This window comes from Camarhynchus parvulus, chromosome 8 (assembly GCF_901933205.1).
Source record: "Camarhynchus parvulus chromosome 8, STF_HiC, whole genome shotgun sequence".
NCBI classification, from domain to species: Eukaryota; Metazoa; Chordata; class Aves; order Passeriformes; family Thraupidae; genus Camarhynchus; species Camarhynchus parvulus.
Window position 1 is genome coordinate 4,739,833 of NC_044578.1, and position 121,280 is coordinate 4,861,112.

Consider the following 121,280-nt stretch of genomic DNA (forward strand, 5'->3'; position numbering starts at 1 on the left):
TGATGTCTTCCTAAGCCTACATAGATCATTGGATGATGTTTTGCCCAAATAACTAGGATAACTAGAATTGAAAACCAGCAGCATTTCTAGTACCTATCTCCCCTTCCCTCATCTCCTTCGCCTTCCTGTGTTTTCTATGTTTGGCATCAGTACCTACACGAGCAATTTGACCATAATCTGAATGTGGTTCACTCCTCTGCTTTAAAGGAGTTCCACATCCCAATCTTCGAGCTCACCTACCCCCTTCTTGTTGCCTAGAGCCTTACAAAAACAAGAGCAAAACATGAAAAACATTATAAGCACTTGTAATGGTTCTTCATAAAAACAATTTCAAAATAGTATTTACACTGAAGGCATAAATATCCCCTTATGAATAAATGATGCTGTTATTCAATAAGCCCAGAGCTTGATCTCATTCAGATCAGGAATAATTATTTAGGTCCTTCAGAGAAGTTAAAATAACCTCTCTTAGAGCATAGGAACCTTCTTTCGCATGAATAACTTCCGTCAGCAGATGAACTGATAAATAAAAGCAGATAACATCAATCAGCTCAGATGTAAGAAGAGCTAGTGGGCAGACTAGGCACAAGTGCAACAAATATAATTTGGCTATAAATAAATTTAGTCTGGAAATTAGGAGACCCTTTCCAAATATGAGAGCTGTGAAGTCTCAGTCTAGTCCTTCAATAAAAGCCGTGGGACAAACCCCAAAGAAGCAGTGTGCTAAAATTTCCATCCCTGGAATTGTTCCAGTCCACATTGCATGGGGGACCTGAGCAAACTGTTCTAAGGGAAGGTGGCTCTGCCCATGGCCAAAGGGTTGGGGCTAGGTGATCTCTAAGGTACATCCAACCCAAAACATTCTGTGAATGGTTCCATGAAATCCTGAACTGGGCTTCACAACAAAGCCTTCCATGTGTCTGAAGAGGGCTGAAAGGTGTGTCTGGGCTGAGTTCTGAACCTTGATCCCTCCCTGCCTGAAGTTTCCATCTCCCAGCTGTCAATCATCTAAAGGACAAGGTCAGCATTTCTCCAGCTGACACTTGTGTCACATCACCATGGCTGTGTCCACACGGAACACCTGGATTCCATGTTCCTCTCTGAACCCAGCCTTTGCCATTCCAGGGTGTCTGACAATGCCGGCTGTGCCAGAACCTCCTGGAGCTATCATTGGACTTCTGTCCCTGTCCTCTCAAGCAGCACATCTCTGGAGGGATTTTAACTTCAAAAAACAAAGCCTCATCTTTCTCACAGACTTTATTTATCTTGTGTCACGCGGTTCCACCATGGATAGGCCTTTTCTGCCAGGGTTTTAGAGAGCAAGCTGTGTTTTGGAGGGAGGTGCCCCTTTCTTTATTCTAGAAATGGAACTGCAGGGCACTTTGGAGACACTGGCACGGCCAGGTTCTCTGGTGCCTACACCACCAGAGGGGTGCACAGGGGAGGGAGGCACAGCGGAGAGATGCGCAGATGTTTTGCTCCAGACCCCAACCCAAAGGCACCATGGTGCATCCCCTGCTCAGGGGACACGGTCACCACAGCACCACCACGGGCCTGTCCCTGCCCTGACCAGGGAGTCCCCTCTGCTTCAGCCCTTGTCCTCTGCCCTGTGTCCCACCCAGCCCCTGCCAGGACCAGCGCCCAGCCCTTCCCGGGGGTCTGACCCTGTCCGGTCCCCATCCCTAGCACTGCCCGAGGGTTTGATCCTGTCCCGGTCCTCGAGGGTCTGACCCTGTCCCGGTCCCCATTCCCAGCCCTTCCCGGGGTCTCACCCTGTTCAGGTCACCATGCCCACCCCTGCCCGGGAGTCTGACCCTGTCCCGGTCCCCATTCCCAGCCCTGCCAGGGGGTTGACCCGGCTCCCCCAGCCCTGCCCGGGGTCTGACCCTGCCCGGTCCCCATCCCCAGCCCTTCCCGGGTCTGAGCCGGGCCCCCCTCAGTCCCCCTCAGTCCCCAGGCGGTGCCACCCCCGCTGCGGGGGGGGGAGCCCGGTGGCCGCGGCGATGAGGGGGAGCGCGGGGCCGGCCGCGCGCAGCCAATCGGCGCCCTCAGCGCCTGGTCCGATCTCCGCGGAGCTCTCCGATTGGCCACCTCCCTCCCCTCGCCTCACGCCTCGACCAATGGGGGCGAAGGGGCGTGGCGCGGGCGGCGAGCGCGCGAGCGGCGGGCGCGGCATGGCGGGGTCCCATAAGGGCGCGCGGCCGTGATGGAGCGCGAGCGGGCCGTGGGAGTCATGTCGGCGCTGTGGTCGGTGGGCGCGGGGCTGCTGCTCCTGCTGCTCTGGGTGCGGCACCGCGGGCTGGAGGCCGTGCTGGTGCACCACCGCTGGGTCTTCGTCTGCTTCTTCCTCCTGCCGCTCTCCATCCTCTTCGACATCTACTACCAGCTGCGCGCATGGGCCGTGTGGCGCCTCCACAGCGCCCCGCGGCAGCACGCCCAGCGCGTCCGGCACATCCAGGAGCAGGTGAGGCTTGCCCGGACCTCGGGACCCCGGGGGTACCGCGGCTTTGCGAGGGGACAGCGTGTCCTTGTCCCGCTCTCTGTCCCGCTCTCTGTGCTCCCTCCCCACCCCGCCATTCCGCACCCGGGGCAAAGTCCAGCCGGAGCGGGGAAATGCAAAGGAATAAACACCAGCGGGGCTTTCAGCCTCCTGCAGGGCTCTTGTCCTGCTGGAACTCCTGTGGAAGTCCCTCCCTGCGGCTGCGGGTGTGCTGTGAGCCGGGCTTGGCCGCAGCAGGCTCAGGGACACACGTGTGTGCAACATGGGAACGCATCGGTGTCTGAACCGCAGGCTCAGGAGCGTGTTCTGCTTCCCCCCACACCCTGCTGCTCGGCACCGCCAGCTCCAGGAGCTGCTTCGGGGCCAGATTAAACTTTTCCTCCACCCAGAAATGCAGATGTGCGTAGTGATTCTGTGCTCTCTGGTGTTTGTGGTAATTCTGTCACGTCCGCTTCTGTTTCCTGCCTTGTCTGTCACATCACGGATGCAGATGGATATTCATGTGCATGGAATTATTCTCGGAGGGGTTGGGGTTGTTGGCTGGGGTTTTTTTACCAGCTGTAGTAGCAGCTCAGCTTTGAAGAAAATGCAGTTGTTTGTTCTCTGGGTGTTAACCACTGTGGCTTTGCAGAATTCATATGGCTTACACATTTTCCTTCCCAACTTTTTGTAGAATCCTAGGAGGCTTTGGGTTGGGAAGGGACCTTAAAAATCATCTTGTTCCAACCCCACCTGCCTTGGGCAGGGGCATCTTCCACTAGACCAGGTTGCTTAAGGTTGATTCCAGTAGACCTGGTCATTTGGAGGCTCAGACCACTTTTTCTGTGTTTTGGATTAGAACTGAGATTATAACAGCAATAATACCTCCCTTAGAGAGGATTTTTTAACTCTGTTAGTGTCTTGTTATCCTTCTGAATCCTTCTCCCAAAAGAAAACCCCAGAGCTACAGGATATTAGGAGCGTATCCTCTACATAACTCTACCACTCTGGTCATACTTTATTTAGGAGTTCAGAGGGCTGCAAAGAGGCTTCCAAAGCATCCCTGCAGTGACAGCTGTTGCTCTTGCAGGTGCGGGAATGGAAGAAGGAAGGCAGCAGGAGGTACATGTGCACAGGCCGGCCCGGCTGGCTGACGGTGTCACTCCGTGTGGGCAAGTACAAGAAGACCCACAAGAACATCATGATCAATTTAATGGATGTTCTGGAAGTAGACAGTGAAAGACAGGTAACAAATCCCACCACAAAGCATTCACTGTAATGGATTTTATACTTTCCTTCACAGTACTCGGGGCTGAAGGGATTCGATTCCACAAAGAACAAAATTTTGTGGCAGAGCTGTCACATTTCAAGGGTTTGCAGTGTGGGCTTGGATCGTTCCATCTGAGAAACCCAGCATATGGAATTGCTTGGCTTTTATGTGCTGAAGTCTAAAAGACCAGATTGATTTATGGGTTTGGGCACTGAGCAACAAGATGTTGAGGCAGAGGAGGAATCACTAAACAGTTCCCACTATTTTTAGCAGCTCTCTTAGGAAAGTGAGTCTCTGAGTTCTGATAACAGATGGAGGTGTATCCAGTTAGCCATATTTTGGCATCATTAATGCTGAACTCTTAATTTATGTTTGTTGAGAACTTGGGGGCGGGTTTTGTTTTGTTTTTTGGTTTTTGGCTTTTTAGGTTGTTCGTGTGGAGCCTTTGGTGACCATGGGCCAGCTGACTGCATACCTGAATCCCATGGGCTGGACTATTCCTGTGGTGCCAGAGCTTGATGATCTCACAGTAGGTAAGGACTGCTGATGACAAGACTCACAGATTTTGCTGCATTTCCATTATGGTTTTTTAATAGCATTGTTTTAAAGGTTCTAGAAATACTTTGTTGAGCCTTATGTTCTTTGTGGTATTTATGTTATAAGCACTTTTTTATTTAATAGTCTTAAAAGAGCTTATATAGTGGAGGTTTCCCACATTTTGGAATGTGTTTCATTTGATTTGTTGTGTGCTCTCTTGACAAGGTGGCCTGATCATGGGAACTGGCATTGAGTCTTCATCCCATATCTATGGACTTTTTCAGCACACCTGTGTGGCCTATGAACTTGTTCTTGCTGATGGAAGCCTTGTGAGATGTTCACCAGTAAGACAAAATGTTACTTTGCTATCATTTACAATGTCATTGACAGTTATTGGTGTGGATATATGATTTAGTATGACATACATACTTTTTGCAGACTGAAAACTCAGACCTATTTTATGCAGTGCCTTGGTCTTGTGGTACTCTGGGTTTCCTGGTTGCAGCAGAAATAAAAATGGTTCCTGCCAAGAAATATGTCAAAATACATTATAAGCCAGTGAGAGGACTGCAGAAGATTTGTGAGAAGTTCACTGAAGAGTCTAAGAAAAAGGAGAATAGTTTTGTGGAAGGACTTATGTATTCCTTGGATGAAGCAGTCATCATGACCGGAGTCCTGACTGATGAAGCTGAGCAAAGCAAGGTAACTAAAGGGAAGTTACTCACAATAAAAAAAATACTCCTAAAGTCTAACTGAAGCTGTACTAGGATAGAACCATTATAGAATTGGAACAGTCTCTTAACATAGGATTAAAATTTGGATCAGTCCATCAGAATGTTTTAATTCCTACTATGACAGAATCTGTTCTCTAAATCTCTTTTATTGGTGAGAAATGACCCACTGATTTCATTGTTCTGAGGAGGAGGAAGAGGAGAAGGATCTTTTCTCATAGACTGAACAATGCTGCTTTGAACTGCAGTTATTTAGAGTAACTCTCTTCCTAGCAAGCTTTTAATGCTGTTAATATCAATAAAAACACATCAGGGGCATGCACAGGAGGGTCATACTAAGTGTTCATGCAACCCTCCACCTGGATGTTTCCTCTCTGCCATATGAGGTTTTGGATTAATGATGGGGTTTAGAGATTGGCATTTTAGGAATTCAGTCCTGTCACATTTGTGGGTTCTTAAATAACTTGTCAGTGGAAGCCTTACTTAAACCTTAATGGCAAGGAAGCTAAGAAGGAGCCTTGCAAGTGGGGTGAAGGCTCCCTAGGTGCCTTGTTGACAGTCTTATCCAGAGGATCTAACACAGATTCCTCCCAGGAAAGGATTTGGGGACATACTCTGTTGCCTAGCAAGGTGTAACTGTTATCTAATGAATTCTTGTTTTCTTGTAGATAAACAGAATTGGTAACTACTACAAGCCATGGTTCTTTAAGCATGTGGAGAATTATTTGAAAGCTGACAGGACTGGAGTGGAGTACATTCCTTCCAGACATTATTACCACAGACATACTCGCAGTATCTTCTGGGAGCTCCAAGTAAGATCAGTTCCAAAATTCACATGTATCTGCAGGATCTCTGCCCCTTCACAGTGTATCTTCTTCCCCTTGGCAGCAACTTCTGTCTTTAATGACAGAAAAAAATGGCAAAGTTTATGGCAAATTTACACGTCCTGCATTTGGGTGCAACAAATCAAAAGACACTTCTTGACATATAAGGTGTTGTATCAGAAACTCCTAATATTTGTTTTAGTGCTTTTCTGAATTTGGACCTTACGTATGTATTTCAGCATTAGATTTTTATACCTACTGAATGATTTCCAAATGTGAAATTCTGGCTGAAAAACTGCCCCACCTAAAGTAATTATGTGTAATCAGGTCATTACTTAGAATTTCATAAATGTGTTTATTGTCGTGTGTAGTTACACTAAACTTGATTTGGCATTCTGAAATATTCCTGTTACTACATTTTGAATCTCTGGAGTGAGGTACCCGATCCTTTCAGCTCCTGCAGAAGGTAAACAGCAGTTGGCTGTACGGGTGGTAATTAAAATTTTATAGCTTTAAAATGCTATTGAGAAATTGGCTATTCTTGCAAAACTTCTGTAAAGCTAGCTCCTTTTGCACTCCTCCCTTGGCTGTTGCAAGATAATAGCCTGTTGCTCTCTTTATTTTCTGAAATTATTTGGGGCTGGGTATGTTGTGATTCATACAACTGAAAATCAGTGGGAACCAGAGGAAGCTTCGGGCAAGTGCAGCCCAGGCCCCTCTAATTTGCTAATTTGTGTTTTAGTGCTTCAGCAAAGTATCACAAATTAAATTTATTGAAAATCTGGCTTAATATTGCCCTGAGGGCTCTGAAGCATTCTTTTGGTCCACTTACACATTCTTCAGTCAGACTCTTTTTTCTTTCCTTTTTGAAGGATATCATTCCCTTTGGCAATAACCCTGTGTTCCGTTACCTGTTTGGCTGGATGGTCCCCCCAAAAATCTCTCTACTGAAGCTTACCCAAGGAGAAGCCATTAGGAAGCTGTATGAGCAGCACCACGTTGTGCAGGACATGCTGGTGCCAATAAAGAGCCTTGAAAAATCAATCCAGACCTTCCACGTTGACCTTAATGTAAGAACACTTCTCCTTAGAACTCAGCAAATCTTGGGTTGTTTGTGATAAGGACTGTGACTGCTGATGTTAAGACATAATATCCTGCTTGTGCAAAAGGTCATTATTGTGTCCTGGGGAGTGCTGTGCTTTGTGAGTCCATGATGCAAGGCTGCAGCAGAAATAAACACAGCTTTCTGAAAAAGAAAAGCATTAAATAAAAGATTCAAGCTTTGCTAGAAGCCGATACTTCTAAAAGATTTTATCACTTACTAAAATTTGAACTGATCTTCACCTAAAATGATTGGTGGTCTCACCAAGCACCAACTGTGGAGCTTCATTTCCCTTTCTTGCTTTTATTTCTGAATTTATTTTAGTTAGTGTAGAATTTCGATTTTGATAATTTCAGTTTTGGACTGACCTGGAAAAGAAAACACTTCCTTCTCTTCTTGCTCAGAATGTTTATTCAGTTGTTGCTTTGAGATCAGGGGTGGTCTATTTGTGGGTGTTTTTGGATTTTTTTTCCCTTTTAATTTCAAATGTTTAAAGGGAGGAGATGTAATTCTAGGAAGACATTTTCCATCTATTTGTGTTATGGTCGTTAGAAAGTGCAGCTAAAAACAACACCAGGACAGCTGAGAAGGAAGAACTGAATGCAAAAGTTTCAGTCCAAGACTGGGAGAAAGTTCTCTTAACTCTTTATTTTGCCACATTTATTAAATAGCTTAAAGGATGATTGTGTCAAAAAATAAATTATAAAGTGTTTTGCTGCCCCTGCAGGTGTACCCTATTTGGTTGTGTCCTTTCATATTGCCCAACAATCCTGGTATGGTCCATCCCAAAGGAAATGAAGCTGAACTCTACGTGGATATAGGAGCTTACGGAGAGCCCAAGAGCAAACAGTTTGAAGCCAGGGCTTCAATGAGGCAGATGGAAAAGTTTGTAAGAAGTGTGCACGGGTAAGGACCCCACTCCTCAGAGTAGTGATAATGTCATATAATTCACACCCATGGAGTTTAATCACAGTTATTTATCCCACAGAACTTTAATATTAAATACTGCATTAATTTAACAACCACAATAATTGACAACTAATTTAAATTTCTAATTTTGGTGAGTTTTAAATATGATTTCACTTTATTATTTGATTGCAAAACCAACCAAACAAAAGGACACTGGCTGAAGTTCTCGCAGCGTAGTTGGAAGCTGGGTGACTTCAGATCGCCTTTCAGCTCCAGGCTGCTCTGGGAGCAGAGTCTGCTGCTACAAAATACATCCTTGGAATATTCATTCCAAGGAATGAATCATTCAGGAATCTCAAAAGTTTGGACAGCTTCTCTGGCTGCCCTTGGGACTGTTTTCCCTGCAGTCCTTGCAGCATCATGGAGCCGCTCTGCCCCGTCCTTGCAGCGGGACGTCCTTGCCCAGGGGGCCAGCCTTGGCTGTCCCTGCAGTCAGTCCCTGTGTGCTGGCGGCTCTTTCCTCCCTCAAAACTTGTGCTCCAGAGCTTCCTTTTCCCTGCCTGGGTTCTGGTTGCACAGGACCACAGTGGGCGTGAGGCATGTGCCCACCATCTGTCACGGACTTGAGCCAGCCTAATTTGCTGGAGCGGTGTCAGTGGAGGAGCAGCCACAGGCTGGTTTCTCAGGAACAAAAAGCAACTACATGGTATTTTTACACCATCAGTCTAATTTATCCCCATTTCTATTTTGACCTACTTCTCAGTCTAACAGTGATCATGTCCCATGTGGCTGAGCAATAATGGCAAGGCTGCTTCAAGATGATTTGGGGACTGCAAATGACTTCAAGCTGCAAGAAGTGATTTGCCAGAGAACAAAGCAATCCAAAGTTAATTTTAAGCTTTTTTCATTAAACTTGAAATTAAGATTTTAATTTAAAGCTCTTTACTGACAAAGTTTGGTCTGTTTTCTACCTGTCACTGGGAAATGAACAATGGATAAATGCTTAATCTTCTCGTTTTGTAATCACACAAAACAATAGAGCTTCTATGTTAGGTGTGTTTTGCTGCTGTACTCTGGTGGTAGCTGCAGCTTAGAGAGCACACTATGGGAGTGAGGAAGAGTCCACAGCTGAAGAAGGATTTAATTTGTAAATGGACCTTTGTTACACCATGCTTTGTTTACACTATGGATTTATCTTCTTGGCCTGGTCTCATTTTGCCTTCTTAGTTCCGTTCTTAATGTCCAGAGAAATGAAAAAGTCAAAGAATATATTGTTATATCTGCTTTGAATGGATATTGTAATGCAGGCAAATATGAGATTCTATGACTGTACCTACATGGATCCTAAGAAAATAGGCAGAAAAAAATAGTAAATCCACAAAACATAATTGGCTGAGTGTCCCAACATAATCCATATGAGCTGTTGTATTTGCTTGCTTTTAAAAAGCATTGTTGATGTTTTTGTTTTGTTAAGTATTTGCTATTCATAACTTGCACTGAATTTTTAAAAAATATTCTATATCAAATCTTGTGGCTCAATTAACACTGAATCTCTGTCTCTTCTCTTTCCCCTCTCTCCAGTTTCCAGATGCTGTATGCAGATTGTTACATGACCCGTGAGGAGTTCTGGGATATGTTTGATGGCTCGTTGTACCACAAGCTGAGGGAGGAGATGAATTGCAAGGATGCCTTTCCAGAAGTGTATGACAAAATCTGCAAAGCTGCAAGGCACTGAGCCTGGCTGAGCTCACCAAGCAATCAGGGAAAGAGAAATTTACCTATAGCTAGTCAGTATATCCTTAAAAAAAAAAGCTTTATTGCTCTCCAAATAAGCTCATTCTTATTGATGTTTAAAGGTATGAATTCCTGCTTTACACATTTATGTTTAGTATTTCTTGATATGTTTTAAAACCAGTTTTCCAAACTCAGAGTGATTGTTTTTAAGAAATCTGAAGTGCTAGCCTTTGTATCTAATGTAGTGACATAGGTGAGTTCACCTCTTTCCAGGCAGAAGAAAAATAATGGGACTGGATGAAGACACTGGAGTTACACCAGCTATATTTAACAGGACTTCTGAAAACAGGAGGGAGGGCTCAGAAATAGGTGCCAAAGCTGAACACATTGTCTAATTAATCATGTTGTTAAAAACATTTGCCTCCAGTCAGTGTCCTGGAGCAGCTCTGCAGTGGCTCATCCCCACTCCATCCTCCTCCAGCTGCATGATGGTCGTGATGCTGGGCTGCTCACCTTGTCCTGCAGGGCAGCTGAGCTCCCCAGGCCTGGCTTCTGCTGGAAAACTGAGCACTGAGGTGTGAAGAAGATGCTTTTTACTTGTGCCTATCAGATTTGTACTGATTTTGATTACGAAGTGCGAATGGATGTAGGTTTTTTAGGTGTTTTGTAGTTGGCCAACAGTGCATTGGTTTTTTTTGCCCCAAAGTATCAATGTTCTGGCTTTGTAGACCACTGAAAAAAAATTGCTGCTATTTCATATAGCCAAATTTTAATTTCTTTGTGGGTCAGTTTGTTTGGGTTTCTCTTGGGTTTGTGTTTTTTGGGGTTGTTTGGTTGTGGCTTAATTTTAGTGCCTTATAAGTACTCAGTTGGAGGAAGATATGGCTTATCTCAGATTGTTCTGTCCTGGCCTGTGGGAGAAGGAAGTCAAGGATGCATTTTTAGGAGGTTTGTTAGAGCAGGTGGCTGTGGATAAGAACTGTTGATGTGAACCTTGATACACACAGGCTTTGGTTCTGACTTGAGTGACATTTTTGCTTTTCATTTTAGCTGGGTTAGGTTGATAGGCTTTGTAAAAGGACTGTTTCAGTCACCTGGCGAGGGAATAACAGCAAGTACTGTCGGTTCCCTCTTCTGCTGCTCGCAGGTGAAAATGGCACAGTCATGGACTTGATACACTTGAGTGTAGAAGTGTGGAGATGTTTTGACCCTGTAGCCAGAATCAGGGTTCCAAACCAAGCCTGTGTCTTGTCCAAGCAGTACTGAAAATTGTTACTTGAAACCTTACTGAGCCTGATGGAAAATAAAGTCATTTTCTTGAGGCTTGTGTAGGGGGTGACACGGAGACTTCTCAAACAGTTACCAGTGGGAGGTGTAATTTTATTATGCGTGCTAAACCAATGATTTTATTTATTGATAGATGGATGTTTAAGGTCCAGATGAAACCAATGATAAAGCAGTAGCAGGAATAAGCTTGGGCTGTAACTCAGTGATATAAGTAAGGTACCCCCTCAAATCCTGCACAGGGGCAGCATTCCATGGGGAGACACAGCCAGTGCAGAGTGTCCTCAGTGCTGCCCGGGCCCAGGAGCTGTGTCAGTGATCCAGGAGTGCCTGCCACGCCTCCTGGCTGCACCAGGGGTACACAGGAAGGCAAGTGTTGATTCTCAGGGTGTGACCTGCCTTCCTGCCCCCAGAAGGGAATTATCCCTGGGGCGAAGCTACGATTAGCCCAGTGCTTGTATAGCCTGCACAGAGCAAGAATGGTTTGGTTAGCTTTGAAAGGGCAATGTTACAACAGCTAGAGGATATGCAAATACTTCTACTTAGGCTGTGTTCCACTTATGTACTGATGATCTTTAGGTATGCACTGTGTTTGTTTTTTCACTTCTTAATTTATTGGCAAACTTTGTCTGCTGTGATGGGGTACTGCACTGTATCAGTCACACACATGCACACACACCATTGCTGTTGCTCTTGGTTTTTGGTTGTATGGGCTGTTGAAAATAAAGCTCTGGCCGGCGTACTGTTCCAAGGAGTGTCTTTTAATGAGTGCTTGCATATTTTCAGCAGCTGTTTATCATTTCTCTCTGCTTCTTGTGTTGTTCCACGTGGCCAGTGATTACTGAGAAAGTCTGGGTGAGACCCAGGGCATTGTGAGGGAGGTGGTGGGAGGTGATGTTTGTAGGAATGTCTTTGAAGTCTGTGAACCTTCACTTATCTTTTCCCCAAGACACACCTGCAATAAAAGAAATACCTCACAGCTGAGCCTTTAACCCTTCACTTATGCCCCACTAGCTCCACACAGCTTCATGATGCCAATTGTCCCGATTTTTTACACACACCACTTCCTTCTTTCCCCCTGACGTTTTGTCTGAGGAGGACAAACTCCCATTTTGCATTTAGGTGCTACCCATTGACAATGGGTAATTACTTCATTCTTCTCATTTCATGCTAATAAATCTAATCCCTGCCTTGAATGAGCAGCCAAAAGCAAGAGTCAAGACTCAGTGCACTCTTCAGCCTGAGGAGTGCCACACCCACCTCTTCTGTCTCCTTGATAAACGTCTTCATGCAGCCCTGTAGGCTCAGTGGGAGGTGCTCCTGCCCCTCCCTGCTCTCAGTTGTACACCTTCTCCCAGGGTGCACACTGCTCTTTTCCCAGGGAGAGAGCCAGCCTGCCAAGTGCCTCAGCCCTGCTGAAGCTGCAGTTCAGGTGCCAAAGCCCTTCCGTGCTGGTCTGGGCTCTCAGGCTGCATTGCACAACCCTCCTTTGTTGCCCCAGCAGCGTTTCTGTATCCTCCCTCACCCACATCACTGCTCAGGCATTTCCCTTCTGAGCCTTCCTCCTTGGGAACAATAGCCAGGATTTCCTGAAATCGCTGCAGTTTTACCTGTGTTCTGTTATCTCCCCCCACCAAATGATAATTGCAGATTAATTAGCATACTTAATCAGCCATACTAACGTGTAATTACACCTAGATTTAATTATTCCTGTCTGGTCTAAACACTTGTACAAGACCTGATAAACTTAATTCTAGGAGAACAACATGTTCCCAGTACATATTTATGGCCAGCTTTTGTTGCTACTGACATTTTCTGCTCGTCTCACTTTCTCCACTGCCTCCAGGTTTTCATTCCCTGCTCATCTTTGCTATGGCAGCACTTTTTCAGACCCACTTCTCTGTGGAGTTGTGGTGGACCTGGGGCTACTCAGGTGTGGTAACGCCACCCAGAACAGGTATGTGCAACTCCTCTAGGTGGTAGCAGAGTTTGGAAGGATGCGTTTAACCCCGAGTGAGCTGTGTGTGCCATCACACCTTCCTTGGGAGCGTGTGCAGGACCTGGCACCCTCCTCTCATGTATGTAATTTCTCTAAAGTCCCAGCTGAAAACAGTTAATTACTGTTCAATTGCAGTGCCATTGCCCCCCTCCTTTAAGTCTCTCTGTTCAACCAGGCAGAGAGAGGACAGGGAATCCACTCTCATGCTTCCTGTCATCCCTATCTATCCTAGGGAAATTCCAGCAGTTTGTCTCTCTTGCCCTTTGCTCCTGGGCCTCCCCAGCTCCCATCCTGTGAACTGCAGGCTCCTGGCTGCTCCTGAGATTCCCCCAGTTTGAGAAAGCCCCTGAGGAGCAGGCTGAGTGTGCCAGCAGCAGAGCACTCACCTCAGCAAGTGATCCAAGAACAGGGGCACATCTTAACCAAAGGGACCCCACACTGCAGGGGAGGGAGGAGAACACAGTAGCCAGGGAGAGCCCCCCAGTCTCCTCCAGGAGCAGCTCTGGCCACAGCAGGCTGTAGAGAGCTGATTATCCCTGCAGGCTTGAGCTCGCTCACCAGTCCCCTCCTGCCAGCTGCAGGGAAGGGCAGCAGTGTCACAACCTCCCCACTCAAGTGTAATCTGAACGTTCCCCACCAATTACCAAGATGTCTTGACCTCTTTCAAGCTGCCTGTTCCTCACTCAGCTGGATAAAGGAGAGAAGCCATGTGGATTCCTGCTGATCATCCCTAGCCAAGGTGGACTATTTCAGACTAAAGCTCTCCCTGTCTGCTTTGAGCCCTTTAGGCTTTGTTCTGGTTCTCTATGGGGAAGCTGCCAAGATGAATACAGCTCCAGGAATGGGTACTGAGGGAAGGGCTCCTACCTGCTTTGGCTCTGTAACGTGCTGCTGATGCTGCTAGAGGAAAAACTGGCTTTTAAGCAGCAGAGTATGGCTTTTTTTGAGGGTAGAAGGACTCAAACCCAGCTGCCCTCATCCATGAAGTGTATCCGCTTGCTTGCAGGTGAAACAGAGCAAAACTAATGGGAAGGGTTGTCCGAGCATCCCTTGAAAAGGGCAAAGGCCTGAGGATGCAGGCAGAGGCAGTGTGGGCACTGCTGAGCTCCTGCCAGGCTCACCTGCCTGTGGGCAGCGTGTGCTCCCTGCTGTATCACCAGGATATTTTGTGAAAAATCCTTTCACCAGGATTTCTTCTCCTAGCAAGATGACAACCTTCAGCTTCTCCATGTTTTGCTCCTCTGGAATGTGATTTGGAGAATTGTTTACCCAGCATGTGACTTGTTTTTAATTAATGGCCAATCACAGCCAGCTGTGTCAGACTCTCTGTCGTGGGTTTTTATCATTCATTCTTGTCTAACCTTCTGATGTCTCTTTTTCTTTAATATAGTTTTAGTATATAATTTTCTTTTAATATAATATCATAATATAATAAATCAGCCTTCTGAGAACTTTGAGTCAATTCTCATCTCTCACCTCGTCCTGGGACCCACAACACCACAACACTGCTGGGTGCTCAGCACATCCCGTGCTTCCACCCCCAGCTGTTCCCAGCTGGAGCTGGGTGTCCTGGACCATCCTGTGCAGAGTCCCTGTGCAAGGAGCTGCTTCCCAGCGGGCACAGACAGTCTGGGAGGTGAGAAGAGCTACCCCAGTAAGTCCAGCTGCCCCCACACATCCAGCTCTTCCCTGGCTGCCCATGTCCCCAGGACTGCCTGCAGCCACACGCTGACAGCTCTGGTCCCCAAGGGGATGGTGGCAGCCCTTGCCATGGCAACCATCACCGTGGCACCCAGCATCTCCATTCCCCAGGCAATGTCTCCTCCCCTGGGCAGGCAGGGCTGGAAAACAGCAGGGAAAAAACAAAGTGTTGTCTGCTCAGGGGGAGCTGTGGAAAGCACCTGAGGGTTACCCCAGAGGGAGCCCCTGCACCTTGGGTAGCTGCCAGGGACCAGGGGCTGTGCTGTAATTTTATATTCCCCAAGGGGCAAGTCAAAGGCAGGACCTGTAACCACCACTCCACTGGGCATAAAAACATTGTGCAGCAGTTACACTAACATCATTGGAGGGGATCAAATCGGTGAGCCAAGGGTGTGAGCCAGCACTGTGGGGTCACAGGCCCTACAAGCTGCGTAGGAGCCTGTCCATGGGCAGATGGGATGTGCCACAACTCTGTGCCCACCCGAGCCCAAACTGCAAATCCTCTGCAGGATGGAGAGAGGTTTGACCACTGAATGACTTGGCCTCTCACCTGCCCTGACTTCTCTTCCCTAGCCCTGCCCTGGTGCTACTGGGGATGCTGCTGGAAAGGGAAGAACCATTTTCCACCAGCCCAGTGGCTACTCTCACACTGACCCCTTGATCCCTTTGGTGCAGTGCCAGGCACTGATTCAAGACAGCTGCTGCCACCTGCTTGGTCTCTCATTTATCTTCTCCCCATCCTCAGCATTTTCCCTCCCGGAAATCCCTCGGGGCAAGGAGGGAGGCCCCAGACAGGAGCTGAGCCCCTCCTGTGCAGGGCACGCCCCTGCCAGGCCACTCTTTTGGCCCCAGTGCCATAAATCAGCCCCAGCAAAGCAGCAGGGGAGCAGTTTGGTGAAAGGCTGCAGGGACAGCAGTACCTTTATTAGGTTCCCCCAGCACAGCTGGAAAACATAAGGAGCCCAGACAGGCTTTCGGGCACACAACCCCTGAGCTGAGCCCCGCACTCAGTCCTGTCTGCTGATTTAATAAGAGATCAGCTTTCCCCACAGACCACATCTCCTGTGCAGCCTTAAACCCTCCTGGTTAAAACACTGCCCCGGAGAATCAATCCAAGATGGTTTTGTCCCTTTGATCAGCACAGCAGGCAATAAGTCACCGATGGAAAAGTGTTTCACTTCTCTGGCTCCAGCACTAGAAATGGAGACAACCCCTCTGTCCTGGTGAAAAGCTCACAGTTCCTGGGGAGATAGACAAAGGGGTTTGCAGTGTGGCTCTGAGGTCCCCATGGACACACAGCAGCAGCACCTGGGTGTCCAAGGTGTGAGCACATTCCCTTCCCACAGGATCCATCCTGATCTGCAGCCTCACAGACAGCCACGGCGTTTGCAGTGCCTAATCGTGGTGACAAACACAGAGGGAGGAGGGATTGCCTGACAGAACCAGGGCAGGCTGGTCTGGGAGCTGCCAGCAAACCTGGGCCAGACCCCAGCACGGAGCTGCTGAGGGGCTGCCACAGGTCCCTCGGGGCACACAGGGTGTTGAGCCACCGGGCAGAACCGGCTCAACTCTTTAATGACTTTAATGCTTCTAGATAACCTGGAGCATAAAGATGTGCTCTTTAATTCCTTGCTTTTGCTCATTTCCAGCCCTCTGTAAACATGAGGATTTCACATTATAAAAGAATTGTGAAGATTTCTTCAAATCCCATTTTTAAAATAAGGATTCATTCTTATTTCCCTATATTTAAAACAGATTATTTAACTCTTCTTTGAAGTGCTGTCTCCTACTCCAGTGGAGTACTTTACTTCCAGAGACCCTTTTTGTCCTGTCCTGGCTCTATTCACTATTTTTTACTGTTACACAAGGGCAGGCACTGTGCAAGAACTGTTCCTGCTGGACAGAACTCCTGGGCCGAGCCATGGAGTTTGACCTGGGTGATGCCATTCCCAAAGCGCAGCTCCTCAGGGACAAACAGGAAACATTTGAGTGTTTTGAGCAGGTCATTGCCCTGGTGTGAAAAATGCATATTTTATTATTGGCTTTTCGCAAATATTCAAATGACTATTATATGTGTTGTGTTAGAAAGTTACGCTGTACTGATTTTAAGTTGTGTGTTAAATACAGTTTAGGTTATAACAATGTTAAATATGCTATGTAAGAGACTTTTTTTTTAAAGAAAGGACTCGCAGCGAGATAGCAGCCACAGGACGCCTGAATCTTTCAGAGAAAGAGAATTTATTGCCCCATTACCAGAAGAAATGAACTTCTTCCCACCTCGCCCAGGCTTGAAGACACCACCACGATTAAGAGGAAGAAGCTGACACTGACCAGACAGAATCCTGTATTTGAATGGAATTTATTCATCATGTATGACAGGTATGAATACACAACGGGCTGTTGTTTTTAAGGGTTAATCGTTTCTTAACGGGTGTCCTCTTTCAGGCTTATTTTGCCCAGAAAAGGTACCCGGACTGTCTGTAACTCTTTGTTTCTATTGTCTCATATTGTCCTAATCCGAATTATCCAAGTTATTATTACTCTAATTATATTGCTATTTTTATAACCATTTTAATACCATTAAACTTTTAAAAGCAAGTGATTGGCGTTTTTCACACCCCACGACCAGCGGGGGCGGATGGAGCTGGCAAAGCGCTGTCTGAGGTGATGAACGCCAATTCTTCCAAGTGCAGGACGGACAAATGGCCACTGTCCCTCAGAGCCGGGGGGACGGCAGCGAGCTCCACAGCAGCAGCCTGTCCCAAGAACCAGCACCTCCTCGGCCTTCCAAGCCTTAGAAAGGCGTCCTGATTAGGAAGGGACGCCCAAATCCTGACGGTGCCCGTCCTGTGTGAGCCCAAATCGTGACGGGCCCGGTCCCGTCCCGGCGCCGCCCACCGTCTCCTCACGCTGCAGCCGCTCCTCCTGCCCGGCAGGGGGCGCCCGCCGCGCCCGCCGGAACCACAGAGAGCGGCGCGCACCGCCCAGCTCTCCCCGCGCGTGTGTCCGCCCACGTGACAGGGAGGGGCTCCCCGTTGGCCGCGCCGGGCGCGCGCCCCCCACGGGTGTAAGTGCGCGCGCGGGCGTGCGTGTGCACGTGTGCGAGTGTGTGCGAGTGTGTGCGAGTGTGCACCTGTGTGAGTGCTCAGGTGTGGGTGTACAGGTGTGTGCGTGTGCACGTGTGCGAGTGTGCGAGTGTGCACCTGTGTGAGTGCTCAGGTGTGGGTGTACAGGTGTGTGAGTGTGCACGTGTGCAAGTGTGTGAGTTCTCAGGTGTGCGTGTGCGCTCAGGTGTGTGCGTGTGTGCGAGTGCTCAGGTGTGCGTGTGCACGTGTGTGAGTGCTCAGGTATGCGTGTGCGCTCAGGTGTGCGTGTGCGCTCAGGTGTTCCCTCGTGGCATCCCCACGTGTCCGTGCCCATACCTGTACACCCCGGAGGGTGTTCCTGCGTGTGCAGCCAGGTGTGTGTGTGCGGGTGTGCCCGTGCCGCGTCCGTGTAGCTGTGTGTCCCGGAAAGCGCGCAGGGCTGTGTGAGCCCCGTGCAGCATTCCCGTGTCCGTGTAGTGGCCTGTGCAGCCCGCAGAGCGCTCACCTGTGCGGCCCCAGGTGTGTGTGGGTCCGTGTGAACTCTGGTGTCCCTGTGCCGGTGGCTGCAGCCCCTGACCCGCTGTGTCCCGTCTCCCTCCGCAGCCCTCTCCGTGCCGCCATGGAGGCTTTGCTGAGGAGCTGCCGAGTCCCGGCGCTGGGCGCCCGGCACGGCGGGGCCAGGGCCCGGCACGGCGGCACCGCGGGCAGGGCCCGGCGCCTGCTGCTCTCGCAGCTCTTCCAGCCGCTGGCACTGCCCACGGGCGGCCAGGCGGGCTCCGAGGGCCGGGCTGGGGAGCCCAGCTGCCGCAGCCAGCGGCTGATGCTACAGGCAGGGCTCATCCACCCCACCAGCCCCGGCTGCTACTGCTACCTGCCGCCCACCGTGCGCGCCATGGAGAAGCTGATCAAGCTGATGGACGAGGAGATGCAGGCCGTGGGCGGGCAGAAGCTGAATCTGCCCAGCCTGTGCTCGGTGGAGCTGTGGCGCGCCAGCGGCCGCTGGGACCAGATGGGGCCGGAGCTGTTCCGACTGCTGGATCGGCACAAGCACGGCTACTGCCTGGGCCCCACGCACGAGGAGCTGGTGACGGCGCTGGTGGCCTCGCAGAGCGGCCTGTCCTACAAGCAGCTCCCGCTGCGCCTCTACCAGGTCACCAGGAAGTTCCGTGACGAGCCCAAGCCCCGCTTCGGCCTGCTGCGCAGCCGGGAGTTCTACATGAAGGACATGTACACCTTCGACAGCTCCGAGCAGGCGGCCCGGCGCACCTACGAGCAGGTGTGCGCCGCCTACTGCCGCCTCTTGGCCCGCCTGGGGCTGCCCTTCGTCAAGGTGCGGGCGGCCACGGGCAGCATCGGCGGCAGCACGTCGCACGAGTTCCAGCTGCCGGCGGACATCGGCGAGGACAGGCTGCTGCTGTGCCCTCAGGGACACTTCGCGGCCAACGTGGAGACGCTACACGGGGAGCAAACTTCGTGCCCCGAGTGTGGGGAGAAGCTCAGCGAGACCAAAGGCATTGAGGTGGGGCACACGTTTTACCTGGGCACCAAGTACTCCTCGGTCGCCAACGCCGTGTTCTCCTCGGCCGAGAACAAGCCGCAGCTGGCGGAAATGGGCTGCTACGGCCTGGGCGTCACCCGCATCCTGGCGGCCTCCATCGAGGTGCTCTCCACCGAGGACAGCATCCGCTGGCCCAGCCTCATCGCGCCCTACCAGCTCTGCTTCATCCCGCCCAAGAGGGGCAGCAGGGAGGAGGAGGAGGGAGCGGCGCTGCTGGAGCGGGTGTACGATGAGCTGGCCCAGGCGCTGCCCCAGCTCGCCGGCGACGCGGTGCTGGACGACCGGAGCCAGCTGACCATCGGCAAGAGGCTGAAGGATGCCCAGAGGCTGGGCTACCCCTACGTGGTGGTGGCTGGGAAGAGGGTCTGCGAGGACCCCCCGGTCTTTGAGGTTTGGGATCAGAATGCTGGCGAGGTTTTGTTCCTCACCAAAGAAGGGGTCATAGAGCTGCTGAGTAAAGTGCAAGTCCCGTGAATGGTTCCTCTCTGAATCTGTCATGTCTGCTGCAGTGAGTTCATCTGAGCAGCCCTGGCGATGGCTCTGGGTGAGCAGAGGCAAATCCAGCCACAGTGCACCAGAATCTGAGGTTGAGCTGGAATCAGCACACATTCCACCACAGGGCTGGGGACGTTCCTCCCTCTGGGTACGGGTCCCTGGAAGCTGCTTTTTCCAGCCCTTGTAGCCTCGAGTGGCTGTGGGAGCACTGGCAGGGCCATCCCCTCACGGCCTGGCAGGGCCAGACTGGCCATGGCCTCTGTCAGGAGCGCAGGACAGCCAAAACTGCCCAGGGCACAGGAGGGCTGCCCCGTTCTCAGCATGAAGGATTCTAGGAGAGACAAAGGAAGGCGACTTTCCTCTGTTTGCATCTCTTTGGCAACACCCAGGGCCCATGAAGGTGGAAGCTTGCCGTGGCAGGGCTCCTGTGAGGAACTGCTTGGTGCCATCCCAGCAGCACTGACGGGACAGGGAGCTGCTTGGAGGGGTCACCCCACCCTGTGCCACAGCTCCTCAGTCTGAGATCTAGAGATCATGAGCAATACTGCAATAAAATCACTGAATCATTTAGCTTGGAAAAGGCCTTTAAGATCATTGAGTCCATTAACCTGAGCTGTCAAGGCCACCACTAACCCGTGTCCCCAGGTGCCATACCCACTGCCCCTTAAACCTCTCCAGGGATGGTGACTCCATCACTTCCCTGAGCTGTTCCAATGCCTCACAACCCTTCTGATGAAGAACTTTTTCCTAATATCCCTGCTGGGCGGGGGGGGCGCGGTGGGTCGAAAGGAGAGGGGCCGGGGCTGATACCAGCGCCGATACCGGTGCCGGTGGGATGCCGGGGCCGCTCGGAAGGAGCGGGACTGCGATTGAGGCGGGGGAAGGTGGGATGCCGGGGCGGGTCGGATGTCGGGACTGGTCGTATGCCGGTGCCGGTGCGATGCCGGGGCCGGTCAAAAGGAGCGGGGCCGGGATTGAGGCGGGGGAGGGTGGGATGCTGGGGCAGTGGGATACCGGGGCTGGTGGAACGCCGGTGCCGGTACTAGTGGGATGCCGGGGCGGGTCTAACGCCGGTACCGGTGGGATGCCGGGGCGGGTCTGATGCCGGTGCCGGTGTGATGTCGGGGCGAGTCTAACGCCGGTGCCGGTGGATGCCGGTGCCGGTGGGACACCTCGGCGGTTCTAACGCCGGTGCCGGTGGGACGCCGGTGCTGACGGGAAGGAGCGGGGCCGGGCCTGACGCGGCGTGGGCGGTGGCAGGCGGGGCCGGGCGGCAGCGGGAGGAGCGGCAGCGGGAGCATGGCGGAGCCGGAGCAGGACGGCGTGTCCGGAGCCCCGGCGGCGGCGCCGCGGTACCGGGGAGCGCTGCACCCCGACACGTGGGAGCAGGTGAGGCGGCGGGGCCGGGCGCGGGGCCGGGCTCGGGGCGCTGTACGCCTGTCCGTCTGTCCGTCCGCAGGAGCTGGAGGCCATCCCCATGTTCATGAAGCGCTGCCCGGCCGAGATCGACGCGGCGCGGCAGCCCGAGCTCGCCTGCCTGCAGTCGCTGCTGTTCGACGAGGAGCGGAGCCCCGCAGGTGCGGCCTGCCCTGCCGTGCTCGGGTGAGGTGCCAGCCCTAACCCTGCCCCAGCCTGACCCCCCGCATCCCCGCAGAGCTGGCCAGGATGTACAAGAACGAAGGGAACGAGTACTTCAAGGAGAAGGACTACGGGAGAGCTCTGGCCGCGTACTCGGAGGGGCTGCGGAGGCGCTGCGGGGACGCGGAGCTGGACGCGGTGCTGCTCACCAACCGGGCGGCCGCACATTTCCACCTGGGTAAGGCCTCCCACCGCCTGGGCTCCGCGCTCCAGAGCTGCTTCTCCTCCCCGTTTGGGGTTTTCTTTTTGTTTGTTTTGGTTGTGTGATAGGTTATCGGTGAGAAGGAGGCGCCTTGAAGCCTGAAGAGCTGGCTCGCTTCAGCACATGGCTGCGTGCGGGGTTTGTTCTCTGCTCCTTGCAGCTGTCACCTGGTGCTCGAGCCTTGGCTCCAGGACAGGGCAAAACCACTGGTTTTTTAGTCTGTTCGGAAATAGACTAGTTTGGGTTGGAATTGATGGATGACCTTTAAAGGCCAGAGGTCCAGCCCCTCTGCAAGGAGCTGTGACATCTTCAGCTAAAGTTTGTTCAGAGTCCTGCCCAGCCGGGCCTTGAATGTTTGCAGGGATGGGGCTCCTGCCACCTCTCTGGACAACTTCTGCCAGTGCCTCACCACTTTCATTGCAAAAAAATTCTTCCTTATATTTAGTGTAAGTCTACCTTCATTTACTTTAAAACTGTTACTTGATGATGTTGGAAGTGTTTACCAACCTTAATAATTCTGTGATTCTCTTACAGCTACCACCATCCTACCAACAGGGAAGGTGTTCTGGCCCTTTTAGTGCTGCTGTGTGTTGCTGCAGGGAGATGACCTGCTCACACCGTGTTATTTACCTCTCACCTCTGTGATTGATCCCTGTCCTTTCACTTGTTCTTAATTTGCTCTTTTTTTACCCTCACCTCGCTGTGATTGTAGGAACAGTGAATTACAGAGTCTCTGCATAAACCTTTTTGTCACCTTGGTGTTTGGTTAGATTTTAAATACAAGTGAAGGTTTTAAATAGATTTTAAATACAAGTGAGCACTTTTATTTGCTTTACAGGGAACTACCGTTCTGCTCTAAATGATGCCACCCAAGCCAAAAAGCTGAAGCCCACCCATCTCAAAGCCATCATAAGAGGTGAGAGTTAAAGCTGCTGCTGCTGCATGGAGCACCAAGAGTCCTTTCCAAATGCTTGCCTGATGTTATTTTTACTGATTGTGCTGCTATTGTTACCAGCCCTGAAGCAGGCTGTTGTTACTTGTTGCCTTGTTTCCTTGCGTGTTTAATAATTGTGTTTATAAAGCTGAAATTACTGTGAGTGGGCATCATACTTTGTTTCTGGACAGAGTTCATCTCAGAAAGGGAAAGCAGTTACTGGAAGAGATATCTTCAATTGTTGTTGCTGTTTCTCCCCAAAACAGAGCTCTGCCTTTTGCTTTGCATTTTCAATCAAAATATCCTTTTGTTCTTCATCTCCTATATCTATCAGAGGCACTGTGGAGTACAGGATAACTTTTCCTGTTTCCCACAATACTGTTCTTTTTTCCCACTCCATAAAAATCCCCCTTTTAATTTTCCTAACAAGACAAATACTGAAATGTTAATTGCCATGATAAAATTTTGTCTGTAACACACACTTGTACCATAATTCTGCTGATTTCTGTGTCTAAGTGATATAAGAACTGATGAAATACTTTAAATTTTCTTCTCAATGACTTGCTGGACCTTTCTGGTTGAACATGACCACACAAGACAGAAATGTTTAGTACAGGAGTGCCAGACCTAATGCTGTCTTTTTAATCATCATTTTTATAGTAGTTGTACACTGACTCCAACACTGGAAACTTATAAAATATTCATCCTTCCAGGAGCTCTCTGTCACATGGAGCTGAAGAATTTCGTGGAAGCAATAGCATGGTGTGAGGAGGGCTTGCAAATAGACTCAAAAGAGAAAAAGCTTGTGGAAATGAGAGCTAAAGCTGACAAATTGAAGGTGAGGATGAAGGCAGCCTGGCCTGTGCAGTGCTTGTCTCTTTGGGGTCCCTGGAGGGGTTTCTGTCCAGTGTGGTGTCCCCAGGCAGGATGGAGTGATGCTTCCATGGGCTGTGTGTTGGGATGTGCAGGGGAAGGAGCTGGAGGGGACCTTCCTGGGGACCCAAACTGATTTCTCCAGCAGGGGAAAATGTCAGGGAAGAGCAGTGGTGGGCACTGACCTGCTCTGTGTGGGCACTGATGGGCTCTGACCTGCTCTGTGTGACCTCGGTGCATCCTTCTCTTACCTGTAGCGAACTCAGGACAGGGATGCCAGGAAAGCAAAGGTGATGGAGAGCAAGGAGCAGTGTCAGAAGGAAATTTTGCTTGCAGCAATAAAGGTGAGTCACTGAGAAGGGCTGGTTATCTGTTGTTTGGGGTTTTTTTTAAGAGCTCTCTCGTTTTTCTCTAAAAGTTGGATCTCCATACATTGGCTTTTGAGGGCTAGAGCAAAGCAAAAAATTGAGTTAAAATCATGATTCTGCATGGCTCCAGCCCCACCTCCCAGCTGTCTGTATTTCAGGTAACAACTAATGCAAAATACAGCCCCAGTGTTAGGAGATGGGCTGAGTTTTGTGAGTGCTCTGGCTGCAGCATCACATCAGCCCAGTGAACCTGGCTTTCTCTGCTGCCCACAGGCATTAATCCTGTGGAAGAGTAGAAGATAACCATTCCATAAGGTAGAGGAAGAAATCAGTCTTGGATCCTCTCCTTCCTCAGTGAATGTTTAAACTGCATTGAACTGATTCAGGCTCTTACATACAGTCAGACCTCTTTTGCTGTTGTTTTTCCAAGGAAAATAGTGAACTTTCTTCAGTTCTCTGAAAGAGTAGATGTTCTTAGGAGCTGGTGTGTGTAGTTGCACCCTGTAGTGATGCCTGGCATGCCACAGAGAAAAGGATTTTAGATGCATCCCCTTCCACATGTGTTCTCAGGCTCTTCTCTCCACATCTGGGTTCCTCTGGATTCCCAGCTCTCCTCCTTTGTTCATGGATATCTGGCTGAGGTTCTGGGTTCTACTGGGAAGCCCAGTCACCTGAGTGTGATACTGAGGGAAAGCTTTGGAGCTGACTCATTAACAAGAACAACATAATTTGACCTTTCACTGACTGCTAATTTTTCGTTCTTATTCTCCCCACCACAACTGTTGGATTTTTAGTTGGTTTTTGGTCTTTCCCCTCCCTCCCCTCCAGGAAAGAAATATCAAGCTGGTTCTTGAGCCTTCAGATGAAGAAGAGGAAGTGTCAGATGGCCTGGCTGAGATATCCTTGGATGGGTTCCACTGTGGCAGTGCCACGGGGGCCAAGGTGCACCTGGATGCTGATGGCAGCCTGAGCTGGCCTGTCCTCTTCCTGTACCCTGAGCACGAGCAGACAGATTTCACTGTGGCTTTCCATGAGAGCTCCAGGTAAGTGCTGTGCCAGCAGCATTCTTGCATTGAGGAGGTGTTTGAGCAGGTGAGAGCAGGCAGCAGGTGAAACACTGCCATGCTGGAGCAGCCCCAGATTTCTGATCACACGGCTGACCCTGCTTTGCAGCAGGAGGCTGCACTCCATGGCCTCCTGACAGCCTCTCCAACCTGAATTATTCTGTGATTTACCTAAATTTATGCTGCAGACAACAAACACATTTAGCCAGGGTGACTAAAGGGGCTTGCAGTGCAATTACTCAGGCCAGTAATTAATTAGTGGCCAGGGATACTTGTGACCACACGTGTGGATTTTAGAGATTCATTAAGGTGCTGTTTCAAAGCCCTCCAAATAGATCTCAGGAAAAAAAAATTAAACTTAAAAATTATGAAAAGCTTCCAAAGGGGACCTCTCATAACCAGCAGTAATCCCAAAGTTCTCCTCAGGGCCTCCAGCAGGTCTGACTGAAGTGCTGCAGACCTTTCAGACTGGCAAGCTCAGAATTCCACTCTCCTTGATGTTAACTTCAATTTCTGATCTCGTGGTGTTAAACAGACTTGGAATTTGTAACTTTTTCTTTGTTGGAAGACATATTCCTCATCTATTAATAAGTTTAGAACTTGAAATTACAGTGCAAGCAGGTTGGTGATGTTGTAGTACTTTGTTGGTAGTGTTCACTGTGCTTTTTTGTGACTAAAACTAAAAGAAGTGGAAATGGATTTTTGGGACAAACTGGCCTCCCAACACTCCACAAGTACCAAAATAAAGAAGCCTTTGACACACAGACTTATTCTCATCACTCTGATCTGGTGAAGCATGGGACTGTGTCAAAAGAAAATCCATTTTAGACAAAATGCAGGGTGTTTATTTGACATCTTTTTCAGTGTGAAAATGTCAAGTTGAAAATAGTTTGTTGTTGCACTGCTCAAATTTGAAGCCAATAACCTGAGTTACAGGGCCTTGGATTTATTGGGAAAGTGAGTTTGAAGGGAAGGAACTATTGGTGATCTAAACTTAATTTCAAATCTGTTGTTTAATTTGCTAATGCATTTTTGCCATCATTCAAATGCAAGTGTACAAGTTACTGAAGCTGAGCACTTTGTCTAAGCTGACCAAGTGTGTTTTGGCTTTTAGGTTTATTGATCATTTAATGGTGATGTTTGCTGAGTTACCTCCTTGGGATTTAGAAAAAAAATACCTTCCCAACAACCTTGAGGTGAGAATTTTGATTTTCCTTCAATTTCAGGGTTGTTGTGTTGTGGTTTTTTTTATTTCTGGAGTGAGAAAGTGCGCAGCTCTGAAATATGAAAGTGTTGGCATCTGTTTACCTAGCACAGGTGTGAAACAAGAGAGCTTAAACCCCTCACTTATAAACTCAAACATTGTCCACATATGCTGACAGAATTCACTGATGAAAATGGAAATTGTCTTCCAGTTACAATGTATTTGACAGAAGGTATTTATAGGTATTGCTTAGATTCCATCTTTGTAACAATAATTAAGATTTAAATCATCAGGCTGATAGGTGGCCTGGTTTTTTAATTGCATCGTGGAGTTGCTCAATACAAATAAGAAAGTATTATTTTAAAAATAATTTCTTTTCAGAACTAAGTGGAGTTACTTGAGCACATAATCAGATCTAGATAATATATCTCTATTAACACTTTAGCAAAGGAGGGTTGTGAGTTGGTGCAGCAGGTTTTGAGAATTTTTCTGAAGCTGTACATAAAAGGATAGGAATGTTTATTTTTTATTTTCCACTCCAGTGTCATCTGTGCCAGGCAGCAGCAGCACACCACTGTGTACAGTGAGTAGACAGGTCCAGAAGGACAGTGGCTGTGTACTTTTCCAGGTTAAATCCTGTGTGTATTTACAATCTAAGGCTCCACTGTTGGATTTTAATCTCTTAAATCAACTCTGTTTTGTTCAAATACCTCTGAACCCACTCAGTTTACCTCGTAGCATTGCTGCATTTCACCTGTTGAAATGCAGCCCTTACATTTGGATTGGTTGCCTGTAAAGCATGAGAACCGCCTGTGTGTTTTGCCTTCCTGCTGCCACTGCCAGGAGAGCCTGAGCTGGTTTATACAGGGAAAACTTGGAATTCACACAGACCAATTTCTGCCTTGCTGAATTTTGCATCCAACAGTCGGGTCAAGCTACAGAGGTTTGATAAATCCCAGCTAATCCTGGTGTGCTGTTACTGGGCTTTCAGCAGCTTAGTGCTTTCCTTCATGTACCTTAGGCATTTAATAACCCCCCCCCAATTCTTTTTTCCAGCTCTATTTTGAAGATGAAGAAAGAGAAGAAATGTACGAGGTGAACCCAGAGCACACATTGCTACAAGTGCTGCAGCACGAAAGGTGAGGCTGTACCTGTCCATGTCCAGGGGAAAAAAAGGCAAAAAGTATGAGCTTTAAGTCCAGTTTGTTCTTAAATAGTCCTAACTCTTCTCTGACTTAATAGTCCTGCCTCTTGAAGGTATAAAGCTGCATGGATTTTGTGCCTGGCTTTAGTGACTTACATGTGTTTTCCCCAAAAAAAATGAACAACTCTTTCCAGGCATGGATGGAGATGGGAAGGGGAGCTGGGGACAGCTGAACAGCACAGAAGATCTATTCCAGATCCCATCTACACAATACTACTTAAAAAAAAAAAAAAAGAAGGAGAAAAACAGGCAGCAGCCTGTAAAGAGCATGTTGAAGGTTAACAATGCTCTCGCTGTTCACGCTGCTGCGTGAGCAGCCCCCAGCACAGCACGCAGCGCTCTCCTGCTCTGAAACTGCCTTTCAGGAGTTGGGCTGTTATTGAGAGAGAAGAATTTGCTGTTTGTGAAGCCAGAAAGTTCCTGTGCAGCCTGTGCAGTTGAGCTGCAGCATCTCGCAGCTCAGCGCGGGGGGCTCGGTCTGTCGCAGTGGGAGCGGGATCTCTGTCACTCCATAAAACTCAGCCGTGCCCAAAGGCCCCCAGATTCCAGGCTGTAAGGGCAGCTGCTAAAGAGCCCTCCTTCCAGAGGGAGAATAACAGCTGCCTTAATTAAAAGAAGCTGTTGGGAGAGGAGTTGATTCATAAAACACTTCTCCTCAGATGTGCTTAGCCCTGGCTCCGAGAGGCTCTGCTAATCAGCACAAAATCTCATCTCCAGCCTTTGGGAGGTCAGTCTGTATGGAGCTGGGCAGGAGTCCCTTGCTTTGCAGGACGCTGGGCCAGCTACAAGGAAGCCAAGGACTCCTTTTGATCTTTGCAGGTACTTTGTAAAGGCCGGGACCCCGACAGTTTTGGTGTTTGCCAAGCGTTCTCCTTTCTCTAAGAAATACTTCTCTGGCAAGAAAGTGCATCGACTGTAATGAGCAAGAAAGAAACAAGGACTCCTCTGCAAGAGGCTGCTGTTTGTTAGCCCAGCTCCAGGCTGCAGACTTCTGCTTGAACAAAAATACCTTGCACTCTTCAGGGGAGGAAAATAATCTTGGCACACAGGGAGACTTCCAGGGGAGCAGCACAGGAGAAGGAAGGGCTGACATGAGGGGATTATTTGTTTAAAAGGGAACCCAGCTGGCTTGCAGAAGGTCTCCTCTATGATAGGCTGCATGTGGTTTTGAAATAAACCTGAAGCAGTGCCAAGCACTGGCTGTGGCTGCAGTAACAGCAGCTGGGAATGTACTTCCTTACCTGAGAACATCACAGATCTGCTCGGAGGTGGCTGGGGCTGCTGGGGCTCAGCAGCAGTGGCCTGGGGAGGTGCCTGCCTGTTGCAGCAGGGTGGATGCAGTCTCAGGCTCCTGCCTGGGACTCAGCAGCTGCTGTTTTGTCCCTGCTTGGCTGTGCTGCTGGCCAGGCTGCAGCGGAGCTCTTTGTTTGGAGCAGTGTTTGACCCTTTTGATACCTTACTGAAAGTCCTACAGAACCTGGAATAAACGTGGCTATTTTAAGTAGACTGACTTCTGCCTAATGAATGAGACAACAGTTTGTCTCACCTTGTGAAATGCCAGAGAATGACAGACACTGATTGTAAACCCCAACATAACACCTTTATCCATTACATTAACTGGTACAGCCAACAGGCAGGGTCTTCTGTACTTCTGTATTAGTGTTTGGCTTTTAATCAGAAGTAATTCTCAGTCTCTCATTTCTTTCTCTTCTGCAGGAATGTAAAATGTCTAAAGCACACTGTAGCTTTAGACACGGGGCATTAGAAAGCTGTTCAGCCATAAAACACTCCTGCTTCCATCACAGAGGCTGGCTGCAGGCAGCTCTAGAGAAAACATTTCCTAATTTTCAACACAGCAAGAGTCTCTCCACCGGAGGATGCTGCAGTTTAATGCCCAGAGCTGGGGTTGCTTTACAGCGAGGCAGCAGGGGCTGGGCACTGTGCAGCCACCGGCTGGCAGTGCCCTCAGAGGGCAGAGAGCTGGCCAGCCAGGTGCTGCAGGCTCAGCCCGTTGCACAGGATGCACAGGAGGTTGCAGAGCGAGGACAGAGCGTGGTGGAGGGCGAAGCTCCGCGCCAGCCGCCTGTACCCGGGGTCGGAGGCACGGAGCTGCCTGCGGGGCTCGCTGGCCGCCAGCCCCAGCTCCTGCCCCAGCCCGTGGCTCTGCTCCACCCTCTGCAGCTCAGCCACCAAGTCAGAGGCCGCCCGCCCGAAGCACTGCGTGTTCAGCACAGAGGCGGCGATGCACACGAGGAAGATGATGATCTGCAGGGAGCAAAGCCACCCCGCATGTGGGGGGTTGAATTTCTCCCCCAGGCCCCCTGGCTCGCTGCAGTTTGGGTGCTTGGGGGCTTCTTTGAGCTGTGCGTGGATCTCCATGGTTTGCAAGCGAGCCAGAGGAGCAGAGGAAGGGGATGGGGCTGTGTGTGAGGAAGGGGGAGGTTACCTGGGTCTTGTGCTCCTGGCCGAGCTGCTCGCTGGGGTGGGACATGGCAAACAGGGTCAGGTTGAGGAAGGCACAGGTGGAGCTGATGTGGAAGTAGTAGGGGAAGAGCTCGCGCTGCATGGAGCCGAAGGTGTGGCGAGGGAGGTGCCTGCTCATCACAAAGCCTGCCAGGGGAAGGGCAGGTGAGTCCTGGGGCAAAGCCCCCTCCCCGTGCCACCCCCCTGGGCAGAGAGCACAGCACAGCCCAACCTACCGGCCACGAAGGTCACCCAGACCTGCATTCCCCAGGAGGTGGAGAGGACAAGCAGGTGCAGCAGTTTGATGGTGTGGGAGGGCTCCGTGTCACTCGCCATGGCGTGCTGGATGGGCACAGGTCCCTTCATGTCAGCCGGGTCACCCCAAATTCGGCGCCGAGCTGTGGTTGCTGCTGTCACCTTGCTGCTCACAGGGCAAATGCAGTTCAGGTTCCCAAACCTGCTTACTCAGGGAAAGCTTTGGAGCTGGCACAGCCCTGTTCCACCACCACAGACCCGACCGGGCTGCAAAGCTGCTCTTCAGTCCCTCACATCTCAGGGCAGGGCACTGCGTCAGCACCTGGGAGCCACATGGCTGGGGTGGACTTTTGGCAAAGTCCAGCCAACGCCCCGCTGACCCCTGGCAGCAGGAACCAGCAAAAAGTCAATAAAAAGGGGAAGAGAAAAGCTGGGACAAATTCACCTGCCCACGCTGTGGCCATCAGAGGCCTCTTGGCCAGGGGGAAGCTTCCCTGTTTAAAAACAGCAACAGCATCTGCACTGTTTAACCAAAAACCTGGGGGCTCCCAGGCTCACCCCCCTGCCCCAGACCCTGCACAGGAGCACAGGGTGGAAGGAGGCTTTGAAGGAGCTGCCTGATCCACTGCAAGGAGCTCTCTGTAAATTAATTAAAACAAAGCTTCTGGGAGTAGCCCATCAATACTGCTGCCTGCAGAATTCCTCCTCCTCCTCCCCTCGGCTGCTGCCTCGGGGCATGAATTACAGCGGGGCTGGCCTTGAGAGAGACACTGCCGTCTGATTCTATCCCACTCCTGCAAAGCAGATAAATGTGCCCTGTATTGTGATATATTAGCTCCATGTATTTATTTAGGCACCCATAAAATCAGGTCCTTAAACCTTCTCATGATGGCAGCACACCGGAGAAGGCACCCACAATCAACCTGGAGTGCTGGCCTGTAAATCCCCAGCTGTATTCATGGCCTTTTCCAAAAGCTTCTTGGCGTTTTGGGGGATTTTTTCTGTCCTCCATCAGCCCTGGATGGCAGCTGTGGTCCTTAGGTGGGGCTTTGTTCCCTGCATCAGTCCTGGGCAGGAAGGCAGTGGTGGGCTCTGCCAGCAGCCAGCACAGAGCCCTGCTGCTCCCAAGGGCCCGGATCTGCCTCTCCAAATGCTTTGCCTCCATGCAGGAATTAGCAGGGAGAGCTCCAAGGTGTTTTCATGCAGGATGGAAGGTTGCTCAGAGCAGGGGGTAACTCCATTTTTTTAAAAGGCATAAATAAAAATGGTGATCGATTGCTGAATCGGCCCTAGAGCTGTGCATTGATGGGGAGGGCAAAGAAAGGGTTCTGGGAAAGGCTAGGGCAGTGACCAGCAGGTCCCTCCTTCTCTCTGGGATGAGGCAGTGGAGCTCCAGGGATGCTCCAAGCTGCCCAGCCCTGCTGCCCATGCCCCAGGGCCAGCAGATGCTGTAGGGCTGCAGTTTTCCTGCAGAAGCACAAAGCACACGAGGCTCTGCCGTGCCCCCAGGTCACTCCTGCACCCCCAGGGACCCAGCCAGGCTGGAGCCAGGGCTGACCGGGGCCTCCCAGCAGGAAAAAGCACAATACTTGAGGAGAGGGAGAGGTCAGGTAAAGTTTAATGTTCAGGCAAATACATCATCCCCTCCACTTTAATCAAGCAGCAGCAATTCCTAACGGTGAGTAGCAAGGATGGCTCTTGTCCCGGTGATAAAAAGGCAGGATTGCTCTGAGTTTTGGGAGGTAAGAGGGCTCTATAAAAATTGAATGCTTTGTACCATGTTCAGCCTAAGATGGCTTTATCTTTTGGAGGTTGCCATGCCAGGCCTAGAGCTGAGATGTTTGTGATGGGAGATAGAGCGGAGATTAGGGGTTTATGGCCACGGCCAGCCCAGGGCTGGGAGCCACTGGAGGAGAGGGGCAGGAGCTCCTTGTGCTTACAAACTGGGTGTGGAGTTTGGGTGGCAGAGGGACTGGGTGTTGCAGAGGGACACCTGGAGCCCTGCAAAAGACCCTGTGGTCATTTCTGGCACCCCATGGCCTCACCTCAGCCCGAGTACGGCATCACCATCACCTGCTCGTGGTTAAGCTCTACAGAACCCATCCTTGGGGTTAAGCACAGGGCTCTGCAGGCAGAGACAAGGGCACAGCTGTAGAACCTGCTGTGCCCAAAGCTCTGAGTGCCTAAGGGCTTCCAGGGCTCGTTCATTTTCTTCCAGAAACCTCAATGCCATCAGAAAACCTGTGGCTGAGTGAGCCAGGAAAGCTGAGGAGGGGGCTCTCCACAGGCCTGTGGCTGAGGGCAGATGTCCCCTGTGCTGTGACTGATGAGCAGCACTTCCACTGTCACCCCTGCTTCATTCTGGTGCCCTTCCCAGAGCATCCCAGACTTAGGGGAACAAGGTTTGGCTCTGCCTTTTCCTTTTTCAGCGCCTCTGAAGCAGTTTGGGGTTTACATCTCAAGGTGCTGGTGCACCCAGCAGCTGGGGACAAGGAGGGCAGTCCCAGACATGAGAGCCACCCCTCCAGGCAGTGCCCAAAATCCACTTGCAGGGAGCACCACCCCTTTCCTGCAGCAGTCCTGCCTCAAAGGACCCCATCTCCACCTGAGCCCAGGTGAGCTGCGGGGGCAGGACCCCTGCTCCAAGCTGACCACACAGCAAGCCCCTGGAGCAGACACTCACCCAGAGCAGACAGGGATGTCTGTCCTTTCAAAACACTTCTGTTGCTGCTGATGGGGTGGGATTTCAGCCCAGGAGGAGCAGGGGCTCTTTGCCAGCCCTGCCCAGGAGAAGGAGCAGCACTGGGGAGAGTGGGATGTTCCACCAGCCACCCCTACACCAAGGAGGGGCACAGCAGCCACCCCACATCACTGCCCCCTCTCTCCCTTTGCTGCCTCAAAAGGAACCAGTTATGCCCCACTGAGAACTAGTGAAAAAATAACCTGGTTTGGGAAGATTTTGGATCATATAAAGATTCAAGTAGCGTTAAGTGAACTAGAAAACCAAGTCCTGTACATCAGCTTATAAAATTTCTAAATAAAATAATAAAAAAGAAAGGAGAAGAGGTGTGACACATCAGTGCAAGGGATGAGGTGGTACAGTCATGCCCCTCCACCCCAGCCCCTGGGACCAAAGCCCCCAGGGAGGCAGGGTCTGGGTGCCACCGTCCCACGTTCCCTTCCACCACAGAAGTGTCCCCTCATCTGTCTGTCTGTCTGTCCGACTGTCAGCAGGGGCCGTGGCTCTAGAAGTCCTGCAGCCGTGAGATGAGGTCCTCCTTATTCTTCAGCAGGAACTTCTCACAGGCCTCGAAGGTGGAGCAGATGTCGGAGGACAGCCCCGCCACGTTGGTGGTGACGTAGGTGAGGTACCCCGGCATGGCCTGGTTGTAATAAGCCACCTGCGAGGCACAGGACCAGGTCAGCAGGGCCACAGGGGAGGGAGGAGCCTCCCCCAGGGGCTGTGGGAGCACAGCCACAGCGTCTCCCACCTTGCTCATCTCCTGTGACTCTGGCCAGATGCAGAAGCCGGAGCAGAGCGTCTCCCCGCGCGTGAACTCAGCCCTGGCGGGGTGGGTGGGCAGCGTCACCGAGCGAAAGGCCACCACGTAGGGGTCCCTGGGGACGAGAGAGCCCGGTCAGCTGGCACAGCCTGCGTGGCAGGGAGCAGGGCTCGGGCTGGGCACTCACCCCTTGCTGCAGGGCTTCCGCCGGGACGCCAGGATAACAAAGTCCTGCGGCTTGCTCTCGTTCCTGAGCTTCTGGCTCACCACGTGGTAGATCATGTCGTCGTCATCGACCTTCTGGACAAGCTCAGCACTCCTGGAAGGGAAGGGAACCGGTCACAGAAACCCTGCTGTGCCCCTGAATCTGAGCTTTACACATTTACAGCCCGCTACCAGACCCAAAATATTTGGGAGGACCCAAAATAGATGTTTGCTCCAGCAAAGCGCAGCCATCAGCCCAGTGGAGCCAGGACAGGCACACACCGTGTGAGGGGTCTCCAGGAGCAAGCAAGGGGTTCCAGATTGCAAGGCAAGGTGTATTCTATTACCATCTGTATGGCAGTTGTCTTTTGTCAAGTGGGCAGTTTTTCCTTATCTCTTCCACAATCACTCCTCCATGGGGAGGGGACATCTGCTGATAACAGCTATTGAATGTCACTGCACGGCTGATAAGAACAACAGCATCCCATTGGGAGATGCTCCGCCCAGAGGGAGGAGCCAAGCATTGCCACGTGGATATAATCTGGGGATTCTGGAACACCAGCACAGCTCTCCACTGGATTTCCCAGAGGAACAGGTGCTGCCTCTTCCACTAGATCTTCAGAGGAAGACTGCACTCTTTTCTACAGGATCCCTGCTCCAGCAGAACCATACCTGACACTGCAGGAGGACTGTAGCCACAATTCCAATGGGACTGCTGCCAGCACCCTGACCCACAGGGTGTCAGCTTGGGTTCTGACTCTGGCAGTGTTGTTCTAGTGTACTGCATTTGTTTATTTTATCCTTTTATTTTCTTCCCTATTAAAGAACTGTTATTTCCTGCTCCCATATTTTTTGCCTGAGAACTCCTTAATTTAAAATTTACAGCAATTCAGAGGGCTGGGGAGGGTTTACATTCTCCATTTCAGGGGAGGCTCCTGCCTTGCTTAGCAGACACCTGCCCTTCCAAAATGAGACACAAGGCAACACACTGACCGCCAGGAAAGCCCAAAGGGATGCTCAACCACAAGGCTTAAGCCTGGGGGTGTGTTGGAACTGAGTACATCCCTCTGGGTGTCCAGAGTTGCTGAGGACCCTGCTGGGAGGCTCAGAGACCCTGGCATGCAGCCCAGAACACCTGTGGATTTGATTTTGACCCCTGGAGCAAGTTACCAGCTTTGTATGAGGACCTGAAAGTCACAGAAGTTTAAATAGTATAATAATAAAATTATCACAGGGTGAAAATGTAGATTTTAGGATTTTTGGTATGGGCTTATGGGGACAAGATGGAGGAACTTGGGCGTGTCCAGCCTTTCTTCTTCTTCATGTTGGTCTCCATTTTCTGCTGTGATGCTGGCACTTTGGGATTGGTTTAGAGTAGAAGTGCACTGTCTAACAGAGGTGATAGGTATTAGGAATTAAGGTAAATATGTTATAGGTGGTTTGTAGTATAAAAAGACAACACCGCCTTGGGGACGGTCAGAGTGCCTGGGGCTGCCTGGCTGAGCAGAACTCAGCTGGGCAGAAAGAAAATTTTATAGATAAGAATTAATAAACAACTTCAAGACCAAAAACTGAAGAGCTCTGACTCGTTCTATGGATGCATGGGCCGAAACTGAGACATCCTGCACATCTCGGGGCAGCAATTACCAACTAAACCCCGAGAGGGGTGTGATTTTGGGGAGGCTGCAGCACTCACACGTAGTGGCTGTCCCACTCGTGCCGGCGCCGCAGGTTGGAGAGCAGGGAGAAGGCTCGGCTGGCCGGGATGCAGACGGACATCTCGATGCGGAAGGACAGGAACTTGTCCTCCTCCAGCGTGTACATCCGCACCTGGGGGAGCACAGGGCACAGCTGGGACTTGTTCCCACTGGGATTGGCCGTGCTCTGGGGCCCAGGGAGAGGGGACAGGGTTTAGCACCTTTTCCTTCTCTCTGGCGAGCGCCCAGTTCGCTTTGGCCACAAGCATCTTCAGCGCAGAGACGTTGTTGTAGCTCAGATAAACCTGGGGCAGGGGCAGCACGTCAGGGGCAGGAAGGGGAGCAGGAGGAGGAGGAGGAGGAGGCAGCAGCTCCCACCGGGGACCATCCTACCTTGTTGCTTTGGTCCCAGGGCACGGAGAGCGGCACCTCAGTCTGTTTGCAGGAGACGACGTATTTTCTGCAGCAAAGGAACAGCTTCCCTTGTGAGGGCACACAAAGCACCCCCAGACTGTCCCTGCCCCCCAGTGCTGAGCCCCCCCTTTCCTCCTTCCTCCATCCCCGCATTCCATTCATTTTGCTGCTCACCGGTCCAGCCGAATTTTTTTCCTAGCACTGGCTTCTCTGTACCTCCTTTCTCCATCCTGATAAATGGGAAAAGGCAATTAAGTTAATAGGGAAAGGAGGATGGAAAAAAACCCCAAAACACGCCCTTTTGGGAGTGGGAAAAACACTCAGCAGGGAATGGCTGGAAGGTGAAGCCCCCTTGCTTGACAGCTGCCACCCTGGACACACTGCAGTGATGGTCAATGATTAATTGTGACTTATTTCAGCATTGCCACCGTGCTCTGATCAAGTGATGGGCACTGGCACAATAGGGAAAACTCTTGTTGTGGCTGCAAATCTGAACAAAGCCCCTGAAACAAAAACTGTGTACCCTAGCACCTGCAAACGTCCTCTCCTGGGAAAATAAAAGCCAAAAAAAGCAGCTTACTTTGAAGAAAGTGCTAGTGTGGTGTTTTAAAATGGGTGAAAGGAGGTATCAGGGGGCCCAACTTTGGCCATGAGATGATCTCCATCACAGTAGGAGATCCTAGTTTTAAGGCATCAAAAAATCGGGGAGCTGGACAAGGATCAGCCCAGGAGAAGCTGAGACACATTGAGTGTTTGCTTTGCCACTGTGTTCATGTGACAGATTTCCCTAAATATTTGGGTCCCAGCAAATTACAGATTAGGATGCTTTGAAAGGTACAAAACCACCTCAACATTCCTTCCCCAAAATTATAGAAAAGATGAGCTGGAATTTGCAGGCAATACTCTAAGCCTTGCACAGCTAATACACCTCCATCTCTGCTCAGGCAAATGGTTTATTTTATTAGTTACACCGAGCAATCAACCCAATCCACTTGCTATTGAGCAATTGCATTCCCACCATCACAAAACTCCGTTTGTTTTGCCGCAAATCCAAGAGCTCTCGGGGGCCGAGTGGGATTTTCCCCCGTGCCACCAGGCTGGGGAGAAGCCAGCCCTGCTGGTGCTTACCCCCGGCTCGGGTGCCACCATGGGCAGCGTGCGGGGCTGGCCCTGCTGGTCCAGCACCACGAAGGTCATGAAGGCGCTGTTGATGTGCCTGCGGCTCACAGACATCTCCTGCCCGTAGGCCTCGGCGCTCACCCCCACCTCCATGCTGCCAGAAAGAAACGGGGATGAGGGAGCAGAGGGATGAGGGAGCAGAGGGCCGTGGGGAGGGCGGGAAGGGCACCCCCACCACTGGCACCCACCTGTTCTTGAAGGCGTTGTTGACGATGGCTTTGAGCACCAGGCGGTCCCCAACTTGCGACGGCCCCCGAAAGTGGAACATCTCGATGGCCCTCAGTGTGGGGTGGGCATGGCACAGACGGCTGTGGGGACAGGTGTCACGCCCCTGGCCATGGCCCCATGCCACAGCACCCTCCCCGACCCAGCCAGAGACAAGGAGACCCCAAAAAATGTCACCCCTGGATCCCAACAGCCAAAGTCAGCTGTGAGAAGGAACAACAAGCCAACTGCAGAGTGTGAACCTTTCCCTGGGGTCCCTCAGCACCACATGCCTGTGGGACTCCCTGTGCAGTGCCACCCAAGGGTGACATGCTGGGCACCATCCCTACAGTCCAGCTATGGCCAGACCCAGCCGCTGGTGTCCCCTCCCTGTCCTGGCTCCATCTGGGCTGATGGCTGCGCTTTGCTGGAGCAAACATCTAATTTGGGTCCCCCTGACCCCCTTGTCAGGTCACCTGGCTGCGATGGTGGCCACGTTCTCCATCCAGGCCATGATCTGCCCCCCGAAGGTGTTGCCCTGGTGGTTGGCGTGGGGAGGCAGCACCAGCTCCACGCTCTCCACGCGCGTCCTTTCCGCCGGCACCGCCCCGCTGCCGTCCCGCGTCTCCAGCTCTGCCACGGGGGAAAGGCAGGGTTCAGTGTGTGTTGTACGGCCACTGGGACCCCTCTCCCAGCACCCCAACAGCCCTTGTCTGTCACCTTGATTTTTTTTAAGTTTTTCTAAGCCTTCTGATGTTTACATTCCTGTAACGAACTTTCTCGCACACTTTATGCAAATAACTTATTGTTTTTGCATTCTTTTATGGAGGAGGAGAAATTTGATGGACTGTTGGTTTGTCCAGTGTCATCGGAGAGGTGGCACTTTCACCCTCCAATTCACTGTCACTTTTGGAAATCTATAAATGTTGGAGTCAGAAAATAAAAAGTCCCTTTTTTTCTTCGGAAAGAGCAGCAAGTCTGTGTTCTGTTGTTTCATATCCTATAGTGACACTTGTCCCTCTCCCTGCAGCTGCCCTCCCACTGCATCAGCCCCCCAAACCTCCAGGCCTGGCAGTCTGGGATGGTGGGGCTGACCCCTACCCCACCGTGACACTCCCAAACCTCCATGTGGTGATCACCCCAGCACGCTGCTGAGCCAGTGGGATGTCACCAGTGGGCATCAGGGCTATTTTGGAAGCACACAGGGAACAGTACCGGTTTCCTGGGGGCTGCTGGTGAGCAGGTCCTTGAGGGTGTCCTTGTGCACCAGGCGCATGCGGCGGCGCTCGGCGGCGATGCTGTACTCGATCTTCTCCTCCTCTGTCTGCGGGATCAGAGGCTCCAGCCTCACCTGCAGAGGGATGGGGCAAGGTGCAGCCCTGCTGGGGGACGAGCAGCAGCGAGCAGGTGCCCTCCATGCCAGAGCAAGGCCCAGAGCCACACACCGTGCATCCTCCCGAGCACGGGACAGGGCATCACTGACCCATGAAGGAACAGCAGCTGCCTTGATGGAAAGCTGACCCAGCCCAGCCTCATAGAGGCCATTTCCTTACTGCCTCTGTGTGAGGCAGGCTACAGAGTCCCCCCAGTGCCACCACTGCTCACCTTGCTGCCCAAGGGGCCCTGTGCCACGAAGGTGGCGTACGCCTTGCAGATGCTGCAGTGCTTCCCGCTGCACAGGTCTTCATAGCTCACCTGGATGCCCACCTGGGGGAGGGCACAGCACCCCTGAGAGCTCTGCTCACCAGGAACCCACATCCCGCCATGCACCCCTGGCCAGAGCCAGCCAAAAATGATGGACAATGGGATTAAAGCTGGGATTGTGGGAGGATTTGGGGATTTGGCCACGTGGCTGGTGGGGATGGGCACACAGCAAGGGGGACAGGGGCAGGTGCACACACCAACCTCCATGCTGGAGTTAAAGGCTCGGTTCACTTTGGCTTTGATGTTGACAACTTGCCCAACACTGAAAAACAGGAAGAGGAGAAAGAGTGTGGGGTTACTGGGGGACAACAGCAACCAAGCAGCTCCCTCTGACGTCCCACAGCATTCCAGCTCACTGCCCGCTGTGGTGAGGCTCCCTGGGACTGTGGGACATGCCAGGTGGCCAGCAGGACATGGGGACAGCCACCCCCGAGACGTGAGAGCAGTGAGAGGTCAGCCCTGAGCAGCTGTGTGCAAGTGGGACCCCAGGTCTGGGTGCTGCCAGGACACCCGAGGGGGGCAGAGGTGCCCGAGGCTCGCTTGGCACCCCTGCCCATGTGGGCATGCACGTTCCTGCCAGAGCAAACAGCTCCTCCAGCCTTGCATCCACTGTCCTGCACACAGGACCGGCCACAGGGCCTCCCCACAAGCAATGGATACCTTGGGATAATGGGAGGTGGCAGGAGGCAGGGCCAGCCAGGGGCATTTTGCACCATCTCTGAAATGAAACAGCCGCTGGCAGCAAGCTGCTGCTCTCCTCTGTGCCTTCAGCAGGCCTCAGAGTACACACACACAGACCCTGCAGCCTGAGCCACTCCAGACTGGTACCCACGGAATGAGCAAATTAAACTTTTTAGTGACGCCGACAGCAGTCTGCACCAAATAACATGTTTAAATCAGGAATATTCCTCATTCCCCAAAAGAGGCCAGTGCTAGGAAACTGAGTGGAAAAATAAACCCTGTAACCACCACTTCTCCAAACCCTGTGCCCTCACACGTGCCCTCAGGCTCCGGCTGAGCTCTGTAAATATCCAACTCTACACATTGGCTCTGGCTGGAGCAGGACTGGCAGGAGCTGGTGCCTCTGGCTGTCCCCCAGCACAGACCCTGACATGCCAGAAGGTTAGCAGGGTTAGGTGAGCAGCCCCTGTTGACATGCCATGCCTGGTCAGTGGGGTTAGGGCTCCCAACTCACGGCAGCACTGTGCTAGGCTGGCTGCTCTAGGCCCAAACACGTCCGTACCCGAGCGTGCTCCTCCCGTCCCGCTGCCCAGCAGGGCTGGCAGACGGCTGGCTGGGGCAAAGAGAGACAGCAAACGTGGGGACAGGGTTAGAGGCCATGGAAGCAGCCAGATGGATGCTCTGGATTGGGTTTGTGGCGAGGGGCATGCAAGGGCGAGGGGCCAGGCAGGCAGGCTGGCAGCCCCACGTGTCTATATATAGCCCTGAAAGTACTTTATCTTCTCTGTGCTTATCAAACAGTGGAGGCCATAAATGCCACACAAAGCCCCACTCAACAGTACGTGTGATCCTCCCCAGAGGCTGCACTTCCACACAGCAGGGCACAGGGATGGGGACAATGTGCTGCCCAGCCAGTGAGTTTTAAGCCAGTGATAATTTGGGGTCTCCTCCCTGCCTCTCCCCCACAGCACAAGAGCAGCAGAAGGCACAAACAGCCAGGAAGGAGATCTGACACAAAACTCCTCCGCCTTCCAACAGCTCTGCAGGAAATCCCTGCCAGGCCCCTTGCTCAGAGCCTTGAGCTGGACCACAGCAAGTGGGACCCGAGCCAGGAGCAGCACAAATTCCCTGCCCCCTTGGAGCAGTGCCCAGCTCACACCCAAGGAGGGACAAATGCTTTGCAGGGCTTGATGTAATGCTGTGGAGTGGGCTTGGGCCTGTTTTCCCTGCTCCTGAAACCCATGGGGAAAAGTTGCCCCAGGAGAAGGGCATCAACCCCAGTGGTGCCACCTCTGCCAGCAGGAGGTGGCACCGTGGCTGCACCACATCCCCACACTGCGGATTTCTCGTGGAGCTGACCCCCAGGGCAACGGGCACCTCATGTGGGAGGGCAAAAGTGTGAGTTCAGCATTTCCTGGGAATGACAGTAAAACCCAAGACTGAGTCAGACCTCCCAGTGCCAAACAAATCAGCTGACAGCCAGGGACCCCAGTGCCGGCCCTGGGTACCCACACTGGTGCCTGCACAGCAGGGAGTGGCTGGGCCGTGTGGATCCTGTACTGCATGGATCCTGTAGTGCATGGATCCCACATGGCACGGCAGGAACTGCTGGGCAGCATGGATCCTATATTGCATGGATCCTATATTGCGTGGATCCCATATTGCGTGGATCCCATATTGCGTGGATCCTATATTGCGTGGATCCTATATCGCATGGCAAACCCCCAGGGAGCCCCCTGGAATGGTACATGGGTGGGAACAGGCAGGCACAGCGGGTGTGGGGGCTCTGAGAGACCAGTAAAGGTGGGTGGCAGTACCTGGGCTTACTGGGGGTACAAAAGGAGGAGACTGCTTTGGGAACGCTGGGTGGGAATGCTCTCAGTACTGGGAGCCTGTGGAGGATGAGGATGGAACCCTGGGAGGGTTTTTGTCCCCTCTCATCCCACCCTCAGCTCAGGAGAAACATTGTCCCCTGAAACAGCACATCCCAAGGGCTGCATGAATCAGAGGGGGCAGCTCTGTGGGGCAGCACCCAGGGGATGCCAGGACCAGCCTGGGATGGAATTTTGAGCAGGCACTGCCCAGCCTGACACATCCCACACAGGAGCCGCTCCACGCCTCTGCCACCCACACAGCCGCTCCAGAGGCACAATCTGCAAGATTCCAGCTTTCCAGAGCACTAAATCAGAGCTGCTTCCTGAACAAAGCCAGGGAGGAGCTGGCGTTGGGGGAAATACCGGGAAGCCAACACAGCAGGAGCTCCCCAGGCAAGCAGACAGCGGATAAATCAGAGGAGACAGCCCATCCACAGCCCTGCAGCCTCAGTCCCTGGCTGCCCTGCCAGCCTGGCACTGCCCCTGCACCTCCTCCTCCTCTCCTGAGCACGCTGCTCCCTGCTCCAGCTCCAGCCCCTGCCCACGTTGCAGCGGGCAGAGGGGAAAGCCCCGTGTTTGCCTGCGCACAGAATTTACCTAATGGTGTGCTCAAAATAGATATCGTCCATGGAAGCCGTGACGCACGGGCAGCCGGCGTGTCTCTCAGCTGCAAAGGAAAAACAAACTGCATCAGCAACCTGCAGCAGCCTGCTGAGGGTGTGGGGGGCACGAGGGATCCTCTGCCCCATGTCACAGACATCTTTTATGAAAAATCCTTTCCTTAGGATTTTTCCTCCTGAGAAGCTGAGAGGCCTCAGGAACAAAATGTAAACAATGATTATCTGCTGCTGTGGAATGCAGCAGGTGGATCTGTGATTGGTCTCATGTGGTTGTTTCTAATTAATGGCCAATCACAGTCAGCTGGCTCAGACCGAAAGTCCGAGCCACAAGCTTTTGTTATCATTCTTTTATTTTTGTATTCTTAGCTAGCCTTCTGATGAAATCCTTTCTTCTGTTCTTTTAGTATAGTTTTTAATATAATATATATCATAAAATAATAAATCAAGCCTCCTGAAACATGGAGTCAGATCCTCGACTCTTCCCTCATCCCAAGACCCCTGTGAACACGGCCACAGTCCCAGGCTGGTGACAGTGGTGACACCCAGCCAGCATCCCTCTCCCTGCTGAAGCCCATTGAATCCCAGACCAGAGTGGGATTTGGGGTTTCTCCACCCACAGCAGCGTGGGTTTGCAGATGTTTGAAGGTTTGGAGGGTGTGCTGGTGTTTGCCTTCCTTCCATGAGCTTGCAGCTGTGGAGATGCACCAGCAGCTGATTCCATCTCCCCGTACACAGCAAATATTTCAAAGCCGCTCTGCTGGCACGGCTTTCCCTTGGGACTCCAGGAACCCCAGACTGCAAAACTGCTCTGGGAACCTCATCCAACTGCAGAACTGCACCCATTCCCCTGTCACAACCTCCCTGTGCTTGGCTAAGCTGGTGAGCTCCATTGCTTCCTGCTGAGTGGAGGAGCTCAGCCCACTCTGGCTGCTGCTGGGGTGCCACCAGCCTGCTCTCCCCATGCCCTGCACAGCAGGCAAGGAAAAGGGCAGCACTACAGAGGAAGCAGGCAGGGGTTTTGATCTGTCCCCAAGCCAGCATGCATGCTGCAGTGCACGTCTCCTCCCCTCCTTGTCCTGCTCCTCTTTGCTCTCTAATTACTCAGCAGAATGCCATGACGTGGGTCCCCAGCTGGTGTCACCGCGAGGCACACACAGTGCTGGCCTGCCAGGGATGCTGCCCATGAGCTGCTCTTGTGCATCCTGCTGCTGCCTTCCCTGGCAGCCAGCAGGACGAGGGCTCCAGAGGGAGGGGATGGCTCACCAGAGGAGAGGATGGCTTACAGGAGCGAGAGGATGGCTTACAGGAGGAAGAGGATGGCTTACCAGAGAGGCAGGCGGCCGTGTCGATCCACTTGAGCAGCTGGCCGGTGCTGAGCTCCCCGCGGTGGTTGGTGTGGCAGGGCAGCACCAGCTGGCTCATCTGCACCTCGGTGGGGTTGTGGGCAGCCGGGGGGCTCGCCATGGCCCCCGGCGCCTCCTCCCACTCCCCTGGCTCCCGGGCACGGGGTGGAGAGGTCGATCCCTGTGGGGCACAAAAGCTGCATTTTACCCAAATGGGAAGCAGATCCCCCGAGGGAACCTGTGAAGACACTCCCCACACAGAGTTGGGAGAACTCCAGCCCTGGACACCACCAAACCCACCCAGCCCTTGCCAAAGACAAGGTGCCTGCAGCTGAAAGAGAAAAGATTCCTTTAAAAAAAGCTCCATAGGGGATTACTGCAGGTTTTCAGGCCATTTATCACCCAACCCCACTGCTCCCTCCCAAAAACCATGAAAAACCCCTCCCAAAGTTAATCCCTCTTCTTGGAAGGCATTTTTCTCCTTGACAGTTTCATTTTTAGGGTGCTGCAGCACAGGGTGGGTTTGCTCTCCTGGGGCTGGACAGTGCTGCACACCTTCCACCAACACCCCCCTTTAACCATAGGGAGCACTGGAAGCTATGTGGTACAAGCAGCAGAGGAGGAGCATCCTCAGTTTGGGGTTGTTAGAGCAGTGAAATGTGTTCCTTGTCCATTTGCAGGGCACAGAGCAGCTCCCCTGGCCCCCCTTGGGAAGCAGCGTGGGAGAGAGAGGGGGCTGAGGTGGTGCTGGCAGGGAAAACTGCTGATGAGAGATGTCAAGTGAGCCGTGTTACACAAGGGGTGAACTCAGTTAGCCTGGTGAGTAACTGAGCAGACACGAGGAGCTGTCTGGGCTTCGTCAGAGCCCTTCCTTCTGCTTTCTGCTCCCGCTGCAGCTCCTGCTCCCAGCACTTGTTGCAGGAGTCCCGCTGCAGCAGCTTCCCTGCCCTTTGCTTCGCCCGGATTCTTTAGAGATGGGTTCCTGCTGAAAATGAAGCTTTCCCGACTAGCCTGAGCTCACTGCCTCTCAGAATAGCATTTTCCTCCAGCGGGTCTAACCTCTGTTTCCATAGCTACTGGTACACGACATCCCGGGAGCGGGAACGGCACAAACCTCGCCTGGGCAGGGACACAGCGAGCACACCGAGCCCATGGCAAAGCTGGGATCCCCCATCCCACAGCGACACCCACCCTGGCCACCAGAGCCCCTCCAGAAGCCTCCACACCCCTGTGTGAACCTCCCGAGCTGCTTCCCAGCAGCAGAAGCGCCTCCTCGAGTAGCACAGAGCTATTTTGGGAAGCCAGCAGGCTCTGGGGGACGAGCCAGCAATGCAAAGAGCTCCAAAGCCGCCTGCTGCAGCGTGAGCAGACAGCCTGGCCCGCCATCCCGCCGGTCATTCTCCCGGCGTTTGACAGCTCTGAGTCTCAGGGAAGAAGCTGCTGGCTGTGGGAACGTGCTGGGAGAGGCTGCAGCCAGGCCTGGCATCCCCCTGGCACGGCCTGGGTTAGTGGCTGGCGGCACAACGGGAGCCGCGGGTTAGTTGCACGGCACGAAGGGTACCTGGAGGCCATTGCAACAGAAGTTCAAGATGTCTTCAGGGACTATAATATTCCCCTTGACCATTTTTAAGAGACACCTGGAAAGGAGCAGAGTGGCTCTGGTTACGGCAGGAGCGGCAGAGACGGGGGTGGCTGTTTCCCAGCAGGGTGTGTGGCGGGTTGTCACAGCCTGTCCCCACATGCCATGCTGGCATCCCTCCCACACCACTGACCCCTCGCCAACGCCCATCAGGGGCTGTCAGAGCTGACAGGGGGAAGGGCAGACCTGGGCCAGGTGCCTGCCATGCCACGGGGGTCAGGTCCCACGCTCACCAGCCCAGATGAAAGAGTCCCAGCTATTTTGGGGAGCTGGACCAAGCACACGTTGCAGGGCCGTGGCCAGCCCCTCAGCCAGTGATGCTGGGCCAGTGTTGCTACATGTGACACAGGGCTGTGCCTTGAAGCTCCCCTGGCCGGAGCAGTGACACTGCTGCAGTCACAAGACAGCCAGGAGCGTATTTTTGGCAGCAGGCAGGGCTGAGGCTGCCATGGGTGGTACTGGGGGCAGCAAATGGGAAGCACTCGACTCCAGCAATGCTGCTGTGCCCCGCTCCAGTCCCTCTGCCTGCCAAGCCCTGGCATTCCACAAGGGCACCGTGTGTCCTTGGGTGCCTGCAGGCTCCCGGGCCACGTGCAGGGTGACTGTGTCCAAGCTGGACATCGTGGTGGCATTGCAAGGAAAGGCAGTGTGGGAGCTGCAGCAAAAAGAAAAAAAGTGGAAGAGGCTTCATATTTACAGTTTGCTTTTAAACACAACAGTGCCGGGCCCTTGGCATACCCCCAGCTCCCCAGCACACATCCCCCTCCCATGCAGCTAAAACCAGGCTGCTGGAGGTAGCAGCTCTTTCCCCAATGTATGGGATTGACTGATTTTGGCACGGGGTTAAAAAAGTGGAAGCTGTAGATTTGCCTCCTGCGCCATCAGGAGCTGGGGCATCCCATGGAGTGCACCCAATGTGGTCAGTACAAAACAAGACACAAACAGGAGCCTCTTGCAGCCTCCCACCCCTGCCCCAGCGGCACTGAGTTTTGCTTTCCCCAGCCCCATGACCTTTTCCCTAGCCCCATGCCCTCTCCAGGCTTGTTATTGAGGTTTGGGAGCTTCCTGATGGCTCACCTGCCCTTGCAGGAGCCCGCTGCAAGGGTTACTGTCCTGTTTAACAGGACGGGTCTGCTGCCCAACGCAGGCACAAGGCGCTGCTCGTGGCTGGGGGTGGTCCTGTTACACCCCACAGCCCCAGCCAACAGCTCCAGAGGGACATTCCTTGGAAACCCAAACCTGCTGCTGGCTCGGCAGTGGTGTCACCTTGTCCCTGGGTTGCGTTAGCAGGAGGGGGACAAACAGCCAGAGCTGTCTGCTTTGCATCATCCCCCTGCTGCTTCCCAGGCAGCCCCAGCCCACGCTCCCAGCCCGGGGAAGGGGAGCGCCCCGAGACCCAGAGCCATCCAGCTGGTGGGTATTTGTGGAGTATTTGTTATGGAAACCAAGCCAGCAAGTGTCTGTCCTCATTAAAATCTTCAGCCTCACTCAACTGTCACATTTTTAAAGCTGTTGACTGATGCAGCCCTCGGGTCACCATGGCAACGGGATGCAGTACCCAGGCGATGATGCTCTTACTCTGTCACCCCTCGAGTGACCCACTTCTACCCAAAAAAAAAAAAAAAAGTTTGCATTAGGAAAAAGCCACCCCTTCCAGCAGAATATTTTTCTTGCCTCCTGCCACGCTCACTTCCTGCGCTGCCGAAGGCGTAAGGAGCCCACAGAGCAAACCAGAGAGGAAAACAAACACACCAACAACCCTGCAAATACTGGAGAGAGGGACCCCACGGCACCCCACAGCTCTCCTACACCCTGGCATAGGGGTGTCCCACAGCACCCAAACACCCACAAGCTCCAGGGAACGTTTCTGCTGTGAAATTCAGAGCTGGCCTCTTCAGAAATCACCAGGGGAGCACCACTGTGCATGAACCTCCATTGCAAACCCTTGTGGGTGCCACAGCTCCCCGGGATGGTGCTGGGCAGAGATGCAGGAGAACAGCTGTTCCCCCAAATCCTTGAGCCCACTGACAGCAGGGTGTTTGCTTCAGCCACCCCCAAGACAGTGGATGAGAGGGAGAGACAAGGGTGAAACTGGGGTGGGGGTCCCAAGTGCTGGGCTTTGGGGGGGTCTGGGCAGAGCAGGGCCATCCCCAGGTGTGCTCAGAGCTCCCTCACCACCCCAATGCCACCTCTCAAATACCTAATTCCCATTTGCCCTCACCTGTCTCTCTCTCCTATCCCCACTCCAGTCCCTTGGTGTAACCTGGCCCCTCCCTGGAAGTATTTCAAGAAAAAAAGGGGGGAGATGGTGGGGAAGAAAGCGGTGACAATGAAGTTCTCATGGCGGATTATTGGTGTATAATTGAGCAATATCCATGGTAACAAGCAAATCTGCACGCGTTAAAAAATTACCCTGACCTACTTCGGGAAATTCTGCCATCTCCACAGGGCAGTGAGGGCTGTCCATCCCCCGAGAGCCAGCCTGCCAGTCCCACTGCCAGCAGTGCTGCCAGCAGCGCTGGAGAGGCCCAGCCCAGCCCAGCCCCATCACCCCATGCCCACCGGGATGGAGCAGGGTCCCCAGCATGAGAGCTGCTGCTCAGGATGGGACAAGAGGGACTGAATTGCCAGGTCACAGCACAGCGAGGAAACACAGCAGCTCCCTGAAGTGTGGTGCAGGAGGGTGGCCAGCCCAGAAGGAACGCCAGGACACACTGCAATGGGTATTTTTGGGACCACACATCATGTTTCCTTGGAGTACATGGAGCAAAGCAAGGCACGGGGCCAGGAAAGTGCAAACCAAGGGTCAAAGGCAAGAGTGGGACACAGGATGACTCCTATTACAAGGGGCTGATGGCTTTCCAGCCATCACCCATGGGAAAGCATTGCTCAGCGTGAGCAGGGACACCTCCAGCACCCTCACAGCCCTCCCCAGCACAGGGTGAAGCCCCCCCAGCCCCAGCCATGCCCACAGCCCCATCCATACCCCTGCCCGAGTGCTCTTGGCAGCTCCCATGAGGCTCCCAGGAAGGCTGGCGCTGGTTTGCCGGCACAGGGGCGAAGTCCCCCAGGGAGTGTCCCAGGGGACAAAGGGACAAAGGTCTGGCTCCAGTGCAGGGGGAGAACAGAGCCATATGCCACCCCAGAACACCTGCAAACACCTCCAGGGCCAAAATTCACACGCATGGGGACACCCAAGAGCACCGCCCAGCCCGGGCAGCTTTGCGCTGCCACCCACGGCGTTCCCAGGGAGGAGACTGCCACAACATCAACACCACCGCGTTCAGAGCGCCACAGCTGGAAACCACCACGGTGGAGACCGAGCTGGTGCAAAGGTCCACTCCCTGGTGGTCTTTACTGTGTGGTCTCTGCAACGGGGGTCACCACGGCTGAGACCACTGGAGTAGGAAACACCCAGATGAACACCATGGGGGTGTTGTGGTCCCCATCGTGGCCAAGACCACCTCATTTGAGGCTACTGGGATGGAGACCACCACAGCACCGCGCCACCCACCAGCCCCAGCACATCCCTCTGCCCTCCCCCTGCCGCCACCATTCCCAGCAGCCCCGTGCCCGTGCTTCCCAAATATCTGCCCCTACTTTTAAGTGAAAAGAAGCTGATTCAAGCCAAAGCCCCCAGCACTGCTCCTGTCACACCCAGAAAGACCCGGGGGAGGGTTGGTGTCCCCAGCTCTCGCCCGCTGTCCCCGCCGCAGCCCGAGGATGCCACGTCCCCACGGACAAGCTGCCAGCGCCCACCACGACGGAGCGGCAGCACGGCTCCCTGCAAACCCCAAAAGCAGGAAAGCATCCCCCGGGTGAGCAGGGGGTCACCAGGGGCTTTCACCCCACATCCTTCCCCCGGAAGAGCCGCGCAGCGCCGATGCGTGCCAGGACAAGCCGGGAATGGAAGTCTCTCCAGCAGCTCCGCTCCCCCATCCCGGGCGTTCCCCCGCTGATCCCCGCGGTGCCCAGCTCCCCGCAGCCCTCACCTCAGCCAGAAGAAGCTGAGCATTTGCGGGAGGTGTCGGTGCGACGGCTGGCTCGGAGGAGAAGCGTCCGGACACCTGCGGGCGCGGGCGTCGAGGCCGGGCTGGCGCGGAGCCCTGGGCCGGGGCCAGCGCACACCCCCTCCCGCTTCCTCAAATATGGCCAGGCACAACTTTTCTTAAGGTAGCGCTTGGCAGATGCGAGCCCGCCTGGAAAATGGCCGGCGCTTTGGAGCTTGGCTCTGGATGCCGCCGGGAGTGTGTCGGGCTGGCTGCGGGAGCGGCGGGAGGCACCGGCGCGCTGCCAGCAGCTCTGCTCGCCTTCATCCCTCCCCAGGGAGCAGCTCCTGGGGTGGCGTCCCCTCCCCAGCCCACTCATCATCCCCTTCTGCCCCCATCTCGCCAGCCAGGGGCACTCAGTTAGACTCACCTGAAAATATCAGTATTTTCCCCAGAGCCGCAAGTGCCAACACCAAGCTCACAGTCCGGAAAAGCCTCGGCAAACTTCTCCAAAGTCACTCCAATCCACGCAGCTGCTCCCTGGCCCTGCTGCCTTTGAAGTACCTCTGACAGGGCTTGTCACAAAACCCTCTTTTTTTTTCTTTTTTTCTTTTTTTTTTATAACAAGGAAATAAAATGCAAATTGCCGTGTCACCGCGTTAATGACTGTTGGGTTTAGTGGAGGTGTTGTTCTATTTGTATTTGATTTACACACTTTTACAAGTGACTCTTGGTTATCAGCCTACAAGGGCTTGATCAAAGCTCTTGGCAGGCACCGGCAGCACAAGTATTGCCACTGGAAAGCCAGCAGAGAAATAATTAAGTAATTTCAACAGGAAATAAATCCCCACTCCTTTTTTTTGGTAAATAAGAATAACAAAGCACTGAAACAGGGCAAAAGCCCCTGCCTCAGCCACCTAAATTTTAGGCTGGTTGTGGAAAATGTTCATCAAAATCCTAGACTGAAGTAGAGGGGAGGTGGGACACCAGGATACCTCTGCAAGGGCTGGGCTGGGCAGGGGTGGAGATGGGGCCCAGCTCAGGGTGATGACCCCAGGAGGGGGTTTGGAGCCTTTGGGGGATGGAGGAAGCTCTGCATTGCGCCAGGTGATTGATCCGATTATGGTCATGGAGAGTCTCTCTGGAGGAAGATTGTTGCCTGAGGACTTTAACCCCGCTGAGCATTCACTGCTCAGCTACTTGGATAAAATCTGCATTCTTCATTCCAAGAGCAGGAACAGAGAGGCCCTTCCACCCTGCACAGCCCCTTCCATGTCTTGCAGGTGGCTTTGCACACCCAGATGTGATTAAATTCCATCATTTCAGAAAGCAACACTTCCTTTAAAGCGTTCGCTTTTGGGACAGCAAATAAGACATTTCTCACCAGGATGGTTTTCTACCCACTTGCAGCAGCCCGGGCGCCCTGCAAACCAGATGGCAGCAGGCATCCTCCAGAACATCTCCCCACCTTTAGCACGCAGGCCCCTGGCCAGGAAGATCTTCAGGGATCTCTCCCTCCCTCCTTAGGACTGTTTGTTTCTGCAGCCAGAGATTAGGATCAAAAGGATTGTGAAAACGATTCTTCCCACTCGCCAGAGTCAGGGGAGCAGCACAATTAGAAACACTTCAGACGCTTGACCCACGCTCGGGCCTGCAAACAAAAGTTGCGAGGAGAGGCTGATGTTTTCCAGGCCCAATTAGCATAATGTTGTAATTCCCGAGCTCTCGGGCTGCCTGCATCCCTTCGCCCCGGCCGGCTCCGGCTCCCTCCTCCTGATCCATCGCCATATGCCCGTCTTTTACAGTTCTTTGGTGCGTGATGCTCACAGAGTGGATAATTAGCTAAATGAATTAATTGACATTCATACTTGTAATTAGCAACCGGTTACAAGCAGCTATTCTCCTTGGGACGGCTAAAATTTCTCGGGGATTGGTGTTAAAACACTGGAAAATCGTTCGGGGTAAATAACGCGCGGGGCCGGGAGCGCCGATGGCGCCCGGGTTGTGCCCGGGCTCTGAGAGCCGCATCGCGGGGAACAAGCCCGTGCAAAAGCGGAGCAGGCTGTGGAACGTGTTGGATAGTGTTGGATATGCCGCTGCTGCTCGGGAGGAGGAGGAGGAGAAGTTTCCAGCTTCGGAAGGAACGCGGGCCAGATGGGCGGCTCCAGCCGGCGGCTCCCGGCTCACCCTTTCCAGCCCCGCTTACCGGGGAGCCCGCAGCCCGGCCCCGGTCAGAGGAGGCTGCTCAGGCAAAGCAATGGAAATTGGATGTCGTGAGTGTTAATTAAACCATTAATTACTGCTGAGAAGGGGAAAAAAAAAAGTGACCTATTGGTTTTATCGCTTCTTGGAGTAGTTGGGAGGATGAAGTGCTCAGGGGCTCGGCAGTGGGGGAAAGGGACTGTGGCGTGAGGTGGATCTTTGTTGAAATGTAGGTTTTGACAGATTTTTAGGGGATGCTGGAGATGCTGCTGATGCAGCCACAGCTAATCCCAGCACTCTGTGAGGCCAGGAGTGGGACCCACACTAGGGACAGGATTAGTGGAGCCTGAGCAGCTCTCCTGTGCTGCTGGGGGAGACCACCACAGGGGCTTGGACAGGATTTCAGGGGCTTGGTCTCCTGTGGAGGACCCCACAACAGGGGCTGGGACAGGCTCTCAGCGTGTCCCAAACTGCAGGGATGCCACTCCCAGCTATGGGGTGCAGTCATCAGCCACAAGCCCTGACAATCTGCACCCACAGCTGCTGGGAGGAGATGTGCAGGGACCCCACGCCCCCAGAATGTAGCAGGGGTGGGTGAGCTGAAGGTCTCTTCTCCCTGGAATGGCTCCCCAGAGCCTGGGCACCGATGGGAAGGAGGGAGGGCAGCGCACGGGCACCGCCACACAAATGGCTCGTTATGGAAAAGAGGAGAAAAAGTGATGCTAATGCACTTCATAAATCAAAGTCTCACGTCCTGCTGCATCAGGAGCTCTGCACCAGCAGGGAGGAGAGCCTGGGCTGGGGCTACAAGGGACACCAGGGAGGATGAGCCCTCCAAGTGCTCAGGGACAGCACTGGGGTGCCCTGCCCTGTGCCACCCTCTCATCCTGGCAGGCTCTGCTCCCCAGCGTGGCTGCAGCAGCTCTGGCTGGCACAGAGGCAGTGGCAGAGGGTGACAGGACAGGGTGATAAAGCGGCACCCCACGAGCCTGGGTCTCCCTCGGAGAAGGGCTCTCCCACGGCTCCTGGCACGGGCTCAGGGCTGCAATGCTCTGCCAGGAGCCCTGTTCTTGGCTCCTCCAAGCTATCAAAGCTTTAGATTTCCCTGGCAGAGCCTGGAGTTTGACTGCTGGGGAAAGGGACAAAAAAAAAGCCAATCTCAGGAGAGAGGCAGTGGGAAAGGCTGGGCCAAGGAGCTGTCATGCCACCCCTTCAGCTACTACACACCCCAGTACGTTCTCAAACACACTGCACAAGATAGCAGGGAGGCTAATTTTTCTTTAGCTGCAGGCAAAAAAAAAAATCAATTACAAGGTAACCTATTTCTCAACTCCTCCATTGGTGTTTACTTAATTCCAAGGCCAGCTTGCCCACCCTGCCAGGGAGAGGTTGAGGGAGGCTGTGTGCCAGGGCTGAGCCAGGCTCAGGGTTTAGTTTGGGTTTAATTGAGACACCAAAGCTCAGAGCAATGAGGTTTGTTTGAATGGGACAGCACATGCCATGGGGCACCCAGGCAGAGTCCAGCCCTGCTGGGATGGGGAGCAGGAAAAGCCCAGGGGGAAGCAGGACTTTCTGGAGAAGGTTTGGGATGTGCTGGTGGCCCTTGAGGGCAGGGACTGCAAGGGGACAGGAATAGCTCCAGGTGTCCACAAGAGCAGGCAGAGTCCCAGGGAATCTGTGGGGACAGGAGCACCCAGGGGGTACGTGAGGACAGGGCCATCCCAGGACACTCCATGAACACCTGGACATCCGGAGGGGTTACACAGACACAGGACACCCGGGGGCACAGGGGGACAGAGACACGGGACATTCCTGGACACAGGGACATAGGATCCCATGGGTACACAGGGACAGGGACCCCGGGGGACACCCGGACACAGGGGAAACACAGACACCCCCAGGGGACACTCGGACACACAGACACGGGAGGACTGACAGATACAGGACACGGGGAGACATATGGACACGGGAGAACACATGGACACGGGGGGACACTCGGACACAGGACACGATGGGACATACAGACACGGGAGGACACACGGACACAGGGGTACACACGGACACGGGGGGGACACAGGGGCCCGGAGGGACACACAGACACAGGGGAACACTCGGACACGGGGGGGACACACGGACACGGGACGCCCGCGGGTCCGGGCGGTACCGGTGCCGCCGCGGGCCGCCAGGGGGCGCCGTTGCTCCGAGCGGCGGCGCGCCCCCCGCGGCCCCGCGGCCCCGGCCGGAGCCGCGACCCGCCCCGCCCGTCCCCGCCCGTCCTCCACGGCCGGGGGGGGGGCACCGCGGGGGGACGGCGCCCTCCGGTACCCCCCCGGGCCCCCACGGAGCGGGGAGAGGGCGGCAGGGAAGGGAGGGGGGGGCTGTGAGGAGGAGGAGGAGGGGGCGGGGCGGAGCGAGGCTCGGCCAATCAGCGCGCGGCGGTTTCAAGAAGCCCCTTCCGCGCCCCGCCCCGCCTGCGCGGCGCCGTGCGGCCCCCGGGGGGGACCCGGGCTGAGGGGGGAGGGACCCGACCCGGACCGGGACCGGGACCGGGAGAGAAACCGGGATCGGGACGCGGCCCCAGTGCCCACCCTGCCGCTGCCGTGGCGGACGGCATCGCCCCCACGCCTGCCCGCGGCCGCCGGGGTGCGGGTGCCGCCAGCGCGGGGCTTCGCCTCCGCGTCCCGGGCTACCGGGGCAGGGTGGCACTCGCCCCCTGGTGATGGTGGGGACGCCCCCCAGGCCTTTATGAATAATGCAGTGTTATTAATTATGCAATTTAATTAATTATGCGCATGCAGCCTCTACCAGCGGATCGCTGCTGCTGCCTACATTAAAAGCCTTTTGCTGGTTGGGGTGCTGCACCCCGGAGCCGCTCAGGGCACCGGGGATGTTTTGGCACCGGCGATGTTTTGGCACCGGCGATATTTTGGCCAACGCCGAGCTCCCTCCAACCGCCGGCACAGCTGCGCGGGTAAACAGGAAACCCCAACACCGCAGCTCCGGCCAGAGGCAGAAACCCCGAGCCCACGGCAGGCAAATGCTCCTTCCCAAAAACATGAGCGGCTCGGCGGGCTGGGGATGGGTGGGGTGGCAGCCCCCCGGCAGCGCTGCCTGCGCCGGGTTCATTTGAATGCGAGCCATGCAGAGCGCTCGCCACCGCCACTGAGGTGTGGAAATCTCGCCCAGACGAGGAGGGGGTTCTTCCTGCTCTCTCAGGTTTAGAGGGGAAAAAAGCATTATTAGAATAAAGAGAAATTTAGGCACCAAATCCAGCCGCTCTCAGTGGTTACGCAGCACTCCAGGGAGGCTGTGAAATGGAGGGGGTAGTTTTGGAGGGGTGCAGGGAGTGTGTTGGATGGAAGCCCCTCTCCCGTCCTCCACATTAGCATCATCATGGAGTTTTGGTTTTCCCGTGGGAAAAGGGAATACCAGGCTGGCAGCAACATGGAAAAATAAAACAACCTATGGCTTGGTCAAATTTAAAGTTCAAAATCCAAACTGCCAGCAGCGGTGCCTGGTGGGAGGACAGCCCTGCAACAGGCTGGGGTGCAGTGTTCTAGGCAGGAATGCAGCCTGCACAGCCAGGATGGCAGTGGTGTCCATCTGCCAGAGCACACTGCCCACACACCCACTATGGATAGGGGCCACGTCACTTTGGGGGCTCACGGAGCCTTTAGAGCTGCTGCACCTTTGTAAGTGCAGGGCACAACTGAGGATGGAAATGTTAAAAATGTGCTTATTTTTACAGGTGATGTTCCAGCAGACTATTCCCAGTGAATTGACAAGCACAGGCTTTCTTCCCAGCAGTGGGCACCCTAAAGAGCCCTGGGTGGAAGCTGCCAGGCAGTGATGGACCAACAGCTCAAGGAAGGGGCCAGGAGAAGGGAAGCTGCTCTGGGAGGTCAGGAAAGGCCAGCTAACCACCAAAACTCGGGAGCATTTTGATATCCTGACAAGCCCCGGTGGCAGGGGTTTGAGAGCTCCTTTCTGCTCCCAGGAAGTCAGGGATGGGTGCAGGGATGTCGCCAGCCCAGGCCAGAAGCAATAAAGCGCCTGGAGTGATGCAGCAAAACAGGATGGAGTCGCGTGTCGAAATAAATCATCCATGGAGGCAAGGCAGGGAGGAGGAGGAGGTTTGCTGCTCTCAAGCCTCCCTGTGTCTAACAAAGCCTCAGAAACCGCAGGTGGGCAGCAGGAGCCGGGGCAGGATCCAGCCGGCCGTGGCCCCAGCTGTCCCAGAGCAGAGCCGGCCCTGGCCAGGCATCCCGCCGCTCCAGCTCTCCCGGGAGCTGCTTTTCCATCCCTTCCCAGCTCCCGCAGCTTCACCTTGTGGCAGGCAATGCACAGAGCTGCCAGGAGTGATAAAATGGCTGTCCCCCAAATTTATGGAGTTTATCTGTGAATAACTCTTGGAGGTGAAGCGGCCGTTGAGCCGGGGAGGAGGAAGGCTTTGCTTGGGGAAAAGCTCTCCCAGGGGCCGTGCAGGGCAGGCAGGAGCCCAGAGCCAGTCCCAGGGGCCGTGCAGGGCAGGCAGGAGCCCAGAGCCAGTCCCAGGGCCAGCAGGGACGTGTCCTGTGCCCCCCAGCTCGCAGGGCTGGGGCATGGCCGGGGTGAGCTCGCCGCTCGCCCACGCTGGGGGAAGCCGAGGGCTCATTTCCCATCTGCAGCGTGTTTATTAGGAGCTAAGTCATGAAGAGGCTTTGGCACATCTCCGTGGCTCCTGCCGAGCGTGTTTAGCACAGCAGAGATCGCTGCTTCCTCCAGCAGCACGTGCGTGCCCGGGATTTCCGTGCTGGCCAGGCGTTGTGCCCCATGCTCCTTTCCCATGCCAATCTTTTCTTCTACCCCACAAAAAAATGTTGTATCCATGAGCTATGGAGCAGCATCCTGGTTCCTGGGGAAGCACAGCTGAGGCTGAGCAGGCTGGAGCCTCCCCCTCGTACCCCCTCCCCACTCTGCTGCAGTAACATCCATCCGAAGTTTCTGAGCCTCTGCTAATTTTGGAGGCCGCTAGCAAAGCAGGCACTGTTGCAGCCAAAGGAGGCTGCCAATGTTTCCTTTAAAAGCTGCTTTCACTCCGAAGGACTCTTCTAGATGGTTTGCTTTTAATAGCAGGCTGCAGGGTGCAACGCCCAGCTCGTGGCCAGGGCTGTCTTTGGAGCAGGAAGGGACTGGATGGCACTGGGAGCAGGACTGGGGACGTGCAGCGAGCCACACACATCCATGGTGGGCCGTGGCAGGGCGTACGTGCATCCCTTTCCTGGTTCAGACCAGCAAAGATCCTCACCCCCTTGCAGAGCTGATCCCACTGCAGCCCATTTCCTCTTTTTTCCCTCGCCAGCTTGTGGGGAAATCTTTCTAGCAGAGGGGGACAGATCCAGCTCCTACCCATGGTGATATCTCAGAGGAGAAGGAGAGGAGCCATGGAGAAGCAGGAGGCAGTGAGGTCAGTGTGCTGGTAGGTGTGAGTGCTTTGCAGAACCCAATGCTGCTTCAGTATAACCAGATTCAGGAAAATGAAGCTGAAGTGTGAAAAATGAAAGTGAAAAGATAGGAACCAACCCACGGCTATTTATTCTAAAAATACTGACCTAAATACTTAAGCGCACATATAAAAGTAGTTGTCTTTGCTGATTTCCTTTATGAGAGTCTCCTGGTTTGGTTATTATTTCACTCAGAAACCAGAAGATGAGGATTTTTGGAGACATGGAGACTGTGTTCTAGCCTGGCACTCCAGAAGTCTTTTGCCCAAAGCTGTATGCCCAAATGTCATCTGAAAGCCCAGCTTTGAAATTCATTCATTAAGCTAACGAGGCCCTGTGGTGAGCAGCCCTCACCTCTGCTGATCAGAACAGGAAAGGTTTTGGCAGGGTCTCTGCAATGGCTCTCGTGTTTCTCCGTGGGTGGGATGATGGCAGTGGCCATGGGCACACTGTGGGCATGGCAAAGCCCCCAGAAGAAATCTGGGAGCAGAGGGGCAGCGGTCTTGGCACGAAGCATCCCTCAGCCTGTGGCATTGGCAGGGCTGGGCTGCAGTTCCCATCTGGGCTGGGGCTCACATCTGGGCTGGGGCTCACATCTGGGCTGTTGTTCCCCTGGGCTGTTGTTGCAGGCAGTCACCAGCCCCTGCCCCCCCCCACTCATCTGGCAGCAGCCAGGGCCAGGATGTGGGGAGGCTGTGGGCAGCCTAAGTACTGAGCCTGGCTTAGTGCAAAACTCCCTGGGACCAGTGACACGACATGGGAGTGCCTCTCCTGCAGGCAGCCCTCTAGCTAGGCTTTTTGGGGTTTCCAAAAATACATCCCTGGAGGTGTCTGGGCCAAGCAGTGGGGTGGATGCTGAGGGAGGCCCAGGTGCAGGAGCCCAGGCAGTGCACAGGGATGGGCCCTGCACGGTCACAGCCCCCAGTGCAGCACCGTGACCAGCTCTGCACGACCTTCCTGGGGAAGATTATGAAAGTGCATTACGTGTGGAGGCAAAACGGATGGAGGAGCAGGCAGGAGTGCTGGGTCAGCAAGTCGTGCAGGCTGGATGAGCAGTGAGTGCTCAGAGGGAGAAGGAAGACACCACGCTGAAAACAGTAAAGGTAAAAGCCGGGTGGGGGTGAAGTGGCTCCCGGCCTGAAGGTCCCAGAGGGGAGAGCCAGTCACAGCGTTTCCATAGGACAAAGTGAAGGTGCAAGCCAGGAGAACGTGAGCTTGACAAAATGCGTTGGTTTGGGGTTTTTTCCGTTAGAAAAAGGGGTGCTCAGTGCTGTGTGGGAGCAGGAAAGGGCTCCCTTTGGAGTGTGGTCTATGGCCTGGGGTGAGTCTGTTCCATACAGCATTCTGCAGTGCAGGGGATAGATGAGCATCAGCCAGGTCTCCTCACTGCCTGCTGGGAAGCAAGGTGGCCATGCATGGCTGGGTGTGTGAGCAGAGCCAGAGCAAGCCTTCCAAGCAGCAAGAGCTGAGTTTGAAACCTTGGAGGATGTTCCAGAGGTGAGTGTCCCTGAGGACACTGCTCCAATGGCAGGCTGCTGACTGGAAAGCCTTCCCTATGGCCCTGAGGCCCCCCTTCCTCCCACAAAACTCCCAGGAGCAATGGAGGAAACCCTCGTGGGCAGCAGAGCCAGTTGGACCACAGTTCACCCTGCAGCAGCTTTTTACCTAAAATAAGGCTGCTAAAATAAGTACCCAAACTGTCACCGCGCTTGCAGCAGATTTACAGCTCCATGCACGCACCTGGCACTGCTCCACCCTGCTGTGGGAGCACCCACGGGGCAGCAGGGGAAGGTCTGCTGCAAACCCAAGGTCACCCTCTGTCCGAGGGGCTCTGGCCCCGTTGCAGGGCGCGGGAGGGGTCGGCTGGCTCGGGGCACTGCTGGCGGCGCATATCAGGCAGAGACAGATGGAAGAGGTGACAGATAAGGGACTCAGCCTGGAGAAGGAACAGGAGAGATAGGACCCAAAGGCTCTGCCCCGGCAGAGAGAGGAGGCTCAAAACCAGCCCCAGCAGAGCTGGATTTAGATCCCGTAACGCCAGCTGGGCGCCTGTTCCCTGCCTAAACCCCTCCTTGCCCAGGGCAGGGGGGTGAGGAAACCACTGGTGTTGAGCTGCAGATACTTGGTGGGGCAGTGGGCCACCAAGGCAGCTGAAAACTGCTGCTACTCTGGAGAGGCTGCCACCCTTCACTTGAGAATGGCTGGCATTGGGCACAGCTTGGAGGCTGTGCTGTGGGATGGCTGAGAAAACTCCAAGATGGGCACCACCGCATCGTCTGTAGGGTCTGCAGGCACACACAGCTCTGCTGGGACCCCCTGGGAGGGTCACTGCTACACCACTGCCATAAGAGACTGACAGGCAGCACTTAGATGTGACCTCACCTCGTGCCAGTGCCCTGCTTGGCCCCACGTGGCAGCCACCAGAGCTCAGCCACAGGGAAGGAGCAGGGTCAGACACAGACAGCACCACGTGGGAATGTCAGCAGCACTGCTGGGAGCCAGGCTGGGGCTGTCACCCTGCAGGACCACAGCTCCTGCATGCTGGTTTGCGTGGGGAGAGGTATTTCATTGCAAAATGTCCCTTGCAGGGAGATGCAGGCTAGTGGCAAAGGAGGTGGGAACGAGGAGAGCCAGACTCGCCCAGAGCAGCTGGCACTGGCTAGAGGTGAGCAGAGGTGACACCCTGCCAGGGTAACCAGGGTCTGACATTTTGGGTTTTGCCTTTGCCCCATTCCTCAGGAGTCAAACCACAAGTGTGAGTTTGGGGCTTGCAAGTCACACTTGGGGGGCAGTCCTGCTCAGCTTTGTCTCTTTCTCCCTTTGTGCCTTCTACCTCTGTCTCCTCAGCAATGACAGGAACCCGCAGAGTTAAATCCCAGCTATGGGAATGCAGCATGGTTTCCCAGCTTTCCCAGGGGAAAGCCCAGGAGCTGTGTCCCACATGGGTGCTCCTGGGCTCCTTTGCAGTGCCTGCCTGCAGCCCAGGTTAGCGCAGGAATTGCGGGTGAGGAATTGGAGCTGCCACGCTGGGAGCTGCTGGGGAATAGCTGCCACGCTTTACATTCACAGCCCATCTATTTTGCAATAACTTCACCATGATGTTCCCACATAGACAAGCCTAAGCTAGCATAGATAATGAAATGGGTTAAAGGAGACAGGCGGAGGGAGAGGAGAGGAGCCAGCAACTGGTAGTAAATCAGGGAGAGAACAGGGTTACTTTAAATTCAAGGTCTTGGTGGCAGGGCAAGTTTGGTTTGTGCCAAGAGGCATGGGGTTCGGAGGATGAGACACAACAGTGTCTTCTTGGTGGGGCCACCAACTTGTGTCCCAACCAAACCCCACCCTGCTCCTGTCATTCCCCCGTGCCTGCCCCTGGGTGTCACTGGCATTGCGCACAGCCAAGGGCACCCATCCTGGCTGGCAAAGGGTGCTCAGAGGATCCTGAAGGAGGATCCTGGCAGGGCAGGCAGTGGGCTCTGCTCTTCAAGGCCTGCATGAGCTCTTGGTCAGGGCCTGGGGAGACCCAACCGCTGAGACTCCCCCACCTTTGGCACGGGCTTCGAGGCAGTCCAAACAAGCTAATTAAATCCTGCTCTGCTTAATCAGAGCCATTGAGCACCAGTCAGAAGAAATTAATCCCGTGTTTTATTAGATGCTGTTTGAAGTCATGTTTGGCACCTCGTCCTCAGTTCTCATCTCCTTCTGGGGAAGGAAGAAGGACATCTGTGGGGAAGAGCGAGGGTGCAGCAGATGGCAGCGGGGATGATTCAGGGGCTCGAGGAAGGAGCTGCGACTCCAGCGGCATCCCTGGCGGCGGGGGGAGGACGAGACACCTCTCCCTGCATCCCACAGCCTACCCCTCCCCACAGCTGAGAGTCTGTGAGCCAGGCAGGCATCCCAAAAATACATGTTCCTCCGCATTGCATGCTAATGGCTCTGCTCGAGAGGTCCCACCGCAATTAAAGCACAAGGAGCATTAATATGCAATGTGGAGAGGCCACTCTTCCCACAGCTAGCTACTCCCTCCCAAACCTGTCCTTCCTGCTGCACATCCCTGCCCACTGGGAGCCTGCCCACGGGGATCCCACAGCAGTCCCAGCGGAGCCGCTGGCAGTGTGCAGTAAATTGGAGCCTTCCCTTTGCTGTGCCCAGGGGATGCTGCCTTTTCCCCCTGGCACCAGGCACCTTCTCCTGCCTTCGGGCTCCGTGGAGCAGGATCTGTTGGGTGCCCACCAGGGGGGTGCCACGCAATGCAGCCCCGGCATGGGAGACACCCTGACAGCAGGGAGAAATCCACAGGCAGGTGTTTAAAACAACCAGCTGGGTGATGGTTTGGGGTTTTTAATGACTTCTGGTGCTTTAATTGCTGCAACCCAAGAGAAGCTCCTGACGAAGAGAAAGTCTGGCCAAAGTAAGGTAGCCCACAGGTGGCCCTCCACACCTTGGGAGCGCTCAGTAGCCTTGGTACATCCTCCTGCAGCTCGGCTAGATGCAGCTGCTGGCTTTGGGTGTGGGGAATTTATTTTTTTCCTAAATTTCCTGTCACAACTTGCGTTAAAACTTTGCGGAGCCACTTAATTGCGTTCTGCGGTGGTGATGATATGAAATTAGTCTCCCTTCTGATCTTTAGCTAAGTTGGTCCAAAGCACCAGCTTATAATTTGCTCTAATCATCAGGTCGGGGGAGATGCGAAGGCAGGGCCGGTGCCCGGTGAATTCACACAGGCTGGGAGTTTCCTTCCTTGCCATGCCAGCATTTGGCACCTGCCAGGCCGGGCTCTGCCACCCTGGGATGGCAACATTGATAACTTCTTTTGGTGCCACTTTGGGAAGTTTTTCATCAACTGCTCTTGGCTGTTTCCTCTAGAAAAAGCTGGGGACTACAGCTGTGTGCAAGAGAGGAGGGAAAGCCGAGGTGGTTTCCTGCCTCCCTTCTCGGCCTGCTCTGTCCTCTGAGCATCTCAGAAACATCCTCCACTCCTGCCTGGAGACCTGGAACCAGACTGCTGAAGGCACCTGGAGAGCAAGGGATCCTGCCTCCCATCTCATGTCCCTGGGCTTGCTTCATGTCCCAAACTACTCCAAGGGCTGGGGAGAGGAAGTGGCTGGGTTTTGCCTACTCACCTATCCCAGAAAATCGTAAGAGTTACAAGAAAACAAGCTCCCGATGAAGAGGAGCAGGGCAGGGCAATATTCTGGGCACAGAGAGGCCCTTTTGCTGCCGAGGGCACGGCGCCCATCATTCTAGTGGCATTAGTGCTTTCCACCTCCACACAGGAGGTACAGGATATCATGGTATTATTTTTAACCAGGGATATTTAGTGAACTCCTCACGTGCTGCTGGAGGGTCAGATTTATCCCATAGCCTCAGTCCCAGGGGACACTCCCAGTTATTTTTGAACCCATCAGAGCAGCAGAGGAGCGGAGGGATGCAGAGGCTCGGGAGACACAAAGTCTGGGGTTTGTCTGGCCTGTCCCTCTGGTCTGTGCCGCAGAGGCGTGCGTGGAGCAGAGCCCCTCACGCCTGCCTTGTCATCACCACCGTCACCCCGGCCCCCACCATAAAACCCAAAACTTGGGCGAAGCCCCAGATTTTCCTTTTCAGCTGAGACGATCTTGGACGCCTGCAAGTTTTGATCCTTTTCGACCTACCGCATTGAAAGACTTTTTTTCTTCCCCCCCCCACCCCCAGTTCAATTTAAACCTCAATTTAACCTGTGAACGAGTTTGGCCCTGCTCGGGCAGGTCCCGATGGCCGTGAACATTCCCACGGGCGCCGCAGCGCTGCCGCCGCCGCGGGAGTCCCTCCCTCCCGCCCCCGCCCCGCGGCTCCCCCGCCGCCGCCGCCGCCCGGAGCCTCCTCCGTGCCCCCGCACGGAGCGCATGGCCCCGCTCGCACCGACATCCCCCGTGCTTGCAGCGCAGCCTGCCCGTTCTGCCGGGGGCTAACTCAGCACACAGCCCCGGCCAAGCGCGCAGCCGCTGGGTTTTGTTCAGCCACTCACTTCGGAGGGAGAGGTGAGGCCAGGGCAGGGGGAAGGAGCTGTTTGAAGCCCTTATTTTTGTGCCGCTCCAACATCTGTCCCCATGGGCACCGCCACCCGAGGCCGGCGCTGGTGGTTAGTTTGGTTCTGCAGAAGCAGATTTGGTGCGGCAGGGAGGCAAAGCCCTGACTTTTAAACTGGAGGTGCGCCGGACACGGCGTGGCCCTGCCCGAGCCCCCGAGAGAGGCGAGAGGGCTCCCCACAGACCCCCGCCCGGCCCGCGGGGGTGCCTTTCGCCGCGTGTTTGTAGGGGCAGCGAAGCGAACGAGCCCCGTGACTGGAGCTGGCAGCCAGGACACGCTGGCCCCGGGCTCCGCTCAGGGCTTCGCGCAGCCGAGCGCGCCTGGCCCCGGGGTGACCGGCGGCAGCGCGGGGCTGGGGTTCGCGGTGCCGGGCGGGACCCGCCGGGGCCGGTCCGGAGGAGCAGGCGGCGTACCCAGCCCCCGGCCGCCTCCCTCCCTTCTTCCTTCTCTCCGTGCCTGCCTCCCGCCGGGTCCGTCCCGCCCGGCGCCGCGGAGCGGCAGCGCCCGCCCGGCCGCACCGCCGCTCCCCGCGCCCCCGACGGGCGGTTTCAAGTCCCCCCTTCCGAGGTCTCCGCGGCGCCGGCCAATCAGCGCGCGCTGCGCGCCGCGGCCCGCCGCCTTAAAGGGCCCGCGCGCCGCGCGGCGCTGGGGAAGCGGCGCCGCCCGCGGGCCGAGCCGGGCGCGCTCTAGGACCGCGCGCCGCCGCCGCCCGCCCTCCCTGGCCGCCGCGGGAGGCCGCCTGCCGCCTCCGGAGCGGGGCGTGGCGCGGGGAGGCCCCGCCCCGCCGGGCGGTGATTGGCGGCGGCGGGCGCCCGTCGGCGGGCGGGGCGGCGCCCGGCGCGGCCACGTTCGGGTGCGCGGCCAGCGGCGCGTTGGGCGCAGCGAGCGGCGGCGGGCGCGGGGCGATGGGGGCGCGGCGGCGGCCGGCGCTCTGACAGCCCCCGGCGCTCCCTCGGCGGCGGGCGCAGCGGCTCCGGCGGCAGCGGCGGCTCTCGGCGGCCGCCCCCTCCTTCTCGGCGCGGACCATGTTCGCCAAAGGGAAGGGCTCGGCGGTGCCCTCGGACGGGCAGGCGCGGGAGAAGTAAGAGCGGCGGCGGCGGCGGCGGCGGCGGCGGCGGCGGCGGGGGGGAGCGGGGCGGCGGTGGCGGCGGGCGGCTTTGTGCGGGGCGGGAGCGGGGCGCCTCTTCCTCCTCCGACCCGGCGCTCGGCTGTTGCAGGCTGGCGCTGTACGTCTACGAGTACCTGCTGCACGTCGGCGCCCAGAAGTCTGCGCAGACCTTCCTGTCCGAGGTGAGCCCCGCCGCCCCCCGCGCGCCTTTGTGCGCCGCCGCACGCCCGCCCTCCATCTTGCGCGGGGCGGCGGCGGCGCCGGGGGGTCGCCGCGCGTGGGGGCCCACGCCCACCCGCGACCACCCCCCACCCGCGCCACCCCCCCAACCCACCCCCCGCCGTCTTCCTCTTGCCCGCAGATCCGGTGGGAGAAGAACATCACGCTGGGCGAGCCCCCGGCTTCCTGCACCCTGGTGGTGGTAAGTGCGGGGGGTGTCCCGTGGCGGGTGGGAGCAGCCCCCCGGGGGCGGGGGGGTGCGCGCCGGTGGCGCGGGGCCCCGCGGGGTACAGCCCCGGTAGCGGCGTGAGTCAGCAGCGGCGGCGAGCCCCGAACCGCCCCGGCTCCCGCTCCCCGCGGGCGTCGAGGCGCGGCGGAGCCACCCCCGGCCCCGCGGGAGCGGCGGGCAGGGCTCCCGCTGGAGAGCTGCCGGGCCAGCCACAGGCACCGGGCTGTGCCGGTGCCGCTGGGGCGCCCAGGGGAGCAGGGCTGGGCGGCTGCGGGGCTGGGAGAAGTCCCTGAAGTCTCACGGGGGTTATCCCTTCGAGGTGTTACCTCTTGAAGGCTACTTTTGCTCCTTTAAGCACCCGGCATCCCCGCTCCTGAGTCAGGTCCGAGCAGTGTAAAGCCGGGATGCACAGCTGGATCCAGCTGAGGTCCCAGCCCAGCGAAGGCGCTCACCTGCGCTGACCTGGGTGCCCGATCCCTGATGAGTAACTGCTGTTCTCCCGTCTCTCCCTGCCGTGCAGCGTGTTTTGGGACCTGTACTGCGCAGCTCCCGAAAGGCGAGACACTTGTGAACATTCGAGTGAAGCCAAAGCCTTTCATGACTACGTGAGTAACAAGTTTCTAATCCTCGCGGTAATTACGGCGTTGGGGAGCTCCGGCGCACCGAGAGCCAACCTAACGTAACCGACTGGCAAAAAGCGTGTTTTTTTTTTTTTTTAACCAGCAATGTTCTGATTTGACTGAACAGTATTTCATAATGTTGCAATTATGTAAATGAGCTCAGATACTTATCTTAAGCACTTAAAGGCATTCGGGCTAGTGGTAGAATTAAGAAGTTTTGCATAGCAATGGACAACAAAGCGTTTATAGAGGGTCGATGGCAAGATATTTCATGCTGAGGACACTGTGGTGGTGAGATGTTTTATGCTGAGGGCGCCTTGCAGGATGGGCGGGGGTTGGATTTTGGTGGGGAGGAGAAGGGGGAATTCCCCAAACCGATGTTGAATGCCCCAGTTAATATCTCCCTGCCTTTGGCAAGGCTGGGGGCTCCCTTGGTTTCCGGAGTCCTCCCTTGATCCCAGCAGGGGAGAGGTGTTGTCTTGTTGGAGCTGCTGTTGCAGACCCCCGTTGGTTGGTTGGTTGGTCGGTCGGTCGGTCGGTCGTTGTGCATCTTGGCTCTCCATGCTTTGGCTGGCTCTCTGCAGAGGTGGCAGCATGACCCAGGGATGGATGGTGGCATGCTTGAGTCTGAGGTGTCTCCTGAAGGATCCCCTTGCCAAGGGTGCATGGCATGTCTGCCCCACGGGTGATGGGTGGGCTGCCCACTCCTGTCCCGCATCCGCAGCGTTGGGAGGCATTTGCATCAAAGGATTAGTCACCTGGCTGCGGGCTTGGACCCCAGTCAAGCGCCTTTAAACCTTGTAGCAGGAGCTGGTTTTGTCTGCTCCGGGGAGACTATGGTATGGAAACCATTTTTCCTCCCTTCCCAAGTTTCTGGTTGCCTGGACATGCCTGGCTGGGGATGTGTGAGGGTTTGCTGGCGAGCAGTGCCAGGCGAGCGTCTCGGGGACCTCTGTGGTGCTCTCACACGCTGGCACTGGGCACAGCAATCACCCTGGGGCACGGGCAGTGCCAGAGAGGCTGGGCTGGCTGCTGAGCTGCCTCTTGTCTCTTCCCACCCCGCTGGGTCTTGGGAAAAGTGTGTCTGGGTATTTGCTAGGTGGAGTTTGTCTGTCTGTCTGTCCATCCCTGCGGCCGCTGTGTGCATTGCTTGTTTTCACTGGGTCGGATTAAGATGGTGAACTCCTGAACCAGGGGTCAGAGCTGATAACCAGCAGCGTGTCTAGCAGTTGTTGGCTTCTGCTCGCTTCCTGGATGTTTTGGGGCAAATTGTTGTGGGGTTTGGGAGCCCAGATGGGACAGTGGGCTCATCAGGAGCAAGGCAAAGGGAGATCTGTGGGCAGCAGAGCCACAGGTGAAGATGACATTAGCAAGCAAGACCTGGTAATGCTCCATCCACAGCAGCCTCCTCATCGTGTCTGAGGATTTAGTGTATTTAGAGAAATTAATCTTTTTTTAGCTTGGTAATAATTCTAACAATAGGCCTGAGTGCATTAGATGATTCGCATAAACTTCTTTAATACGCGTTGCTTTAAGCTTACAGTAAATAGACACAATCCTGATTGTTTTTAATTCTCAGTGTAATGCAGTTTTCTAAGAGCCCCAAGTGCTTTACCTTTTGGGTAACTCCTGAGATGCTCACTGCCCTGTGCTTTGGCTTGGTGGCACTGGGTTGGTTTCCCCAGGCAGTGTTTTGGCCCCAAGACAGGGCTTGTGCTTCTCCGTGGCGTGGCTGCTGACGGATGCTCAGGGTGCAGCCCCTCTCTGAGGAGTGGTGTTTTCCTGGCACGGCGTGTACTTTACAGGGCAGGGACCTACCTGGCCAGAACTTAAATATTGACCAAAGAACCGACTGATAACCGTGGGAGTGTGAATAGAGCCTTGTTCCTCTCCAGCTCCCGGGCAGGCTGCTGGTACTGGTGGGCAGTGTCAAACAGCAAACCCAGCGACCCATCAGCGGTGCATGGCAGCTAAAACGGGATATGAGCCCCAAATGGGGCTGGATCAGTGAGTCATGAATTGCTTCATGTGGTGGTTGTGGTTAAAAATATCCCAACCTAAGTCTTGCCCCAGGTTTGTAGAGCGTTATGTTTACACTTGGCCAGCAACGGGCAAACTCTGTGTGTCCTGCTTGGTGTTTGCCCAAAATATGGTGTGTGTTAACCCTGATACTGTGCTACTGTAAGGACAGAAAGAGGGGATGCTTTAGGAGCCTGGCATGTCACTTTCTCAGAGCCAGCACTGGAGAGGTTCTTGCTTGGGACACAAATCTTTTGGGAAGGGGGAGCAGTTCTCCTCGTTAGCAGGGTGGGATTTGCATGGTGTGTCATTTCCACTTTATTTTCCAGCATAACTGTATGAAAACTGTTAGGAGCAGCAGGACAAATTGCTGATTTCCTCCTCCAGTTCTGAGTGTTTAAATCTCCAGTGAGAAATTAAAGCAAGGAAGGAAATTAAGAAAGTAAGGAGAAATCTCACCACTCTTTTTTTTGGGGGGACCCTTGAAAACTGTGAAGTCTTGTGAGTGCTTGGAAATACTGCTTTTTACCTTTCCCATAAGGTTTTTCTCCCAAGCTGGCACAAAAGCCTGCTGGGACTTTGTAGAAAGGTGCTTGTTGGAGGAAGAATGATAGGAGTGGGGATTCACCTGGCACAGGCAGGAGGAATGCTGCTCTGCTCTACCCTTCCATCTCTGGCACGTCTGTGCATCTGTTAACACAGCTCTCGAGTTGTGTTGGTTGCAGGGTTGTTCAGTCACCCTCTCCCACCTGTACCCAAAGAGTTTATCCAAGCTAACAACCCCACAGAGCACCAACCCCTGAAACTCAGCCATTGATTTGGGTTCCTGCAACCCCCCTGGCGAGCAGGCCAGTGTTCCAGCACGCTCCCGGAGCTTGCAAGGGGATCTCTGGTCATGACAGGGGATTTCAGCTGCCGCGTTATCTGGGAATTGGCCGATGGCTGCTCGCAGTTGAGCATTTCAACGCCGTGAAAGCCAATACAATTTGAGTTAGCGGTGATGACTGCCAGTTTAAATACCGCAGTGAATTTCTGTCAAAGAGCTAATACATAGAAAGGGGAATTGCAGAAAACTTGATCACCAGAACCACTTCAGTCGATTTTGGCCTCGAGCTACAGAAAATGAACTTAAATCTAGTTGACTGTTTGCTACATACTTTTTTTGTGGTATTGCTCTGCCTGCACAGCCAGCTCATGTCAACATGCAGGAGAGAAAACTTGGGGTAGCCTTTAGCTGATGAAGACTTTGACTTCATCATGCCCTAGCTCTGTTTCCCCCAGTTTCCTCCTGAGGAGGACCTGCACTTGGGAGCATTTGAAATCCTGTTTTCTTTGCGGCACAAGGTCTGCGGAGCTGTGGCTTCAACTTGCCATTAACGCAAAGCATTGATTTATTTGTTTTTGTTTTTAACTTTGGAGAGCTGCTGCAGTTCTTTCTAACTTGGGTCTGGAAAGATGTCTGCAGCAGTGGGGATGGCTGCTGCTGGAGGTGCCGTGGTTGGTTGGTCTGGGAAAAGATGGTGTGTTGGGGGCTCCTGTCTTGGCTGGGGACAACCAGGGCTCCTCCTTTTTATATGAAACGGTCCCCCTTAGAGAGATCTCAGGGGGTCCTGAAGCTCATGGGGATGGATGGATGGATGGATGGATGGATGGATGGATGGATGGATGGATGGATGGATGGATGGATGGATGGATGGAGATTTCAGGCTTGCTGGAGTTAGTGTGCTCAGTGGAAACAAGGTGAAGCCCAAGAGACTGGAAGGACTTTGGTCTGCTGGCTGTATAGACTGGGGGTGTCCCAGGGATGGTTCTTCTATGCTGGATCTGCCAATCATGCTCCATCTGGGTGTGGGACAAGCATCCCATCCCAGCATCACTGCCTGGGTGTTCTTGTGCTGCAGGGGAGCATTTCCTTGTCACAGCACCAGCTGCTCCCTGGGGTTTGTGTGGCCAACTCGTGGCATGGTGCACTGGCAGGTGACATGGCCTTGTGGGACCCCTGGGAAGGGATGCTCTTCATGCATGAAGGGTTTGGTGTGACTTCTGCTCTCCCATGCCAGGCTCTCTTCTTGTTCCAGGACCAGTGAAGGTTGTAGTGCCTTGTTCAAGGCGCCCATGGCTGTGAGGGTGGGACCAGCAGGTGTGAGAGTGTTGATCCATGAGTGATCCATAACTTCTGTGCTGGTGATGGTCCATGAGAGCTTCTCCTGTTGTGTGCAGCCAGTGTTGTGTAGAAGAGGTGTTTTTGGGGCAGGTTTAGTGCAGTGCAAGGACAGGGGTTGGGAACAGCTTTGTGTGGCCCCACAGGCATTGCCTGAGCCCTGGGCGTGTGGCTCAGTGGTGGCACACCCAGCCCTGTCCTGTTTCCATGTGGGACTGTGCTCCATCTGGGCTCCATCCAGCTCCACACTGCAGGGACAGGGTTCCCTGGTAGGTAACCGGAGAGAGGAGTTTCCTTCAGGAGTGGCAGGCTGCCAGGAGCAGCTGCAAAACTCCACATCACTTAAAAAAAAAAAATTGCAACAAAAATAAATAAATCCAGATATTCCCTCTCCTGGCAGCGCTGGGCTCGGCCTTCCCTCCCAGTTAAGGGTACTGGTGAGCCTGGGTGTCCTTTGAAGCCTGTTCTTGCTGGAGTACCACGCAAGGGTGGATTTGTTTAATATTATATCTTAAACAACACTGGCTGTCACGACAGAGCAACCTCGGCTTCCAGGCTTCGTGCTGCCCAGCAGCAGGACCAGGGCATTGCCGAGCAGCACCTTTCTTTCCACGGGTGATGCTCATGGAGAAGGCTCCATTGTGAAACCGGAGGTCAGAGCCCAGAGCTTATGTCTTAGTCTTTGACTGGGGAGCCTAAATATTTATCCTGTTCTGTCCCTAATGAAAACAAATTGTCAACAGTTGTTCAGTAACTGACTAAATTAAAATCTGTAATTAGTCAATTAGATTAAAGAGTTGGCACAACCTGATTGTATCATGCTGGTTAGGTTATTAAGAGAAAGGGTGTGATTTTTAATTACTGAATGCTAATTTTGACGGTTTCAAATAGAAACAGACGTTCCCCCCCTCCACCCCACCCCGAGTGCCTGTGCAAAAGTAAGGCAGGGGATGGGTTTTATATCAACAAATGGTGCGAACACGCAAAGTTTCTCTGGCTCCGCTCCGGGAGGGGGTTCTCCAAAAAAGCCGGGAGCGGGACAGGAGGAGAGGAAGGATTTCTCCAATCCTGCCTGAGGATGGGAGGGCAGCTGGGGGTTTGTGCCATGACTGGGGACCCCCTGCATGTCTGGCTGCTGGGGTCTGCCTGCTGCCCCATTGCCCATCGCGGTGCGTGCATCCCCTCGCCTTGCGCGAGTGCAGCAGCGAGCCAGACCCGAGTATTTTTTCTTTTCCCTGGTTTGGTGTTTGTTTTTTTTTTTATAGTATCTTATTAACCCCCCTCCCCCCAGTGCTTGCGAGGGGCCAGCTTCCAGCGGCAGGCAGAGCCCGCAGCGGGGAGGAGGAGGAGGAGGAGGAAGGCCTTGCCGTGGTGGCGAGCGCGGCAGCCCCAGCGCCATCCATCCCATTGTCTGCCCCGGCGGCCACGTGGGCGAGCGCGGTGAGGCCGGCGAGGGGACCCGCGGGGGGAGCGCTGCCCCCGGCAGATGCTGGGCTCCGGCAGAGCACAAAGCTCCAGCCCTGCCCTCCCCGGCCGCCCTTCGGGGGTCCCTTGGCAGGAACAAAGAGGGCGAGGGGCCGCCGTGCCGTGCCAAGCCGTGCCGGGAAGCCGCGGGCGGCCGGCACGGGCACTGCTGCCCGGCGTGGGGAGGTGTTAGGTCAGGACGCCGTCTGTTGGGTACGAGTGGGACTTTCCTGTGCTCCTGATCATTTCCTTCCTTACCTTGGAAACTTGGATTTTCTCCTGCCTTTTGTTCCCTATTTTTCTCTTGTAAAGCTGTCCCTGGTTCTATTGGAAACAGCTGCCAGGGCTGGTCCTGGGGAGCGGGCGGGGGGCTCTGGCTGCTGCTCCTCTCTCGCCGCTCACGCCCCCGCGGCAGAGCTGGCCCTGCTGGAATGGCACCAGGAACGGCACCCGGCTGTGCGGAGCCCTCCCTGGTGGGGGTGCTCCGGGGGAGCTGCTGCAGCCACGTTGGTTCCTGGTTTTCCTTTGGGAACAGAGGGGATGGCAGGGATGCAGCACCCAGAGCACCTTGTGTCCAGCCTGGCTGGCACTGGGATCTGCCCTGTGCCTTGTGTCCAGCCTGGCTAATGCTGGGATCTGCCCTGTGCCTTGTGTCCAGCCTGGCTAATGCTGGGATCTGCCCTGCAGGACACAGCACGGGCTGGATCCCCATGAGCATCACACTCCTGCCTTGCCAGCATCCCACTCAGAGAGGCTCCCTGACTTCTGTTGAGGCTTCTGCTCAGCCCACGGGCACATTTCCTCCCAATTTCCCAGAATCTTCTCCTTCTCAGTCCTCACCCTGCACATCCCTGGGGGTCACCCAGGGCTGGGGCCTCAGCAGAACACAAACAGTGCTTTCCTCCAGGCTGGCAGGGAGCAAAAATGTCTTTGCAAGTAAACAAATACCTCACCTCTGCCTAGGTTTGGGGTTTAGGTCTTTTTTTGGTCTCTCAAAACTCCTGGTCGTGGCCGCAAGTGCCAGGAGCTGAGTTCAAAGCTACAGCTGTGCAGTCAATGGGGGATTTCCAAAATAAGGGATAGCTGCTGGGTGCTGCTGCCTGTGTGTGATGGAACCCCACTGCCCACCCACCGCCACCTCCTTTTATCCCCAGAGCAGTGACACCACTCTCCTGTGCCAGTCATGGCAAGAGGGGGCACCTGGGTGGCTTGGGTAAGCTTTGGGTTTGGATGGGGGCAGAGCTCTGTGTGGTAAGACCAGCTTTTCTTTTGTGTTGAATTTGTGCATTTAGCGAATTTATTTTTTTTTCTTCGATAAGAGGAGAAACACTCGTTCTCCTGCCCGAGCTTAATGTGGCATGCATGGTGACTGTTAGTATCAAAATTAAGCAGAAGACAAATGTATACATATGCAATCACATCTGTGGAATATGCACTGTTGAGATGTACATGTGGATGAAGACAGAGGGGTGTGTGCCTGTGTGTTTTGGAGTGGTGGGACAGAGCAGTGCTTTGTGCCCAGCCATCCAGTGCCCTCCCACTTGCCTTGCTCTTCCTCCTCCATGGCCTTTGCCACCACCACCAGTGGTTTTCAGCAAGGTGATTTCCACCCCTGTGCTCCCCGGGCCGGGTGGGAGCCTGTGGGGGTCGGTTGGTCTGTCTGTCCGTCTGTCCATGTGTGAGGCTGCGCCTGCTGCCTTAAGATAAAGTCCAAAGGAAGACCTCTGGCTGTGTCTTGAGCTAACATTTTCTTTTTAATTTTTTTTCCTTAATGTTTCTGCATCAACCCTTGAACATTTGATCTGGTGCCTCTCCTCCTGGGGTGCGGCAGCTTTCTGTAGTGAAAATGAGCTCTCACCACCCCTCCTGCCTGCCTCAAACAGGGTCTGGAGTAGGGGGGGGGTTTCCTTCCCATTTTCCCTGGATTTGGGCTGCCTTTTTTTTTTTTTTTCTTTTTTTACAATCTCTCAAGGCTGAGCTCGCACCTATAATTGGAATTTTTTGGCTACAAACTGAAGCAGGGGGGATGCACTGCAGCAGCTCTGACTTGCTGGTGAGCATGACCTGCCCAGCACAGCCGGGGTGCTGGCATCCCATGGCATTCCCCGCAGGTAAAACAGCCCACAGCCAGTCCCTCCTACCTGACACGGATTTCCTTCTGTCCCAGCTCCCACCCACACAGCTGGCATCGTCCCTGGGTCACCTGGTCCAGCACTGCCTGGTGCCCACCATGGCAGGTGGCTGGCTGGCATCTCCCTCCTTCCAGAGCAGCCTTGCTGTCAGGTTGTCCCAGGCCTTGGCTTTGCTTATTTGCCCATTTCTAGTAACTGTAAGGTGGGAAATGCCCCTTTGTCACCCCGTGGGTAGCTGGCATTGCCCAGCTGTGTCCCCAGGCAGGTGGCTGCTTCCTGCCCCAGGCAGTGTTTTTAGCTCAGCCTCCGGGTTGGTTGTTTGGGGTTGTGGTTTTTGACTTTTAAGTGAAAAAAAGGCAGGGCACGCTGAGGAAGGGGGCAGGGCGCTTCCTTGAAGCTCCCTGGTTTGGGGTGGGCAGATAAGAGTGCTGCATCACACTTGGCTCCTCTGCCCTGCCCAGCCCAGCAGAGCATCCTCCTCGCCCTCCTGCTCTGCCCAGCCCTTGCTGGATGCTCACCCTGTTTTTGGGTGAAGCCCCATTGGTGCAAGGCAGTCTCTAGTGCAGAAGCTGCTTGAACCCCCACATCTCCCTGCCCACTGGCAATGCTCACAGCAAGGAGGGAGAGGTGCTTTTCTCCCCCTTGGCTCCTTTCTGCCGGAGCACTGTGCAGCTGATGGGGTGTAAATCACACCCAGCCTCCCTCTGCCCATCTGCCAGCAGAATGGTGGGGGGGGGTTCATGGCTGGTGGCAACTTGGAGTGACTTCCCATCACAGCTTCAGCCCCTCTCTGCTGTCCCTGTGGCTCTGGGGGAGTGCCTGCTCCTCCCTGGGGAGCAGAACCTGGGTCTGCCCGTTGGTGCTGGAAACACTTTGGCTGTTGGGGTCTTCTGTGCAAGCTGTGAACCAGGAGGTGGCTCTGGTTCTGTGAGACCCTCTTGGGGTCTCGTTGGGGGCAGGGACAGCCACGCTTTGAAGTGCTTGGTCTCATCAGGGGGGCTTTTGGCGGGGATGTGCTTTGTTGGGATAGGGTTGGGGATGGAGGTGGGGAGCTCACAAGGAAGCCAATGCTGCTTCACATTGCATATGGGTCCCTTTAGCCCAGCTCAAGTGCAGTTTTCCATAGAAACCCCAAAACAGATGGTTTTGTTTTATCCTGGGTATTACAGCACCAATAACACCCAGGTGCTTCACACCTTTGCCAGTCTCAGCTGGAGAGAAGGTCCGGGCTGAGGCTCCCAGGGCTCATTTCATCGTTAAAAGCAGATTTACTTGCTTGTCCCGGAGCCCTTCAGGGTGTTGTGGCACGTCCTGACAGCTTGTCCGTCCTTACCTGCAGTCATCAAGGAGTTTTCAACATGACTTATATAAAGCCTTTGTACTTGGATTGCTCCACCGTGCTGCACAATGGCTTCTTTGTCATCCTGCCAGCTAATTAATTTTAACTTTTACCGTTGCTCCAGCGCGGTGCGTCGCCCGCCTGGTCCATTTGAAGCTTCCCCCCCGAACCTTAAGTGTTTTCCAAGCAGTTTGACTTGTTGCTGCTGAGCACTGGAGAAAGCAGCTGGCCCCGCTGGTGCTCATCTTCTGGAGAAGGAGCTGCCCTCCCTCACACTGCTGCTGGAGGAAAAGCCATTAGGAGGCTCAGGTTTTCTCCAGTGGCTTGTTTCTCCTGGCTGGCAGCTGAAGGTCCCCACAGAGAACATCCTCTGATGAAAATAACAGGCTCTGGCTCCCTGGCTGGTGATTGGCACCATGAGGATCTCACAGCCAGAGGTGAAAGCCTTGGCTGCCTCTTCAGGACAAAACCCCTCGTGCTGGGGATGTCTGAGCATGGGGGACTTGACAGTGGTGATTTCTGGAGGGTTGGGCTCTGGTTGGTTGTGCTCTGGAAACGGAGTGCTTTTTGCTCACATCCTGTGAGCAGACATCTCCCCCACAGCATTCCTGGTGTAGCAGGGAGCTTATCCCTGGCACCACCAGAGCATTCACAGGGGAGCTGAGCATCTCCTTAGAGCTGCCGGGAGGAGCACCCGGAGAGGTGTGACCCCAGCTGGGTGTCCCAGCCCTCGGGGTGGGATGAGCCAGGGTGATTTGTCTTTTCTGGGTAGGAGGGATGGAGGTGGCCACATGCATAAACATCAGCTGAACGTGCAGCCGTGGGGTTTGTGTGAGCTCCCCTCTGCTCGGGATGGGGACGGTGGCGGGTCAGGGAATATGGAATTGCTGCCTTTGTGTTTAATCTGGTTATAAGGATGGCTATTAGAGATAATGAATTTTGCCTGTCCCCACTGTTGTAATACAAGAACCCAACTGTCTTTCAACACCGCGAAGGTCACTCCTCTTTATTTCTGGTTGTAAATATTGCTGGTTACAGATGTTTGGGGTTGATGGACATGGCTAATTAAGTTTCTCCTGTCAGCTGGTTGGCAGGGTGCAGGGGTGCTGGCATGGAGGTGAGGTCAGAGGGCAGGATCACAGCCGGGCAGCAATACCAGCAGCCGCTTAGCATGGTGTGAGCCCATCTCACTGCAGCCCCTCAGTGAGAGCAGAGCTGGCTTTGCACTGAGCTTTGCCCCTCTCTTTATTATGAATTTGGAGCAGGCTGGTGGGAAGACGGTGACTTTCGGGAGCAAGTTTCCATTTTGCTGCTCTCATTTGAGGGGAATTCAAAGGAGTACACCTGCTGTCCCCAGCCTGACCTGAGAGTGGGAAGAAGGGTGCAGAAACCCTTCTGATTTTTGCCATCAAGACCAGCAGCAGCAGAGGCATTTTCTTTCCCACAGAGGCTAACATGGAAGTGACTGTGTGCTAGTCAGCAGAGCCAGCACCCCACATCAAACCAGCACCAGGAGGGGCTGGGGGCCCCTTTCTGTGGGGCACGGGGCCGGTTGCTTCCCGGTGCTCATCCTGGCGGGCAGGAGCCGTCCGCGTGCGCTGCCTGCGCGCCTGGAACGCAGCACGTGCTGCTGCTGTGCTCCCCGGCTCCCCCCGCGCGCCTGATTTATGCCACTCCACATTTTCTCCTCCTTTCCATGCCTCTTTCTCCTCTCCCTCCTTTTTTTTTTTTTTTCTTCCCTTCCTCCTCCCTTGTGCTGCCTGTGCATTGCCTCGCTCCTTTTTTTTTGTTTCCCCCCTTACTGCTCACAGGCCTCCCTGTTAACCCAGCGGGCTGCAAGATTTAGGGCTCCCTGCCTGGTGTGCAGTCTGAGTGGGGTTTTATTCTCCCAGAGGAGGGAACTGTGATCCCCATCACCCCACTGGGACATGATCCTTGCATGTAGGAGGGGCTGTTTTTATTATTCTGTTTTATGGCCGCAGAGCACAAGTCGTGCATCCCTGTTCTGGATGCTCCTGGCCACGGATTGCAGCAGGGCTGGTGAGGTGGCCACGGGTGCCCATCGCCTCCATCCGCCGGCCATCTGTCCCCTCCTGTGCGGCGCCGGGCTGCCGGCTGCTCGCCGAGCCATCAGGGCTTGCCCAGCGTCTGCGAGGCCACGGGAGGAAAAAAAAAATACAAAGAAAAAAAGTTCCATTTTTGCTTTGTTTGCCCCCATTTCATATGCAGAACCTGACTTTTTGTTGCCTTTTGGGGAGGGGCTTGGGGGGGTTTTTTTGGGGGGTTTTTTTTTACTCCCCTGCTGCCGTGCCAGGCGCATCAAAAGTTTGCTGGGTCTTGTGTGTGTGTGCGGATGCCGAATAATTTTATTAGCTGCCTGGAAGGGAGCCAGCGTGGCGTGCACCGTGCGGGAGGTGGCTGCTGGGGTGCCTTCCCTTTGCTTCCCCTTCCCAGCTGCCCCCCCTTGGCCTCTGCTGGTCTCCTGTGGGTTGCATCATCAGCATTACCCCTTCATTTTATTTTTATACATATTTCTTAGGGAGGTTTTTTGGTTTGGTTGGTTTGGTTTTTTTTTTTTTTTTTTGCTCCTTAAAGGGTTAAAACCGATGGGGAAGTTCAGCTAGCACTTGCAAGATATGGTTGCCTTAGCAACAGGCCTCCTAATCTGGTAGGTGACCTGAGAGACTGTGGAAGATGCAGGGGTTGGTTTGGCATTTCATTATTTCATGAGGCTGCGGCTCTCCAGCTGGTTCCCTTCCCAGCACCGCCACCGCCGCTGCTCCCCCCGCTGCCGCCCCCGGCATTCCTTGGCAAAGCCCCGGAGGGGCCAGCAGCACCGTCCCCTCCCTGGGCACTGCTGGGTCCTGGGAGCTCTTGCTCAGAAAGGGGGAGAGGGCTTCCTGCAGCCCAGGTGATAATTATTCAACTTTAGGATTGTAAAGATGGTTTCCTTACCTTGCCTTTCCTCCTTTGAAAGGATTTGCCGTGGTGGACCCAGACAAAATAATCCATGTGGCCCCAGAGCTAAAGGTGTGCTCATTGGTACTTCCAAACCCCTGTGTTTTGGGGTCTGTGGTTCTAGTAACAGACAGATGGGGCATGGGAAGCACAGGGAAGCGCAGTGGTTGGAAAAGGCGATGGAGTTGAGATGCAGCATCCAACTAGTGTTTTGGGGAAGGTTGGTGGGCTTTGGGAGGAGTGTGGCAGCATTATTCCAGCTGCTTTAGGCTCCTCTGGGCTCGCTGGGCCAAGGAGCACAACCAGCACATACCCATTGATGGATAGACCAAGACCTGGGCATTTCAGTGCCACAGCCATGGCCACCTTCTAGTTTTTTTCTTGGAAACATCCTCAAGTTGGTATTTCCCAGTGCTGTCCCTTTTTTTCCCAGCGCTGTCCCTTTTCCTTTGCTGTAGTCACCACCCTGTGCAAAGCATTGGTGATCACCTGCTCATCCTTGCCAGTGGTAGAGCCTTCTAAATTAAGAAACTGCATCCCAAATCTTCCCTGCCTGATTTGGCCTCACTAAATCTCTGTGCACCATTGGATGGGGGCTCAAACTTCTGCCTGTGCAGTCCTGCATGGGATTCAGATGGATGTTGGTCACACCCAACAGTGCCCAGTGTTGCTCAGAACTCTTGCGTCCTGGTCCAAATCATCATTGAGCTCTTGGCCAGGATGGCCAGGCCACTCTCTGTGCCCAAACCTGGGATGTTTTCCCCCTTGCTGGATGCTGAGTGGTTATGGAGTGTGGCTCTGCCCTTGGCACCCAGCCATGATGGCTGGGCAAGGAGACCCCAAGGGAAGGAAGTGTCCAAAGGGCTGGGGCCAAGCTCCCTCTGGGTACCCATGGAATAAAAGGGCCGGGATAGCGCCAGGGGCATCCCATTCCCGCAGATCCCAGCGTGCAGACCTCTTTTGTGTTTCCCCCTCCCACTCCTCCACGGCGGTGTCGATGGCAGCTGCCTGCGGACGGACGCCGGGGGGGAGAGCCGCCTTTGTTTACCCGCCTCCCCGGCAGAGCGAGGGCGGGGATGCTCTTGGATCGAGGTGCTGATCTGTCATCTCCAGGTTTTATGCATCCCCAGACAAGAAATCAGTGGTGCAAAGCACAGACTTTTTGTTACTTATCGCCGAGCTCTGTGCAGAGCGCGGCTGCTGAAAGCAATCTGGTGTCTGCGATGCCCAGATTTATGGTTTCCCAGCCTCGTTTGAGGTGTTGGCTTCCACTGGCAAGTAGAAAACCTGGTTTGAGCCATTGGAGTAGGATGGGAGGACTGTGGCATGTAGTGACACTGGACCCCAAGTCTGATCCCCAAGCTGGCAAATGGCCCCAGAGCCTGTCATCACCCTGGGTGGGACAGCATCTCCCTTGCTCCATGTTGTCTGATGGAGTCAGGAGGACCAATGTCCCAGGGAGCTCAAACAACTCTGCTTTCCTTCTGGGTCTTCTCCACTCAGGACTGGGATGGCAGAGGCAAAGGCTGGAGGGAGGCAAAAGGAGGAAATCCAGACGAGCCAGCAGAATCCCTGGAAAGCCCTTTTTTTGATCACTTCATCCCTTTTTTTTCCCCCATATCTCTGCTTTGTGAAGCTTTCCAGGATTTGTCCCTCTCGGCGGGGATTTCGGGCGGTCAGCCGGGTCCCCAGGCACAGACAGACGGACAGGCTGCCAATCAGCCAGCACGCACCGTCCTTCCGCTGCCGGGGGCTCCTGGGTCTCCAGCACAGGACTATACATGGGGTTTTTGGTTTTTTTTTTAAAGAAAATCAAAAATTCCCAGGGAAAATATATTAAAAAAAAAAAAAAAGCCGTCTCCCCCCCGCCTCCGCCCTGCTGAGAAGCAGCTCTGCGATGGCGGCTGGAAAGCGAAGCCGTAAGTGTTGCGCGTGCCATCTGCTCCGCTTGGATCGCGGCAGCGCCTGGAGCCGGCGCAGCCCCGCGGGAAAGGGGGGGCACCAGTGAAGATAGGGTCCCCCTGCCCCCAGTTCCTCCCTGCTGGGGTCCTCCAGGTCAGCTTGAACCCCGCGCTGATGGGCTTGATCCCCAGCTCGCGCTGCTCGGAGCTGTCCCATGGATGTAGGATGGGCGCCTCTCCCTCTGTGGGTCATCCAGAGGTGTGGAGGTGGTCGTGGGGTGGGATGAGTTGTGTGGAAGGGAATGGGCAGGTTTTGGTGGGTTTAGGAATCTAAAAAAAACCTATCCCCATACGAATGTGGATTCAACCCCCTAGGATTTGCTCGACTCCCCTTCTCAATCTGCTTCTTCCTAGTAGCCATCCTCTTCCTCCTATTCGACTTACAAATCGCCCTACTCCTCCTGCTACCATGAGCCACCCAACTACAGTCCCCTACCACCAGCCTACCCTGAACCTCCTCACTTCTCCTCCTCCTTACCTTAGGACTAGTGCACGAATGAATCCAAGGCGGGTTGGAATGAGCAGAGTAACAGAGAGTCAGTCTGACTAACTGGGGTGGAAGCACCTGCTGGCACAGGGTGCTCTGTGGCGTAGGGCACGTCTCATGGGGACCTCGGGGGTTTGCTGTCATGAGAGCGGCTCAGCGGGACACGTCTGCTCCTCCCAAGGGGGATAGCAAAGGAAAACTCCTTCCCCAATAAGGAAAAAGTATATGCTGTCTCTAAAAAGCAAGAAATGTGTCTATTTGCTGGTTTGCTATGGGAGCATCTCTAGTGTGGATTCCCACACAAGTTCCTCTGCTGGCTCTTCAGCTGGAGCCACCAGAGCAGTTGGGTTTCTCTCTGCTTTACCCGTTTTTACAAAACTGGTATTTTTGTGAGACTCCCCAGTGGGTCAAGCCAGCAGAGATGGGATGCAGAGTGAACCCAAGCTTTGTCCCTCAAAAGGCGGCCCTGTCCTCAGCAGCTGTGTCTGGGGCTCATGCTGGGGTGTGGGTGGTTGGCTTGTCTATGGGGTAGCCAAGAGATGAATATTCCCAGAGTGTGTGATACCCAATCTGGGAGATCAGTTTTGACTGCAAGGACAGCAACTGTGGAGCCCTGAACTACCCCTTGGCTTGGCTCCACCAGCAGCACTTCTGGTCTGTGGATGTTTGTCACACATGCCATATATATGGGGTCTATATATATATATATGTATAATTTGCTGATTGAGATTAAACCACATTAAGTACCACATATCTTGCTCTTATCTCTGCCCCAGTGGGATGGGGAGGAGAATGGGGGGCAGGAGGGAAAAGTAAAACCCATGGATTGCCATAAGAGTAGTTTATTAATTGAAATAAAATATAATAATAGGAATGAAAAGGGACATGAGGAGAGAAGTAAAACATAAAACAGGTAACTGATACACTGTATAATTCCTCACCACCTACTGACTAATGCCGAGCTTGTCCCCAAGCTTCCTGGCCAAATTCTCCCAGTTTATACACTGGATATGACATTCTGTGGTATGGAGTAACCCTTTGGCGAGTTTGTGTCTGCCCTCCTGGCCATTCTCCCTCATTGTTTCTTGTGCACCTCCTCGCTGGCAGAACATGGGAAGCCGAAAAGTCCTTGACTTGGAGTAAGCACTACTTAGCAACAGCAAAAACACCAGTGTGTTATCAACGTTGTTCTCGTACTGCATCCATAACACAGCACTGTACCAGCTACTAGGAAAAAATTAACTCTATCCCAGACACAACCAGGACAATGCAACATTTTTATTTTTGTATTAGAGAAGGTTTGCTTGCAGAACATGGAGGGGATGCCTGGTGCTTTTTCCTCCTCTCTTCCCATGCGAATGCAGTTGCTCCTCTTCTCCTGCTGATAGAAAAGGCAGCAGTGGTGTGAATGGATTGAGCTTGTGAATGGATTGAGAAGGGATAACACCCTCCAAACAAAACCAGAGGGCTTGTGAGGAGAAATGGGAAGCTGAGGGAGGGTAGAAATGTCTGAGGAGGGGGCTGCAGAAGGCTTTTGGTCATGCTGGGTTTGGGGCAGGGTGGAAGGATCCCAGCTCAGTGTTTTCCACACTTGTTCCCAGCTGGTGAGCATGGCCAGACCTTCACAGGGGTTCAGCAGCGGCTGGAGTTAAACCTTGTTTAACCTCTATATTGTTCCCCAATATAGAGCCCAGCTCTATACTGGGGAGCCCCAGTTCAGCCCCATGGAGATGAGTTGGGAAGACACCTCCTCCTCCCCATCCATCCAGGAAACGCTGCCATGCCCACGCTGTGCTGGCTCTCCAGAGCTGCCCACGGCCTTCAGCCATCCCAGCTCACCAGGTGCCACTTGCAGGGGGTAGGCTGACCCCACCTGGGGGCCAGGTGCCCCCTCCCAAAGCCACTCTGTCACTCCTGAGCTGGACAGGAGAGAGAAAATACTGTGAAAGGCCCATGGGTCGGATAAGGACAGGGAAACATCACCCACAGGCAAAATTGACTCAACTTGAGTAAAAATTAATTTAATTTATTGCCAATCAAATCAGAAAATGATAGTGAGAAATGCAAACTAAATCTTAAAAGGCCTTCCCCCAACCCCGCCCTACTTTCTGGGCCCAACTTCACTCCTGGTTTTTTCTCCCTCCTTTCCACCAGTGGCCTCACGGCACAGGGAATGGGGGCTGTGGTCAGTTCATCACAGTTGTCTCTGCTGCTCCTTCCTCCTCAGGAGAGGACTCCTCCCTCTCTTGCACTGCTCCAACTTGGGGTTCCTTCCACAAGACAGTCCTCCACAAAATTCTCCAACATGGGTCCTTCTCCCAGGCTGCAGTTCTTCCCAAAGTGCTCCATTGTGGGTCCCTTCCATGGGGTCACAGCCTCCTTTGGGCACCCCCTGCTCCAGTGTGGGGTTCCCCATGGGCTGCAGGGGGGTCTCAGCTCCACCATGGAGCTCCATGGGCTGCGGGAGGGTCTCAGCTCCTCCATGGAGCTCCATGGGCTGCAGGGAGGGTCTCAGCTCCACCATGGAGGTCCATGGGCTGCAGGAGGGTCTTAGCTCCACCATGGAGCTCCATGGGCTGCAGGGGGGGTCTTAGCTCCACCATGGAGCTCCACGGGCTGCAGGAGGGTCTCAGCTCCACCATGGAGCTCCATGGGCTGCAGGGGGGGTCTCAGCTCCACCATGGAGCTCCATGGGCTGCCGGGGGGGCTCTCAGCTGCCTCACCATGGGCTGCACCACAGGCTGCAGGGGAATCTCTGCGCTGGTGCCTGCAGCACCTCCTCCCCCTCCTTCCCCACTGACCTTGGGGTCTGCAGGGTTGCTTCTTTCATGTTCTCACTCCTCTCTTCTCTGTCTGCAGTTGCTCCTGCACAATAAGTTTTCTCCCTTCTTAAATACATTATTCTAGAGCCCAATACATTGCAAGTAGCTCAAAGTGCTGCACTTCGTTGGCTACCCCTGAGCCCAGCGTTCAGAAATTCATTAATTGGGCTGGAACAATTATTTTTGGCTTTTGCAGAGGGAAGGGCTATAAATAATCACCCTGCGAGCCTGTGCGGTGACTTTGCAGCCTCTGTTGGGGGGGGTTGTGTTGGGGTTTTTATTTTTTTTTTCCCTTGCTGCTGTCCGACTGGCTTTTTCTTGGCGGCCGAGAGTGGGAGACTTATCTGCAGAAAATGCCATTTGAGTTGATTAAAGCAACTCCTGCCATTGGCCCAGAGTGCCAAACTTTGTGCAGAAACGGTTGCGCTTTCTGAGAAACCACCCCGGGGACCTGCTGGGGACAGGGAGGAGGACAGGAGGAAGGCTTCCCCAGGCTCAGGGAAGGCAAACAAAGCCCAAGACAAAGCATGTGGGGGAATCTTAGCGAGGTGGGATCATAGCAAGGAGGGATTGCCAGGCAGAGGGGCAGTGGTGGTGGGCACGCTTCTGTGCTTGCACTGCCCTCACACTGAGGGGTTTTGGAGCTTGGGGAGCTGGGTTTCAGCCAGACACTGATCCAGAGGTGAAAGCCTCTGCATCCCAGCGCCTGCCCCTCAAGCTCACCCCTCCAATACCTTCGGGAGCCAAACCACAACAGCCTCAGCAGAAGCAAACAGCATCTAGTACACCTTCTTTTGTAAGCCCTCTGTCGCATCTAAAATAAATTTGCATGTAAATTGACAGGCTGATTTTAATGTCTTCTGGCTATAGAGCACTGAAGGCCCAGGCTTCCCTTGTAGGTGGGCATGTGGCATGGTCCCCACACTTGCTGGGCTCTGGTGTGGTGGCACAGAGCCATTCCAGGGCGGAGGTGGCAGAGGCATGGGGTGGCTGCTTGCAGGGAAGCAGAAACTTTGTATTTCCTTTTTTTTAAAAAAAACTTAGCTTATTTTTTAAAGGATTGAGACTTACTGAGGGGCTGGTGGCTGAGAATGGCCAACACAGGACAACAAACTGGGTTTTCCTGTAGGGAAGCTGCTCTGTGCCAGGCTGCTGGATTCCCAGGGCCCACTCAATGCCCTGGGTTTGCAGGAGCACATCCCACATCTCTTCCCTTGCCTGGCAGCAATTAAAACGCATTCCCATCATTGGTACAGGTTGCCAAAGACAGCAGCCACGAGCTGATGTCTTGGAGAGTGTCCCTTTGGCCAGAGCACCCCTTGGTACCTGGATTTGGGGAGCACTGCTGGAGCTGGAGCCAGGGTGAGGATCTGTTTAGGAGCATTTCGGGAAAGGCTGCCAGAGCAGAGCATCTCCCGAGCAGTCTCGCCGTGGCAGCTTTCCTTCGTCATCCATTATTTATTTGATCCTCTGCAAAACAAATTCGCTCCTCGGCACTGATTCTGATGACGGTGCTCATTTTACAAAAGAGGTAAAAGGAGCTGGTTTTGTTCCCAGTCTGAAAGACTTGAACAAAAAGGTGTTTCCTGCCGCCTTCTCTCCTGTATCGCTGAGATAAATCTGCAGAGTTTTAGCGTGGTGGTGAAAATTTTGGAATCTCAAGTAGCAAAACATCGAGCAGTATTTTCCCTGTTGATCCCCATCCTTCCTGGACTTCCGAGGGTGTTTGCTGTGGCAGGATAGGAGGAACCAAGATGCTCAACTCGCCTCGTAGCTCACAGCTGAAGGTTTCTGGAGGGCATGGCTGTGTGTCCAGGGAAAAGGGGTTTCATGGGTGCATCTCCTCCCTGTGTGTGCTATTGGAGGGCAGCTCTCCTCTATGGGTGCACAGAAGAGTTTATGCTTGGGGCTTGGAGCCAGTGGGGTGGTCTCAGAGGCTGTTTGTGGATGTCCTCAGTTACACCAGTGGCCAAGCCAGCTCTAACCAAACAATCTGGATCAGTGGGCTGAGTGCTGGGCCGGGAAGTTTGGAGGGAGGAGACGGCGCGTCGGAGCCGCGTTCGTCAGGATGGAAATAACTGTCAGCCCCGTTCAATCTGTCGCCTTGTTCCCGGGGGACAATTGCAAAACAGGATTACTGGTACTTAAAAATTCATAGAAAACGTTTCTTATCACAACGTCATAATTGTTATGACTCAGAAGAGTAGAATTGCCATTTTCCTGTGCCTTTTTTTCCCCCCCTTCACTTTTGTTGCATACCCAGTCCCTTGCTGCAGCTGCGGGATCGTCGGGAAGGGGGAAAGAAAGAAAGAAAAAAAACAAACCAGGGCGATGCTTTATTTTATGCTAACTGCAGCATTTGACTTGAAAATGATGTCCCACTGGGTCTCGTGGTCAGCGTATTACGGCGTGATGGATGGCTGTCAGAGCGGCCCTGGCTGGCAGATTGCGATGGGTGGAGGAGAACAGATGCCCGGTGACTTCAGGGGCTTTAGCAGAGCCCAGGACTGAAGAGTGGAAAACAAAAGCAGATGGGAGAGCTCTGCTTGGGCTAACTATTCTTCTCCGGCCACGTGTTGGGGAGGGAAGCTCGTCGGGCAGCCGTGTCCCTTCTGTGCTGTTCCTCTGTGGGGAGCTGGGCCGCCTGCTGAAGGCCTGGGTGAACCCCACTTGACCTGGGGCCTGAGCCTACGTGCGCACCATCCCTGCAGATCTGCAAAGGGCAACCTTTTACCCTGTGAAAGAGCAGATTGCGCTCCATTTGATGGTTCTTGTTAACCCTTAGCCCTGCTGATGGATCCTGGGCACGCTCCGGGGGCTGCCCTGTCGGAGGGTGTCTGACAGTGTGTTTTGTGCTCTGCCTGGCATTTGTCTTTGAAGCTGGGCAGAACCCTGTGAGTTTGAGTGGTGCTGTTCTTGCAAGAGCGTGTTCTCAATGAAACCCTTTGCAGATGCTGCTCTGCAACCCCTCATCTGCTCCCTGTCCCTCCTGCAAACTTTTCTATAATTTCTACCCTGTCAGAGGGTTTATAAAAGAACCTGCATCAGCCCCATTTTGCTTCTCACATCTCTATTTCCTCGTCTTTTACCCCTTCACTTTGTTCCTACCCTTCCTGTCCATCCAAACTTGGGCAGGTGGCTGCTACCTTCCCAGCTGGCATTTGCTGGGGATTGCAGGGTTAATGGTGAAATTAAATTTCACTGCTGTTTTTAAATTAATTGAATCATCAGCGTGGGTAACGGGAAACAGTGGTATCATAATGTATTTGATATGGGTCTTTAAGTCAGCATTTGCTGTGAGATCTGGAGCACTAGATCTTGGTGGAAGCGATGGCTAACTGATATAGTGCAGTTATGGCCACAGTACAGAGACTCCTGCTATGTCTTAAAACGTTCAGGTCATGAAGTTGAGTTGGTTTATGATATGGCTGTTTTCCCTGAGTGCTTCCCACGGCGCTCCTCGATCACACTGGGAAGAACCCTGCAGCTGGCAGGAGCCCGCAGTGCTCCTGGTTTGTGCCTCACACGTCTGTGAGGATGCCCTTTCGGGTCGCCAGAGGAGCATTGGGGTTTTGCTCCTAGGAGTCTCTAAAGTTTTTTCTGCTGGAGGAAGCAGACACAGGGGAAAACATGGTTTTTTCCTCAAAGAAAACAGTGGAAAGATTTCTGCTGATTTGCAGCATCGTCTGGCCTTTCCTTGGTGGCCCTGGGGTGGCTTCAGTACCTGCCTTGGAGAGGAGAAGCTGTCCAGGCTGAGGGCCAGCATCATCCTCATGTGATGTCCCCATCATGCTAGAGGACAAAACTTCTAGCAGGCCATTGTATGGGCTCCACTTTTCTTGTCCTTTGCCTGGTCCAGCATGGTGGGACTGCATCTCAGTGTGGTCCCTCATGGTAGACGGTGGCAGAGGACTGGTGTTAATTAAAAAGTGGAAAAAAGTAAAGTTTTAGTGTATGTATTGTGGAGCTGCCTGCAGGTTTCCATCTATGAGGGGTTCCTACATCCTATCCCAGCAGCTGTAACAGGCAGGATGAGAGGAAATGACCTCAAGTTGCACCAGAGGAGGCTTAGATTGGACATTAGGAAAAATTTCTTCACTGAAAAGCTTGTCAAGCCTAGGAACAGGCTGCCCAGGGGAGTGATGGAGTCACCATCCCTGGAGGGATTGAAAAGCTGTGTGGATGTGGCCCTTGGGGACATGCTTTAGTGGTGGGCTTGGCAGTGCTGGGGGAACGTTTGGACTTGATGTTCTTAGAGGTCTTTTCTGACATAAATGATTCTATGATTCCCTCTCGTCAGCAACTTCCTCCGGAGATCGCAATTGTATGGATGACCCCGGAGTGCACCTACGGCCGCGTCAGCAGCACTGCCTTTCGCAGCCAAAATCTCAAGGCTACTTAACCAACTGAAACCTCTCAGAAGCTGCCTTGATATCAATATTGATCTCCACATTTAACTCTGCTTTGCCCAGTTGATATTGCCCAGGCTGGTGGCAGGGAGGACGAGCAGGCTACGGGATGCACAGCTGGGTTTTGGAACAGGGTTTGGTGGGACACACCAAAAACCTCAGTGCTGAAGAGCCTGTTCTAGTGCACTAGTTCAGATTTTGTGTAAAGACTTGCTTATTATTTCTGCTAGTTATGTCTCTAATGAGGTGAGACATGCCATATGTTGTCCATAGGGAGGGAGCGCCACAGGTGGGGCGGCCGCTGGCCTGGTGGGTAGTTGCTACACAGAAGAGCCTGAAACTGCCTCAAAAACTCAGATTTGGTGAGCCAAGATTGCAGCTGATCCGTCTGTGCCATGGGCATTGGTGCCATGTCACGTCTCAGAGCCATCCACAAACTGGCAGCACCTTCTTGCTCTTGCATGCACTGTCATGTTCTCCAGCTCCCGTCAGTTTTATCCTTCCATTCCTTCTTCCCTTCTCTTACCCTCAACAGGTTTTTGCTTCAAAATAAAGTGGTTTTGGGGCCAGGCCCAACCATGCAGCTCCTTTGCCTGCTCACAGGAGTGGCAGCCCTGATCTGAGCAGCTCAGGCTGCTCCCAGAGCAGAAGTTTGAAACTAAACCATAGCAGGGTAAAGAAATATTAAATGGTGAGCCCTGAGCTTAATTTGAGCAGGACTCTTCTGTTTAAACAATTGTTGGAGCCATAAACCAGAAGCCCTTAATTATGGCTAATTATTTTCTGAATCTATATGGAAGCTCTTCAGCATGAGGGCTCCTCTGAACTGCACTGGTTGCATGTTCAGGCATCATCCAGCCTGCTTATCCCTAATAAAATCAGAGGCAGAAGTGGCAGAAGTTGCCTGCAGCCCGGCTGCCTGACCAGGCAGGAGCCTGCTGCCTGCAGTTTCCTTAAACCCAGGGGTCGGGACAGGCTTGGAGGCTCCCTGGGCAGGCAGCTGGGGACCCGAGGGCAGGCAAGAGCAAGACAGGAGCTGTTTAGGACATGGACTTTAAACTCTCTGGCATTTGGGGTTTGTTTAAAAACCAGCTAGGTAAATATTTGTGAAGCGGTTGGGATCGGCTGCGGGGTCAGGCGCTGTGCGCAGCCCTGCGGGCTGGCCTGGCCTCCTGTGCATCCCGTCCTTCCCACGGCAGGAGCCATGTCCCCCCTCAGCCCTGCCCAGGAGATGGTGGAGGCACTGCAGGGCACTTGGCAGCATCACTTGGGCCACGTTTCTCTAGGGTGTGGGGTAAAAATGGGTGCTTGGAGGTCTCTCTTTCATGGGGTGATGCTTCAGTGGGATGTGTTTAGAGCAGGTCTCCTGGCAAGGCTGCGCTGTGCATCCCAGAGATGTCCCTTCTGTGCCATCCAGGCTACTTCTGGGCGTTGGCGGTGCCTCTTCCTGATGAATCTGGAGCTCCTGCCCTGTGCAGGAGGGAGGCTGCTGGGGGGGATCCTGCTGGGGACCCCCAGTACATGCTGGGGCACGTAGGACCTGTGGCTTGCTGGGCAGGATGGCACGGTGAGGATAGTGTGGCGGGGATGGCACAGCAGGAGTGGCAGGGCGGGAGGACGGCATGACAAGGATGGCAGGGCAAGGATGGCAGGGTGGGAGGATGTCACAGCAAGGGTGGCAGGGCAGGAGGATGGCAGCACCGGGGGAGCAGTCCAGGCTGCCTGTACACAGCAGCTGTCAGCGCTGCTGCCTTCACCCGCCCAGCCCCAGCCTCTTCCTCGTGGCACAGATGGTTTTAACACTTTCCTGGGCCTTTTTTTTCTATAATTAACTCTTGTTTGCAAGTGGGAAGACACTTCTTTCCTTTTGGCAGAGCCATCAAACTCTCCTCGGCGGTGTGCTTTTTTAAAGCCATCGTGTATCTATCCCCCAACTGCAGTCTGTTGTTTTTACCAGGCTCTTTTAAGGCACTGGGCTGCCCCCGCTTTTCTCCCCCTTGCTCTTGCCCGGAGGTAAAATCCGCAGGGATTGCAGGCGGAGGAGGCCCCAGCAGCTCCGGCAGGGGAGTTAACAATCCGGCCAAGGCCATTCAAAAGCCGGTGCCCGGGGAGGGGGGAAGATGGAGGGGCCCCTTCCCTGCACCAGGAGCCTTTGAACCCCCCTGCTCCCAGCTTTGTGCGGCTTAGCAGGGTGCTGCCTGCACAAAGGCCCCTCGTCCCTCCTGTCAGCTCCGTGCTGCAGCTGGGGAAGGGTTTTCCCAGGAGAGGCTGTATCCCACGGAAAGGCTGGTGGGTGCCGGGGGCTGCTGTGGTGGGTGCTCTGTCCCAGCGGGATCAGGGCAGGGAGGAACCCCAGAGAGCCCTGGAGCTTCGGCAGTACTTGGGAATCTGCAGGGTGGGCAGTGATAGGGGGGTTCTCTTTCTCTCCAGCCTTTACAAAGACCTAGAAAAACTAACTGGAATACTGTGGGACATTTTCTGCCTGTTGGGGAGCTCGGGGTCTGCCTGTAGCTCCCTGTGGGGTTTAGAGGGGTTTTGCTCTCAGGGAGGTGAGGCTGCAGCAGCTCTCAGAGCTGGAAGGTTTTGGGATGCTCAGCTTTGGGGACTGAGGACGGTCAGCATCACAATCTGGTGCTTGTAGGAATGTCCCTGTGGAGAGGAGGGTGCTGGGGGGGCCGTGCCACTGATGTCATGCCTGGGTTTGTGTCAGGGTGTTGCAACAGCAGCTCTGACTGTGGGGAGCAAAGGAGCTGTTCTCTCCTATGGATATCAAATGGTGGATGTGACAAACACAAAAGAGAAAAAGCCTGTCAGGAAGTTTCCACCAGCAATTCGTGTCCATGACCACCATGCCCGTGCTGGCTCCACTCCTCATCCCGGTCCATCCCTTGGCTCTGTAGCCAGGTGTTTCCCAGCACTGCCAGTCTAAACAAGACCTTGCAGTGATGCTCAGCTCTCTCACATCGCTCCCTCCCCCTCTCTGCTGTCTGAAAGCCTGGGGCTCTTTTTCTTTTTTCTTTTTTTTTTTTTCTCCCTTGCTCTCCAGACTTTAAGTTTTCCTGCCTCACGTACCAGTTTATTGCTGGGTCAGGGGGCAGGGGTTTGCACGCTGGTTTTATAGGGTCCCTCCAGAGCTGGCTTCAAAAAGCTCCCAGTTCATAAATGGGGGGTTTGTATTAACCACTGTGTTTTGACAGGGAGAGCTGCTCTTAGAAGAGAAATAATTAATGTTTTGCAAGCTTTAAGGGTGATGTGGTTTGGAGTTGCATCTAACAAAATCGCTCTGTGCAGAAAACAGTGATTTTTTTTAAAAAACCTGTATTTTTATCAGAAATCCTCCCCTATCCCAGTGTGCACCTTGTCAGTTGCGCAACCCCAGGAGGACTTTTCCATGGGGAAGTCCTGCAGCTCAGCTGTGCCTGGATCACCAGTGCCAGCAACACCAAAGCAATGCAGGGAGCTGGTGTTAAGGTAAATAAAACGTGAGGCCGCTTTAGAGCGGTGTTCCCAATCCCCAGGTTTAGGCAGAGGAGCAGGAGGGGAGGTGGTGTGGTGAATTCCCTCTTATCCCATGGATGTGTACCTCTTCTCCTCCAGACATGCTGAAATGGTTAAAATGCCTCTTCCTGTTCACCCTCCCCCTCCCAAGAAATCCCAGCCTGCCAGGGGAGATCTGCACCCCCTCCAAGCTAGCTTAGCCCCTGGCTTTTTTTGGCAGTGGAGAACGCCACCAGTTCTTGGGAACAACACTGAATTACACAGTGGCTTACGTCAGATTTACTCCTCCTGTCCTTTGCTCTAGCTGCTCTATTAATTTTGATATGCCTTGAGCAATTATCAGACCTGGGAAACACTGTTTTTGGGGGGCAGCACCTACAAATAACTGCCATAAACCCTACTGCTGGAAAGGGGGAGGGAACACCAGACATGGGGCTGTGCTTGCCTGGATTTTGAGTGTTTTAATGTGAATTTTCTTCAGAAACCGTGTGTGTAGAGTGGTTGGGGATCTCTCAGGGGTCTGGAGGAAGAAACACACCCTTTCCCCACCCATACAGCACTTTTGAGGTCCAAAGCATTCTCCCAGGGGCACAGAGGGTGCGAAGGGGCAGCCTTGGAGCAGGTTTGGGATGTGAGGGCTCCATATGGCTGGAAGGGATTAGCCTGGGGGATTAGATGAGTGGAGAGGAGGGGAAAGTTGCTGCAATCCCCCCTCCCCAAAAATCCTCATCTCTGACCCCTGGCAGATGCACAGAGATGATTTCTGGGGACGATTAGCACTGCTTTGGGTTTGTCTGTGCCCCTGGAGTCGCAGCTGGGTCTCGGTGCTGCCGGGGTGAAGCCGTGCCCATGGCCTGGGCTGGGATCCTGGGCTGGCAGGTGGTGAGGAAAGCTGGGATTTTCCTCCTGCCTCACACCCACATCTTGCACCTTCCCTTGTGCTTGATTTCCAACCTGAGCTGCTTGCTCAAGCTTTCAGCTTGCCTGGAAAGAGTATCAGTGGTGCTCAGTCCGTGCTCCCCAGGGATGGATGAGCCCAGGGCACAGCACTTGGGAAGTTGTGGGTGTTGTGACCTTGTTGGTGGCCAGGCACTGCTTGGGGAGGGTCACCACCCCTGCTGTGGGATGTGGGGATGCAGGGTGGTGTTCTGCAGCTCCAAACTGGGCAGAGAAACACTGCAGGGATCCAGGATGCACCACAGCTCCATTGCTGCACAGCAAAACACCGCAGGGATGGCAGGATGGAAGATGTTTCGTGGCTCCTTTCCTCAGGCAGGATGTCACTGAAAAGGTCTGCATGGAGGGCAGAATATTTTCACCATTTTTTCAGACATCACCCTGGAAATTGTGGGAATCCAGCCAAGGCATGATGGCTTTTCTCCATCATCACTCAGTCACAAAACCCATCTTGCTTGGGATTGGGGTTTGCCAGCAGCTTTCCTCGTGGTGCTCCAGTGTTGCTGTCCCAGCAATGGCTCCTTGAGAACTGGATTGGCTCTTGGAGTACAACTGCAGCCTCATGGAGGATGTCTAAACCCTTACTGGTTTCTTGGGATTAATCAAGGGTGCAGAAACATGGAGGGTTAGTCATGACAATGCTCCCAGGAGGGTGGGTCCTATAGGGTGGGTGTTCCTTGGGTAGTGACAAGGACAAAGCCCACAGCCATCATTGTTACTGAACCTAGCAGTGCTCAGATGTGCTCTGAGTCCATCCATCCCAGTGAATTGAGGGCTCTGAAGGGCTGCCCCAGGTCTGGCACTGTGCAAAGTCCACTGCCTTCCTCCCATCCGCCTTGCCGGGGTTTATAGCATGTGCTGGACTTTGTCCCCTGCAGCCAGTCACAGCCCTTAGCTGAGTTCAGCTGCCACCTCTGCCTCAATTTAAGACATTTCCACTCCTTCAGCAGCATTTTTCATGGAAGATGCTGTGCAGAGAAGGCGCCACAAAGCACCATCAAACATCAACAGAGCCACCTTTTTTAAAAACACGATTTCTTTTTTGTTAACCTGCCGCTTTGTTAGAGAAAGGAATTTTTTTCTTTTTTTTTTTTTTTTTTTTTTTTGTTTTTTGGGGGTTTTTTTTGTTTCTTGTTTTTAAAATTATTTCTTTTTTTAAGTGCTGGCTGTGGTAAAACTTCACAGATCAGCAGGCAAATCCATCAGGGGCCAGTGCGAGCGGGGCTGGATGCTTGGCTGGCTCCGTGGGCGCGCAGAACCCGCCAAAGGTTACGGCGCTGCTGGGGAAGCGCCGCCGCCACCTCTCACAGGCACTCAGGCTGGCTTTGTGTGAGCACACGAAGATGGTGGCCACAAGCTTCTTGTCAGGGACAGGCAGATGGTGTTCACCTGCTCCGGACCAACTTCTTTTGCCCTTTTGCCTTTGGTGTTGGGGAATAATGCCGGGGCAGCTGCTCGCAGTAAAATAGGCTTAAGCAAATGGGATATTTTGGCATTCAAGTGCACGACAAGAATGGGAGTATTTGCATTAATTCTCTCCTCTCTTTCCCTGCGGCGGGAGAGGATGGAGAAAACTGGGATGTTTTCCCGTGGGGTGAAGCCAGGGCCTGGTCTTCTATGGCTGGATTGGGGGTGGGAAGTGCTGGATGCTGCGCTGGGGTGTCAGTGCTCCATCCCACAGCATCCAGCTGCCCAGACAATGGAAAAGGATGTTTTTCCTGGGAGGTCATGGTGTTTCCTGCTGCACGGCAAAGGCAGCTGCAGGGAAAGGGGGTCTCACCCTCTTCCATGCATTCGGATGAGGGTTAGTTACCAGACATCGCTGACTCCCCATGCATACTCGCAGCTTGTTTTGTGTTAATTTTGATTGCAAAGAGCAAGTGATGAGATCAACTGGCTGAAACATAAGGTGGCAAAAATTTGGAAAGAAAAAATTTGAAAATATATTTGTGTTCTGCACCTATCTTTAATGGGGAAATTGCTGCCGGGCTCTGGATGCCTTTGGGATGTTTTGCCAATGGGATTGGCAATATCCTTGTTAGTTGTCAGTAAATCCTTTGACAAGTTAAAACTAGTTTTCTTCAAATGCACGTGGTGCAGTTGTGTGGCATTTTTCTCAAGTCACGGGTTATTATTATTTTTCCTTCTTGAATTTGATTACCAGTTTAAATCTAGCTTTTCTTACAACCCCTTCCAAAATGCACTTGGCAGTTTTGATCTGGAAGAAGGCAGAGGAGCAGAGAGCAGCAGAAGCAGAAGTCCAGCTGCCAACCCCAGCAGCCTCCCCTGCACCTCATCACCACATCATTACTAGTTTTCTGAGAGGGTAGGCAGTATTTTCCTTAATCTGGCCTTTTCAAAGGCTGGTAACAGAGAGGACTTGATTTTAGCTGTGATGTTTCAGGGGAAGATGGAAAGTGAGCTGGTGCACATGGCACTGAGCATCCAGCTGTGCAATCCCACACAGTTACACCCCAGAAACTGCAGCATGGAGTAAGGGACATCACTGGGAGTGAAGAACTGTGGAACTTGAAGCCATCACAACTTCATAGTGAACTCCAGAAAATTACCTCTCCCAGCAGCTTTGCTTGCTGGGAACACTTCCCTTTTGGTTTAAGGCCTGTGATGTTTTTTAAAATCCGAAATTAATCTGAGCTTTCCATAAAGTCTTGTGTGGGTACATCAGGAGCACATTTAGGTGGAACCCACTGAGTGTCGAGTGCAGAAGGGAATGCAGGTTGTTGGTGCAAGGAGCTGCTGGGTGTCCCTCACAGAGCTGAGCTTCCCACACTGATAGATGAGCAGTAGATTAATAGTCCTAAGCAATTGCATTATCTAATGAAAATTTTATATAATTATTTTATATAACTTTTTTGGCAGGTAGACCCTGAAATGGATGGTATTGATTGCTGGAAAAGAGCCTGGCCTGTCTGTTGCTGGAATTATTAGAGGAGAATTGATAGTAATTAATACCTGTGTATTTACAGCATTTTCCAGGGTGCTAATTGCATGGGACCCGTTTAAGCTGTTTGGCAGGGGGGAGGGTTCCTATACTGGTTCTCATACACTGGTTTTAAGGTGTAGCTGGATGTGGCTCTTGTGCCAGGGAAGATGCTGGCAGTGGGACCATCAGCTTCACCTTCACTCCAGGCCAGGGATAGGGGCCACTCCGTGGCAAAGCATCCCTAAATACCAGGGTTGGGGTGAATCTCTGCACCCAACCACGTGGTGTGAAGCCCTGGAGTGCTCTCCTCTGCAAAGCCCTTCCTGAGTCAGGAGAAGCACTTCCAGCAAGCCCAGCTTCACTTCCCACAAGTTTCCCTTTGTAAACCTCCCTGTGCACACGCGTGTGCAAAACCTAATTGCATTTAGTCTGTTTTACACCTCCCCAGCTTACCCCCCGCTCCCCTGCTCTCCACCCCCCCTTTAATTCGGTCGCTGTGAAATTTTTGCAGCCCTGCCAAGTTATTTCCTTGGGATATATTTAGAGAAAGCCAGCTCAGCAGAGCGCGCTGGGTGTTTGTGGAAGGATGTTTGTAAATGTTAGCAGGAACGCTGGCGGGCTGGCGGAGCAGATGTCCGCGAGATGCTACCAAGAGCCTTATTTACAAACTTGTAAATGACTGAAGGGGTTTCCTTCCCGGGGATAAGGGGGACGCCGACTTAAGAGATTAAAATCCTATTGTTTCATGGCCGGAGCTGCTGTCTCAGATTATCCTTTACAAGGGAGGGGAAAAAGAAAACCAACAGGAAAAAAAAAAACGTATTAGCTTGAAACACCATTCAACTGTTGTGCCTTTTTTTTTCAAATGGTTGGGGGGTTTTTTAAGGCTTAAGGAAAATATGGGGCTGGGGGTTGTTTCTTTCTCCATAAAGGAGAAGGGAAAAGTTGCTGAGAGTGGCTGTTGCTGACCAGGGTGTGTGCTGGAGCTTTGTGTGCCAGGCAGCTCACAGGTGATGGATTTAAAATAAGCACAAAAAGCTTGTGCTGTTGTGGAAGTATAATTAAGCTGAACTTGTGTGCACAGCGTGGTGTCCTATGGGAGCACAGCAATGGCTTTTGGGTGGTTTGGTGATACTGCTATGAGCCCATTTAATCTGTTTTGGGGTTTTTTTATATCTTGGGAATACACAAAGCTTCAACCCATCATTCTTTTACCTTCTCTTACCCTAAAATAAACCAAAGCTGGTTTGTTTTGTCTTCTGGAGCATCCAGTGGAGAAAGCAGGATGGACTCTGGCATACCCTAACTGGTGACCACAGCATGCCCCCAAAAAATGCTGAGCCCATCTGAGAGGCTCTGCAGGCACCATGGTTTCGAGGCGGGTGCCACAGTTGGGTGCCCGCTGCTGGCACATGGGCTGGCAGTCTCACTCTCAGAACCTGCAGCAGGCTGATGTTGTATTTATTTTGGTGCACGTTGATAGAACACAGTCCCTGTGGAGGGGACTGACGGGGGACAGGATCTGAGGGCTGGGTCCAGAGGAAGCGGTCGGCGTGTCGTCCTCCCTGGCGTTAATCGGGTTACCCTGAGGTGTGGGAGGGTTCTATTATTAAATTTAAAACCTGGCTATATAAGATGAAGGCAGCTTTAACGAGATGAAAAGGCTTAACTGGAGTCCAATTAAATTCCGTATTACCTGTTTACGCAGCCTGCTTAAGTCCTGACCCGCACGCTGGTTTCTTCTTTAGGCTCCAAAGCCTGTGCTCTAGGCAAAAAAATAAAATCAAAGGAGACAGATAGATACCAGATCACCAGCATGTCCTGAGCACCCCTGTGTGCTCCTACCAGAGGCAGTTGCCCCCCAGCCTTGTGCTGCTCCCACAGTGGCTGCAAGGTGTGAGATGCAGCCAAAATCCTCTGGTCAACTCTTCTGGAGAGGAGAGATGGCAAAAACAGCTGGAGCTCAAAAAGGAAATACCCAGCCATCCTTAGTTTGGTTTTAGGTCCGTGCCATGAAGATACTTTTGCTCTCCCCATCTCACTGCTGGGTTGATGGGGGCTGTGCCGGGCCAAGCAGCCAGTGCTGGTGGTGCTGCTCCCAAATGGAGCATCCTCTCTGCTCCCTTGCACCACTCTTGGCATGCTATTTTTATTGAAAATAAGTGTTTGGTGAAAACCAGCATGGGATGCTGGGGCAAGCTGCTCGCCTGGAGTGCGTGGTGGGGACACCAGCTTGCATTTAGTGGCAGAGTTACTACCACCAGTTGGAACCTGCTTTTCGTAGATGGTTCACAGGAGCCACTGCTGGTGTTGGTGAAGCGTGGCAGGTTTGGGTGGGTGGTGAGCTGGGGCTTGGCTGGGGCTTGGCTGTCATAATGGTGACACTGAGAGCCTTGCAGGAAGGGGTGAAGTGCCTTAGCCCACCTTCAGGCTGCTCTTTAAGGTCCACAGATTGGGGGGATGAAGAGGAAGAATCCCTTGCAGCAGCCCCATGTGTGGGCAACACATCCAGAAAACTCCTTGTCTTCCCAAGCCCTCTCTTGTAGGGTGTTGCCTCTTTATTAGCCAGCTACCTGGGAGCTGGGAGCAAACACATTCTGTCAGTGAGGGTGATCTCACCCCACCTGCTCTGGTTTCTAAATTGAGCCCCCAAACCCCGCTGGGCCCTCGGCGGTGCCTCCCGGCCGCGCTGGGGCCGAGCGCGCAGGGCGGGGGGCAGGAAACGGCTCACCGCACCCTGCTCGCAGCAAAGCCTCACGCCCAGCACAGCCCTCAGCCCTGCTGTAAAGAAAGTAAATAAATAAAAGCACTGGACCGCAGCTCCTCCCAGGGCTGGGGGACAGCGGAGGTGAGCTGTGTTCCCGGCCTGGGAAAGCAGATTGGGGTGACACCAAAGTGCTGGTGGGGATACGCCAGGGGCTGTGGGGCAGCCACGCCAGTGCTTCTTCCCTGCTGCTCTTCAGCTCAGTTAATACAGCTGAATAACCTGGTTTCTCCTGGAGGATTAGGTTAAGAAAACAAGATGGTTTTAATAGCCCTTTTACATCCTGCGTAGATTGTAGCTGAAGACCCTAACAAGCTTTGTAGCACAGCCAGACAGCGCATCTTCTCCTTTTTTCCCCTCCATAACCTGATGCCCATGGTCCTGCGCAAGTGGGCTCCTATCGATAATTCAAGTGCCCAGCTCCTGGCTGTGCTGTTTTGTCCGATTTCCATTGCCTCCTGACCTCCATCCTTCTTTATTTGCAAGGCTATACTCGCAGGCAGCGGTAATAAATCAATTAATGACTCTGATGAATCGTTTAATGGCTGACAAAATAACACTACAGTCAACAGCTTGGATCTCTACAGCAGTACCAGAAGATGCTGGTTGACTCAGGGTAGGGAGACGAAACAGAGACTGTTAGCTCAATTAGTGCAATTAGTGTGCGATTTAAAGGCTTAGACGGCATCTGCTGGCGTACCAGGCCGGTGTGTTAACTGAGAGCTTCGCTTTGGAAGCGAAACACGGTGATCCAGATTGTCATCATTCCACTGGCTTCCACCAAAAAAAAGAGGGAAAAATACCAACGTGTGTGGCAGGGAATTAAAAATACATATGTGTGTTTGTGTATATAGCTATGCGTGTGCGCCCCAGGAACGCGTATATATTGATTTCCAACATGGGGAAAATTTGCCATCTTACAAAAGGCAAATGAGCTGGCACGCCAGCATTGCCAGAGATGTCCTGGCTCATTACTGGCAGTGGTTTCCATGTGTTTCAGTGGAAGGAAATTTGGGGTGTCACATGCCAATGGGGACCTTAGCGTGGCTGATGTGCTTCTGGTTCAGCTCCAGCTTGGATGTGGTGGCACAGCAGTTCCATACCCATTTTCTGCCAGCTTCCATGGCAACTTCACCAGGGAGATTCAGTGGGTTTTACATGTTCACCTAAGGAAAGAGCTTTGGAAAGCAAACTGCAACCAAGAGTCCCTAAGAAGAGTTTCTGAGACAAAATGTTGAAAATAAACCATGTGGGAGGAGCTGTGTGGACAAAAAAGTCCTGGAAATGGGTGCTGGAAAGCCCTTGGGTTTGTGCACTGACCCTTAGGGTTTGGGTGCTCACCCTTAAGGTTTGGAAAAGTTGTTCCTGCTGTCTTTTTTTGCCTTTTTTTCTTTCGTTTCTGGCATGCCCAAGTGTTTTACAGAGCTGCTCCAGCCACAGCTGCGCTCCCATCGCTTCACCAGGGCTAAAGGTGCCTCAGTGTTTACCTTAGCAGCGGTGATGGGGAGGGGAATAAAAAAAGAAATAAAATGTCACTTCGCAGCCTTGTAAATCATTCATCAAGGGCTGACCAATTTGGCTCTCATCCTACAATATGCTCAGGGTACTTGCGGGTTTTTAATTACCAAGTTCTGCCAAGCGCCACATGTGCAAGGAACTTTAAATCCCCGTTTACGCTGCGAAGGCATAGGTGAGGTTTCAGGGTGTTTAACACGGAAAAATACTCTGTGGTTTTGTGGAAAAATGGGCATTTGCTTCAAGATTTTCTTTGGCTCCTCTGCGCTTCTCCCCCTGCTCCCTATTGCAGAGGGGAGGAGAAGAGCAGCGTCCTTTCCCCCCAGATCCCCAAATCCATGTTCCTCCTCACTTCCCTCCACTTTGGGATCCATTTTGCTTTGGGAGTTTCCCCAAGCAAAGGATTATAGTGTGCTGGAAATCTCTTGAAACCATAAAATATCACCTTGGCAGCTTTATTGCAGCGCTTGCCGCCTTGGGAGAGAAGCGTTTTGCGTGATAGAGGGTTTAATAAAGGAAATTCCAAATGGGCTCGCTGCAGTTTGGGGCTCAGTCTTATATATTTTTGCATTAAGAACCGTCATCTGCTTTGCAGAGAAACTGCAATATGTTCATGGCCTTGGATTAAGATTTGGTTTTACTTTTATAGCTGACCCACTTGGGGGGATGGAGGGAGGGGGAGAAGTGGGTTCACTCCCTCTCCCATCTATTTTTGCTGCCGTCTGATGTATAAAAAGAGCCTGGAATGGGCAGGCTTATTTTTCCTGCCAGGACTTTTTTTTTTTTTTATTAACTGTAAAAACACTCAGATCTGGCCTTTGCTGCTGATGGGGGGAAGGCTGTTCAGGATGCCTTGTTCAGGGGCAGGGGAGGGAGCGTGGCATGGGGTGTGCCTGGGGGTGCTGCACCCTGCAGCCTCAGGGGGAATTGGTTATTTCATGAAGGGAGGCTCTTACTGGGGAATCAACCTCCACTGTTGTCTGTGACACTTGCAGCTCTGACATGCTGGGGTAGGAAAACCAACCCCTCATCCGGCGTGGTCCTGGCCTTCATCCCACATCCTGCACGCCAGCTCCTGCTGGAGAGCACGGTGAGGGGCTCAGGGATGCCCTGGGAAGGCACAAGGCAGTGATTAGTCTGGTGCTCCCCTGCCTCTGCAAGGCTTTCTGGTCAGGAGTAGCAGGCTTGCCGACCAAACATGGGGATCCCATCTTGGCAATCCTTAGTAATAATCCTTAATTTTGCAGGCTGCCCTGGCAGCCTGGCTTCCCCTTCTGCTCACATCTTGTGGTTGTTGCTGCATCGGATGCGGTCAGGAGCCGGGGCTGGCTCGGCTGCTGTTGGGATGTGGGGTTTGTTGGGTGAAACCAAGCCTGAGCAGGCTCACATGTACCCCATCTGCTCATGGGATTTCCTCAGTGGAAAGTTTTTCCACTATGGTTTTAGGTGGGTACATCCATCATAAAAATTGGTGGAGGGAGAAGTTCAGCGATCCAAATCCAATTAACGCCACTGGGGTGCCTTTATAACTGCCCTGTAACTGGGATGGGGTCACTTGGTGTTGGGCAAACCGGGCTGCACTTGGATGGCACAGGTACTGCTCTTGATCTCACAGGGACGTGTCACCAGCAGTGGCTTTTAGAGAAAGATCTTTATTTTCCTTCAGAGTAGGAGCTTCCCATCACACTGGTGCTTTCCCAGAAGTGAATAAATGCAAGTAGGGATGCTGAGAGGAGTGGGTGGGGTGTCCAAGTACCCCATGTCTGTCTCTGTCCCTCCTTTTTGGGTCTGGTGGCTCATTCTAGGGAGGCATGAGGGAGAATGTGACTCCACAGGTTGAATGCAATGAATTTGGAAATGAATAATAAAGCCTTGGCTTGCTGGTGAGGTCAGGGAAGCATAATTTTCAAAGGACAGGGCTAAACCAGCGAGCATGATGGGGAGGTGGGGGGAGAAGCATTTTAAAGCTTTCAAACAGCTTCTGCCTAAAATTACACGTTGGATGTGGCTCCTTAGTGGATTAACAAGACTCAGTGCCTGGGTAAATGAATAAACAAACCCCAGAATTATCTCCAGGTTCTGTGTGGCCATCTCCTCGGTGGGTGAGTCACAGAGGCCGGTGTCCTCCAGCTGCGAGCGTCCTTCTCAGGGCTCCGGGGACACAAGGCAGATGGACTCAGTGGGATGTGGCAGGAGAGGTGGCATTTTTAACGTGCTTTTGTCATTACCCTGACCATGTTTGCCCTGGTTTTGTTCCCCGCAGAGCGCAGCTGCTGCCCCGAGTCCCGTGCTTGGAAACATTCCCCCGAATGACGGGATGCCCGGGGGCCCCATCCCGCCCGGGTTCTTCCAGGTAGGCTGTGGCTCCTCCCGCTGCTCCCTCCCCTCCAACCACGCACGTGTTTGCTTTTGCTCTGGGTGTCAGCGCTGTCCTGCCTGTGTTTTGTTGGTTTTTTTTTTCCCCAAGAGGATGCTAGGGAAGCAGCATGCCTGCACAGCTGACCTGTCTAGGAATAACTTGTGTTCTGCTGTCCTTCCACGTTTGCTTTCTATCTTTTGTGGCCTTAAAGCAAATTCCTTTCTTGCTCGAAGAGGTTACTGTGTATTTACAACCAATGTTTTTTTTCCAAAGCTGCTTGGTTTGTGTTTGGGTTGGGATTGTATTTGTTCTCCAGTCCTAACAGACGTGTGTAATTGAAAACATTCTGGATTTTGATTCCTGAAACTTTTTCCCCCTCCTCTGGTTAACCACTTGATTTTTTCCAAATGCAATCACTGAATGCATTAACAAACCCTGGCTGCGGCTGCAGGCGGGAGTGGGCTCCAGCCAAATCCCTGAATGCCGTGGAGGCACCTTGTAAGCAAATACCCAGCAAAGTCCCCAAAGTCCCCTCGCTCCTTCCTTATCCCACAACAAGCTCTGGCAGAGGAGGGGGTAACATGTTTGGAGTGGTGCTGACAGACAGGATATCAACAAGCACAAAGAAAAGGAGTTTTCAAACCTTGAACCTTGAGGGTTTTTCCTCAAGGAATCTCTTTGCCTGGAGTGAGCTGCACTGGTTTGCAGCACCATAAGCTTTCAGTGCTTTAAAATCCTCCTTCTTGAGGATGAAACACTTGTTCGTGTAAAAAATGGGATAAGAGTTGAAAGGAATATTTGTTTTGGCAAGCTGGGCTTTTTTTAATCTGGGCTTGTGATTTGTATATGGGAGAACTTCTCGGGCAGTAGACAGGCGAGCTCGATAAGGAGCTTGTGATTTATTGTGGCGATATCTGAGGCCGATATCGGCGATTACATTTGTGTGGGAAGGGGGAAGGAGGGTCCTGCCTTTTTTTTTTTTTTTTGAGAGAGAGAGAGAAAGAGAGATCCCATTTCCTGAACATGCTTCTGACAAAGTAAGAATATCCGATATTGATCGGGAACCCTAAAACAGGCGAGCCTTGCAGCAGCGCTCGGGGCTGGGGGTGAAGCCAACGGCGGAGATGCAATCTCGCAGGTCAGAGCTGCTGCCAGCAATCCCAGTGCCAAGCTGCTGCTTCCAACAAATGTCTCTCCAAAACGTCCTGATCTCGCCCCGCCGTGAAGCTGACTGTCCTCTGGGGCTTCTGCTTCACGCCGAGCTGCGAGGGCTGCAAAACTGGCAGGAATTTAGGGCAAGGCGTTGAGAGCATGGGTTGGCTTTCCCAGAGTGGGAATGGTGAGGGAGAGGAGTCACATCTCTCCAGACTTTTACTGTTCATGCTGCCGTCTCAACTCTTCCTGTTGACAGCCTCCAAGCTGTCCCCCCTTCTTTCCTCTCTGCCCTCCTGTAGCACTTTTGCACTGAGGGTCTGATTCAGGAGCAAACAACCCATCTTAGCTCCCTGCCTCCCGTGCAGCTGGCCCAGGAGCCACTTGGGTAGGGGGTGGCTCAGAATCAGGAGTGGATCCTGAAACCCCAGACAATGTAATAACACCAGGACAGGTTATGCTGCCCATCCCCAGCACTGCCAGAGGGAAGAGAGGATGGGTGCTGGTGCATATGGCTCACATGTGACATCTCAAGAGCCTGCCTTTCCTGAAAGCCCTCCAACATCTGGTTTCTCCTCCCAGCCCTCAGGATGGAAAGCAGAAGAAAAATCCCACCTTTTAACACAGTCTGAACATCGCCTCCATGAAAGCCTGTCTGATTTATTGCAGGTGCTGGGGCTCATTCCAGCTTCAGGAGATGCTGGAGAGCAGCTCTTGCAGAGATGGGCTGGAGGCTCAGCGTCAAGCCAGTCACAGCTCGGGGGTAGTTTTCTATCTGTAGGAGATTAAAGTGCCTAAATTCAGAGGGCAAAAACAAAAAGGTCACAGAAGATAGAAAGGACTTCTCCCCAACCGTTGTTATGCCAGCCCTGGGAGTGAGTGAGGTGGTGCCACCTCAGCCAGTGCCATCTTCATGCCAGGAGAGGGCTCAGGGGTTTTCAGCATCTTGCTCTTCTGCACCAGGGACCTGCAAGGGATATCCCCAAGGGCAGCAGGCATGGGCAGATAGTTTTTGAGAGGATTTAGAGAGCCTGATCGTGTCCAGGCATGGTGGGGAGTCACACAGGGAGCTGAGGAGTGAGTCACCAGCAAAGCTCAGGTAGCAGAAACTTTGCAATGCATGAACCTCCTGCAGCCCTGCATGTGAAGATGTCCACCATAGGCAAAGGGAAAACATTGATGTGGGCCATTCCTGGGGCTCTATAGTCCAAACACATGTGAGTGAGCTTGGAGGAGAAGGAGTGCCCAGGAAAGGGAGAAGCAAGGAGGACTCCAGGCTGCAGCACCCATCCACAGCCACTGCCTTGCAGTGAGATTCCCTTCCCAGTGCCAGGGCTCAGCAGTGCCCTTCAGGTCAGGGGGCAAGGGAAGTGCAGCCTGCAGAATCTCCCAAAATGATGGGAGAGGAGAGGCCCATGGCTCTCTTGGGTTGCTGGGGCATTTCATGGTGCCAGCCAACAGCATCAGCTGCACTCCGGACAAAAGGTTGGCTGGGTTGACGGCCAGCATGGGTAGATGCTTTTATTTAAATCTCTCTCTTTGTCCCGTTGAGATGAGCAAACAAACCCTCTGCTCATCCTCCTAAAGGTCATCAGAGGCGTTCCTGCTTTTGTTTTGAAAGCTGGATTGATGCCGGGGTGCAGATCCCTCGCAAGAGGGATGGGGGGATGCCAGGGAAATACAGGAAGGAAAACAAAATATTGAAAGCAATTAATACCACACCTTTACACCACTAAACAACCGGGGGGGGCAGCGAGTCAGCAGCCCCCCCAGGCATGTCTGCTGTCCCCAGGCAGAGTCCCTGTACCCCGCGCTGATGAAATGGAAAGTTGACCATAAATCAATGTCGGCGCTGCGTTAGCTATGCATCAGCAGCTCGGCACCGAGATGCACCAAAACAAAGCACCGGCTGCTCCGTGTTCCCACACTGCCCCCTAATGCAGACAGACCTCGGGAGCTGGGGAGGACGGGGGCTCCAGAGCCCGGGGGGGCTCCCCCCACACATCCCCTGCCCTCCCCAGCTCTCCTCCCCACGTCCTGGAGACTTCCCCCTTTGGGTGAGGTCGCCCATGGGGTGAGGATGGTGAAGCCAGGGACAATAGGAAGGGGTCCATGTTGTCCTGCTCCCTCCTTGGATGCCACCATTTTCCCCCTGCTGTCCTGATGTCTCAGTGGGATTTCCCACTGCTCATCGGGTGCCGCCAGCTCCAGCCAGCCAGTTCCGTAAAACCAAGCTGCTCTTCCCAAAATCCCGGGGTAGAACTTGGTACCAGCCTGCACCAGGCAGGGTTTGAAGGAAGGTAGCCTACAAACTGGAGGAAAGGAAAAGCAAGCATCAGAGAAAGTTTTTTTCTGGAAGTTTAGTAGGATGCCCGAGGCTTTTGTACCGAGCGTCTGGAGCATATGGTGGGATTTGCAGTCAACTTTCTCTCGGGTGCTCCAGCCAGATGGAGGTGACTGTTCTTGGCTCTGGCTGACACGGGTTTGTTTCCTGAAGAGCTTGTGTTAAACATATTCCTTAAAACCAGGCGTCTGCAGTTGGGAGCCCCAGCTGCAGGCGAGGCAGAGCTCCTGCCCACGACTGCCTTTCTCTGTCTGCGGGGGGAACTTGGCCCGCCGCGCCTCGCCTTGCCTTGCTGCCTTGCCTTGCCTTGCCTAACCTCGCCTTGCTTTGCCTTGCCTTGCTTTGCCTTGCCTTGCCTTGTCTAACCTCTCCTGGCCTCACTTTGCCCCGTCTCGGGATGGTCCTCACCCAGCACCACATGCTGGAAGTCAACCGGGGTCTTTCTCTTTGGAGGCAACTGGAGCATCTCTCCTAAAGGCTCCTTCAGAGATAGCTCTTTTTTTTTCCTTGTCAACTTGCAAAACATCTCTCTCCTTCAGTAGAAATAAATCTCCTCTCCAATAAACCCAGGCATGGCTTTAATTAATATCCATCTAATTTATTTTAGTGTTTTCTAACGTCAAAACTGGCAGGCAGGGGCAGGTATTTTAAACACAAGATGCCTCCCTATTGCTAACTCGAAACCATCGGTGTCTCGTGGCAGTGATGCTTTGCCTTCTCGTACCATCCTGCCTTGTTCTGCCACCCCCAGAGGTGCTTGAAAATGTTTTTAAATAGCAAAACTCCCCCATTAGCTGAAAGTATGTAGCCCATAAAACATGATCCATTTGTGGTGAATTACACTGGAAACATAAATTGACACACACAGAGCTATGATCGCTCGTGCCATTTTCCATCTTTAATATTTTACAAGAAGTTTGAGGAGTCGAGCTCATGAAAGACAGAGTGGAAATAACCTGATCTCCTGGAAACTCCCTGTAGGAAGCAGCTGTGGCAGCAAACTTCGGCTGTCCAGCGGGCCAGGTTGGGCTTTTAAAGCCCCTGGAGTGTAGAGGGGAGAAAGAAATGCAGCAGAGTGGAGATTGGGGGACTGACGGCTGTTGGAAACAGTTTCCTCTAGCACCATTTTAGCTGTTGGGGTTCTTTTTTTGGGTTTTTTGAGGCAGCTACAGGAAGATGAAGAATAACCCCACACAGTTTTGGGGGCAAAAGGAGAGCCTTGAGAGATGATGGGGTTTCTGTGGCTGGGGAGAGTGCTGGAGATGAGAGTGAAGCAGCTGCAGAGCAGGTCCTGCTCCCCCAGCATGGCGTGTCAGAAGGAGCTGTGCCTCAGGGATGCGACTCCAGGGCTGGATGGAGGGATGTGGAGGAAGCAGGACAGCATGTGTTCAGCCTCCTCCTTTAACAGGAGTAGTTAATAACTGCTAAACACACGTTTTTTTAAGAAAAAAGGGATGTTCTGTTGGTTGGAGCCCACATGTCGTCTATGCACAACACTTGTCCCAACCGCCATGATCCATGGGGATCATCTGCTGCTCCCTCTGCAGCGAGGCAATCCCGTGCAAAAAGCCAACCACTCCAGCAGGCGTTCCCAGCCCATTACGGGTCCCAGCCCTGAAACATCTGCAAGTATTTATGGAGATAACAGTATGCAGAGGGACTGCCTTTCTGGCAGAGCAGGGCAGCCCTGCCGAGGGGGCCCCGGCGGCCGCAGCTTGGAGCGAACATTTTGGATGCTGCCGCACAGAAAAAGCAAGAAAAGAAGGAGAAATAAAAAAGCTGCTTTCAGCTCCTCCCTGCCTGCCAAAACGTTTGCACAAGCTGGGCGTCACCTTATCCAGAAGTGTCCTCTGGGAGTGGTACCACATGGGATAATACAAGGGCAGGGAGCCTGGAGCATCCCGGGAGCAGCCTTGGTGTCGGGGCAGGAGCTCGCTCCAGAGGATGCACTCAGCAGCACAAACAACAAATGCTCTCTGGGTCCAGCTGCCACAGGGGATTTTTCTCTGGTGGAAATGCTGCCGTGTCCCATAGATGCTTTTTCTCCAGTAGTCAAACAGTGTTTGCTCTCCAGCTCGAAATGCAGACCCCAAGCGTCACTTCAGACCCTGCCACGGTGCCTTCAGGTGGCCATGTCCCCCATGTGTCTGGTACCTGTTCACCCCACACCCTCACCTGCTGTGGGATACAGGGGGAAGGACATCAGTACCTGGACAGCAATGACCCCCTCCTGCAGCACAAGGCAGGCATCATGGAGGACACTGGCTCTTGCATTGATGGGGCTTGAGGTTTGGCCTCTGCCAGCCCTGGTTTTTACCTTCCACTTGGTTTCATCATTCATTCACCTCTTCTGATCTTCCCTACCCCAAATCCTGCAGCTGAGATGTGTAGGAAGGGCTTTGGGGGTGGCCAGACCTTACTGGGGGATGGTGGGAGGTGTCTGCTGCCCCTGCTGCACTTTGCATTCACAGACAGAGTTAGCAGCTCAGAAGCAAAAATAAGTCAACTTCCATGCCTGGAGAGGACTTCTGCTAAAGGAGGTTGATGCTGCAGTTGGACCTCAGAGGTTTGTCTTCTCCTCTCTGGTGGGACATGGATGGAGAAGGCAGTGGGGAGGGTTGTCTTGAGGTTCTCTGACCTCATCCAGATGAGGCTGGCCAGGAACTAAGGGCAGAGGCTGGTTCTTTTTGGCACCTGGAAGATAAATGGTGGTGTAAGTGGTGGGATTTCAGCGGCTGGAGCAGAGAAGCTGGCAGGAGGCTGTTGGTTTAAATCTGCTTGGCTCCATCTCACCACTGAACCATTCAAATTAAAAAAAAATTTTAAAAAAAGAAGAAAAAAACCCACCCTCTTACTTTATTTACATTGCACTCAAGTTTCCGCTGTACAAAAGATTTGCAGGTGCAAATATGTCCTGCCTTCATTAACTTCCCCTCCCTTTTTAATTTATGTGATTTCAATTTTCCTTCCCTGTACTGTTAATTAGGGGACCCTCTAATCAGTACCATTATCACAGTGGTATTCATGTTTAGGAAAGCTGCTAAACAAATGCTTGCAAAATTGCTAAATGGCTAATTAATGTCTGTTAATTAAGAAAATTGCTCATGGTAACAAACCATGCCATTGCTGGCAGCAGCTAGAAGGCGAACACTTGTTGAAATTAGTAACGAGGCAGGTAGAGAACATCTGCTCCGGCGCCGGTCCTGGAGCCTGCCGTCGCTTCCCATCACCTACTGACAGAGCTCCTGTGCTTTCTCTACCAATTACACCTCCTCGGACTCAAAAAATACTTTTTTTTTCTGTTTTTTTTCCTTTTTTTCCCCCCTTTTTCCTCACGTTAACACGCACCGGTATATTTCTTGCACCGAGCTCGCGGTTTTTCCAAGCAAATTTTCATTTTGTGCTTTTAAGGGAAATTAAAAAAAAAAAAAAAAATTAAAGTGGGCGTTCAAGCCCAAAATGTCAGCGACTGCTGCATTGCAGTCTCAAACCTGCACCAAGTAATCTCTCCTTTTTTCCCCTAGACATCCTTTCTTTGCTCACAAGCCATTTCACTGGCATCCTTAGGGAATGCACCTCGAGGAAGGATGTTGCATCCCTTCAGCGTGGCAGTGCAGCCCCAGCTGTGCCACCCAAACACTGCCCAGGTGTGAGCTGGGACATGCTCCTCATCCTCCCTGCTTGCTCCAGCACCTCCAGTGAACCACGGTCAAAACACAAATCCGGAGGTGTTTCCAACCTTTGGGATGAGAGAGGAAAAAAATCATTTTTGTTTTTAAATTTTTTTTTAGATTTTTTTTTTTCTTTTTTTGTTTTTTGTTTTTTGTTTTGGGGGTAGTTTTTCTATTTCCCCCCAGCCTCTCTGGTCCTCTCCTGCATATTTTTTTCCCTCGTTGCACGCCCCTGAAAAGTGTTTCCCTGTGTGTTTATCATTGCAGACTTGGTTGAACCACTGGACCGTTTACTCTCAATGTGCCCACTGTATTTTGACAGATGTTCTGATTTTGAATATATATTTTTTTTCGCATATATCATTACTCATTGTTCAGCTGCAAATGAATCGAAACTTAATTTAAAAAAAAAAAAAGGAAAAAAAAATCATTTAAAACCGGGAGAACTGACTCCCTGACTGAACAGGTCCACCCGTGAATCCTTTTTTAGCTCTTTCTGCGCTTTCATGTGCTAATCTATAACCTCCTTCTACTGTCTGACCTCACAGGGACCGCCTGGGTCACAGCCCTCGCCACACGCACAGCCTCCACCCCACAATCCTAACAGCATGATGGGACCCCACAGTCAGGTAAAGACACTAGTGATGGGTAGGGCTGTGAACCGGGACGTGCGCTCGATTTACTCCTTTTTTCCCCCTCTGTAAGCACGCTGGGCAGCGGGTACCCGCTCCCCGGGGAGCATCCCCCCGGGCACCCCAGCTCTGAAGCAAAATGTTGGTTTTTTCCCCTTTTTTTTTTTTTTTTTTTTTTTTTCTTTCTTTTTTTTTTTTTTTTTTTTTTTTTTTTTTTTTGGTGGTTTTTGGATATGCAGTTGTCAATGGACTGAGAAGTCGATCATGGGTATCAGACTGTTTTACCTTCCCAAGGTAGCCTGAGAAATTTAACTTGATGTGGATTTTTAAGCTTCTGTTAGTAGCAGCAGTTGTAAAAAGAAGTAATGTTAAGCCTTTCTCCTTTTTTTTTTTTTCAGTACTTAGCACTGGGTTTTTTTGTGTGTGCGTGTCTGTATGTGCTTATTTGCCACTTTTTTTTTAATATATCTCTATATATTTAAACTTGAACATTATCTAACACTCAGAGTTTCCCATGCACTAATTTTAACAGCCTCACCTAGTATTGCCAATGTCAAACACGCTCTCAAACAATAAACCTGCAGAGAAAATGTCTAAAAAACGGACTCCAGACACCTTTCTCTTTTTTTTTTTTCTCTTTTGAAACGTCACTTTTTTAAAAAGGATGTCTCCAGAAAAAAAAATTAAAAAAAAAACAAAAACAAAAGCAGTGTGTACAGGCTAACCAGCGTGTGTGGGGAACGTGCTGCCTCCCCAGGGCTCAGCCCTGACCCCCTTTTGTGTCCCCACAGCCGTTCATGTCGCCGCGCTACGCCGGAGGTCCCCGGCCCCCCATCAGGATGGGCAACCAGGTACTGCACACCCGGGATTCTGGATTTCCTAGGGGTAGCTGTTATTTGGGAAGGGGGATGAGGTGTCCTGCAGATGCTCCTTGGGTTTGGGTGGCAAGCATCACCTCCTTGGTCACCCTTTTTTTCCCTAGTGCAGGATCATCAGGTGTCACTTAACAATGATGGTTTAATTTTATTGTGAGGTTTGGGCTTATCCAGGGTGGAAGCAGCAGTGGGGAATGTGCTGCTTTCCAGCCATGGTGTTCCCAGCAGGGCTGTGCCATGCTGCATGCTCACTGCCTGGCTGGATTTTCCCTGCAATCGCAGAAAATTAAAGTGATGGAGATAATCCTGCTGCTGGGTTGACCGAGTGTTTAGATCAGCGGCGGGGTCAAGCGCGGCAGGTCACTGCTGAATTTTTTGGGTTGGGTTTATCCTCTTATCCCCAGCTTATACAAGGGCAGTTTGTTTCTGGCCTTGTGGACAGAGGCTTCCACCCCACGCCCTGCCTGGGCGCATGCGTGGCCTTTGGTTAAGGAATTCATCTCCTTGCCAGTGGTTCCATGCAGATCCATAGAGTAATGACCAAATTTGTCACTAAAGGGAAATTAAAGGAAACCTGTAATTCCTTTGAGCAGCAAAGGTGTCTGTTCAAAAATTGTCTTGGGAGCTTGTTTTTTTTTTTGGCTATCAGCATGATTCTTCTGTAGGTCTAATTAGCAGAAAGAGCAGGGTAGTCAGGAAGTAGGATGTACCAGCTTGCTCTGGGTTTGTGCTTGCTGGATTTGAGACTTGAATCTTTAGAATTCGCTAACTGATGCTGAGATGTAGCTGAGAAAAGCCCAGAAGGGGCTAATGGAGGACTCCCATGGCTGGAAGAGTCTTCCAGCCAGGGCACTGACCAATGATCTAATGAGGTATTAATTCACTGCACTTCCTCATGGGTCAGTTTTAACAGGACCCCATCCTGCAGTGGTTCTTAGCTCGTTGCAGGCTCTGCTGCAGGTGAGCACAGTGAGCTGGGTAGGCAGGAGAGGCAGGGGGGACTGGTTTGAGGAGGCTGTTCCCACAGCAGGATCAAGCATCCAGGAGTGGGTAAAGTTAATTAGAAGGATTTCATTTTTTTTCCCCCAAACACCACATAAAAAACACACGTTTGTACCTAGGCAGAGCTCAGCGAGGTTACGGTCACATCCTGAGGGACAAGAGGAATAAATAGGCAGGCAGGAAGGTCAGGCAGCAGAAGTGTAAATATCCACCTCTGCAACCCTCCTGGTTTATCTTCCTCCTGCTGCCAGCTTCCAGCCTGCACAAAACTTGGGATTGGGCTGACTGTGCCTTGGCACAGCCGTGTGCACCCAGGGCCTGTGCTGTGCTCCAGCACAGGGATCCTCAGTGTTGGCATCCAGCGTAGCAAAGCTGTTTACAGTTTGCTTCCCTCAGGCAGACAATATCTGCATTTTTCTTTCCCTTTATCTGCTTGGAGTAGCCTTTGAAGCTTAAATAGCAGCATTGCCTAAGTGGAATGTGAGTTTGGGGAGGGGGCCTTGCTCTGCTGCACATGGAGCATCTCCCCGACACAGGCAGTGAATCACTGCCTGGTTTGGCCCTGGTGCTGTGTGTCACCAGGGTGCCATGCTGCTCCTCACCTTTCCCTGCTGGATTTGACACCTCTGTCCTGCTCAGCCCGAGTTTTCCCCTGCTTTCCTAAAATACAAAAGCATTTGGCATGAGGGGAGGGGGAAACGCCTTGTTTGGGGTTTAGAGAGGGTTTGCAGAAGGATGAGGGAGGCAAAGACCTGGAGGCTGTAGCAGTGGGATGTGGGATGCAGGAGAGGATGCAGGGGGATGTGGGATGCAGCAGGATGCAAAGGGATGCGGGATGCAGGATTTATTTTTTAATCTTGCTCCCTTGCTTTCGCAGCCCCCGGGTGCTGTTCCCGGTACACAGCCATTGCTGCCCAATTCGATGGATCCCACGCGACAGCAAGGTAAACCCAGCAGAGCAGGGTGAAGCACTGATGTTCTCAATTAGCTGTTAATTCAGGACCCAGAGTGGCTGTGGTGCCGTGTAACACCCCTGCTTTCCTCCCAACAGGGCACCCCAACATGGGCGGCCCCATGCAAAGGATGAATCCTCCGCGAGGGATGGGCCCCATGGGTCCCGGTCCGCAGGTAAGCCCGGTGCCAGAGCACATCCTACAAACCATGGGAGCAACCTCCTGGGGCTCGGAGTTCCCCCCACACCCTGTCCCCCCATTAGTGTTAATGTGTTTTACATTAGTCTTGCATCTGGAAATCCCTCCTTTTAACAGGAGTGAGGTCTTCAGAGCTCATTAAGGGTATTAGAGCCTCCCCCCTGCCCTTCTGTCAGAGGGGATGGCACTTAGCTCCGATCTGGAGCAGCCTTTGAGTGCATTACACTGCCTGCCTGGGAAACAGTTACAACCCTAACTGCAGGAAAGGGGAGGGAGGCTTGCATTTGAAATTAATAAATAAAAAGAAACGGCAAAGATCCCTTGAGCAAAGGGAATAAGGCTTTCCCCTGCGAGGTTCCCCTCCACCTGCCCTTCCTGCTGCCTGCTTGAGTTCCGTATTTCAGGGAAGGGGAGCAAACTTGAAATTAAGCAGATCTGGGTTAATATATGCTGTCGTTCCGTTGATTCACTTTATGGAGTGGCTTGTTGTTGACTCACTCCTGTTTGTTCCTTCTACGAGACTTCAAAACCAGATTACCATATTTTGGTTGGAGGTTTATCCTCTCTGCATCGTCGCCTACGTGGAGTTTGTAGCGCGAGGATCAGAGTCTGTCAGGAGATGAGCGGGCGCGCTGGAGTTTTGTTTTGTTTTTCCCCTGGAGACTGTTGAGATAAGTGAATGTTGTGTAAAGAGGGAGTTGTGTCATGTCTTTAGCACCAACCTGAGGATGCTGCTCGGGGGTGCTCAGCCACGTCCACAGGCACCTGAATCCATCCTCAGGCAGGGGACAAAAAACCTGCGCGAGCATCATTTCACAAGCAAGCCCTCCCATAGTGCTGCTGCTGTGCTTGAAATCCTCCTTTCCTGGAGGATTACACCCGAAAGGAAAAAAAAACAAAGGCATTTGCAAGCGTGGCCTGCACCAAGGCAAGCGGCGGCGGCTTGCCCGGGGGAGGCTGCTTCCCACTTCCAGAGCTCGCCGCGAAACTTGGAAGCGCAGAGCGCGCGCTGAGCGCCGCGTGGGATGGCGGCGGCTCCGGGAGCCGGCAGGAGTTGTGAAATGTTCAGAGCTTTATTTTTGACTCCACCATTCCCTGTGTATGTACATTAGGGAGAGGTTTTCTGAGAGGCAGCCTTTCCCTGGAGAAGCGCTGGGCTTCCCAATCTGGCACCCGCAGGCGCTGCCTGCCTGCAGCCATCCAGGAATCGGCGCCTGTGCGCAGGCAGCCACCAAAAATACCGACCCTGACCCCGCAGCCCCTCACACCTTGTGTGCCCTGGCCTTGTTTTCCTTTAAGTTTTGCATTGGGACCTTCCTAAATACTTCTCAGACGATTCCAGAGGGCTTCAGAACATCCAGCCAGGACATCCTGGAGTCCTGACAGCAGCTCCTTATTACACAGCAGTGATGAATCATCCCTTTCAGCTGATTGCCGCTGTTTTTTCCCTTTAAGAGTCCCATTTGTAGCTCTGCAGAAGCCAGGACAGGGTTTGCCAGCACCAGGATGAAGAGGGTTTGTAGCTCTCTGGGTTTTGGTGGTGCCTTGCCCAGGTCGCTCGGCACAGCTGCGTTCCCTCCTCACCCTCCCTGAGCATCCTTCAGCTGGCTTCGTTTTCCAGCCTTTCAGCTCCAATTAAAAACGCTGAGCCCTTTTTTTTTTTTTTTTTTTTTTAAACAAGGGGCTTGATGCTGCTATTCAGTGTAAATGGCTGAAATTTCTATCAATTAAGGACTTGCTGGTAATTTGTTTGGGGAAAACCCTTTTCTGCCTCTTCAAAACAAACTTTGGTGATGCCCTCAGCAGTGCATCATGCACTAGTAAATCCAGGTAAAAATTGACAATACTTAAGTATTGTACTTAAAATCAAGTTTGAGGCACTCCAAGGGGCTGTGGTGTAGGAAGTGGCCAGCCATCTCTCCTCCTGCTGTAGCAGTTTTTTCTTTAAATGGCAGAAACACAGTCCAAAAAGATGCATTACAGAAGAGAGGGAGGTGGGAGGGGAAGAGTGGCAACGCGACCTAAATCTGGCTGCACGTCGCCTGGAGGGCACACGGAGCAAAGCACAGACCAAATGGAGCGCAGCATTCGGGGGATTCCTCTTCCTCCACTGCCTTGGGCTTGGCTTTGTACTAGAGCTGGTTTTAGGAGATGAGGGATGCAGATCTGAGGCTCCCAGTCCCAGCTGGAGGCTAAGCCAGGGAGGAATAAGGCAGGAGAGGGGGCCCAGGGGGCTGCCTGCCCTCGCCCGCTCCCCGCGGCTGCAGATCCGCTCCGGGGGATGGAGCAGAGAGCTGGGGAGCAACAGAAAAACAAGCCTGCCTTGGTGTTCCCTACTCCAGCAGTCATCCAGGGAGCAAGGAGTGCTCCATCTCAGGGGGAGCTCATGCAGCCCTTCCTCATCCTTACACTGCAGCAGGAACCTTCCGAGTGGTGCCTTTTCTCCTCCTCCTGCCCCTGTTTTCTCCTGCACAAAGGGAAAAATCCAAAAGGCTGTTGCTGGCGCTGGGGGCTGTGCACAGAGCTGGGAGGGGGATGTTTTCCCTCCACAGAGAGCAGGGAGGGGGAACTTTGGGGCTCAGCCTGGCTCCCATCCATATTCAGCTGCCTGGGGTTTTTTTATAAACACAATTGCCTCTTATGTTCATCGTCATTAATTTTTTTTTTTTTAAAGCTCATTTTTGCACACAGACCCGCTTGGTTTTTTGTTTGTTTATTGGCTTTTTTCCCCCTTTCCCTTGTCTCTCCGGTGTCCTGCCCGTTACGGTAGACTGACCCTTGGTTATCGTTGCAGAACTACGGCAGCGGCATGAGACCTCCACCCAACTCCCTAGGTCCTGGCATGCCTGGAATTAACATGTAAGGCAATCCCCACTCTGGGAGGTTTCACCACTGGCTCGGGACTGTCTGCAGAAAAACACGAGGTTTATTTTTTCCCCTGTTTGATTTTGTCCCCAGGGGGCCGGGCGCCGGTAGACCGTGGCCGAACCCCAGCAGTGCTAACTCAGTGAGTATCTTGGGTTGCTTGGGAAATGTCCTGGAAATGGGATCATTCCCCGTTAGCTGAGCCCTGCTAATGAGAGGGGGTTCCCCAGCCTGTTGCTTAGGCTGCTGGGACTCCCATCCTGGCCAGGCTGAAGGGGCACAGGGGGTGTTGGCTGTGCCCTGATGGGATCCAGCCCATGGCTGAACTGTCCCTCTTGTCCCTACAGATCCCATACTCTTCTTCATCGCCTGGTACATACGTGGTGAGTCCTCCCGCCCCTGCTGTCTGTCCTGTCGTCAGGAGATCATGTGGTTTGAGGGGGGAGTCAGTGCCATGGGGTTGGGGTTGGGAGTTGGGGGAGGTGTTTGAAAACATGGAGAGGTGGGCAGTGCTCGTGTTTGCACATCTGACACCAGCTTCGTTTCCACAGGGTCCACCCGGCGGCGGTGGCCCTCCAGGGACACCCATCATGCCCAGTCCTGCAGGTACGAGCCCTCTGAGACCCCTCTCTCTCCAGGGCCATCCCTGCCCTGTTGGTAATGACCAATTTTTGTGACTTTTGGCTTTCTGGGAAGTGAGTAGCGTGGGCTTCTTGACTTTAGGATTGCGTTTGGGGATGTTCCTGTAGCCCCTGTGGATTTGGATGCTGGGGGGCTCAGGAAGGTGAGGAATTATCTCGCCACACTTCCCAGCCAGGAGTTGAATTATTTTTCACAGTTGAATTTCTGTGATTAAAAACTTTGTGGATCTTCATTAAATACAAATTAACCAGAAAATGGTGGTAGTTAGAGGGAATTTTGGGTGATAAAATACAAAAGAATGAGTTCAAGTGGCATGAGTTTGTTTTAATTAAGAAATGAATTAATCACCCGACTTACTGGGCTTCACTGTTCCACAGATTCAACAAATTCAAGTGACAACATCTACACAATGATTAATCCAGTACCGCCCGCAGGCAGTCGATCGAATGTAAGTCTGCTTTCTAATAATTTACATATCAGATACCATAACAAATCATAATTAACTTCATCAGTTGAGAGTAAAGCAGTTTAATTGATTTCAGCCATTTGTTACAAAACAGAAATAAAACAAACCATCAAAAAGCGATTAACTCTTGGGCGACTTTGTTAATTTTTTATGCTTATTAAGAAAGCAGCAGTCCTGCTGCTCCGGCCAAGGTGCTGGTTTTTGTGGGATATGGGCAACCTTAAATCCTGTGGAATTCTGGTTGGAATGCTGTGCTGCAGCTCTGAGTCAGCCATCCAGCCAGATTTTATAGGTGAACCCAGAGGACCATGAGCCCCAAAGCCTCAGGGGCTGATACAGCCCCAGGTTGTGCCAGGGAATGTTTAGATTGGATATTCAGAAATTTTTAGTCATCGAAGGGGTTGCCAAGCATTGGAATGTGCTTCCCAGGGCAATGGTGGAGTCACCATCCCTGGAAGAGTCCAAGAAATGTGTGGCTCTGGCGCTTCAGGGTATGGGTTAGTGGGTGCTGAGTTGACTGTTGGACGTGGTGATCTCAAAGGACTTTTGCAGCCTCAGCCACTCAGTGATTCTGCCGTACCTCCCTCCTTGCCTTGCTCCAGAGGGATGGCTGGGGCAGGGATAGTCTCAGGAGCCACCGTGGCAGCTGCTTGGGGTTGTTTTGTGGCTGATTTTGGGTTTGTCCCCTTTTTCTTGCGCAGTTCCCGATGGGCCCCGGCTCTGACGGCCCCATGGGCGGCATGGGCGGGATGGAGCCCCATCACATGAACGGATCATTAGGTGAGCCTTGATGTCCTCCATCCCCTGGGGACACTGGCACAGCATCCCAGTGCCTGTTCCCATCCTGGGGTCAGCCCCCACTTGGCACCCGTGCTCAAAGCAGAGCCTTTGGGTGGAAGTCAGGGAGGCTGTGGGGGGCACAGGGCTGTGGCTGCAGGCCCAGTAAGGCTCTTCTCCTTTCTCTCCCCTCTCTGCAGGGTCAGGAGACATAGATGGACTTCCAAAAGTAAGTGGGGTTGGTTGCAGGGCGGGTGTGTGGGCTCTGCCCTTCCCTCAGCACTGGGGTGCTGCTGTGACCCTGATGGATGGGGACGCAGGGAATGTCACTGGGATGGGCAGGGCTGTGTCCTACCCCAGGGCATTGTCCTGCCCCTGTGGCATTTCAGGGGGCTGTGGGGACCTGCTCACCACCTCCCCTCCATCTCCCACAGAATTCTCCAAACAACATAAGTGGCATTAGCAATCCCCCGGGCACTCCAAGAGACGACGGGGAGCTGGGAGGCAACTTTCTCCATTCCTTCCAAAATGACAATGTGAGTGAGTGAGTGCCTGCCTGGGGATGGGGGGACAGTGCCCGAGGTGTCCCAGCGCTGGGATGGGTGGGCTTGGCACAGTGGGGGCCTTTTGGACTTGGGTTGTGCCATGTGGCAGCTGCTGCAGGACAGAAGAGTGGGCAGGGGGAAATAAGGCAGTGGGTGGAAGCTTGGGGTCTGGGATGGGATGGGGTGCACAGGTGGAGAGGAGCTGGTGCAGAGGTGGCTGTGCTGGCCTGGCCCATTGGAGGCTCCGTGGGTGGCTGCAGACATGCCTCCTGTTCTCCTCTATTAGCAGCAGATACACATGTGCATGTTAATTATTTGTTTCAAATTGCATCTCGCCCCATACTGTTCTGCTGATTTTCTTCCCGGAAAAGCAAGTTACAAGCGCAGATTGGGCCCTGATAAATTGGAGTCTCCAGCATATCCTCTCTTCCTGGTTTATTAGATCCAATTAGGTTGCTGTGTAGTTGTCATCAGCCTCCTTTTGCATCCCTCCCTTGGCTGTCCGGGGCTGTGACCCGCCTGGTTTCTCACCGTGGCTCTGTCTCTCTTGCAGTATTCCCCCAGCATGACGATGAGTGTGTGATTTCCCTCCCCCTCCTCCTCTCCAGGATCAAGAGAGTCAGCTGCCGTTCGGAGGATCTCAACGAATTATGCAAGAAGAAGAAGAAGAAGAAGCTAGGTGTATGGGCAGGGACACGCGTGGCGGGGGCCAAAACCCCAGGTTTAGTTTCATGCAATAAAAAGGCTGAACTTTTTATTCCATAAAACATGAAGGACAAAACTTAAAATATTTCAAGACATGACAAGACCCTTCTTTGTGCAGAAGGGTTTATATATGTACATGACACTTCTTTTTGGAAACAAACGGAAGCCTCTAGCACCCAACTCCGATCTCTTTGCTTTGTTCTTTTAAATAAAGACAGAAACCGAACCTGTTGTATGTTTGTGCCGTGCGACACCAGGAAGCTAGTCTAGATATGAAATCATGTTGTCTCTGTTGTAGTCATTTTTTTAAATAAACTGGACAGTTTACAATGGTGGTTTTCGTTCAGAAGGCCTGTTTTTCTTTTTTTTTTCCTTTTTTTTGGTTTTGGGGGTTTTTTTCCCGTGTATTTTTGGGGTTGGTTTTTTGGTTTTTTTGTTCGTTTGCAGCACAACGCTTCCTCCTCCAGTTAACAAGATCTGCTTTGGGGAAGAGACTCCAGCACCTCGTTATAAACTTGTTAATATAACAGGTGACCCTTTCCAGGATCACATCCTCCAATGAATCGTGATCTTGCTCTCTGTGACTGTGGCATGCACTGTGTTAGTCTTTTCCCCCTCCTCTGAGTACAAGAAGAAATCTCTTGTCCCTCTCTTCCCCAGAATCCTTCAGCTGGTTCACTGCAAAAATAGATTTTTTTTAAATAACTCTTTTTTTTAATCCACCAGAAAAAAAAAAAAAAAGGTTAATCTGACCTGGGACTTTGAAACTGTGATCTCCAGCTAACTTTGGGATTTTCTGGGGGTTTTATTTGCTTTGGGGGTATTTTGCGTGGGGGGGTTTCTTTTCTTTAGAGATGTGCTCTTGTCAGGATTTCACTTATCTATGATTTGGAACTGGATGGAGATATTTTTTAAGGAATTCTTGTTGTTAAAATGTAACCTTGCTATTCTGTAGGCTCGCTCTGTAATAAGAAAATAAAAATTAATGGCAAGCATCGAAGGCCCTTCCTTCTGGTGGGAGAGGAAGGGACGAGCCAAGGCGGCGGGTTGGGATCTCTGTACATGACACTACCCTGTAGTTTGGTCTTGGTTTTTCTCCAGCTCCCATTTCTGCTCCATGTATATCATATTCTGTAAAATATTCTCTCCCTTGGATTTGACCTTTGTGCGGATTATTGAAAGCATTGTATCTTGTTTCAGTGTTTTTTCTTACCTTGTAATCTGGTTCGAAAATTACCGAGAGGGAAAAAAAAATAATTATTATACATTGTAGTTTGTGTACGATATTTGTTGATAATGTTTTATTAAAGGGATGTCTTTTTTCCGCACCCCTTCATTGAAATGTTTTTGGGGAACATTTGGCTTGTTTTTATTATTCTGACTGCAAGACATGAGATGACAAAACAACTTTTTTTTTAGTGTGTAATACGAATAATTTTTTTTTTAATGTTTGCCTTCTTTTTCCTAGGCATTTTCATTCTGCTTTACCTGTAGAAAGTCAGGAGGGAGGGAGGGGTGGGTGGCATGGGGGGTCTGAGGGTGTCAGTCTCATAGTTACAGTCAGGTTAATATTTTCCAATTAATGCAGATTTGTTGCATTGCATACCCAGGGGCTCCCCAAGGGGTCAAATTTTTACCTTTTCCACTTTACATCTTGTTCGGGGGGGGGGGTGTTCCTTTCTTTTTTATTTTAATTTTTTTGTTCTGATGTGAGGAAATGAAAGGACCGGTTTTAATGTATTTTAAAATGAATAGCTAAATTATTGTCTTCATTGGTATGGGATGGTTTTTTGAATGAAACGGTTCCCCCCCTCCCCCCCCCCCCCCTGCTGTAATAAATATCAACATAAACATTTGATTTCCGTGCTCTGCAGTTTGTTCCTGGTGTTTGCTGCCAGACCCAGGGAGGGAGTTGGGTTTTTTTTTCCAGCCTTTATCAAGGGCCAAACCCCAGATTTGGGGTTCAGGAGCAGAGGTGATGCAGAGCTGAGGTGGCATTTTAGGAGGGCTGGCTGAGCCTGGGAATTCAAAATCCCAAAGGGATTCAGGACCATTCAGGATGCAGTTCAGGACCTGGGTGAGGTTTAGTGATTCCTCTGTTTCTTGGAATTGTTTTTTTTTTTAAAGCATTTTGAAAGTTTAGCTTAGGGAATGGTCAGTGTTGCCTGCACCGGGCTGAGGATGTTCTGGCTGGACACTTGCCTTCCCCACACCCAGCCCACCAGGCTGCAGGCAGAGAGGGCTGGTTTAGGGGCTAAAAAGGGGATTTTGATACACTGCCTCCCAGGCTTTGCTCGTTAGAGGCTGGGGGAGTTGGGATGCCAGCGTGGTGATGGAGGCTGCCCTGCCCTGCAGCAGCTCCTGGGCCAGGAGCTGGGTGCTGCCACTTCCCTTTGCCAGAGTCCTGCCCTGCTGGGAGGTAAGAAAGGGGAATACACGAGTGTTGTTCTCAAATATATAAATATTGAGCTTACAGTGGGGTCAGTGACCCCTCCTTGGGCAAGAGCTGTGGTGCTGGGTGGGTGCACACGCCCTCCCAGGAACAAACAGCCCCAGGAGCTACTGGGGATGGAGAAACCCAGGCAACACAACCTGGTTCCCCAATGGGCAGCATCAGAGGCTGGGGGAAAACTGGGAAATTTTAGGCCTTTGGTCCAGGCAATCACATCCCCTGTGCTTTGCAGAAAGCAGAGTGTGAGCATTGTCCATCACTTGGTTTCATGGCCCCTGAGGGGTTGAGGCTGATGAGGAAATCCTGCCCTCCCAGACCCCTGGGGCCATCCCTGCCCACCCAGGCCCTGCTTGGCTGCCCAGAGCAGCAGGCTCCTGCACTGCTGCCCGTTGTGTTTTTGTTGTGGGGCATAAAAAAGTCCTTCCTGATGGTTCTTAAGGGTTACAGGCTGGTATTATTAAATATCACCATGAAACTGCCAAGTTCCCTCCTCGAAACGTCTCCTGAGCCCAGCCTCAGGGATAATTGTCTCCCCCATTAGTTTTCATTAAATTAAATGCAGGAGGAGGATCAGAACAACCAGGGGCTCCGGGCTGAGCACGGTGTGTACTTGTTGGCACGATGTGTGCAGCCTGTGGAGCTGGATTTTGCAGTGGGAGCGGTTCAGGGGAAGGGAGTGTGGAGTGGTGGAGAGCTCTCCTGTGGGCAGCCAGGCTCCTCTGGGTCCTGCAGAGCTCTCCTGTGGGCAGCCAGGCTCCTCTGCCTCCTCATCTCGGGCTCCTGCCACCCCATTCTTGCATGTTCTGCTTCCCTGGCTGCCGTTCATGAAAAGTTAATGCCTGGCCCTGGTCCGTGCTGAGGTAACGCCATTCGTCTGCTGACGAGCCTTTATAACTTATTGATGCCAGCCCAGATGTGCTCCTGTGACCCATTGCTGGGCTCCCCAGCCCACCTCCCTCAGCTGGGCTGATTCCAGCAGGCCATGCTGGAGGAACTGGGAGAGCTGAGCCATGCACAGAGTGCTTGGGAAGCACAGCAGGACACCAGGGACAGGTGGCAGGGGCTGCCTGGTTCAAGGACCACAAGGGGCCAACCTGAGCATCCGTGCCAGGTGCCAAGCTGGGAGCTTCACTTGCCCACACCTTGAGCTCCCCTCCAGGCCCTCAGAGAAGCATTCCCTGCACAAGGATCAGCTGCTCCTTCCAGCAACACTCGAGTACCACTTCCCCCCAGCCTCAGGGGAGAGTGGCTGTGCCTCAGCAAAGCAGGGACATGGCCACACACCCCTGGGTATGATCCTGCAGTGGCTTCCTGATGCCT

General features: G+C 53.2%; 6 protein-coding genes across 9 annotated transcripts; 4 read left to right on the top strand and 2 right to left on the bottom strand.

The window, feature by feature from the left end:
• Positions 1-2,158: 2,158 nt before the first annotated feature.
• DHCR24 (24-dehydrocholesterol reductase) lies at positions 2,159-11,624 on the top strand. Its single transcript, XM_030953782.1, has 9 exons — positions 2,159-2,464; positions 3,570-3,725; positions 4,177-4,282; positions 4,512-4,630; positions 4,725-4,988; positions 5,686-5,829; positions 6,714-6,911; positions 7,671-7,849; positions 9,434-11,624. The coding sequence occupies exons 1-9, from the start codon at positions 2,207-2,209 to the stop codon at positions 9,585-9,587; spliced, it is 1,578 nt and encodes a 525-aa protein (XP_030809642.1). The 5' UTR covers positions 2,159-2,206; the 3' UTR covers positions 9,588-11,624.
• Positions 11,625-17,606: 5,982 nt separating this feature from the next.
• On the top strand, positions 17,607-20,279 carry PARS2 (prolyl-tRNA synthetase 2, mitochondrial). The gene is made up of 2 exons (XM_030953539.1): positions 17,607-17,637; positions 18,260-20,279. Exon 2 carries the CDS (start codon positions 18,276-18,278, stop codon positions 19,686-19,688), a length of 1,413 nt encoding a protein of 470 aa, XP_030809399.1. The 5' UTR covers positions 17,607-17,637; positions 18,260-18,275; the 3' UTR covers positions 19,689-20,279.
• A 673-nt stretch (positions 20,280-20,952) lies between these two features.
• TTC4 (tetratricopeptide repeat domain 4) lies at positions 20,953-28,814 on the top strand. Its single transcript, XM_030953436.1, has 10 exons — positions 20,953-21,098; positions 21,169-21,286; positions 21,364-21,525; positions 22,388-22,465; positions 23,197-23,321; positions 23,614-23,700; positions 24,553-24,767; positions 25,903-25,984; positions 27,049-27,131; positions 28,016-28,814. Exons 1-10 carry the CDS (start codon positions 21,009-21,011, stop codon positions 28,113-28,115), a joined length of 1,140 nt encoding a protein of 379 aa, XP_030809296.1. The 5' UTR covers positions 20,953-21,008; the 3' UTR covers positions 28,116-28,814.
• Positions 28,815-29,161: 347 nt separating this feature from the next.
• On the bottom strand, positions 29,162-30,132 carry TMEM205 (transmembrane protein 205). The gene is made up of 3 exons (XM_030953816.1): positions 29,896-30,132; positions 29,643-29,806; positions 29,162-29,461 (listed from the first exon to the last, which is right to left on the bottom strand). The coding sequence occupies exons 1-3, from the start codon at positions 30,023-30,025 to the stop codon at positions 29,162-29,164; spliced, it is 594 nt and encodes a 197-aa protein (XP_030809676.1). The 5' UTR covers positions 30,026-30,132.
• Positions 30,133-31,510: 1,378 nt separating this feature from the next.
• On the bottom strand, positions 31,511-49,212 carry ACOT11 (acyl-CoA thioesterase 11). 4 transcript variants are annotated; one of them, XM_030953812.1, is made up of 17 exons: positions 48,969-49,212; positions 43,320-43,518; positions 41,972-42,041; positions 40,063-40,113; positions 39,021-39,081; positions 38,721-38,822; positions 38,331-38,466; positions 37,592-37,748; positions 37,100-37,219; positions 36,861-37,005; positions 35,907-35,962; positions 35,712-35,778; positions 35,540-35,623; positions 35,318-35,451; positions 33,605-33,736; positions 33,406-33,532; positions 31,511-33,315 (listed from the first exon to the last, which is right to left on the bottom strand). In XM_030953812.1, the coding sequence occupies exons 2-17, from the start codon at positions 43,456-43,458 to the stop codon at positions 33,160-33,162; spliced, it is 1,737 nt and encodes a 578-aa protein (XP_030809672.1). In that variant the 5' UTR covers positions 43,459-43,518; positions 48,969-49,212; the 3' UTR covers positions 31,511-33,159. The 4 variants fall into 4 exon arrangements, with proteins under 4 accessions (XP_030809672.1, XP_030809673.1, XP_030809675.1 ...); XM_030953813.1 differs by lacking the exon at positions 40,063-40,113 and having other exon boundaries at positions 48,969-49,211; XM_030953815.1 differs by lacking the exons at positions 40,063-40,113; positions 48,969-49,212 and adding an exon at positions 44,899-44,958.
• Positions 49,213-63,628: 14,416 nt separating this feature from the next.
• Positions 63,629-118,836, top strand: SSBP3 (single stranded DNA binding protein 3). The gene is given in 19 exon segments (XM_030953031.1): positions 63,629-63,797; positions 63,934-64,006; positions 64,186-64,232; positions 64,234-64,245; positions 64,793-64,877; positions 100,586-100,675; positions 108,397-108,477; positions 109,272-109,331; positions 111,235-111,301; positions 111,409-111,485; positions 114,303-114,367; positions 114,467-114,515; positions 114,721-114,756; positions 114,925-114,979; positions 115,393-115,463; positions 116,183-116,261; positions 116,459-116,487; positions 116,693-116,794; positions 117,357-118,836. Coding segments are annotated over 19 exon segments (1,164 nt in total). The 5' UTR covers positions 63,629-63,741; the 3' UTR covers positions 117,387-118,836.
• The last annotated feature ends 2,444 nt before the right edge of the window (positions 118,837-121,280 follow it).

Bases quoted from the DNA above. Each gene is read 5' to 3' on its own strand.
- TMEM205 (XM_030953816.1), bottom strand. From the start codon at position 30,025: ATGAAGGGACCTGTGCCCATCCAGCACGCCATGGCGAGTGACACGGAG. The intron at 29,807-29,895 runs GTAGGTTGGGCT...TTCCCCTGGCAG, and splicing joins CTGGGTGACCTTCGTGGCCG to GCTTTGTGATGAGCAGGCAC. The intron at 29,462-29,642 runs GTAACCTCCCCC...TGCTCCCTGCAG, and splicing joins GCCAGGAGCACAAGACCCAG to ATCATCATCTTCCTCGTGTG.
- TTC4 (XM_030953436.1), top strand. From the start codon at position 21,009: ATGGCGGAGCCGGAGCAGGACGGCGTGTCCGGAGCCCCGGCGGCGGCG. The intron at 21,099-21,168 runs GTGAGGCGGCGG...GTCCGTCCGCAG, and splicing joins ACCCCGACACGTGGGAGCAG to GAGCTGGAGGCCATCCCCAT. The intron at 25,985-27,048 runs GTGAGAATTTTG...TCTTTTTTCCAG, and splicing joins ACCTTCCCAACAACCTTGAG to CTCTATTTTGAAGATGAAGA.
- PARS2 (XM_030953539.1), top strand. From the start codon at position 18,276: ATGGAGGCTTTGCTGAGGAGCTGCCGAGTCCCGGCGCTGGGCGCCCGG.
- DHCR24 (XM_030953782.1), top strand. From the start codon at position 2,207: ATGGAGCGCGAGCGGGCCGTGGGAGTCATGTCGGCGCTGTGGTCGGTG. The intron at 3,726-4,176 runs GTAACAAATCCC...TTGGCTTTTTAG, and splicing joins AAGTAGACAGTGAAAGACAG to GTTGTTCGTGTGGAGCCTTT. The intron at 7,850-9,433 runs GTAAGGACCCCA...CCCTCTCTCCAG, and splicing joins TTTGTAAGAAGTGTGCACGG to TTTCCAGATGCTGTATGCAG.
- ACOT11 (XM_030953812.1), bottom strand. From the start codon at position 43,458: ATGGCGAGCCCCCCGGCTGCCCACAACCCCACCGAGGTGCAGATGAGC. The intron at 38,467-38,720 runs GTGAGCAGTGGT...ATCCCTCTGCAG, and splicing joins AGGGCCCCTTGGGCAGCAAG to GTGAGGCTGGAGCCTCTGAT. The intron at 37,749-38,330 runs GTACTGTTCCCT...CCCCCGTGGCAG, and splicing joins CAGCAGCCCCCAGGAAACCG to AGCTGGAGACGCGGGACGGC.